Consider the following 144,179-nt stretch of genomic DNA (forward strand, 5'->3'; position numbering starts at 1 on the left):
CTGAAAACCAGTGGGAATGACATGGCTCTGATTTCTTATGACGTGATGAAGTCAAATTTTTTCATCATCAGTAGGTATAGTTGAGGTCAGGAAAACAGTGCAATAATGAGTGGCTATATTCATCTGTTTGTTTGTCAACCCCTGACATGGTTTGCAGCTGCATAGTCAAAATTGATGTAATTATGAATGCAAAAAAGTACCATCAGATTTTGACCCACTGCGCAATATAATATGGAAAGTTTCTGACTGGCAACAGATTCCCTCTTTCACCATGAGAATGATCCCAAACAAACATCCAGTCAGTGGAAACATACCTGGATAGTCATAAGTAGGCCTCCACAGAGCCTGAACCTCAACAAGAGAAAACAGCCAACATCCAAAGAAGAGCTTTGAATGTCATTCAAGAAGCCCGGAGAACTATTCCTGAAGACTACTTAGGGAAATTTCATCAAGGAGAGTCATCTTGGAAGAACTGAACATGATTTATTGAGACAGAGAAATGTATTTTAAGATTAGATGGAATCCCAGCAGTGACAGGACTTAGGACAGGACCTCCTGGAGTCTAGACGCTGGTGATGGTAGTGAAGATGAAGACTGAGGATTGAATAGAGCTCTGGCTGATGTGTCTGAGGTGGAGATGGGGAGGAGGTGGAATGCATAAAAGACAGTCTGAAAGGGAGAATGACAGAGAGCAAATATTTAAACCACGCAAAGCGGAGGCTGATTAGCTCAAAGAAGGCTGGCGAGAAGATGATTGGACTAGAGTTGTGATGTCAGTATTGAGACTGACAGCGTGGGAAGCGGTAGACGTGTAAACAGAAAAGTAGCCGAACACCCAGGAACCCAGACATTCCTTAATGAACTTACACATAAGCTTGATTACAAGAAAGCTGTCTGAATGTCTGCTACATAATGCATTGAGAATAATCACGTAAAAATATAGTCTAGTGCATCAGCTTCATGTTATGACTAGTTATGTGTGTTTGTGTGTATTGTAGTAGAAGCTGTCAGGAAGTCCTCTCATCATTAGGCCCTCTGGCTCGGTTTGGTTCTGTGGTCACGGGTTTCCCCCAGAGACAAACTTCTTCAGTTACCCAAGGACAGCCTTCAGACATAAAAACAATACCACAGTGGGAGAAAGAGAGAGTGAGCATTGAGGGTGGGACTGGAGGTGGTAAATAGTGAATGTTTGAAGCCAGTGGAGAGTGAGTGGGAGAGGAAGAGAGCAGATGGAAGCTGAGTGGTGGTGAGAGATTTTAAGAGCCAGGGATATAGAGCAGAGACAATAGGACAGAAAGGGACAGAGTCATGCAGATGGAGGAAGTCCCCTTATAAAAGGTTTCCTGTCTCACTGAGCTTCCCTACTTCTGATGGCTTTTCACTGTGGCCTGCTTGACACCAATTAAACTTAGTCTGGGACTAAGTGACCCCCACCCACCCACGGTGGACACAGGAGACAGACGGCCATGCACTTTGATGGCTTTGGGCTGCATAAGACGGCTTCCTATGTCAGAACACAAACACACTAAACATGCAGACAGCCACCAGCCAGATATTTTTAGATCTTCTGACACTTAAACTTGCACTGAAAACAGAATTTTTTTTTGTTTACATAAAAACTGAAGAAAAAAAAAACTCTCAAGGAACAATTAAATCACACAATGGATCATGATGAATGAAATATTCAAGTTACCAACAAGAATTGTGTAATATGTTAAGAACCAAATAACACAAGAACAATCAGTGGAAACCAAAATAATCAACCCTTTTCGGACTGGATTTAAAATCATATCAATAATTAACACTTAAAAGTGAAATCTCAGATTGATCCAGCTTGTGTCATAATACAGCCAAGTCCTTCTTATGGCTCCCACGTGCCTGTATGCATTCCTAACATCGTCTGGGCATGTTCCTGATGAGACAGCAGATGGTGTCCTGGGGGATCTTCTCCCAGACCTGGATTAAAGGAATGAATGAGCATTTTGACAGTCTGTGGAGCTCTTTGGGAGCATGACATGCACTAGTCCCAGAGGTTTTCAATTGGAATCAGGTCTGGGGAACATGAGGGCCAGTCAGTGGCATTACAGCCTTTGTTACTGATGGCATAACACTCACTAGAGTCTTTCTTCTCTACTACATGTGCGTAGTATGAACCTGCTCTGATCTGTGAAGAGAACTAGGCACCGGTTCTGCTGTTCACTGATGAATCCCATCCAAGCTGCATGGAGCTGGTCTCTGAGGAGAGGTCCCACTAAAAGGATATCAGGCCCTTATGATACCCTTATGGTCCCTGTTTCTGAATATTTAGTCAGACACACACACGAGTAGTTCTCTTCCTGTTCCTCCTCACAGAAGGGAGCAGATACTGATCCCACTGCTGGGTTGATACCCTTCTACAGCTTGTCAAACTTTATAACACAGCCTATCTTCTGTTATCTTGTCTACACTCTTGAGACTGTGCTGAGAGACACAGCAAACTTTCTTGTGACATCATATAATGATTGTGCCATCCTGTAGAAGCTGAACTACCTGTGATACCTGAATGGGCTGCCATCTCATGCTACCAGTAGTGAAAACAAAAACGAACAAAAAGCAAAACTCTTCCCAGAGGAATAAGGGGAGAGCAACGGTCAGAAGCCACTACATGCAAAACTATTTCCTTTTGGAGAGGTTCTCTTGTTGTTGGCTCTCTAGTGCACTTGTTATCACTGCCATTTGCGCCAAAGCAGGTGAAGTCGAGTTCCAATCGCTTATGCTTTCTATCTGGACAAACTGGGTTCCTTGTAGTTTAACTGACTTTGTGTTAAAGTGTGATGGTCATGTGATCAAATTTTTTAGACCAGTATATAAAGTGACAGCAGATGCACATTTTATCATTGACAAATTGATGTTTAAAGTTCTTCTCAGACATTTTAATATTAAACCTTTGGAGCTTGACATGCCAGTGTTTCATTAATCCTGCTCCTCACATACAAGGTCTTAAATAATCAGGCCCCATCTTATCTTAATGACCTTGTAGTACCATATCACCCTATTAGAGCACTTCGCTCTCGCTCTGCAGGCCTACTTGTTGTTCCTAGAGTATTTAAAAGTAGAATGGGAGGGAGAGCCTTCAGTTTTCAGGCCCCTCTTCTGTGGAACCAGCTTCCAGTTTGGATTCGGGAGACAGAAACTATCTCTACTTTCAAGATTAGGCTTAAAACTTTCCTTTTTGCTAAAGCATATAGTTAGGGCTGGACCAGGTGACCCTGAATCCTCCCTTAGTGTTGCTGCAATAGATGTAGGCTGCCGGGGGATTCCCATGATGCATTGAGTTTTTCCTTTCCAGTCACCTTTCTCACTCACTATGTGTTAACAGACCTCTCTGCATTGAATCATATCTGTTATTAACCTCTGTCTCTCTTCCACAGCATCAGATGGCCGCCCCTCCCTGAGCCTGGTTCTGCCAGAGGTTTCTTCCTGTAAAAAGGGAGTTTTTCCTTCCCACTGTCGCCAAAGTGCTTGCTCATAGGGGGTCATATGATTGTTGGGTTTTTCTCTGTATCTATGAAGCGCCTTGAGGCGACTTTTGTTGTGATTTGGCGCTTTGTAAATAAAATTGAATTGAATTGAATTAACATTTGAGGGTTGGTGAGCTGTTGCCACACAGCAATTGGGGGTTTACCACGTGAATTAGCCTTTACGTCTAAAACAAGACCACTCCAATCAGTTTCAGAATATAACCTAACACGCCGATACTCCTGCAGCAGAACAATTGCCAGCTTTGCAATTTGCGATTGAATTCAGGAAAGAATTCTCTATTTGTGAGAGCCTGAAGGACCAGAAGGATTTGGGATAAAGTGTAAAGCATTGCGAAGGAAGATTAGAGAATGGGTGGAGGCCGGGTGAAGGCTGGTTGTAGGCAGGGGTTAGATGAACTGAACACTGGGCCCAAATCCCGGACACAGCATGGCACGCTCCAGGCTTCATCCCGCCCCTCTTCAAAGAACTCTGAAATCTCTCCAGAGCCACTCAGACAAATTACAGTAATAAACAACAAGTCACCCCACCACAACACATACACACCTCCCAGGGGGAAAACTAACAGGCAGGATCCCGTTGCCCTGGCGACTGAACCCTGACCAGCCCGCCCTGCTGCTGCCCGTCTGTTTCCAACTTTGTTTGTTTATTTGTTTACTCAAAGACACCAGAGACAACAGCAGCAAGGAAGGTTATCGTCACAGAGCTTAGACCGAGAGGAACTGGAAAAAATGGAGAACCTCTAATTACATGTGATTTTGTGGGGCTAGAGTATTTGATTAGGAAAGATAAGCTGGACTCTGAGTGGGCCCTAATGACTGACTGGCCTACGGGAAATCTGGGTGTGCTTTGTTCATTTGTCTTCTTACTGTAAGTCACAAGTATCTATAAAAGCTGTAATTGTATCCTCATTTTACACAGCCTGCATAAAGATTAAAGAAAAACCCTTTGTTCTCTCTCATGTCTGTTTTCAAACAAAAGTCCATCTTGATGCTAAGAGATATCTGAAAGCACCTCGGGTACACACTGACTCATTCCACCTAGCTACTGGTAAGTATTTTCCAAGAGCCCTGTTTTGGAACTGATCAGTGACTCTTATCTGCTTTTGCAATTTGTCAATAAGAGCCTGTTAACTTGTGTTTTGATAGGGGAGGAGGCTAAAACACATTCTGCATGTCATCATTCCCACCCATTTTTGTCAGCAGTAAAACCTTGAAATGTATCAAAAGATAAAGAAATTTGCCACTCATGTACTTGTCCACAGGTAGAAGTCTTTACCATGCCTCCAAGGCCGACAGCACTCAGAAGGTGTGGAATTTGACAGTAACTCACAGCCTTCTACTGTAGCTCACATTCACATGGAAGCGCTAACAGAAAACCTATGAAGGCTCAGGAGAAGAGTGGGCGATCAATCACAGCTCTCTTCTTTTATCTGGTTTAGCTAAGAGGAAAGCCAGATAAACACTCTCTGCTACGATGTCTCCAAGGTCAATCCCCGTGTGACATTTAAGCCTCACTGGAGATCCACCAGACACCCAGGTGACAGAGGGGGAACAAGATGCACAGGCGGAGAAGAAGAGGCAAGGGCGGATAGGCTGAAAGGCGCAGATCTTAAACGTAAATGTTTAAGTTCAGGAGCTGAGAGGGTGTGTACCTCCCAGAGCTTCTCTCGGGCTTATCAATCACTCTGATATCAGACAGTCATGGAAGGAATGTCAACAGCACTAACCTCTAACCCCACGTGTGAAGGCATTACAGTGGAGCGCTGACCCCCAGGCAGCACTGCTCTAATGGAGATTTTATGGATGGTGTTTCACTTTATAGAGACTCAGAGCCTTACAGGGCGGCTCTGGGAGCCAGATGTGTTATATGGACAAAGTGGGTCAATTACTTGAGAATGAAAGAGCACTGGAATGCTTTTCTCAGGTAAAGGCACTAATATGTCAGTTAAATTTTACTCAAAGCAAAGAAGAATACTCACATAAAACAGCAAGTCGGTCTCCCACAAAACACATTTTCATTCGGCTAATTTGCCTGTTGTGTTCACTGTAACAAATTACCGTAAAAATACAGGAAATGTTTAACAGTAATGTGCCGCTGTTTGTGAATATACAGTCAAGTGGGGGGGAAAAGGTTTTCACAGAATACTGTGCAGTCCTGTGAAAAACTAAGTGCAACATTACTGCTTCCACAGGCAGACCGTGCAGTGCACAAAGAAACTCTAAAACACATCTCAGACTTTACTGGAATCATTTAGTAAGTTAAATGTCAAAGTTTATTATGGTAAAATTAGTTTATTTTATGGCATCTATGACTTTTTTTTGTAAAGGTTACCAGGCGAAAGCCTCTTCTCAGTAAACACACAAAGTAGAATTTGCAAAGTTGCATCTGACAAGCCATCTGGCCCAATGTTCTTTGAACAGATGAAAGCCCATAATTCACAGTACTTCATTTGGAGAAAACCAAATTTAACATATGAGCGCAAACACCTCATGAAAAATGTCAAGCACGGTGGTGGTGGGGTGATGATTTGGGTTTGTTTTACAGCCAAATGACCCGGGAACCTTGTAGTCACCGCGAACTCCTCTGCATACCCAAAGAGTCAAATGTGAAGCCATCTGTCTGACAACTAAACTCAGCTGAAATTTACCTCTCTTAAGAGAGCCGTACACACATGAATACCCACAAAAATCAATAGACTTAGGTAATCTTTTAAAGAAGAGAGGGCAATGATTCAACCTCAATGATGCAAAATTCTGATCAAGCCATCCAGGAGGTAAATCGTTTCTTTTTCATGACTGTTTTCAGATATTGCAAATACTGACACATTTTATAAAAAATATTAGCAGCAAGCTACACTACATGATTTGTATAATTTATTATAGTTGTAATGGCTGTATCCGATTTTATATCACACTTTGATTGTTGCGAATGATGTCATTTCCACTGTTTGTTTGACCAAGAACAATGTGAACGTCGGAACGGGCCACAGTGACCGAGTGTCCTGCAGCAATTTATGACATCCCTCGAGTGTTCATCTTCAGGGTCGTTGTTAAATTGTTGAATACAGCAGACTCGCCATAATTATGCTGTGGAAGGAAGTTGAGAAATTAAGGAAGCTGATATGTTGTCTGTCATAGTTTAAGAAAAAATGCTTGTAATCTAATGGAATAATTGCCTTTACAACTTGACTTTTTATATACAACAACAAGCAACATTTTTATACATATACACAAGACAATAATAATAAGAACAATAAGGAAGCTCTGAAAAACTATGAAGGTTATGGTGATAGTGATCAAAGTAATGACGTCAGATGTACTCATTACTGTGAGAACAGCTGTGAAGACGGTGTAGATAAGCGGAGACTAGACTGATCAACGACATTCTGGTCTCATTACTCTTCCATTAGTCAAATTTCAGTTTAACCCATAGGGTGCATTAGACTATTTCCTGGGTCAAGACAAAGGAAAGAGTCTAATGTACATTGTTTCTGTGAAAACACCTGTCCCAGTTCAAATCCCTGAACCATAGAAAAGTGACTAATTCGCTTCATACTGACTTAATTGACAGGAGGTGACGAAAAGCGGGGCGTCTTAATACGACTGTAACAGTATTTCCAGATTATTTTTTGTTTCTGCAGATCTTTTTTCAACAACTTCTTCTTCTGGGTTTTGGGTGACAAAGAATAAGAGAACCAAAAAGCAAGTATGGGATTAAAAAAATGTACATTTTAAATTAATTGTTCCAACTCTGTGTGGAAACACTCTTGGGAAAACAAGAAAGAAACAGAGAGACACAGACAGAAAGTGAAGACAGTGAAAGGAATGATAGTGCAAGACGGAGAGTTAGTGCAAGAGAGCGAGATAAAGGGACAAGAAAAAGGCACAGAGAATGAGAGAGAAGAGAGATCAAATGTCAAGTCCACTGTGGTCCATTTTGCCCGGAGACAGCTGCAGCCACAACTGACAAATCCAGAGGGGCCCCCTTCCTCTATAGGCACCGGGAAAGCACCGGGAATTATCAAGCGTCTCAGCTCTCTCCGCTCCTTAGGGAAGCTTGCTCTCACTCTCTCCCTCCCTGTCTCGCTCTTTAGTTAAAGGAGAAGAGGGTCATGGCCAGTCCCACTTTCAGAGCCTCCACTGATACCCCTGCTCCGCATTAGTTCAGCCAGCTCCCCGGGAATCCTGAAAGAGGGTAAATCCTGAAGATTCAGGGGGCATGGTTCTCTCCCACCCTCCCATGCTTCCTTCTTCTACTTCCATATGTTCTCTCATAATGATTTGTATGCGCGTGTTAAAGGAATGTGGAAGTAAGAGGTGGGGGAAAGTGTGAACAGCTGTGATGAACTGTCGTCTGGGGCATGATAATATACCCATGTCATTAAGGCTGGACATTGCTACAGCTTACATCTGTATGCGCGTTTAGGTAGCTTTTAAAACAAGTAGTTCAAAGGAGGCCACAGCTTGGCGATACCCGCTGCGTCTGTTAAATAAGGAGAATAAAATGAAAGTGAAATTAATACAACCTACTGCCAGAGAGAAAGAAAAAAAAGCAGCGGATATTGGTGTATTAAAAAGGGGTAATCGGGTGTGTGTGCTGGGAGGAGGAAGGGGGAGGGAGGAGCAGTAGCTACAAGGGTGAGAAAGGTAGGAGGTTTTGATGTTTGGAAAAGGAGTGCAGCAGGGGAGCACATCATAATGTATCTATTGAAGTTCAGAGCTCTGTGTTGGATACAGTACATCTGTACCCCATTTCCCTCTTTTCCCCCAGCTGTGCACTCTCACGTGTACAGGAACAATGAGACCCAGGACCATAAATTCCCTCATTCTGTCTCTCGCTCCGCATAAGTCTCCCCTAGCATCCATGTTTTGCGCATTTAATCTCTTCCGCTATCCTTTTCCTTCTCTCTTCCGCACCAACAATGACACTCCTATTTTATCCCTTCCTCTCTTTTTGATTTAATGCAGGTGTTGCAAGCTCTTACTGTTAAATTTAACGTCTGCCTCAGATTGCTGAGTTGGCTGCAGCCACTCCTCTCAGGCACAGCTCTGCAAAAAGCTTGAATTAATTGATTTCCTCTCAGTAAGAGGGGTCACGTCTTCTGCTCTGGTTCCTGACATCCCTTACTCTTCCCTCCCCTCACACTCCCCATCTCCTCACCGCCTGACTCTCAGTGTACCATTCTCCCCCCAGTCCCTAAACCCCTACGACCACTCTGCAATGCAGGAGAATGGAAGTATCAGTTAGCTCCGTCAGGTCCGCTGGGGTCTGTGTGCGCGGTAAATGAAATATGGTAGCTGTCGCATTAGGAAATCCATTGAAGTTAATGAGGGCCGGTGTTCTGTGCGGAGCCACATCTGCTGCTGGTTAGGCGCCAACAGACCCCCATCCAGACATTACTATTGGGACCGTGGTGGAGATCAGAGGGATGGGGGTTGATACAGATGGGGAAACTGGACCTGGGGTATTGAGTGGTATTGGCCAGCGGTTGGCTTGGGATAGTGGCTGAATGGCTGAGAGGCCGTGACCTCCAGGTTACTTGTCTGGGTGGCTGGATTGAGCATCGAGTAATGGATACTACATTGTTATCAGAGTGATCAGCTGGCTAAGCTGTAGCAAAACCACGGAAATAGCCATTCCACACCCAACATACAATGTCAAGCCCCCCACAGGTGTGACTTTCTCAGAGTATATGATATTTCACTGCCTACAATTATATAAGGTGGGTTGTTACATTGAAGGTTAAGCAATAAAACAACTAAACTGTCTTACATTATTGCTTGGCAATGAGCTGTGAAGCAGCTCTCAGTCATTTGTTACTGTGGGATATTACAGGTTAATGGAGCATAATTTTGACATGGTTGCTCACAACAAAATCTTGAGTCATCCCTTGTTTCTTCACATTTTGCTTCCAAGGAGCCAGACTTTTTAAAATAATTTTTAAGTGGTCTTTAGCTACGGTTTTCCGGGCAATCTGCAGGTCATAGAAGTTTTTCTATGGACAATGAATGGTTTTTCACTCATTTTCAGTCCAGCCCTTGTTCCTGACCATTTCCAAGAAATGTTTTTTTGTTTTTTTAGTTTGTTAAGTTTCTTTATTAAGCTACTAAACACTGACCTGAGCCATTCAAGCTTAAAAGACACCAACTTCATTGGAATGAACCATTGGTATGTCTAGAAAAATTTTATCTAAAATTGTATCTGTAGCTTTGTAGCAGCCTGACAAAAACACATACTTTGTTCGCATTTTTTTAGTTGAATCTGTGAAAAATCTCAAAGATAAGAGTTTGACAGACCTGTTAGCCAAAAACATGTCATATCTCGGTATTGTGTGCCCTTAAAATATCTGAGGAAACGTTAACAAGTGGAGGACAAAAAAAGAACATCTGACACAGGACCTTAATAATGCTGTTCACCCAATTATCATCAGAAATGGTGGCTGTCACAAAGTGATTCTTAAGGAAGGCAAACAGGGAAAAAGATCCAGGTATGCTAAATTACACAAGAACTGGACTGAAAATCAGCAGCCACAGATCTTATAGAGTGATTATAGAGTGAGTAAAACATACCTGGATAGAAAAATACACTATGAGTCATGGACTGGCCTCCCCAGCATTCAGATCTCAGCATTATTAAAGCACTGTAGGATCATCTCAACAAAAAACAGAACAAGTCAGTCTACATCCAAAAAAGAGCTTTAAATCTCCTTCAAGAAACATGCAGAAGTATTCCTGAAGACTACTTGAAGAAATTACAAGAAATGTAGCCATGCTCAGCTGAAGAAAATAAGGCAGTCATAACAAATATTGACTTTCAAGCTTGTTAGAAGACTGCTTTATATACGGTATTTCGATAAATTTTTGTACACGCTTCAATAAAATACCCCACTTATTTTATTTTCATACTTCTTTGTTATTGTTATTGTTTAAAAGATTCTCAAATATGGACTAAACAATGTATTTATCATTCTATTACCCATTTTCCTAGTAAACTATAAAGAAATGTGGGACTTCTTGAGACTTTTGCAGGGACGCTACACAACAATCAAAGTCTTTACCATGAATTTTAGGATTTATCATACAATCACAACGTACAACAGCTGACCTGCACCCTTAGGTGTGTGGCCTAAAAAGAGAGATAATGACAAGCAAACAATAAAGACGAGATAAGTAAACCTAATGTGACAGAGCTGTCCGCTGCTTAAACAGTAGTCACAGAGCTCAAAGAACAGAGTTTTGTCAAGGAGTGACAGACGCGGCAGGGTCAAAAGTTTAATGATAGCGTGTGTGTGAAACATGGTGAATGGGCAGTGTATTGACACGCAGACAAACGGTTCAAAGCTGCCTTGAATGGCCGGTCACAGCTCTTTAAGATCAAACTTTGAGTGCCCGACTGATGGGTTTGGGGTTGCCAGTTCAAACGAGGCCTCGAGACTGTGGAATCTGCTCTTTTCTAGAGGATTTTTTTGTTATCGGGTCAAATATTTGCTAATTAGTTTTACTTTACCTGCTCAAAGATCCAGATGGTAGAGGGTTTACTGTATCAGATCAAAGAGTATTTGGTTTTCGCTCACAGAGTTGACATTTAACCACTCATTCAGTTCTCCAAATAGTTGAATTAAAAAAAATGCAAATATTGCTTCACAGTGTTATGTTTTTTATCATGAGCAGAGATGAAGAGCATGGAGACCTTTGATGTATTTAATATATATTTACTTACGGCATGTTTTTTACTGCAAAAACACCAATCGAAACACTAGAATCAGACTCTACATACATAAATTGTGTTTTATGTATGCAAATTTGTGATTGATTGATAAAACTGACCTGACATCGCCTAAAGAAAATGACTGAATAGTGATTAAAAAGGGGGTGCATAGTTTATCTCTGGCTATAACAATCAGCAGAAGAATGAAGGTGAAGAAATGGTCTCTTAACCCCTTGTCAAATCACAAAATAACCCACCCATCGTCAGCCATAGCAGGGGGTCAGTACATGCACTGAGGTGTCAGCTCATTTGTCAGCTACAGTTCAGTTCGGGGAGCATCTTCCCTGTGCCATCATCCATCTTTGCGGTGAATTCTGTGTGTGTGTCGGTGGTGTGTGTATGTTTCACGCCATTTGTCAATAGTTCAGAGTGCATCTTCATTCATTCATCTTCAGCAAGCATCTTAAGTGTGCATTCTTTGTGTCCATTAGTGCTCGCCGTGCATAATGGATGAATGGGTTGGGGTCTGTCTTATTGCCTCAAACTAAATGTACAACTTTCCACAATAGTGTTAAAACAGCCCTTTGATCCGCGAACATCAATGTACACAAACACTAACTGCTCTAGTTTTATATCGGTGGTATCAGCGATATAAGATTGATTTTGATATATGAAATCCTGTCACTGAAAGGGAGGGAAATCGAAAACTTCGATGCCTCTTGAACACCGGTTCCAAGTTTTCCAAAGCATCAGAGTCGTACGCGTCTATGCTTATCAGTTCCTTTATCGGTGCCTGTGGCTGCTGCGATTGCATACTTATTGCAAATCAGCAATGTCATACACGTGTATCATGGTAGTGAGGACAAAGCATTGCTTCACGAAGAAAGATTATAACAGTGCTAATTGCAATGGCTGTAACACGATTATTTCATATGCATGCTTGAGCTCCACTGTGCATGATGACATATGTACAAAACTTAACAGCAGAAGGCTCTTTATACATTGAGCTGCCAAATACACGCTCCTACACCTAAAGTCGACTTTTTCTTAGTGTAAAGTCTGTAAAAATGCAGTTAGATCTTAACTTTTATTGCACACTTATACATTTGTTTTATTCAATGGGAAAAATTCCTTTTTTTTAGAGCTTTTTAGAACTTTGTTGTTGAGAACATTTGTCTTGAGTCTGCTTTAACCTTAGCAAGCAGGGTTAGCCATGTTACCTCACAAGACCTTATATAAATCACTTATTTGTTTGTTAACCTTATTGACCCAGGGCCTCGCAGTGTAGAGCTTGGCTGGGTTTTGTTCTAAATCCTTTGGTTCCCTCCCACATACAAAAGACCAGCATTAAAGGGATGCTGAAGAAAGAAAGACTCCGTGTCTGTCTTTTAGTCTGTGTTTTCATGTATAATACATTGGCAATGCATGAGAAATTATAAGGTCCAGAATGTCATAATCTAAAGCAGTGTGGTGCGTCTGGGAATCGGTGATTATGTGCCTCGGCAGCTCTCTCTCTCTATTTATATCAACAGCCTTTCAGCTGCTGCTAGATATGAGTGAAAAAAACGGATCTGACTGCTACCCAGTCCTGTGAATCTGTGTTCTGCCTGCATACTTGGCGTTAGATCAAGGTGAATCAGGCATGAGCAAGGGAATGAGCTAAGTAAAGTAAGACTGTGTTGGTGTGTGTGTGTACACTCTCAGCCCTCATTAGTAAACGCCAGCCTTGCGTTCACAGTATGAACACACCATTTCTCCCCTTCCCCTTGCTCTCGGCCCCCTTTAAACTAAATGAGGTTAATAAACTCAAGACTTTACTACCATCACCAACGCCATCCCTCCACCACCTCCTAACTCCTTCTTCCTTCATCTCTACCTCCACCTCTCCCTGCACTCCTGAGCCAGCACTCCTCCACCTCCCTTTTTCCTCCTAAGCCTCCCTCCCTCTTTTATCTCAGCTGAAATGCTTTCTTCCTCTTTTCCTCACCTCTTTTTATTGTCATTGTTGCGAAGCAAAAGCTCTGGGATTTCCTCCCTCTTTTTCCCAGGACAGAGCTGCAATTACAGCTCAGGAGAGAAGAAGACCAGCTGTGCAGGGGGACCGAACTGAGAGCTGCATACAGGTGTAGCAAGAAGACAAAGGGCGCCTCCCAGAGGGAAGGAAGTCAAACTGCTAATATTTCCGCCCCAGTAATTTTTCCTCACTTCAAAGCAGAAGCACGCTTTGAGTCAGCGCTCATGACTGTTTTAAAAAAGTACAAGGGCAGGGTTATCATGACCAGAGAGGAAGAAAACTCGTCATGAGGAATATTATTCTGTTATGACCTGGTTCGCGTCCCCAGCAATAAACCACAAGTGAGTACAAGCTAGCTTTGGCAAGAACAAACAGTAATACCAACAAAATGTAAAGAATGCACCAAAGAGCCTTGGGCGCTCCTTCCTCGGACTGCATGTTGACAGTGACATCCTAAAAGCAGAAAACACTCAAGATATTGCTGAAAAGGGCACACAACCAACCAAGGTCAAACTCAAGACAGCTGCGTCCTGCGTGCATAGACAGGAATGCTGTTCAGGTTGGCAAAAATATCATATGTCAATTCATAAGTGAGTGAATGGCTGTGAAGCATGTATTGTTCATGCTGCTGTTTGAGTTGTTTTCCCTTTCATCTTTATGTTTCTATCCTCAGGACATAAAATCAATGAAGTACAAGTTATACTCCCCGCTTTATTTTCCTGACTTATCATGCCTTCAAAATATTTCGAGTCATGCCAAAAATTATTAGTGTTTTTAAAGAAATGTGTGATTATTTGATATCTGGGGCTGTCTCCAAACAAAAGGTTTAAGTGTTATTTTCAGCTCAGTTCTGGCCACGGTGTTCCTCATATGACTGAGGGGGACTTTAGTCTGCGGTGTGAAGCTGGAAAACTTTCCTCAGTTTTACTGTTGTGGCCCGGAATGAACCAATAGTACGTTTCTTGTGACTCTCATTATTAATCACGACTTCAAGCCGTCACTAGCATTCCAGGACAATATGATCCTTTTGAAGAAATCTTGAGATGTGTTCACGTATGTCCTTAATTTTTTTCCCGGAAAAACCTTAAGCACATACTAAGTATAAAAAATAGCTAGATGTTGGGAGTGTAACTATTGACATTTGCAGAGTGGTCCTCAATAAAGTATTTTCAGCAGCCACTTTGTTAGATAGATCTTTTTAGCAGCACGTTGGACCCTTTCTGCCTTCTGAGCTGCCGTAATTCTTTGTGTCACAGATTCAACAAGCTGCTGGAAACATTCCTCAGGGATCTTGGTTTATGTTGACGTGATAGCATCACACAGTTGCAGCAGATTTGATGGCTTCAGGAATCTTCCAGTCCAACAAAATCTCAAAGCTGCTCTATTGGATTCATATCTGTTGACTATATTCAAGAAACCACTTTGAGATGATTTGAGCAAGTTACCCTGTTAGAAGCAGCCATCAGATGATGGGTAAACTAAAAGGATGGACATGGTCAACAACAACACTCGAGTAGGATGTGGCTTAGTAACAAAGCTCACTAGGAGCCCAAATATCCCCCGCACCGTTTCACCAAGAGTACCTGCTCATATGTTTTTCCAACCTTCTATTGTCCAGTTTTGGTGATCCTGTGTGAACTGCAGCCTTTTTAGTTTCCTGTTCTTAGGCAAATCCAATTTCTGATGCTTTGGTCTTCGGATGCTTTAGCCCATCTGCTTCAAGGCTCAACGTGTTGTGCACTTGAAGCTTTTCTTCATGCCCTAGTTGGAATGAGTAGTTATTTTAGTTACTGTTGCCTTCCTATCAGTTTGAAGCAGTCCAGCCATTTTCCTGTGACCTCTGGCATCAGTGATGCATTTATGCCCTGAGAACTGTTGCTCACGGGATATTTTCTGTTTCAGACCATCCTCTGTAAACCCTAGAGATAATTGTGTGGGAAAATCCCAGGAGATCACAATACACCACAATCAAAGTTTACTTTGAATTTCCTTTCTTTCCCATTCTGTTTGAACTACTCATACTCAGTTTGAACCTCAACATGTTTACATGCCTAAATGCATTGTTAATACTTAATCAGTCATTGCCAGCACAGACAATATTTGTATTAGTGGGATCCAGTCAAAAAGAAAAACGTAATCCCCCGAGATGAGAAATTTTTATATATTTGCCATCTGACAAGTAGTTCCGATGAAACTGATTGGCCACTGAAATTTCTGATTCCATTCTCCTCCTGCGCTGTATCATCATCCTTCTCCTGGCATTAAATGAATAATCCTAAAACTACTGTCCAACACGTTCCATTTGATGGACGCTTTTATCCAAACACTTGTGGGATGAGATACTTGGCCCCAACTGGAAGTGAACCCTTGACCCCAGTAGCACTGCCAGATCCACTCCACACAGGATCACACTATTAAAAAGACTTTGATATGTGCCTGTTCAACTTCAGCTATCAGCTGCTTGCAATGTAATGTTTCCTAACAGCTGTCACACTGTCAGATTGTCTGTGTGTGTGTGTGTGTGTGTGTGCGTAACAAAGAGAGTGATGGCAGCAAGAGCACATGTGTGTCCCGTGGGACAGTCGGAGAGGAGCAGACGGTTGTGTCGTTTCACTGGAAACATATGGTGAAACTCAAGTGTGTAATTTACCTAGGACTATGGGTGGCCCCAAGGAGCACATACACACATGTGTAAGCACACATGCACACAGTGAGAGGGTGTAATTTACCTGGGGCCTATGGGTGGCCCAGTATCCCATTGCACTTGTCATACACACAGACAGCTCAAACACAGTTCACACACGCTGACAGAGATAGAGAGACTGAAACTAATTTCCCCAGGCCTGCAGACAGGAGAATAAGAAATCACACGATGACAGAGATGTTAAGAGATCAGCACTCTGATCCAGTAGAGTGAGACTGTGCTATATTGGCCCAGTGGAAGACATTACCTCAAAATCTCAATCTGTGGGAGTTGCTGCACACCCTCACATCCTCTCCAATTCATCAACCTGCCTGCTTTTCAAGAGCTATCCCACCTTAGAGAGAAAAAGAGATGAAGGTCATGGGAGTACCAGGGAAAGGGAGGAAGACAGATTAGAAGAGCATGTCCCTCCCTGCATTCCTATAGTGTGGTGTGTGGCACTGTAACTATCATCAGGCCTCCATCCTTTGCAGTTGGATGTTATTGAGGGGGTGAGGTTATGTCTCCACAAACCCTTATGCCACACCTCGATTTCACAGCAACCGTGAATGGAGTGTATCTAGTTTCAGCATGAGGATTGACAGACAGGTTGCCCCAGACATTTACAGTTGGCACTGTTTAGAGCGTCTGTCTGTTAGGGAGGGCTGGTATGATAGCCTGTCTGCAAGTTACTGTATGTGTCTGTGTGTGTGAGCAAGACACAGAGACAGAAAAAAACCTGGTGTTTGATCTTCTTTCCCAGCCAAAGGGCTTCAACTGCACTCCAGGTGCAGCAGTCAACCTGAGGGCAGGGGAGGCACATACAGTTTAAATCACACACACATACGCACACCGGCAACGTTTCCCTACAGCAGTAACACGGACTGTGTAACTTTGTGGTTTACCAGTTCAGTGGTGTCGCCGTGGAATGCTCCTAAAGACTCGGTAATATGCTGCAACGTAAACATTTCTGTTGCCGCCTCCACATGGGAACTTCAGCCTCAAAGAGAAATACCGAAAAAGGTGAAAGGGCCTGCAGGTTCAGTAGGTAGCATAATGACGACACGCAGGACAGGCTCTCAGTCAACTGTATACAGAAGCACATGGAGTTGGTTTTCTTTGCTGCAGGTCACATCTAATTAGGCAGAGAATAAATTAGCCGGAGTAAACACAGTGTGTATAACACTGCACCGATGTGGAAACCTATTTGTTCAACAGGTGCAGAAGATTTGGCAATTCGACTAAAACAATTACAAACCATTAACTTTAGCAGATACACTGTGAATTGCTGTATATCACAGTTAAAGGCTTTCTTCCACTCCATGACCCTAAATGTAACACGAGTCCTCACTCCCTTTATTCCGCTCTATCTCCACACAGGGAATCTGTGTGGTCCATAATGAGCTCAGCAAACATCTGCTACTCCTGTATTAGAGACCATTTTCTCCACATCTCATCCTGTAATATGGAGAAATTAGAGTGCAGGGACTCATTGAGCATGTTTATACACACAGACACACACACACACACACACACGCGCGCACACACACACACTCACAGTGAGCAGACATAACATAAGGAGTCCAAGAGTTTTTATACTACCCAACTGACGCTCTAACATACCATCTCAACACCACAATTTTCCATCCACAACAGTAAAACACTACCGGGTGTCTTTGGTGTGTGTGCTCCTTCAATACCAAGGTTCTGAGTTACGGCTGCCAGGTTTAGCCCATAAACCCCTTAGAACATGAACGGATGGAAAAATCGACCCAAAAAAACATCTCAGTTAACCTGCTTGTTTGGAATGGTCCTGTCATCATTAGTTTAAATAAAACATTATTTGTTTATTTAGCACGGCAGTGGTTTCTCCTCAAAACAGTGCGGGAGTTATGTAACTGCTACGGGAGGCGACTTGAGTAGAGAAACACCGCCACCTGGTGTCACAACTCCAAACAAAGAACACAGACCATAACAAGGCAATGAAATTCAGTTGTAATGCTTTGCAGGATTAATTAGCTTTATTACAGACGATACTTCATCGCATACTGTGAATGTCACAGCTAAAATTAGTGACACTGGAAGAACTCCTCAGCAGACTGATACGCAGACATGAAGAAGACAATGCTTTTACAAATAGAACATCAATATCCATTTTCACTTCTTGTTACATAAAGAGGTGTGGCTGTTGTAAACCACTTGGAATAAGACTTGATTTGCTCCACATCCATGACCGCCTCATCTTCCAATTTTGAAAAGTCTGCACTGATGGTAATAAGAAAAAAAGTTGTTTGTTTCACTTGCTCATCTCCTGCTGGACTTCTTTGATGATTTGCTCCTCCAGTTTGGATGTGTCGTACTCTTTTAGCATGTCATACTCCAGCCACGGCTGTGCCCACTTCTGGGCATGCTCCATCTGTTCTGGGGTCAGGGAGAGGTCGAAGCGGATGCCCTGGATGTTGAACTTAGGCCGTTCCCAGCGTTTAGACCATGGCTTTGGACGCATCCTTACCTTGATCTGGAGGACAGATAAAAACAAGTAATTGTTTTTGGTTCAAAATGCTGCAGTTTTATTCTTGCATCTTAGGTCTGTTAAATAAATAGACTGAACTGGACTGGGCTCAACACTTATCAAATCCCACACATTTGGCCTATTTATTTCAGCACTGCTACAAATAAGACCTGTAGTAATATCAGTAATAATAAATAAAGGTTCATCAAAAATATTTAAAAAAAACATTTGAGTGTATTAGATGAGTTTGCTTTGGAGAAGCCCAACTTGATCCAGTTGTTTCAGTTCACCTTTAAGTTCTCTCACCTTGTTGACAGGCACCTCTCCAGTAGGTGAGAAAGGCACCGGCTTCATTTCAGGGTCCACAGTGCTGTACTCGGGCAGAGCGTCTCTCAGGTACATCAGATTATCGTCTAGTCTTTTCTCCAGCTTCAGCACCTCAATCTTCTGAATACGAGGGTTGTACAGCTCATAGCAGATCTCCACACCTAGGTCAAAAACACAGGCGTACATTATTAAAACATGGGTTATCCCTGATCACCTGGCTGGTGATCTGCAACACCTTTTTTATAGATTTACAACCCAAAGAATAAAGCAAAAACCATCCTAGGCACTCCAAATAAAACCCTTAACATCTTCAGCTCATCCTCTTAACTTTTTATTAGTATCTCAAATCACAGCAGGTCTCAATATCTATCTTGTAAAGCTTCCTTTTAAGTCTCACTGCTAAAAAGTGAGACTAAAAAGGAACTCATATCCACCCTGTTTGCACTCTCTTCTTCTTGTTTGGCTGTTTGACCCTAGGTATCTAAACTCATCTATCCTCACTATCTCTCTACCTCACCTTTCCACCAGTCTCCCTCTCATTCACATGCGTATTTTGTCTTGATTCTACAGATTTTCATTCCTCTTCTCTTCCACCTGCTCCTTACTCTTACTACAAATCATAATGCCGTCTGCGAACAACACAGTTCACAGAGATTCCTGCCTAATCTCATCTCTCAACAATCCGTGATATAATCCCAGAACGCTGCTGTCTTCCTGTCCTTGTGCATGTCCTGGACCATGCTCACATATTTCTCTGCTGCTCCTAATTTCCTCATGCAGTACCCCTGATCCTCTGCATTCAGAAGACATTTCTTACAAAACAAACAAACCTCACCTTGGTTATTAATGATGTTCCTCAGGACAAATGTGGCTCCCAGCCCTTTTCCTCCTCTCTGGATGCAGATGCCAACGAAGCGGTTGCTTTTCCCACTGGCATTTGGATCAGCCATAATCACAGCTAGAATACTCCCTGAAACCAACAAAACTGTTATAAATCTCTACAAAATATTCACTTGCTCAAATGTCTCAACATGCAGTGGTACTACACCTGACAGTTTAGGTTCTTACCAACATAAAATTCAGGAATGTTGAGCACTTTTCTTCTGCGAATCATGTCTTTCCTCTCAATAGAAAACTTTAAAGGATCTGTTCTCTGTCTAGGAGGGATAAACTCTGGGCTCAAGAACCTAAGGAAAGAGGAGCAGGGGGGGACATGTTACAAAAAAAAGTCTTATTTACGCCCTCATACACACTTTACACAATGTCACTGAAATTTTGCGGTGTCTGCTCTGCAAATGAGCCTCATACTTTCGGAGAGATGCCACAGTCTGTGTCTTGTCTACAATGACAGGTTTCGATGGAGGGACGAATTTCGGCGATTCGCTGTCATTCCCAGCAACACGAAGACACGGAGATGTAGACAGAAACCCTGAAATCGAGAAGAAACTAAGACCGTCTTGTTTCTCATCAGTTAGTTGTAAACATAAGGGTTACGCATGTTATTTTTTTTGGAGAGGTTGTTTCTAGCGTTAGCTCCGTTAGCTCAGAGTGGACACAAGTACGGCGCGTCCAACGACATGTCAGGAAAATACACAGTTATATAATAATACAGAAGATTTAAAAAAGTAAATCCATTTACTTACGCTCATTTTGGAGCTGCAAGTTTCGCAGTAACCTCAGTGAGATTATAAATCTGTCCAGCCTTTTAGTGCAGGCTGCCATGATTGACCTTCTGTTGTCGCGTGTGAGACTGTACGGAAGCCGTGTGGGTCAAACGTACTTGAAACGCGAATTCTCCAAGCTGTAATGCGGCAAGTTGCCCACAAGATGGTGAAACTCTTCCTTCATTTGATATCGGTTGGTCCTGACGTGCAATAATAATAATAATAATAATAATAATAATAATAATAATAATAATAATAATAATAATAATATGTGCTGAGATGGTGACGACATTATTAAGGCGCTAAGTGCTTCACGTGCTGACAGTTAGCTTTCTAGCTATTTCAGTTTTTGCTTAAGTAAAACTTTAACAATAGCAAAATGTGTCCAAAAAAGCATGGCACAGGGCACACCGTACTGATAAAAATCCCACCTCAATTATTTTATATAGAAGAGCAGTGGTTAAAAATAATAATAATTAAGTCAGAAGTATGTAGCATTTGTATGGTCTTTCTCATTATGTTGGAGCTTCTTGTTACAGGTATAACCTATAGGCTGTCGCTATAGTCTGTTATTACTCTGTTTTAAATCGTATTTTATCAGATTGGTCGTTGTAGCTGTCAGATTACGAAAGTAGACGAAAGTAGATATAGAGTGGAAAATAGATATAATATACATAAGTAACATAGACACCTCTGTCAATTAGGACTCAAACATTGCACATTTAAGAAGAAGGAAAAAGACTTCCTAAGCTAACTCTGGCTCTTTGAGACCATGCAGGGGAGCGTCGATCCCGCAGGTGGTGGCCATCCTCCACAACACGCAGTTGGAAGTGTAGTCAGAGAGCTGTGTACGGCTCCAGTCTTGAGTAATCCCAGTCTCAGTCTCACAGCGGTGTGGTGGGAGGCTGAGGAGAAGGCTAGAGACATGGACGCGCACATCTCCTGAATTCATCTCACAGTCTGAACCTCGATGTTTCCGCTGTTGCTGATGCTGCTGGACTTTCTAATGATTCGGAGACAATTTAAAAACGCGAGGCTTCAAGGATGTTCTTCTCAGATGGGACTCTCTCAGCCGTCAGTTTTACGCTCCTCTTGGGAATAACGTGTCTGACCGTACTCTGCGATCTCACCGTGGGCTCTCCAGACCTTTCAGGTTGTGATTTTGTTATTTGTTTTGCAATACACACGAAATACAATCTTGTTTTCTAGACTTTACAAAGCGGCACGTTCTTTTCTTAGAACTTGCTTTTATACTGCGTGACTGCACTTGCGCTCATTTGAAACTTGAGCGTGTTGTGTGCAGAGTTTATTTTTGCCCCCTTGGGAAATGAAACACATCACGAATAACTGCTGAGCACGACTGCCACTATAACTGATTTCAGTGCTGTTTCGCATCAAATTCTCCTCTCGGGACGGCCCGTGCCTGTGGCGTGCTGCAGCATGCACACTCAAATGTTTGCGCAAACCCACTATAGGGCACGACTTAAACATGCGGAAAACACCCTTATGCTTATCTTTAAGGCCTATTCTGACACAGTTTGACCCACATAAGGCACTTCAAACAGGTTCTCTTTTACTAAACCGATCCGACTGTATGGATTAGTCTGGAGGCTGGTTTATCAGCACAGCATAAACCTGCTACACACACACACCATTGATGATGCAGTTGAGATAAATGGAATAATGGTTAATGTGTTACTGGATGGGAACTGTGGTCTAGGCCAGATGCTGCCCTTCTTTATAGATTTACAACCCAAAGAATAAAGCAAAAGCCGACTACAGAGGAAATTTTATGGCTTTTCTGTACTTCATATAAGCTGCAATCAGCTTCAAAGGTAAAAGTGAATATCAGTGCTTAGACCTCAGGAAAGAGTCAAAATTTATACATAAGCCAGTGTGATGGAGGCTGTAAGCCTTTGTGTCTGCTCCTAAAAGGTAGTATATTACTGAATTAAATTATTCTGTGTTGCATTAGTCTGTTGAGCTCTGCTGGGCCCAAGGCAAGTCTGCAGGTTTTGTTTATGGTGCTATTAAACAGAAAGGGAGCTTTGTGATGGTGTTAATTGGCCTGTAATGGGTCTAATGATTGGAATCAGCAGACTAACACTACGGGGAAAGGTGCTAAAGAGCAGATGCATGTAACGCGTCCCCCGTGTATGATTCTGTGTGCATGTGTCCATGTTGCTGCCTAATTAGCTGTGAAAGACCCTGGTCTAGTGAAGGCTGTTAACAAGCTTTCATTTCTGTAATTAACATGTACACACATACATGTGATGGATGTTAATTTTGTCACAAGTAATAAGACTGAACGGATTACATGGTGGTTAATCAGCCAGCAAGTAAAAACCAAACAAGCAGCTGATTCCATCTCGAGTTCTGCTGCAGGCTTACACGCAATTATGCAAACATAAACGAAAAGCATGTCTGGCAGGAGTTCATTTGCTGAACTCTCAACTTTGGTGCAAATTCACTTCCTCTTGATTCTGAAACCTGTAATTCCTCTGCCCCCAGTGAGACCACTGACCTCTGATCAGTTTTTAGACTCTGCCCCGTAGAGTCATCGTTTCTGACTCCCCAGACGCACAGAAATGCTGACCAGTCTTTCCTGTGGATACGATGAGAAAGAGACTTTTTTCAGAATACCTCAGTGACAAAGAAAACCTTCAAGCCTCACATTCTTGACTAGCTGGATTGTTCTTGGACACCGTGCAGACCTTTTTGATTGACAGGTGCTGCCACCCTGCAGGGTGACAGAAGTTTTGATCTACCATCTGTCAATCAGACCTTTATCAGTCAGATGGTTGAACCAATGATGGTGAGCAATCTGCTCACTTCAGTGGACCTCTGTCTCTGCTTTTAATGAATCTTTTCAAGTGACCATTTGTGGCAGTAGAAGTTTATTTCATTTGCATTTGAATTTGTTGTTAACAACTAAATGTAGCCATAGTTTCATATTTCATCAATGCCATTGAGAGCACTGGTGAAATGGAGGAACAAAAACTATGTTGGTGGGTTATTTAATTCTTCTCCTGCCCTGTAATCATTTTCTATTACAGTACAGCAATCTGAGCAGCTAATTAGAGGCACAGAGTGAGCCATGCAACACTTAAGAGCCTATAGGCTAACAATGGTGTCAGCCTAGCTACTTTATCTAAATTGAAAGTTCACAGAATTCACTGTAAAACCTTGTCTCCCCATCTTTGTTCACGCTATGGACTGAGCACTCAGCTTGTAATGTAACATCTAACTGCCAAGCCTCTCTTTCCAAAAACGCTTTCTTTGTGCAAATACTAACCACAGTCGTTTTAGTGCCCATTTTCTGGAACCTGAGGACCACATGATTACTGGCTGTTATTTCTGTGTTTCTGTCTCGGTGCCATTACCAGCTGACGTAGGACAGATTATCATTTCTGTCAACACGTAGTTGTGATGCTAAAGGAAAGTGATGAATGCCAGGCTGTTTGGAAAAAGGTCAAAACAATAACAGGAATAAAGCTTTTGCTGCAGCCGTGCCTTTTGGCCTGACGGTTGCTCGCTTTATCTGTAAGCATTTCCAGCAAAACACTCGCATACAATAGCGTATGCTTCTTTTAACTGCAGAATGTTCTAGAGCCGCTACCATTGTTAATGAGATTTTACTGATGATGTTGCCAAAGAGTTACAGTCAAGCCACTTTCTTTCTCTTTTTATGTCTTAACCCCCCACCCAGGCATCCCTTATTTAACCTTACTCAAAGGGAAGTGAGGCTGTTGAGGGGCCAAAGGGTCAACTGAGGTCATCCTATAGTAACCATCAGTGTGTGGTTAGAGGGACCTGCCATCCATCTTGTGCTTTGTTCCCCTGTCGAACCTCACCTCACATGTTTTTCAAAGATGAGCAAGGTAGCGAGAAAGTCACCGCAGCACTGTGTTTTAGGTCATTTTAAAGGGTCATTTCTGGCTTGTGTGATCCATTCGACTTGCATTTAAGGCTTTTAACTGGGACTCTAACTGTGATGTCGACTTTTAAGTTTGTAAAATAACAAATGCCTTATTTAACAAGGAGAAAAGAGCATTCTTTCTTTGAAAGCCAATCAAGGTCCCTTAATTCTTAATCTGCTTTGATTTTTTAATGGTCCTGGATATGGGTGGCATGCTGAACCCCATGCTCTCCTCTCCAAGCCCCTTCCCCCTCTCCATAGGCTCATCATACCTCCACCACCACTGCTTCTCCTCCCCGCCTCTTTGCTGCCTCTACTCCTCCCTTGGGCTTGCCTGATCACTGTTTCTGTGTCTGCGTGTGTGCCAGGTGAGCTCTGTCTAAACAAATCCTGCCTCCCACTTGTTTTGTCTACTGCGGTGGAGGCAGGCGGCTAGGCGGACAGCAAGGACCTGGCATAAGGCCGCTTTTCTCTCGAGCTGAATAGCGAGAGGTTACACGTCTCTTCAGAAGAATGGTTTCTGTGAATGATTTTCCCAAAGGAGCGACTCAAGTACAGGGAGCTCACACACACAAAAGTTTAAACCAAAGTCCTCTCTTGATTTCATCTTTTAAATCCACTTATATGCCGAGTGGTTGAATAGGGATATGACTGGGTTTATAGCACGTTATCACATCTGAATGATGCTTTGAGTCTACTTATAGGATCCAAATCCTTTTTCGGTCTTTTAAAATCACAAGCAAACATTCAAAACTAAAGCTGGTTGTTTTACATTTAGTTTAGGTCCTGACGCAGCTCTGACACAGAGAATATGTTCTTATATGAGAAGCATAAAATGTTGGCTGCAAATCCACATACACCACAGTCACAGTTTTAGGAAATAGGAAACTAAAGTGGGTGCAGAAATCTTGGGGATATAATGTAGATAACTTCTGCCCCTGTATGCATTTATGGCAGAGTGCGTGGGGTGTGTGTGTAATTTAAGATGGAAGTCTGGCCTGGCGCAACATGGATGTGATGAAAGACATGACCTACCATGTAAGTTCCTCCCCCGGGATACAATCAGTACATAAACAAACACACGCATAAGGCAGAGCTTGACATCACACAGGGGAACAACAAAGTGGAGCTGGAGATGAGAGATGGCTGTTTACAACAGGAAGCAAATCTTCTCCTCCGCTAATTTAAGACTGGCATGAGGAAATTAAATTTTACCACATCGCAGTGCAACAAACTGAGAAAACTCTGTTCTGTTTTGCTGTGGCTGTGATTAAAAGTGGCTTGTTGAGATGTAAATAAGACTTTAAGCTTTTCTTTTTGCATAAATCAAATTCCTTATCAGCTTTTTTTTTTAAACCCACAATCCCCTGAAGGTGTTTTCAAATGAAAAGAAAAGACAAAGCAATGAATTAAAATAAAGTGCTGACATGATTAATGTTTCTATGTGTGCTCACAGGACGAATAGCCTTAAAGGTGAGCTTTGCGTTAGTCAAGTAGTGGCATATGGGCTCATTAACACGATCCAGTAAAAATGAGTTATTGTGTCATTGCCAAAAGATGCATTGGAAGCGATCGTATCCTGAGTGAGGTAATGTGTAATAAATGTTTTGGCACCTTTTGAGGTAATGTTATGCTAAATTAAGTAGTAGAGGATGGAGTGTTAGTAATGTTGTGGTACCACCCAAAGAACAGACACACAGTAAGCAACAGTGGTGACGGCATTCTCACCAGGTCTGACTAGAATTAATGATTGCATTTATTTCTGGGCAACCTTTTTTCTTTTACACAGCAGAAGCACACAATGACATTATATCTCAGTAATCTGTTTAAAAATTTCACTTGGAACTGGAACAAATGGCACATGGCTGAAAACACAATGAAATAAGAATGAAACTGAAGACAATTAATAATCAGCAGAACTTAGGAAACCAAAAACACAAAACACTGACATGTGAAGGAGTGAAGCTTATTCAGCAGCACAGCGGTGCACACACACAAAAACAGAGAACATATTGGGAGATTTTAGAATTCAGAACTATAGTTTTCCTTTGCTAGAGTTGACACTGACAGTAAGTCATTTACACTGATGCTCAATATCTTGTACGAACTGTGGCTTTCTCCATCACTGTCAGTGTTACTGAATGACAATATGATGAATTGCTGAGCGGTGGAGCAGTAATACATAAGGTAGGGCCCCTTGCAGTACAACTACTGTGGCCTAATCACCAGCATGTCCAGACACACATGAGCTTTCCAGAGGATGTGTATCTCCTGCTAATATATTCAGGAGCTCCTCCAACTACAGGATATAACAGTTAAGCAACAATTAATTACAAGATTAACTTCAGCAGTGCTTATTCTACCCTTGAGAGTGGGATGTAATTAAGAAAATTTACCTACTCTCTAACTGCTTAAATCAACTTATCTTTCAAACATCAGATCACACCCGCACCTGTAAGTATATATTCTGCATTTGTCATATGCTCCCAGGAACTTCAAGATATAAAGAGTCTGGAAGGGCTCGGGCTGGTTTTGCAGTTCCTGGGTCCAAACGAGTCAGAAGGCAGTTTAGTAAAACACTTTAGAATTTCAGAATCAGAATCAGAATCAGAATACTTTATTGATCCCTGGGGGAAATTATTTTTTGTTACAGTGCTCCATTTTAAACCAACATTAAGACAAGACAGACAATACGCTAACTAAGAATAGTACAATATATACATATATATACATACATACATACATAAGTCACTTATAAATAAATAGTTGGAAAAGAAACATGTGTAGCTGTAGCAGCAAACAGTGTGTTAAGTGGATGCGTTGTACAGGGAGATGGCCACAGGCAGGAATGATTTCCTGTGTCGTTCAGTGGTGCTTTTCGGTAATCTCAGTCTCTCACTGAACGAGCTCCTGTGACTGACCAACATGTCATGGAGTGGGTGGGAATTTCATATTTGACTTGACATTACCCACATAACACAGCTGGGTTAAAAGCGCTGCGCATTATGTTTAGAGGTCACGGGCCTCCTAGTGACAGGAATTATTTTCCTTTTCCTTTTTTCTGTTATACGTATAACGGGACATGAATGTTCATATTAATTAATCATTTTAATTAGAGCTGCCACGATTAGTCGACTAGTCACGATTACGTCGACTATCAAAATCGTCGACGACTGATTTAATAGTCGACGCGTCGTTTGAAGCTTTGTAAGATCACAAAAGACGCAGGAATAAGTAGTAGTATTTAAGAGTGTAATAATGGACTGAAACAGAAGATGGCAGCACTGCATGTACAAGGATGTCAGCTGCCGTTAAACCCCGAAGAAGAAGAAGTAGCTCTGTCCCAGAATTCATAGCGCAGCCCAGCTCAGTTTCCAACAATGGCGTCTGGGTCAAAAAATAAACGTTTAACATATTTTCAAGCGAGAATGTAACTGTGTAAACCTCAAATATCTGCTCAGTTTATCAAGACACCACATATTTTGAAAAGCGCTCCGATGTCTGTTACCCACTAGCTCGATAGCTAGCCGGGGGCAAAGCTCACTAGAGCCCGTGAGAACCCCGAACTCCGGGCAAATTGTTTTCAAACCCACCGCGTCTGTCGCTACTCAGGTTAAACATATATAAGTCACTTAGATAACTTAAAAATGTTATTGTTTGGCTTCTTTATAGTATTTCATTTATTCCTGAGTAAGTCAGTTTGGCTGAGATTAAAGTTATAGTTTTTACACAGCTGAATAAATGTCAAGCAGACAACTGATTATCAGAAGTGTGAGATGCTGGAGAATACTCCAGTGTCCCGTTATATTTTAGATAGCAAGGAGTTTATTAAACTTCACCGAAACAATCTGCAAATTTCATTAAAATTTCATAAACTATCATCTTGCCTTTATTTTTAGTTAACACCCAAACACCCTAACACTTAAAGCTGTAAGCTAATGATAGTTATATAAGAGCAGATGCATGCTGGTGCAATAAGCTGTACGTTTTACCTTCAATGGATGCATGATCTGATTAGTATCGATGACTAGTCGACTATCAAAATAATCGTTTGTGGCAGCCCTAATTTTAATACAAAAAGACTCGGAATGCTCTAAATGTTCAGTTTCTTTCTGTGTGATGTTGGTGAGAGCAGATATCTTTAGTATGGTCATCTTACACTACTGTCACACTAGGAAAAACTAGTAAATCCCTGCATGAACAAAATAATTGTGCAGCGAACTTGCAGTCTTGTTATCTTTTAAAATGGTTTCTTGTCATTTGCTGTTTTCAAAGGAAATTTGCTGTTTTAAGATGGCAACAAAATGGCACAGCCATCAGTCTGCTTGTGTTTGTGACTCAGTGGGTCAACTTGGCAATTAAATGCAGTCTGTTTGTGATAATATGGTGATTAACTGTGATAAACTGGTAAAAATTGTAAATCTGTTGACATCTGTTGCAAATCTTTTGCAATCGCATGTGCAGAGCCAGAAACTCGTGGATTTGAAACAGAAATTCCTTCATAGTGACGTAGTTGCTGACTTTGACTTTAATAGATGACTGAAGCCCGCAGTGTTAGTTATTCTGTGAATGAAGGGGGCTTAATAACACAAATAATGGTCATACTTTTTCCTTTTTGGGCTCTTTGAGTTTTGCAGGTAGATTCGAGTAGTGATGATGAACATCACACGTTTTTCTCTGGGGTCTGAATCAAAAGAGCCAAAGCTGTGTGAAAGCAAACTCAGCAAAATACTGTGACGGACTGTTATCTGTGTGTTGACTGAGGGCTTATATTGGCTGCTGACGAAAAAAGAAGAAGAAGAAAAACACTATAATTTTACCATGTTGGTGTTGCTTTTTCAAACAATGCCTGTCTCAATCCTGATTTTAGGCTGAACTTCATAATTAAATCCGGGCTGAATTTTAAATTACTAATGTTGGCCGAGAAGGAAGTCTGACTAGCAGCTGAGAATCGAGGTTTTTTATCAGGAGAGAACTTCTCGTCCAGTCAGCTGTGAATACTGCACCATAATCGTTATTTTGTATAGATTTCTCTCAGTACGTAAAAACACCCAAATGGCCCAATCAGACGCTGAGCTGGATGGTGTTATAGTAATAACTGTTATTGGGGAGAGAAGAGAGGGTCTAATTCCATTTAGCTGAAAAGATGTATATATACACATTGCAGGTGTGCGTTTCTACTTGCCCTTTCTTGCATTAGGGAGAGTTAGAAGATCCAAAGAAAACACACAGAAACTTGTGAAGAAGATTCTTGAGTGGCACCCTGGCGTTGCTGTATGCAGCTGCACTTACAAAACTATCTACAGATCTCTGTGTCTATTTAAGCTCTAATTAAACAATAAATTAACAATAATAATTCATATTTCCAATACAGCCACAGGCTGTTTTACAGAAAAAGTCTTTTGAGTTGTGTCTTCTGCTGCTAGTACATAGGGTTGGACAGTTTACATTGAGCTGTAAATAAACAGCAGCATGTGGGGAGGAAAAGGCTGAAGGGTGTTGGCACTGGCTATTATTATGCTCTAAACAAGCAGGAAGACATGCTCACATGCAAAAAGATACAAGACAAAAAAAACCCTGTCACTCTTTATTATTTCTGTGACTTGAAAAATGTTAGCCATGCATTGATGCCTCCTCTGTCTTTAAGTCTGTTCCCTGGGTGCTGATTTGTGCTTGGCTCAAGAGTTGATATCTCGTTCCATCCATCCACCCATGAGCAGGTTGCTATAGTAGAGAAAAGGAAACAATTTGAGCAGCATTTCTTCCTTTTATAGTTTGAAACCCTTGGAGGCTAAGAGAGAGACAGAGGGCACAGAGCGATGGAGAGGTAGAGAGGTGGGGCACCGAAGGGCCAGTCAGAACAAGGAGGCATTGTGTAGCCCCCCAACTGTGTTGGACTGACAGTCTGCATTACAGCACGCTACAGCAGCCTGCTCCCCAAAGCACTGCTAATCTGTTGCTTACTGCCCCTCTGGCCAGCTCAGGTAAAGGGGGAGGGAACCAGAGACGGGAGGAGACAGATTCCACGCGTTTTCCCCTAAGCCAAATAAATTTTTACCACCCAAACCTAGATTGTGTTTGTTGCTCTTTCAGCACAATTTCATCACGATAATAAAAAAAGAAACAAAAATGTGTGTAAAGTACAGACTGGATTTTCTTCAATAGCATTCAATGGCATTTGTAACTGAAGCTCTTTATAACTAAAACAAAGTAGGTTTCACCTTCAGTCTGTCCCTGCAGATCTGTCTGACTTTTTTGTAAAGGGAAAGGGATCTCCTTCCTAAGTGCCAGTGGACATCCTGCAGATGGTTTTTACTTTCGCAGTTCTTCTGAAGTTGTTCTGTTGCTTGTTTTCACAGAACACCCCACCAGATAAGCTTGTTAATTCCCTCCAAAAAGCTCAGCCTTTCAGTGCCCACCCACTCCTATGCTTTTTTCTTTTTTTCCCTTTTTTTAAGGGAAATATTTCTCTTTTTTGCCAAGCACATGCCTGAACTGTGATAGAGGTATGTGGTCTTGCTGTTAATGCATTAAGACTGACGATTGCTTTTGGAGGGAGTTTTGTGGGCTTTTGAGAAAAATAAAGAAGGATGAATGTAATACAGCAATTTGCAGGATTACAGCCTGCCAGACAGCCAGGCTGTTTTGATGGTGTTGCAAAAGGGTTTGTTATTTTTAATGCAAGAGTATTTTCAGCTTAGACAGCGTTAGGAAACTAGTTGATGGAAAGAAGGCTTAGAAGGAGAATTTTGACTGTACATTTCATTCTCATTTTAGGATGACTATTATAACGTACTATCATTTAAAATAAATTTTTTTTTACTAATGTCAAGAAAGATGTGAAACTTCACTCAAAAATAAAAGTAAAGCTTAATTAACTTCATTAATTTGGCTGCTGTGTTTCAGTTTCTATTTTGTTGTAATAACACTGTTTATTGACTCAGTCAGAGCTGAGCTCAATAAATCTTAAGCAGATAACAAAAATATCATTTTGTTGGTAATACCGTAACTGGTTAAAAGTGTAGTTTAAAGTAACATGACATTGTAACTCTTCAGCAGTCTGCACACTATTGTTGTATAGTAAAATTGAAATTGAAAAGAATTAGATGTATCTCAGGCTGAGCTTTGAAACTACTTGCTTCAAGTTCGGATCGGAAAGGAAATCAGTGGTATCGCGCATCACTAGTAAATTGTACTGGAAAGTGTGTTTTGATATCATGCATTGAAACCATTTTCTTGCAGATTTTACAAGTAAGCACGTACTGGACTCTTTTGTTTTTTTTAGATGTCTAATTTTTTGTAGCCAAACCACTTTCATATTATTCAAGTAGCTCTCTTTTTAGGTACTACACAGGCTGACACTCTGCTCTTGCTCTCAGACATGCCTGGGCTTGTGTTGTTGTTCTGCAGAAAAACATCACTACATCCTATCATGAGAAGGTTTTTAATAATGCATTAATATATTTTACCTTTGTCATGTATAGTATGATATGTAAAGGCCCCATCCAGGAGACAATTTTTCTAACTTAAATAATATTTAATGAATAAGACTGAAAAAAATCTTCTTAAACATGACTTTAATGTATGGTTTGATTCTAGAGCTGTAAAAACAAAAATTCTTGCTTTCTATTTCTTTCTTTCTTTTAGTTTTTTGGATAACAAAAAAGCTTAATTATGTCCATTACCATGATGACCATGAGTCCATTACCATGAGAGCATTGGCCTACTGATAAAGTTTCCCTGAGGACTCCTAACCTTCTAAGTGTATGCTAATTCAAGTGTTAATATTGACGTTCGTATTTTTGAAGAGCGATAGTTTTGCTGCTCTGTTGAAATTTGGACACGTTTCTTTGAAGTTTCCACGCTGTATAGCCAATTGTTACAAATTGTCATAAGTGTCTCTGTCTAGCCTTCTCTCTGGCAGTTTAAATGAGTGCAATGAATTGTCTCAGTGGTGACCTCACTGTCAAAAGCTCACTTGTCCAAGCCTCAGGCTACAACTGCTCCAACCAGCAGTCACTTAAATCCAATCTGCTGTGATGATGGTGACTGAGGAAGGATACATCTGTCGTTCACTTTGTGACGATGAAGCTTACACACTGATGCATCTGTCTGGTGATTAGGGATATGCACTGTGACTGCCACCCAACTCTTCCAGACCGTAAAAGTGACCGTTAAAATGACAGATCTGCCCTCCTCTGGTTCTGTCTGTCCATATTTTTCTCCATCTGCATGCAAAAGCCAGAGATATTCCCGGAACCCCAGTGCCCCTCACTCCTTCACCCTTCAACCCCATATTCCATCCCACCGTTTAAAAAGAAACACACATGCTCTGAAGCTTGGAGTGGAAGTGTCCTCCTGCCTTGTGCCCTTTGACCCTCTGAGGTCACAAAAAGAGGCACGTGCTGACAGAGGTCATGGGAGTGTCCAGTATTTGGGTTTTGATGATTCCCTAAGGCAGACTTAGCGGCCACTGTCATGCCGTGAGGACATCCCCAAGCTGAGAGATTTATACCCATTCAGCACCCTCGGGACATCTTTAGACAGCAGACCCACAGGTGGACGTCCTCTGATTGTCTGCAGGGGTCGGCTCTTGTCAACAATCTAAAATATCAAGCGTGACCTCGTTGCTAAGATGACTTTAGCTGTCAGGGCACGCTCCTCCTGTGCTTTCATATAAAGCAGACTGTCCAGTGTGGGGTTTTTTCTTTCCCTTATTGTGATAAACAAGCAAGAAAAAGAAGTTGTTGCAAACTCCTTGTCCCTCCTGGCATGTGCATGACTTAGCATGTGACATTCCTCGCTAGATCATTCATTTTAGTAGCATTTTATGCACCCCTGGAAGAGTGGGATTCATGCCTCTATTAGAGTTTAAGCGACTTGCAGAGTTTCAGGCCGTAAAACGCAGACACATCATTATAAGCCTGCCAGTGTGCTGCTTTTGGATTCATACATCATGCTGTGAACAAATAAATGAGCTGTGTTCGGAAAGGCTGGGGGCAGAGCGGGCTGTAGACGTTCGTTTGTTTACTTATACATGAGTCTGTTGGTTTAAATGTGAGTGTGCGTGTGTGTGTGTGGCTGCTTGTTTGTGTGTGAAGGTGTTAAAAAGATAAGCTATCACCGGGAGGAGGAAAGGACCAGGAGAACAGAGTGTTTGTGTTTGTGTGTCTGGTTTTAATGACTTCAGCTGCTTGGTTTCTGGTCTCTCTCTCTTTCTCTCTCTCTCTCGTTTGAGGGGAGGAAGGGTAGATGTGTAAGCAACTCCGATTTTCAAAATAAGGCGACCATTGCCCGAGGGTATTGATACACACCATGAGGCCAACCCGTGCTGTTATTTTTAAAAAGTGGGATAAACAAGTTAGCACACAGACCTTTTCTTCCCTCTGGATTCCAAACCAGAGAATTTTGTGCACCAGTGAAACTGATCAAAGCACAGGAATTTTTTTGTTTGCTTTTTTTTCACATCTGTCGAAAATGTTAGAATCAGTGTTGCATTTACCCATATGCTCACAGTTTTGCCACTGTGTAAAAGACAAGTAAGAAACACACACAAGCATACCCACAGTTGAATGTCATGCTTATAAATCTTAATGCAGCAAAACCCTCAGCTTGTCTTCTAACATCAGTTTACCCACTCTTTATTTTCTCTCTCCTTAGGTTTTCTTTCTCTTTTTGCCACACGTTCTCCAATTTCATTAGCTATTGTTTGATCAGTCAAACAGCAAAACTAAATGTAGTGCACACAGCGTATGTAAAGTGCATGTCTGTTAACATGCTCAGGAAAGGCAACACTGCACCGGTTAGACCTCAGTCACACAGACCTTGAGACTGGTCGGCGGCCCCTTTGCGACAGCCAGTTGCTAGGGAACAATGGGAGCAGCTGGCTAGTTAAATGTGTTGCAAAGAGGATGTGGCTGCAAAAACCTCTTTGGGATTGGTTTGATTCATAGCAGATTAATTGAGGAATGCATTTTTTAAAATCCAAATCAGAACAGTTTAGCAGTGAGGACTGTACATGGCATGTTTACAAAAGCAGTTCGGCACTTTTCCTTGACATTATATTTTTGTGGTGCGGATGCCATTATGTGTGTGTTTTTAGTAGCATCCATGTGAACATTTGCTCATTTATCTAGGTTGTTTTTGATATAATTTAGTAACTTAGTTTGCCTTACCCAGCTGTAGTAGCAGAAGATGGCCTGAAGATGTGATTTACAACTAATGGTTGTTTTACGACTCTGCTTAAAAAGAATTAAAATATGAACTAAAAAATGCAATGTTGTTGTGCATATACATTTTTAATTTTTTTTACTTTGATATTTAAAAAAATGTTGAGATAAGTTAAATATTTTAGCCTTTGAAACTCTACTACGAGTAATCCTTGAAGGGCTTTTCTGAACTGAGGGGTATATGTCATAATATAGGTGTGCTTGTAGAACAAAGCGACTGGGTGTGCATCAGTAGTTAGTGAAGGTGGTCTTTGTCTATCTACTGTCTACCATTGAAAAAACCTAAAAAAACCCTCTTCCAATGGTCATTAAACCACGTCTTTAACGATATACACTGAGGTGACAAGACTCGTCATTAAGGGTACAGGGGTGGTCAATAACTCTCGTCTTTATGGGAGAAAGAGTTAAGCAATGTAAACAAACCTGGCAGAGAATCTTACTATAAATCAGATACATTTTCAATAGAATACAATTACAAGACTGGAGATAGTAGGACTTTCTTGAGAATGACCATCGATTTGCGAAAGACTTGAAGTAAAACAACATAAGTCAAGAATTTGGAGGGTTTGTCTTTAGTTGTTCATAACACAGTTAAAGCAAGAATCTGGAGAAATCTTTGTAATCCAAGTAGAAATTGTAACTGTCCTGTGCTCGTTTTGCAAATTGTCGCATGTTGCATGGTCATAATTCAAGTAGCAGGAAGAGCGGGACTATCTGGGTTGTTGTCAATGCACAGTTTAAAAGCAGACTCTGTGATGGATTTGATGAGAAATTTGCACATCTTTGAATGCCAAGTAGTGCATTTAGAGACTCATAAGGCAAGACACTTTATGCACATACATACTGGTTTTCCTGCAGTCTGGACTTGTCACAAGTCCGCAAGACATTTACTGCATCATGAAAATGAAAAGTAGGACAAAAGAAATAGTTCAGCAGCTGAAACTTCATATCAAACATTTCACTTTTAAAACAGCAGTTTGTCTCCTTCTTATGGCGTGTTGTTAAAAGAAGAGGTGATGCAACACAGATATGAGCTCATTCCAACATTTTTGAATATGACTTTAAAGAAAAACACAGCTTCCAACAACCAATGAAAAGGTGTCAATATTTGATCATTTCTAGGCTTATCAGTCAAAAAGACATTCTGTTTCCCAACTATTTTCAAGAGGAGCGGTATTTCAAAGTCATGCTCTGCTCCGGGCCTTTGCATCTCATCTGTCGTTTAGGAAATGTAATTACTACAGGGCCTAAAGCCACCAGCATTGGCCTTTGGACCTCTGCTGCCACATCCTGTGAGTGGTGGCTTTTAGAAGCTCTGTCTTCCTCTCTCCATACAGCTTTCTTCCTCAGCAAAAAAAAAAACGGTCATTGTTTTTCTGTTCTTGTTTATTTAAACCACCATAAAGCATTAAATTATTAAGCTCCTTCTCCAGCATTCATCTTATTCTTTGCTTCCCCCCCTCTTCATTCTCTTCTTCCTCTTTTCAAGTACCAGACTTCTCCAGAGCAGTGCTGGAGTGTGGCCCGTGTCTTTGAGGCAAACCTCATCTCTTCCCCGAAATTACCACTTAAAGGGAATTCCTTTTCCAGCAAGCGAGCCTGCAGCCCTCCATCTTTGAACATTTGATGGTTTGATAGCTATAATTTGCTTAAAATAACACCAATAAATTTATGAAGCGGCAAATAAATGCCTAATGCACCAAGATGAAACGCAATACAGCCTTTCATGCTGTAGCGCTCGGGAATGTCTTTATTATTTAGTTTCTGTGGAATGTTTTTTTGAGGTCTTGTTACAAATATACTTTATCATATGTGAATGTTCTTGCACTTTTAGCTTATAGTTACAGCCTGTCAATTATCTCTAAAGTACAGTTTAAGCAATCACTTTTGTGGCATTAGGCTAAGCTGTAATCTCACAATTTTCTGCAATGTTATACATACTCGCCCAGTACAAGAGGATTTACATTACTGCACAAGCACCATAACACTGACTTAAAGGAGTAAGCAGCTAAAAAAGAAGCAGCATTAATGGTATTATAACACGTTGGTAGCATTTGCAATACTTCTGTCTTTCTTCAGGCCTAGCCAATAGGAAAAAGCGGCGTCTTTCAAAAACCGGGGAAAGCCCTGAGCATTAGTAACTGACAGACTTTGTAGTCGAACCGCTCCCCCTCTCTTTTATTCACCTCCACCTTCCCCTCAGTTCATGTCAGAAGTACCTGTCGTGCTCATTCTTAGCAGACACTGAACACCCCAGCTTAGTGTACCAAAAGTGAATTAGTTAGCTTCCTCTTAGGCTGACCTGAAAGGTGAGACAGGTAAGATTTCAGCTGAGGCTCCAGCTTGTGTGAGAGCACTTTATATAAGCTTTTCATCAGTTTGTACAAGACATGAAGGCAATCTTTTAAGCTTGTTTACCCACACCCAGGTGTAAATTAGCAAAGGCATTTGATATGCACTAGTTTGCGTACTAGTACTGATCCCTTGAGAGAACCACTATGCCAGCTGGGGTTTTTGTTATGTGATGTTGACACAACACAGCAGACCACCACTAATCTCCATCATACGTGACCTGCTCCAACCCTGGGTCAGACTTAAGGGTCATCAAATGACCAGATATAGGGGGCTAATAATCGCAAGAGCCTCTGTTTTTATGCTTCATGACTGGCTGTGACAGTGGACATTATTTCCTGCTACCGGGATAAATTGCATAATGTGACAAAATCCTATTCGTGTAGGACAATAAAAAGACAGGTGCTGTTAACAAATCCCCGTGTGTACTTGTGCAGGCGTTAAATTAGCCTTTCAATTCAGTTCATGACAAGAGTTGAGCTGTTTTTACACGTGAAGCATCAGAGCCACAGCCTCCTGTCTTTTAATGAGAGAATAAACAAACCAGTAGACATAATAGTGCAGCGCTTTTGTCAAGAAAAAGGGCAGAGAGCTAGTTAAATAGGGAGTCTGCCCCCCACATGAAAAAGAACACAGGGGAAAAGGGAGGAGGAAAGACGCCTGGGTGTTCCTGCAGCATTGTCGAGCCTTGTGCCTTTGAGGGACACCTGTCATTGGCTGGGCAGTTCACACAGGTGCCTTAACGCCGTCTGATTTGTTGTCCTTAAAATGAGGCTTCAGTCAACAGGTAATGGAAACAATGATGACGATCTTGAAGAAGAGAGCGAGGCAGAGTGGAGGGAGGGTGTAGTGGTGGAGAAAAAATGGATTCTTTAGAAGGCACCTGAGGGTTTTGTGTGAGATAATCTGTTTGCCTTTTACTCACAGTCCTCCTTTTGTCGGGTGGAGGAAGGCGTATCGATGTGTTTGCGGTGCTCAGACTGTTGCTCAAGGATCGCTCTCTCAAGAAACTCCTCCTGCGAGTGGTCCGTTCAAATTCACTTATCTATCCTCAGTCCCCTCTCATTTACCCCTTTCGTAACCTCGGATGTTTCCATGGCTACACAACCCCAGCCAAGGCCTGGGTAGCTGGAGGGCCGCGCAAAATCGTGGTCTGTCACGGCACTTTGCCAAGAACCAGTTCCTAATAATGTGATACTGTTACACCATCACCCACACCCTGGTTTCAGGATCCAAACAGCAGGGCTTGTTCCTACCACGTTGTTTGTGTTGACGTTTTGCATGCATGTGTGTGTGTGTGTGTGTATTTATGTGTGTGTGGTCCAACTGCTTGGGGAATGCCAAGTTCCCTCTCACCCTGTGTGGAATGTGGCATGCAAAGCAGACCTGTGTGGTTGTGTGTGTGTGTGTGTGTGTGTGGAAGCAGGAGATTAGAGCTAAGACCAAAGAATTAAAAGAATCAAGGGCAATAATGATGTGAAAAGTGTAATTTATAAAACACACCTAATTCTAATTTATCTGACAGCTGCAGCTACTATCAGCTTTTTCTGTGTGTGTGTTTTTTAGCCGTTTGGGTCACTGAAAAACTCCTTGCACTGTGAAGATTTCATAAACTCTGTTTCTGCATCTGTGTGTGAGCAAATAAAACAAAGATTTTGTCTTGTAAGTCACAGGTGTGTGCCTATCTCCTGTACTGACATCAGACCGTGCGGTTACTGTTTGTAGGCTTTGTTTGTGGGGGGTTTACACGTGAATGCAGATAGTTTTCAGACTAAAAGCATTAAACGCCCTTTAAAAAAATACAGCCTGAATTCTAGTTCCGGTATCATCCTGTATCAGACCACTATATCTCACCATTTCTCAGCTATTAAACATTTCAATTATTCTACCTATTACCTTACCATTTGTACTATTTGTCTACTTGTAATTACATGACAATTTGTGACTAATTTCACATATTAATCCATTATGGTTAGCTAACAATTTTGTTTGTATTAGAAATCAATGTAATTCCTTTTCCTTGTTTTCATCAATTGTTAATTTATACTGTTTGCCAACAGTCTGTTATACTCTTTGTGAAAATAATGACAGTTTATAATCCAGATAAGCATTTTAAACTGTTAACCATACTATAGGTATTTTTAATAATTTATTAACTATTTAACCATTATGGTTAGGTAACAGTTTTGTTTGTGGTCTTCGATGACAACTTAACTAGATTATCCATACTTTTATATTAAATCATGCTTATCATACCAAGAACTATTTTTTTTTACCTTCATTGTCCCATATATTTAGAAACATTTCCAGCTTTTTATTCAAACGTATTGTCTTTTAATATCTTATTCATGAGTTTAGCTAGTTGCTATATTTCAGCGATATCAATTATAAACTTTTTCCTCAGTTATCTATACCATTAATGCTTTTTACATATATGTAAAACAAGCTGGGTCTATTTTTGTTCTGTTTTTGCCCATTATCTTTCTTAAGTCCCAAATTTCAACAGCTTATTAACCTAAATTCTGAAAACTCAGATCAGTTCAGTTCTTTTAGTTATTTTAACAGCTGAGTTGATCATTCCACCTATACTCTGGCTAACCATACATAACCTAGCACTTCAACAATGTCTTATAGAGCCTCTGAATTGTAAATTTAGGCAAAAAGTCCCCCACATGCAAATCCAAATGCTTACGTGCTCATTATTCAGGATGTTTTGTGTTTTTTTCTTTTAACCACAGCCCAACAACTTAGTATCTCACAAAGATAGAATCACCCAAATGCATGCAGGTAATATATACAGCTGTTACAGTAGTAAATTTAAAAGTGATCTATACCATCGCAGTAATATGGCACATCTACCTTTTCTCCTTTATCACATCACAGCCACAGGTGGAAACCGGTTACTGTGAGAAATGGTGGTTTAATAACCATCTCTATTTAGAGCGAGGCTGACCTTTCTACACCCAAGACTGTCTCCTGTTTCCCCTCTGCCTCTTTATCTGTGGCCATGGTGATAAGGGCACAATGTGTGTGTTTTGTGTGTATGTTCTGCAAGTCCACATCTGCTAATGTGTGTGTTAATGAACGCTGTCTTGGTGTTATTTCCTCTTTTCTACCAAACCCTAACCAAATAAAGGTAATTGAATGAGAGTGCGTCCACTTTGTGTGTGAACATGTGTGACTTTACTCCTCTGTAAACATGTTTGCAGAGCATTAACTGCAGAAAGAAGGCTGAGCTTACGTTGGAATGTGTTTTCTTTTGTTGAAAAGTAGCTCTTTAACATATTTTACCACCTGGATTAACAAAAAGTGGCTGCGTTTCCTTTTAGATATGGCAGACCTTTATAACTTCAGAGAAAAGAGATTAACTCAGTCCTTAAATTTTGGATTTTACAATTCCAGCCAGTTTTTCAAATGGAAGAAGCAAAGTGTTCTTTGGCAGCCAGCTCATAAATGAGCCAGACGGTCGAGAAAGACATTATATGGCAGCGGCCAAGGGATCAGCTCTCTTCTTTATCTGTTTCCTTCTCACAGACTGGAATGTTAATGGTGGCTTTGTGAGGAGTCCTCTGGAGTGACTGACAGCCGAGTGGCAGCTCTCGAAGACTCTTAATGGAAGAAAGAAACCTTTTCTTTAATTTGAAGCAGCATCTGAGTTCCTTGTTTCATGAAATGGTTATATAACATGTCTATTCACATGAACTGCCTTGCATAGTGCAAGAAAACATGGTTTCCAGCAAACAAATGAGATGCTAATAGATATCGAACATGTGGAGTTGGACATTAAAGGTTTACGAATAAGAGACGACAGGTCATTCCAGAAAGACTTTGTTTCAGAATTGTTCTTGGATCAATATTAATTCAGTTCAATTCCGGTGCAAAATCTTTCTATAAAAGAATAATAGTTTCATGTTTTAAAAATCATACTTTGCACATGTTTTTATAATATAAAACACAGCAGTTTGTTCTGTAGCAATAACAAAAGGGCTAAAACTTACAGATGAATAAGATAAATCTTTACTTTCTTTTTTGCTGCACTAGTCAAGGCTTTAAAGGCATCTTTGAGCTGGAAGCAGTGATGTAGTTCTTTAAATGAAGGCTAGGCTAGCATGGTTACAACTCTGCATATGGAAATGGGATGGAATAAGAGATTAAGTAGTGCATCATAAAATTATACAACTCGAGAATGCTTAAAATTGTTAAGTATCAAGAAATTAATTATCAACAGATGGTACTGTTTAATGTGCAATAAATGAATGTCTGCGGTTCTGCTTTCTTGCTTTCTCACAGGCTATCTGTCCAAAGTGTTGAGGAACTACACAGTGAGGGCTTGTGACGGAGACTTCCTGACGGTGCGCTGCCCTTCGCGTGCCACCATCACCATCCAGTCAGCTTTCTATGGAAGAAGAGGTGCTTCTGATCCCCAGCAGTGCCCTCAGACCTACCAGGCCCTCCTAAGCTCCTATAAAGCTCGGGAGGATGATCGATATTGCTCTGTGTCCACTGCACTACAGGTAAATAGCCAGGCTCATTCCTTTTGCGCTATTACATCATCATTATTCACAACTGTATTGAGTTGGTATTTACCAGACTTTTCCTAAGAATAAAGAATCTCCTCCCACATTTGGCATCCCGCCTTCTGTAAGTCACTTCTTAATGCACTGCCTTTCTTTTTTGGGTTGAGAGAAAGTGTTCTGTAAAAGGTTCAAATTAGCCAAGGGTTAAACTCTGGAGAACCAACGATTATGTAATGCTTTGTGGGAACGTTTTCCGGCAAATTACACTCTCTAAAGAGGAAGCAGGCTTGTATGTTCCTGTGACACAAAGCGATTTCATGGGGTCTTTGCTTTAGCATCCTCTCCCAAATTGGGATGCGGCTGGACAAGGAGACCCGCTTTGCAGCACCAACACAAACACGCACAAACACATCCTGTTCGGCATTCATTCAGTTGTTCGGTTTATTCTTAGGCTCCCCTGCCTTTTAGCATCAAACACCCTCCGTTTCCATAATAGATAGGGCTGCCATGAATGCACAGACACAGAGGCTGCATTGTGTCGAAGTGAGAGAATGACTGCCGTGCCACCCACATGAGCACCACCTGTTCGTGACCTTTGGTTTGCTGGCCTTACAGAAAGAATGCCTCCATCTACTAATGCTTGTTTAGTGATGCCTCAGGTTGACCAAGTGACATTTGTCCTTATCTTTTAACCTAATTATTTTCAAATCCCATTTATACTGATTCATTACTTTTTGTGCAATCAAACTTTACACCATAGAGATTTTGCAAGTAGCAAATATTTAGAATTTTTGCTGTAAAAAGGCAGATTAATCAATTCATTTCTGTCTGCCAGTAACTGAGTTCATAATTGTTTAATTAACATAACATAACTTTCTCACAGTGAAATTTTGGCAATAGCATTCAATAATATCTTTTTTTTTTTAGATTTTCAGCATGTAGTCTGATGGATGTGAAAATTCAGCCTTTGCTGTGTGCTTAATCTGTGATATGTAGAGTCATTCTTTGGTGTATTCAGTAAAAAGCTTTGTCTTATTTTGTATTCTTTCTGACTGTCAACACAGTTGGCACTGAAACTTGTCTGGGAAGATGAACACCTTCACTGAGCCTTCTAAGGTTACTTATTGTCACCAGATTCATGCTCAAAAGGGGAATTTTGGTGTGTGGCGGGGAGATCCTCTCAAAAATGAGCGTGATCTTATTTATTTCCTATTTGAAAAGCTGTGAAAAGACTTTAATTTGTTGCTATGTGGATTAAACGGAGTTGAAGCAGTCTGATAAAAGAGACCAACAATGGCCATCACTTTGCAACATAATTAATTCTTCAGCACGAACACATGTGGTCGTTTCTCCTAAAGATATCGCTCTTTAAAAAACACAAACTTAAATATACTTTGTAACAAACAGGATCAAATATTGCATTTACTGCCTGTTTGCAAGCATGGATCAGTACCCAGCCATGTGCATGTTATTAATGTAACAGCTAATTCAGTTCAGTGGTTTACTGTGTTTTTTTGTTTATGTAATACAGTGGACGTACACAGAAGAATAAGACTTCTCATTCAGTGCTTATTGTTTCATTATTTGATTTGGTTTTCTTGTTAGATCTGCTGACAACAAAAAGTATATTTCCAGACGTATTAGTCTTAATTGGCACCACAGTGAGGACCTTCTTGTCTATTTAGTGTGTTTTTAGGTGGAAGTCCACAAATTACGTTTGTTATCTTACCCCGGCACTATTTCAGTGGTAATTCATGTCTCTTTCCGTGCTTTTTCATAACTAATGCAACTCTTTTAATATTTAATTTAAGGGAGGCTCTGAACTGAAACCTTTCAGCTATTCCTGTGTGTTGGATTGGTCACTGGGCTTATAGCAGGCTAAAACATGAGAAAACGAAGTGGGTGAACTGATGCCATATACCCTAATAGCTATAAGCAACCTGTTTGAAGTGGTTTTAGGGTTTTTTTTGCTGCTGGTCTCACTATCATTGGCTTGTTGTTTTCCCTCTAAACGTGCCTTTGTTCTTCTCCCGTTTTGTGTCACTTTGCTTCAGAAAATGCAGGACGAGTGCCAAGACAGAAGGAGCTGTCAAGTCCTTGTCAACAGCCGCGTGTTTGGGACGGACCAGTGTCCTGGGAGCAGTAAATACCTAATTGTCTGGTACAAATGCAGACCGAGTAAGTCCCTCGTCGCCCCGCGTTGTGACAGTGACAAAAATCTCTGTCCCTCCCTGTGCTTGAACCATTCTTTCTTTGTTTCCCCCCCTCACAACGCCAATACACAATACACAAGGGTGGTGTCAGGTCAAAACCAAACTAGTACACTAACAATCAAAGGAAATCCCAAATCAACCTTTAAAATTGTGTACCAAGGCTCTCCCCTGTAGCCACTTATAAATATCTGAATTTGAAATAGAAATTGGGGCTGAGCTATACTTTTTAATATATTACAGGTGATGATTATGCTTTTTCATCATTCTGTGAGGTACATGCCCGTAGAGTAGATGCTCATAATAGGTTTTTCCAACACAGCTGGACTCTTTACTGACTCTTTACTTTATCTAGCATCAGGATGTGGTATGTGTAGCTAACCCAAAAGCCAAAGTGCCATTGTTTGTCATGATAAAGCACTATGTCAATTAGTGGACATGCTATATATTTGAAATCAAGTATATTGGCAACAATTGAGGAATAAGGCTGGCTGCACAGGCAATACTGAATCTGCATCAATCAGTACTGGACACTGACAACCATATGTTATAGCCTCATACTCACTGGATGAAGAGACTATATCTGTTGTGATCGTGGCTGTCTAATCTGTATCTGTTATAAAAAACCTCAGATGGAAGGAGCTAGCTAACACCTCTCCAGCTGTGACTGGAGACCTTCTATAATATGTTATAACTATAGAGGCCATCTTTCATCTTAATCTGTCATTTCTGATTGAATTTAATTCTCTTATTTTCTGTTATTTTTATTAGCATGTATTTCTATTCGTATGTTCGGCACTTTGGTCAGTGGTTGCTGTTTTTAAAGTGTGTTTGTCATGGTCCTGGGTCGGTGACCCAGCGCTTTTAGTTATCATTTTCTAGTTTATGATGATGATGATTATTATTGTTTGAGTTCTGTGTGTTATATTTGGTCTGCCTTTGAGTCTGTCTCTGTCTATGGTGTCACCCCATCTGTTTGTGAATCTGTCTGTTTAGTTCAATGTCTTGCCTGGTTCCATGTGTCTGAGTTTCCTGTTTTATTGTGAAGGTTTGTGTCATATGTGAGTGTGCTCAGTTACGTTTCCCCTGTCTCGTCAGCTGTGATTTCTCCCAGGTGTGTTCCCCTTCTGTCTCTCATCCCTTGATTACTGCCGTCTGTGTATTTAAGCCCTGTGTTTCTCTGTGTCAGTGTCGCGTCGTACCCTCAACTAGCTGTGTGTTCTGCTTCTATGTTCCTAGTGTTTGGTCTCCTGCTCCAGTTTAGTGTTTCTTTCCAGTGTTTCAGTCCTTGGTTCCTCTGTTCTGCCTTTTGGTTTTCTTTTGGTGAGTTTAGTTTGTACGAGGTTTTTCCCAGCAATAAAGCTGCGCCTTAAGTTTCACTTCCGTGTCTGAGTTCTGCATTTTGGGTCCACCACTCCTGCTTGCCTGCCACACAGCGATTCATGACAGTGTTATAAATAAAGTTGGTATGGCTTGGCTTGGATGACATTCATGGTAGCATGCAGTAAGGAGCATTTTGCTGTTTCAGCAGCTTGACCGTTATATGGCAGCCTGTTAATAGTAACGTTTGGTCTTCAACTGGAAAAACATGCTGTGACTTTGCTTATCCCGTTTATATACTTTGCAGCAGGTAGACACATAGCTTTAATGCTGGTCAAAATTTTCTTAAGTATATCTCATTCATATATTGACGCTGTTTCACTCTAGCCTCACACTTTTGCATTTGCTACTGACTAAATTTAAGCTTTTTGTTTCAGATGGAAATCCCAAACAATACTCTTGAGCATAAGGGGGTCAGACCTGGCAAGAGTATTTAAATGTATTTCTCATTTAACTACTTTTTGTAGGGAAAACCTTTTCTATAATTTTTCTATAAAGTCTGCATTAATTTAGGCATCAGTATCCGTGTGACTTCCCTCTGTGCTGCTTCTTTTATCTGAAAAAACCCCCGCTTTTTGCGTGCCTCGCTGTTTATCCTTGTCCATCGTTCCCCTTGTGATCCAGGAAGTTAAGAGTATCACTCCGGAGGGGAGCCACAGCAGTGCAGTAATCCCACCCTGATTCTAGTATTCATTCGTCGCTCAGTCCTGTGCTGAGCCGAGCCGCACTGAGCTGTGCAAAAGTTCACACAAGAGTGCCCACAACTCAGCATTAATCCACTGATCCCCCTGCCTTTCCTACTTGTTCCTTTCTCCACTGGACCCCAGGACCAATCAGCAGCTCTTTGTTCACTGTCACTTAACCAATGACTTCTCGGGGGGGAAGAGAGAAAGGCTGCATGGGGTGTTAGTGAGGTGCAACGGGCAGGTGTCACTGCCTCTGAAAAGAGAGGTGGCTAGAGGATGGTGTTAGTGAAGGAGAACAGGGAGGGTCTGAGACAGAACAAGAGTGAGTCCATCACAAAGAAGTATAACAAACTAGTCCTGAACATTTTCTTTGCTTTCGCTCTCACTTTTCTTTTCTGCATTCCTGTTCCACTTCCCACATGGATATAGAAACACTCTGCTGTTGTGTTTTTAGTTGCAGGCCAGTGGAGCTACTTCTTGCTGTCACAGGTCACTTTGGGTGGATGTGTCAGAGGAATGCCTCTGCATGGCTCTACATGTCCACCAATCTGTCCTCCCTCTGTCTCATGCCCATTACTCTGAATGAAAAATGGAGTCTGTGCTCTGCGCATATGATAAACTGCTAAGCAGAGGTTCTAATTTAGTGGTTCTAATTTGTATCTAATCAGCAAATATCCAGGAAATGAAAACTTATATCAAATATTATTAAATAATTTTTTTTTGGTTGACAAGCTTTCTTCTTTCTCTCTCTGTATCCACAGATGAGTATAAGAGTAAGGTGGTCTGTGAGGAAGATAAGATGAGGCTAAGCTGCAAACAGGGAATGCAGATCGCCGTCTACTCCGCCATGTTCGGCCGAACTCTGCAGGGCACCCTCGAGTGTCCCCTTCTCCACAGGAGGTCTCCATCAGTGGGTGAGAAACCTTCTTGTTTTCCTTTTCTGTCACTTCAAGTATGCAGTGTTTAAAAATCTACTTCGCTCTTGAAAGCTGTATTTTTTGGCAGTTTTTTTTAATAGTTCGTGATCATTCAATGACTTCCTTTTTTACAAAGGTGCCTCGATCGTGTGATTGTGTCATGTATTTTCATGAAAGGTGGCACTTTTTGCACATTTGTATCATTCCTCATATAATCAATTTAGGGGTCAGTCCGAGGTCAGGGGAGGAGTAATAAGTAAGGAGTCATAAAACAAGACACTAGCTTGGCTTGCAAATCAGGCCTACATGTGTTTGCATGAAGTTAAAAAGAGTCTCCTTGTCGTGCTAATGCTCTTATACATATTAATGAATGGGAAGAGTGCAACTTCAGGTCGCCGTTTTTTTGCTAAAAGACAAAAATGCCTTGCAGCGAAGACATAATCTAAACATTCAGGTGTCATTACATTGAGCAGATGTGAAAAATGAAAAGGTTTTAATAATGAGCGTTACACGCCTGGACTCGAACTCCAGTGAACCACAAAGAGAACTACAAATACAGTCAGGTTCAAAACACCTGCTGAATCCCCCCTTCATGAAATGTCTTTGACGTGGGCGATATTGCCTTGAGATGCTGTTGTGGTTTGGAAACCTTCATTCCTTCATTTCCTCCACTTTCTTTGACTGAGAGGCTCTAGAGCAAACACTGGTCTGTCACACCCATCCCTGATGTCATCTATTCAAACCTCTTTGCACTTCTTCCACAATCACTGGTTGATAATTTCACTTTTAGAAGCAATTTACCTTTTGTCATTTCATCATCTTGTTCTCGGAGCATTTTGAGATAAAGAAAACCACCACTGAGCATCAGGTAGACACACACTAACGTGCACACATTGCCAGGGGAATGAGGAGGAATGTAGATCAGATGTCCCTGTCATCAAAAGCACTGAGTTTGGACTGTTGAAAAGGAACATATTGAGTTCCCTCCAAGTATGCATGTTTGTTATGTGCATGTGTGAGTGCATGGGATACCCAAATGTACCCCTGGCCTTGTTTAGAGGAATGTTAATGACTTTAAACTTGGATCCGTGGCAACTATTAGTATTAGTTTAACCACAGGTGCTGTTGTGGTGGCCTTGACCCTTTTGTCAGGTAGTCTTTTCCTCTGTACAAGGAGAAAGCATTGGACCAGACATGTGGCAAGTAGGTGTAGCAGGTGAGACAGGGCTGGTTTCAGATATGGTTTCAGACTCTGGGGTTAAATACAGTAGCTCTGAGTATTGATCAAAAATCTAATTGAAGCAGGGGAGACGTGGTGTTTACTGAAAAATCACATATTCACCATTAGTGTGTTTATGTCGACTGGAGACTCAGATACACACAAACGGCTGTTCGCCCACTTTATAGAATGAGTTTTCCTCTCTCCATCACATACACACATGTGTGTGCATGTAAACACTGCACTCACCCACAACCACCCCCTGAGCTGTTCCAGACAGTCTGGTGGTGCTGTAGTGGGATTTCCCCTGTCATCTCTATCTTTAATGTGGCTCTCATGTCACCTGGAGCAGGAAGTGAGGGTGTCTTAAGTGACAGCTTAGACAAACACTGTTAATTATTTCTAAATGCTTTCCCCCTTCTTTTTTTACCCTCCCGAAGCAGCGTGGAGCCTCAGCTGCATGTGTGTATTTGTGGTTCTGCATGTCTGAATTAATCTTGAGGTTGGCAGTCGCTGTAAACGCAAGTTGGTTTTGTGTCTGTTTTGAATTTAAGTTTCCTTAAATGCAGGTTCAAATGTGCTAAACGGAATAGGTTATGGTAATCTCTCAAACCTTCCTGGCAAAGTTGCAGCCTGAGGTGTGGGATCAACCGCTGAACTCACACAGCTGACTGCACGGCCCAGGTATGCTGTGCATAGTGTAATGTTAAGGAATATTACAGTGCTTTGCTTGTACACTGTTAGATGCACAAATTTAGACAATTTAACACTAGCCACCTGCCAAATAGACAGAAATTTTTTGTGATAACTTGTGCTAGCTGTTGTCTAACAAACAAATGTCTTCTGGAGGTAATTTTCTAGTCAACTTATTTAACTTAATTAGATTTGCCGCAAGGAATTTATGCCATGGAAAACCACTGTCTGCTTTCCTTTTGAATGCAAAAGTCCTGGAAAAGTATAGCAGGAAAAAACAAGTATGTACATAGACATGTACTCACAACACAAGGATTCTTTGATCTTGTCTTCTGGGTGGGAGTGGCGGAGTTGGACGGCTTTTGGCGGCGATGAAGAATCCTCAAAGTAAAGGGGCCTGCTTCAGCCCTCCTCTCTCATCTGCCCCATTACCACGATACATACCTCTTGACATCTAAATAGCCCCCCATGCTTGGCATGCAGGATCTTAGAGTGTGTTTTTTTTTTCTAAAATAAAAGGAAGGCCACTGTGCTTTCCCTTTTGAGTGTGTGCTTTGAAAACGATGGTTCAGACTTTAGTCTATTTGCAGGTTGGATACTAGATTATTGTGCACAGCTGCACACTTTAATACTTCCATTTTGGACTGCTTGTTCCATTTTTAGGGTGTGAGATACTTCACTGTAACTCTGTCTGTATTTATTGCAGACACTAATAGATGCAGAGCAGATAAGTAGCATGTTTATGCTGTTTTGGACTTTGCTGATATAGATATAGATTTATGTTAAATGTGCAGGTCTGTCTATTTAAATCAGTCCTGAAAGACCTGAGTTGACAGATTTCTGTCAACAAATTGTTACTGGTTGACTGTTTTTCCTAAAGTTTGCAAAAATATCATCAATGACATTTGTATACTGGCTATCATGAATTTCTCAGGCTGCATGTTTTCTATGATAACACGCTCATGCAGGGTTAAGGTGATAACACACATAGCACACATACCAAATTCTCTGATTTGCTGGAATGATTGTGACATAACTTGCTATCGCCTTACAAACCCACACAAGCAAAATCCTCTGTACAGTACTGTGCAAAAGTCATCAAGCCCTTTGTATTTTACTAAGAATATAACAAACAATTGGAGTTATTTCTGGAAACATGCATAGGAGTACAGCATATGTGGCAAAAATAGAGTTTGTATTCAATATGACCACCTTTATTCTTAAACAGAGCCCGAACTCCTTTAGGCAAAATTTCTTATAATTTCTTTAAATAGTCTTCTGATCGCAGATTCAGCTAAAGTAATGGACACAAACTTTGTGTTTTTGTGACAGGCTGCTTGTAACAAAGTGCCTAAAGATACATTTTAAGTTGTTTGTTAAGTGTAGACACAATGCTGGTTCATCCCTTGAATTAGGTGCCTTTTTTATGCATGAATGATTCAAAGGTTGGTGTTAATTGGCTTAACCAACAAAAGAGTCATCTGAAAATGGTCAGGGACGAGGACTGGAATTAAAATGAGTGAAAAAGCAGCCAATGTTTAAAGAAAAACTACTATAGCTAAAGATGACTTAAAAAAAAACTCAAGTTCCTGCTCCTTGCAAGCAAAAAGTGATGATATGAGGGGTGGCTCAAGACTTTTGAAAAGTATTGTTTATGTCTGGCTGTAAAATATGTTTCCAGAGAAGTGAAAGAACATTTTGGGGTAAATGCGTGTGGTGTTACCTTGGGTAAAAGGTTGTCTGTCAATGTATCATTGACATCTACTGAAAGCATTTGGCGTGTGCAGATCCTTTCACCTTATCACCATATCTGAAAGTCGCTCTTCTATTACACAAAGAGTTTAAATCCCACAACAATGAGTTAAACCTCCCTATTAAATGATACGTATTGCCGATGAGTCAGAACGAAAGAGGAGTCGAGTGTTTTCCATCCATTGTCTTGAAATTCCAGGAAAGGTGTGCGTGGGTGGTTGTAGTGACAATTTACTAGGAAAGGTTGCTGTACTCTTTGCACGTGTGTGTTCATTTGTGTGTTTGGATATGTATGTGCTCTGAGGTGTGTTGCGTTTATTTGAAAACACACAGTTGCTGTACACCAACCTCAGAATGTATGACAGTGAAAATGCACTAACCTTACAGGACATCAGGCTTAATACATGTGCTCTGTGATGAGTGAAACTCAAGATGTGGCTTTCTACTGGATAAATTATTATCTTTTTTTCTTTTAAAACAATTGAATGACATGAAATGCCACATCACACAGCTTTAGGTGGTTTCTCCACCCAGAATCGCCCTTTCATTGTATTAGGAAATCAGCTCAGTAACTTTTCGAACTGTGTAATTCCTTTTAAGAAAAGTACTTGTAGGTGCTTTTCTGTGTGTGACCTCAGTTTATGTTTCCTGCTGTAATTAGTCATCATTGAGAGTAAGTGTGTGTTTGTTTGTGTATGCATGTGAATCTGTGTGCATGTGTGTGTGTATCCAGGAAGCTCCTCCCTTTCCTCATATGCTGCTTCTCTTGACTATGGGCCTACTCTTCTGAGCTATAGTCCTGTCCTTGTTGGGTGTGTGGAGGATAGAGGGGTGGTGGCCCAAGCTTGGAAAATTGGAGAGGGTAAAGGTTAGAGGTAACAGGGGTTATTCATGCCGTGTGTATGTGTGTGTGTGTGTGTGAGAGAGAGAGGGGAACTGTTGTATGCTTGTCTCTCTGTGTTAAGACCACTAATGAGAGCCAGAGGAGGTCAGGCCCTTGGGAGTGTTCTTTTAAACTACATAGAAATTCTGTGTGTGGCTGAGCTGGTGAACAAAGAATACATGTGTGTCTCCATCCTCTCTATCAGCTCCTGAACCTCTAAGTCCCACCACATTTTCTGTGAGCTCTGTGCTCAGCTAATCACCCAGTCAGCGAATCTAAGGTGCAGCTAATGGGGGTCTGTCTGTCAGTGGACTTGGCTTGTCAGGCCCTCCGGACAGGAAAAAAGAGCGGCAGAGAAAATTGAGGCACATTCGTCAGAGCAGGAGGTTATTGAACTGAATCAGAATCAGAATACTTTATTAAGCCCTAAGGAAATTATGTAATTATGTAACGGCGGTAATATATTTATATATTGCTATAAACAGTGATCATAAAATTAACTAGTACAAATGTACATATTGTAGAAAAATATAATGTGATTAATAAAGGAAATAAAAGCCAATAGTTACAACATTGATCTCTGTCATAGACACAGACTGCTTATCAGTTTGTCTTACATAAACAGATAATAAACTGCTAATATGGATAATAAACTTTCACATTAAACGCCTCCTCACCACTTTATTATGTACACCTTGGTAATACTGGGTTGAACCCCCTTTTGCTTTCAGACCTGTGTTATTTCGGCATAGATTCCTCTGAGATTCTGTTCCATATTAACATGATAGCATCACACAGTTGCTGCAGATTTGTTCTATGATGCAAATCTCTCATTTCACCACATCCCTTTTTGATTGAGAAGTGGGGATTGAGGAGGCCAACTGAGTACATGTTCAAGAAATCAGTTTGAGATGATCTAAGCTTTGAGACATGGTGAGTTATTCTGCTGGAACCAGCCATATTAAGATGGTTACTGTGCGGTCATAAAAGGGATGGATATCGTCAGCAACAATATTCAGGAAGGGTGTGGCATTGAAATCAACTAGTACTAGGGTGTCCAAAATGTGCCAAGAAAATATCCCTCACACCATTATGCCACCATCAGCTGGCTGAACCTTAGATACGAGCCAGGGTGAATTCTGACGCACAGATTAAGCACATTCTGACGCTTCCTCTGAATGCTGCAGTAGAAATCAAGGCTCGTGTGACCGTGCAACTTTTTTCATCTGTTGTGCGGTTTTACTTAGATGTACCTGCACGTCAAATGTACTTAATGACTTGTACCATAGTCCTACTTCTGTCCTGTCCTCAGGATGCAGCTCAACATGTAAAGTCTGGCACTGCAAATTTAACGGTAAGGTAAGAAAATTAGTAATTTACTAAATCAAAACAAAGTTGAGTTGCCATTTTCATAATTTAAAAAAAATTATAAACAAATTAGAAACCAAGTTTTTCCCATAAGTTTAAGACTGATGGCAGAATTCAAATGAACTTTTTTTTTTTTTTACATTACTCCACATGTTTTAAGTGACAGCAGGAATTATTCCACCTTTGAGTTATGGTCCTTCATATCCAGTTACTCTCACTGGTTCCCACAGGCTTTCACCTCACTACATCCTGGTTGGGAATTCCACTATGTCAGCTCCAGCTGGGGGTGTACCCGTTTGATCTGTGTCCAGTTGAACCAACAGTGATTCAGGCTTACTTCATTGAGAAGCTTAATGCTTTGCATATGCTGTGACCTGTAACCACACAAGATTTATGGAACAGATTTCCCCGCAATTTAGTTATATAACATAAACTGTAAAATAAGTCTCCTGCTTATAAGACAGGCCTGCACGGTTACAGGCCATCCAAGGAATTCCCAATTTTGATATTATGCATGACCGCTAGATTACCCTCAAACACTTCCAGGCTATGACATTTAACCTTTAGCCATAATTTGTTGAGGCTTGCTGACACTTGAACTAAGTCTTAGCCAGCATGCCCTCGATAGCTTTTTTCTGCACTTCTCCTTCTGCGTGGGCCACCAAGACAGCCGAGTGTCCATTTTCAAAGGCTCATTTCCTTGTGTTGTTTTTAGGGGTTAGATGGCCCGTGGGGGGCCCGGGAAGCATCCATGTGGAACCAAGGGCCCTCCACATTCCCACAAGACCACAACAGGAGTTGATTAGTGCTTCTCACACCTTTATCCTTAGTGTCACTGGAGTCATGTGGAGATATGTAGAATGGGAATTCCACTGGGACTGCACCTTTGAGTACTTTTATATTTCCTTTGCTGCTTAACTCATTTGCAGATTATTGGCTTAGAAGTGCCATGTCATCTTCTGCAGCTGTGTTACAATTATGGAATAAAGGAATGAAATCAAAGCCAAAAAACGAGGAGAGGAGTTGGCTGGTGCTTAGCGATGATGTATGAGAGGCGTATCCATTACTTTGACTGGTCTCCATACACAAACACTCACACACCCACATGTATTGGATCAGATATCCTTTAGACAATGTAAGGCCTGCGGAAGGTTCTCTATGTGGGTCTGATGTGGACACAAACTCCATCATGGGATCTGAGATGTGTGTGTATGTGTGTCTTTGTAAGTGTCACGCCATCTAAGAACACAGAGCATAAGAAATGTAAATTGATAATAGTTATTGGGGAAGTAGTTTGGACTTTCAGTCCATTTATATAGAAAATATGTTAACAGAAATCTTCATTTTTTTAAAAATGCGTTTGCCTGTATTTTTAACAGAAATCCACATTTTACAATGCTAGTGGAATTTTTCTGTAGACTATAGTTGATGATCCAGTGGAATAGACATTACTGAGATGTGGGTTTTACAACAGAGTATTACATATGTTTCCCCATCTCTGTTTTTATTCCAGAGTGCCAGTCGTCCGTGGCTCTGCAGGTTTTGACCAACCGCTGCCAGGGAAAGAAAACCTGTCTCATCCGAGCTTCCACGAGAGAGTTTGGAGATCCGTGTTACGCTGGCACCAGGAAGTACCTCAGCGTCATCTACACCTGTGGTGAGTCCCCAAGAAACCAATACTCATGGTTTAGTTTTTGCCTGCCACCAGGGGGTGATGTTTGCTAATTTATCAGCTGCACTCCTGCCCATCATGTTGGACCCCAGTTTCAGGATGAGGGACACTAAAAGGGGTTCTGCTGTAGTTGCAGAAATATGATTATCATCTGCGATGATCGTGGTTATGGTGAATAAATATGGGTAACAGGGGGATAATTTGTTAGGCTTATAATTTTTACTTTGAAAGGAAACTGAAACAATAAAATAATTTCGGAAATAGTTTTTTACTGAAATGAGGAAACTATTCGAGGATTTAAATGCTTCTACATGTATTTTCCACCTCAGATCTTTAGTGAAGAAAACTACATTAAGCACTGGATATTGTGTTTAGACCTTATGTCTGTGCGGAAGGATGAGATTAATGATCTTCTTCCTTTATCAGTTCCCCTCCCAAGAGCTAATCTGGACATGTCAAGACTGTAATTAATTAACCACATGCTTTAGACATGCACAAAAGTATACATACACAGACAGGAACGGATCAATCAGCACCATGCCCGGGAATCTCTTAAATCCATAAAATCCATTTGCCCAAACACCCAAAGTAACATTCGTTCTGTTGTTTGCCTTGGCATTTCAATCTGAATTCTGAATTTATTTTATAGATTTTGAGATTTTTTTGTGTGTGGTGTAAGTAATTTTCTGCTGCCTTTCTGCTATACAGTTCTTGTCATTTCTTGCTTCAGGGGATAATCTGTATCTTGATGTTGTCATGAGAGTTTACAGCTTGTTTATAGTCTGGTTTTGGAGATCCTCCATGCTGAATCTCCAAGAACCGTCAACTGTGAGCTAGTCATTGCAGACAAGAATACAGAGACTGTTCAACTGTGTTTATGGAATCGTTTGGAATGAATCTGTGTCTGACCTCTCTTATCTGTCACTGATAGCACAGTGTATTATCCTTACAGCTCTGGTGCTGAGTTTGGCTGGTAAATGTGTGAGTGTCTGTAGGGCCTCAGAGACAAATGAGATAGAGGACGGATGTAAGATGCTAACACACACAGAGGGGGATGGGGAAGCGGGAGAGGGAGGTCTTCTGGGCTGCGGTGGGAGTTGAGAGGGTTGAACGTGAGTAAATCAGTATAACTGCAGTAGACATGAAGTCACTGGTTTCTTTAGGCTCTCTCAGAGTGATAATTTTGGGGGATCCTTTTTTCGTTGGTGGTTGAATGTGTGCAGAACTGACCCCATTTTTGTCAGAGTAGGGGATGAAGGCTGTCTGTCCGCTCATGATTGGTGGTATTTATGTGCATGTGTGAGTGTGGTGGTGTGCTTTGTTCCAACTGGCACTGACTTACAAACTGACTGAGAGCACATGATCACCGGAAAGAAATCGCACCTTTAATGCCTTTTCAAATAAATACCTGTTATTAGCAAATATTTTATTGATCTTAGGTTTATTATAGTTCAGAATTTACTTTTTGCACTTATGTTTTAAAATCTACAATGTGTTAGATGTTTAACTTTGAGTATTCAGGTTTGTGATTCTCTATGCCCTGTGTTGAGAACCTTTAATGGACTATAAACTGCTATTTTCATGCTTTTGAACCATTCTAAAAGTAAGACAAGGATTAGGGCCACGGAATAGATGTTTTTGGTCATGACTTTAAAAAGAAATCCCAGAATTATGACATTTTTTGGAAAATGCGGATTTTTTCACAGTTTTTAGAAACAAAAAGTCAGAATTTCTATACAACCCCAGGGGTGCCCTCTGGAATGCCTTCTGAATAACACAGCAGCAAATGACCTGGAACCTGCCATCAGTCTATCAGTAGATCTCTCTCTCTCTCACACACACACACACACACACACACACACACACACACACACACACACACACACACGCCACTGTCAAGCACCATTTACAACCACTACCCTAGGAGCTACAGATTAGTCAGAAATAGATTGTTAGACGTCTGAGGGGAAAAAGTCAGAATTCTCAGTTTCAGTCAAAATTCAGATAAAAAAGAAAAAAAAAGAAAAGTCATGACACCTCTGTACTCGTGTCTACTCTCTCTCTCCCTCGCACACAGACACACACAGTCATCCACCCTTCGTTATCGCCCTCAGCTTGCCTCTGATTTATAATTCCATCAGGGTCCAAGCTCCAGCTTCTTCATCATACAACCCCAGGGGTGATCTACTCTTTAGGAATTAAACAGCAGCAAATGGCCTGGAACCTGCCATCAGTCTACCAGTAGATCACACATACACACTCTGCACAGCCACTACGTCAAGCATCATTTACATCATCCCTAAGCTTTATTTTCTCTCCAGGAGTCCAACTGAGTGCAGTTCATTTAACATTTGAATATTTTAAGGAGATGATGTTTAAAATATATGTGTAAGAATGCTTCCTGTATTCCAAATTATTCATAGGCTAAGCTTGAAAGTATTTGCCTCTCTCCTCCTGAAGATTGATGAATGAGTCTGCTTTCTGCAGAAAGCAAAGTTCCGCTGCGACTGCTTTGAACAATCTTCCTTTATGACTCATTAGTTACTTTGTCAAGATGTTTGATGTTGGAATGAAAAACTGCCTCACTCAACAGTTATCTATATGTATATTTAATACAGAGTAGGTGGAAATATTTTGGCAATGTATAGTTAGAAGAGCTCAATATGCCTGTCCTGTAGCTCTGCAACATAATTCTTCCATCTTGCCAATAACTCTCTTTTTCCAGACAGCCTGAAGGCATCCTGTTTCTGTATGTGCATGTCTTTATACCATCAAACACGGTGTTGTCTTTGAATTATTGCAAAAACATGATTTATGGATCCCCCATGCTAATCCGATCGTATCTGGATGAATCTTTCTCTTTCAAGTGTCAAGGGTCTCCCAGTTCCTACCCAGTGCACAGTTATTCTCCTTGCCTGAGAGTTATTAAAGCTTCAGATCTCAAAGGTGTGTTATAATGGGTCATGCTGATCAGGCCACACAGCCTCTTTTGAACCATGTAGCACAGGCTTTAGGGGGATAAAAGGTTATGGAAAGCTTGATGGACATAGGATCCCTCAAAAATCCTAATGAAAGTATAATGAGTGCATTAATATAGTTTATGTGTTCTTGATATAAAGAACTTCCACCACTTCTCTGGCCTTTGGACCAAACATGGAAGTGAAGCAATGAAGTAGAGCTAATGAGCTAAGTTTATCTCAGTTCATGGCTTAGTGTCATTTTCTTAGAGCTGGTCAAAATGTAGATGCTCAGATAAACATTATTTTCTATTTGTTTTCTAATGTAGACTTTGTAAATACTTCACTCAGCGTGGATCCTGCACCAAGCCTGGTGTCCTATCATGCGATTTTAAAAGACAATAAGTCATTTCAGAAGTCTTTGTTTGCTCATGCCCCACCTCTTCACCGAGTTTTATGAAATTCCGATGGGTAGTTTTTTGCATAATGTTGCTCATACAAAGGTGCACAGACATGTAAATGGTGCTAAAAACACAAATCGTTTCCTCTTTAGCAGTGGAATAAAAAGTCGAGTAATAAAAGTCGAGTATATGTGGTTTCATAGTGCCCCTCACAGTCAAAAATAAGCCGCCGTGCTGTCTATCACGCCAGTTACATGTGCCAAAAACATGTACACTCCATAGTGATTTTGTAGTTCACTTGTACAATTATTTTGCAGTCTAACTTTATGAACAGCCACAGAATAAAAGAAACCAGTGATTATGTTTTCAACATTTGTTTCTTAATCTTTTTTCTTGTAGTATTTGAACTTTAGTGTGATGCGGAAATACAGAGATATATGGAGGTGTGGTCACTGGAGTGCACCGATGGTATTTTTAACGGACAAAGGACGGGCAGTGGAGGCCGTGGCTGCCAGACATAGCTCAGCGGGGGCTGATTTAGATGTAACTGGGGGAAAGAGAGGAAGATAAAGATGTAATTCAGAAACTTGAGGGTTTGAATTCTCCAAGTTGGTTATGTGGACACGAACACTCACGCGCACATACGTACAAATACACATGGACATAGATACTTGAGGAACACATGCGACCGCTGGTAGCCACAAACTCCTCTGGCTGCCCCACACACATTCATGTCCTGTCAGCAAAGAGACTGAGGTTGATGTTTATTTAGGCTCTCATGCATAGAGCTGCAGTCCAGCTGGGCAGCCAGTAGTTGCTGCTGGGCCCCATCATTCCCCCTTAGAGCGTATCCTAGAGCTGTATGACTGGTGGTCATATGTCCCAAAATATACCAAAGTATGGTATTCACCTTTATTCAGCATGTGTAACCTGACATGCATACTAGGGTTATCAAGACACTAGAATTTCAAACTCAGTACAGTTACCCAGGAAAATACAAGGGGGAAAAAACGTGAAACTTAGAAGTATTTTTATTTTTTTTGTTTTTAAGTTGTCTTACAAAATAAAGTAACATAATTGTAAGGTATATATAAGACTCTCTTAGAAAGTGCAAAAAAGACATCAGTGTTTTAAGGCTCTCTGAGATCGTGCTGTGCCTCTAATCACTTGGGACTACATTTCCATTGTTGATCAAATGGAGCTGGTAATATGAGCTACCACTATTTCTATTTAGTTATTGTAGGCTTTTCTTTTCTATCTGGGGCTTTAAAACAAACATAAAACTTTTAAGATGAATATAATTGCATTATCTTGTTAAACTAATCATGTCTATTAACATTTCAGACGAGCAGGACTGATCATGTTTGCTGCCTAGCTCCAACATTAACACTGTAATTTTATTATTGGCCACAGTGATAACAGCAGCTAATGTGGCTGTTGAGAAATTGCTAATAGCTAAATGGCTAATGGTAGCATGTGTGCTATCCAAATTAAGATTAATGATAACTGTGAAATGTAATATTTCAATTCCTCATAAATTGTTATTCAGTGCTGTGAATGTCAGTCATTTCAGCTGCTAGTGAGGGAAGGGGCATATGGCGAATATGGCGCTGTTGCTATCAATACTGTTTTAAATGACTATCTAATCTGATAGAAATTTTTAATATTGCTTAGTATCTGAGTATTCACCTAAATTCTTAATCTTTAGCATCAATAACAGTCTTGCTAGTTTTTTAATTCAGGTGTTTTTAAGGCATCTTAAAAAAAGAAAAAGTCATTTGTAAAATAGGATCATGGTGAATGCAATGATCAAAAGATTATTTATCTTCAAATAAATATATTTACTGTTGGCTCGTCTGAGTATGAAGGCACAAGTTGCTAGGTTTTGCTCTTAAGGACTTATTTATACATTTTCTGGAAATAACCATCACCGTTATTTAATTTTCTTTCATCCTGTTTGGTTTTATTATGAATGACTCAGCATCAGCTTGTGACTTCATTATTAGTTTGAACAAAGGAGCTTTCAGGATGCAAAAATGAAAGCAAATTTCCTGTAAGCTGGAGTTGTACAAATATTTTATTATTCCACTTAAGTAGGTTCCATAGTGTGTCCACACTGTATATTCATGGCTTAAGGAAACAAAGAATTCCTTGACTATGTATTCACCTGAATGCACTTCCAGCAGAGGTGTGCTCTGCTACAGCTGGCCTAATGCAAATGTACCAAGTATGGCATCAACAACTTATCCACGACCTAACTTTACCCTTAAATACCTCCTAGGTAACGTCAGACGACTCTGGCTCTTATTGCACGATTATGCCATTTTACACCTTATAACTAACCCCACACATTGAGTATTTTATGAGGGTAATACAACCAGTAAACCTGGAAAATGTGATCTGCATTGCGTCTGAGTTTAGTGAGCGGAGAAGTGAGCACAAAGGCCGTAGAGGCAGCTCTAAATGCTCCCCAGCCTTGTAACACAAGCCTGACTCTGCAGAAACCCCGTGATAACTGCCACAATTGGCACACTCATGAACACTGCAGCGAGAAAACACAAAGCACGTGACCTGGCCTGACCTGTGTGGGTGTGTTGCCTTAATAGTAGTTGTTGTGGGTTTAGCCAATAGCCATATATGGCATTGGTTTTGACTAGTATAACATCATCTTTGCTGACCTTTTTTGTCCCTTCAACACACCACTAATCTACAGTAGCTTGTGAAGTCACAGACTAATGTAAAAAGTATTCTTTGGAAGAGGATGAAGAACATGTGAGGAGTTTCTTGTAGTCTGCTGACACTAGAGCTTGCGGGTTTCATGTTTTGCCAACATGTTCAGTCAGCTGATGTCTGGCTTACACCATGTCTTTCTGACTCACAGCATCTGGTGTCTGCTGTCACTCTAGAGTGCACAAGCATTGAACGATGTATGTGATTTACCAGGTATACAGTACTGTGCAAAAGTCTTGAGCCATTGTTCATATCTTTATATTTTGCTAGGAAATGGAAACTAGCAGTGCAAACATACATGAAAAGACGGTAAGTGGGGCAAAACCAGAATTTTTTTCATTTCGGACAAGCTTGAAAGTCAGTTTGGCACGACCATCTTTATTCTTCAACACAGAACAACCTCTCTTAGGCAGACTTTCTTCTAATGTCTTCAAGTAGTCTTCAGGACTCCAGACTTTTGGAAGGACATTCAAAGCTCTTGTTTGGATGTCGGCTGCCTTTTGTACCGTTTTCCATCAAGATGGTCCCACAGCTCTCTGGGGAGGTCAATCCGTGATAAATAAACATCGACACACACATCTGAGCACACATGAAGAAAAGGTGTTACATTTTCTGTTAAAGTTCTCATAGTTTCTATGACTTTTCTTTCCCCCTTTTGCCTTTGGTTTCGTTCCCTCTCACCAGTCACAGATGTTTCAACAACTCAAAGAAAACAATCAAGCACTTTCACTGGGTACAGTGGGGCAAAAAAGTATTTAGTCAGCCACCAATTGTGCAAGTTCCCCCACCTAAAATGATGACAGAGGTCAGTAATTTGCACCAGAGGTACACTTCAACTGTGAGAGACAGAATGTGAAAAAAAAATCCATGAATCCACATGGTAGGATTTGTAAAGAATTTATTCGTAAATCAGGGTGGAAAATAAGTATTTGGTCAATAACAAAAATACAACTCAATACTTTGTAACATAACCTTTGTTGGCAATAACAGAGGTCAAACGTTTACTATAGGTCTTTACCAGGTTTGCACACACAGTAGCTGGTATTTTGGCCCATTCCTCCATGCAGATCTTCTCGAGAGCAGTGATGTTTTGGGGCTGTCGCCGAGCAACACGGACTTTCAACTCCCGCCACAGATTTTCTATGGGGTTGAGGTCTGGAGACTGGCTAGGCCACTCCAGGACTTTCAAATGCTTCTTACGGAGCCACTCCTTTGTTGCCCGGGCGGTGTGTTTTGGATCATTGTCATGTTGGAGGACCCAGCCTCGTTTCATCTTCAAAGTTCTCACTGATGGAAGGAGGTTTTGGCTCAAAATCTCACGATACATGGCCCCATTCATTCTGTCCTTAACACGGATCAGTCGTCCTGTCCCCTTGGCAGAAAAACAGCCCCATAGCATGATGTTTCCACCCCCATGCTTCACAGTAGGTATGGTGTTCTTGGGATGCAACTCAGTATTCTTCTTCCTCCAAACACGACGAGTTGAGTTTATACCAAAAAGTTCTACTTTGGTTTCATCTGACCACATGACATTCTCCCAATCCTCTGCTGTATCATCCATGTGCTCTCTGGCAAACTTCAGACGGGCCTGGACATGCACTGGCTTCAGCAGCGGAACACGTCTGGCACTGCGGGATTTGATTCCCTGCCGTTGTAGTGTGTTACTGATGGTGACCTTTGTTACTTTGGTCCCAGCTCTCTGCAGGTCATTCACCAGGTCCCCCCGTGTGGTTCTGGGATCTTTGCTCACCGTTCTCATGATCATTTTGACCCCACGGGATGAGATCTTGCGTGGAGCCCCAGATCGAGGGAGACTATCAGTGGTCTTGTATGTCTTCCATTTTCTGATGATTGCTCCCACAGTTGATTTTTTCACACCAAGCTGCTTGCCTATTGTAGATTCACTCTTCCCAGTCTGGTGCAGGTCTACAATACTTTTCCTGGTGTCCTTCGAAAGCTCTTTGGTCTTGGCCATGACGGAGTTTGGAGTCTGACTGTTTGAGGCTGTGGACAGGTGTCTTTTATACAGATGTTGAGTTCAAACAGGTGCCATTCATACAGGTAACGAGTGGGGGACAGAAAAGCTTCTTACAGAAGACGTTACAGGTCTGTGAGAGCCAGAGATTTTCCTTGTTTGAGGTGACCAAATACTTATTTTCCACCCTGATTTACGAATAAATTCTTTACAAATCCTACCATGTGAATTCATGGATTTTTTTTTCACATTCTGTCTCTCACAGTTGAAGTGTACCTCTGGTGCAAATTACTGACCTCTGTCATCATTTTAAGTGGGGGAACTTGCACAATCGGTGGCTGACTAAATACTTTTTTGCCCCACTGTATGTCTGGCACTGTCAGTGTCTTTTCCCTCTTTCCTTTGTCATATTCCCACATTTCTGCCACCCTCATTGCTTTTCAAAGCCTCAAGGCCTCTGTTTTTGGCAGTCGCCACCATGAGCCACCATTTCAAATAAGATGTGACAAGCAAGAGGTGGCTCTGACTATGACATTGCATGCTTATTGGCTAATGTCAACTAATGAGCATGCACTGGATAACCCACCTTTCAGAAACTTAGAATAACCAAAATTTCACCAAAATGAGTGACTGAGCCATTAAAGTGTTTAATGGTCAAGCCAGAAGTGCTGTTGTCCTATAGACTTTTCTAGAACCCCTAGTGGCTAGAATGCAGGTTTAAGGCACTAGACCCATGTTATGTACATCTACCTTTTATTACCATAAGAGGTTACAGAGTGTCTCTTTGTGAAAAAATTGTAACTTCTAAAAGATGGACATCTCATGGAGGTCTGAAAACTGAAGCCAAAGTACAAGGGCCTTCAAAAAAAACAAAACCCTGAAACCCAACTCTACAAGAGTCTGTGAGGAAACAAACCCCATAGACCTTTGTATGGTCTATGGTTTTGGGTTTTTTTTGCTATTTTTAAATCTTTCTAATGTGCACTCTGTAAATGACGGTCTTATTTAAAGTCAAATCAACAATGAAGCGGGTGTATTCTTTAGGGCGAGTCCGACTTGTGATTGAGAAGTACCTTTTGAGCCTGTCAAGCACAAACACGTTCAGTTTAAAAAAAGAACATGACCACAATGCTTAATTCAAGGTTTCAAGTGTTGGCAGCAACCATCTTTTGTATACAATCCGTAGAAGAAATATGAATTTTGACTTTGGGAATGCTTGGTTTACGCTATATTCAAAGTATTCAAAAGCAATCAACTGAACTGCCACAAGCTTCAGCTGTAAACATTGTTTTTCTGCCCAGAATATGTCATATTACCGAAGCTGCATGCCACATAATCAGAATGTGTTTAAAGGAAAAGTCAATTGCTACTTAAACTCTAGAGCCTTTAATTTATCCGATGCAAGATAAAAAGAAAAAACTAAAACAGAGAGAAACAGCCTTTTTTTTAATTAAAAAGCAAGATTATTAAAGAAAACCATGAATAAACAGGAGTCATTACAGCAACTGATGTGGCACTTATAAAGTGTCTTAAACTAGATATTAAGAAAGCACCCAGTCTGCCAGGCGAAATGCACTTAAGCAAAGCTAAACTTCACTAACCCACAAATTTGCCCGGTTACAGTCAGAAGTGAAAAAGAGCGAAAACGCCTTTGTTCTTTCACTGTGTCGCTTAAAACTGTAAAAAGAAAAAGAATCCTTTATGACGCAAAACTTTGTATCTGAGACCAACATCCATGACCGAGGCAAATTAAGAGCATTGTCAGAGCTCAGCCATTATGTTTTTCCCCTCAGTGCTGCAGTGTTTTCTATCCAAAGCTATTCACTATGGCTGGTACCAAAAAAGCCCCTTAAATTAAAACAGAAGGAGAAAAAAAAAGTAGCAAAGCGGAAGCTGGACTGTGAGCCAGCCAGACACTTTGATCCCACTACAGACTGCTTAGTAAACATGGCGGGGAAGAAGCAAGATACAGACAGAGATAGCACAGGTGACTTGATAGACCTTACAGTTAGCGCTCACCGGGTCAGGTTAACTCTTTTGTAACCTCTGAGGCATTCAACAGCTCTGTTTGCACATGTCTGTATATGCGTAATGATCTGTTAACCCAAACACAAGATAAACCCAAACGGTGATAATACTGTGCATTGTTTCTGTGATGTAGTTTGTAGGGCATTGATTAGGCCCAGAATCAGAGGGAAACATACACATAGTCACTACTTCAGAAAGATTCTTCATGTGAAACAAAGCATTACCTCAGAGGTATGTAAGACTGTATATTGACTGTTTTATTACTAGATTCTAGTAATGATTAATGGTAATCCTTTTCTCTATATGATGTTTTGCCCATTTAGCTTCATTGTTCAGACTTTTACATTACAAGTTTATCCTAAACCAGATTTTTATACCAGTTTCATACAAATTGGTCACATAAAAGTCGTGACTATTCGATTTAGTTATAAGGGGTTTTTCTGATGAGCATTTTGGGGTCTGTCGCTCCGCTGCCACTTATGTCCCTGTAACTGTTCCAGCCCCCAAACATATGAAGCTCTTTCCAGAGTGAAGGAATGTTTTGCATTTAGCTGCGGGCTGTTTACCTCCTTTACAAATGAAGGAAAATCGAAGCATGCAGTGAAGTTAACATTCATACAGTCACACATTTGCATGGATGTAAGGACAAATTCAGATAAAATATACAAAACTGTACACACTAACACAAACGTCTGCCCCCTTCCTGTGGTCTTTTTGCTTGGTGTTCACAAATGAGCAACTGCTTCTTTGTTGGGCTGGAAACTGCAAAATAAGCAAAGCTCCGGACGAGAATTTGCTGCCAACTTTGTCGGCTTCACACATTCGTTAAATGGTGCACACTACTGTTTTTGTGTCATTGTGTGCCCATGGCAAAAACTACTCTCTGCTTTTTCTGTGAGATCCATACTTCTTGTTTTCATTTGTGTGAGGAGGGTTGAATCAGATGTGTTGGGGGGGGAGCAGGCTAATGCTTTCCAGTCTGTGGCTGGTTTCAGTTTTCTTTCTGTGGTGGACAAAGACAGAGAAGAAGAGAGAGAAGGCAGAATATTTGTAAACGGAGGGGGCAGTCTTGGGTGGGGGGATTCAAAGAGAGTAATTCCCAGGATATCTTAAGCTGGAAATAAAGTGTAAATTCAAATGTTTACAAGAAACAAATTAAAATTCAAATGTATTTTCTAGTTAATGCATATTTACTTTCATATTTTTTGGTTTGCTAGTATTTTGAGAATATGATTATCATATCTTGTCAAGTTTTTGTCCAGTACTATGTAAAACTACATCCAAAAGTCCTCAGTCACCCATCATTTCTTTATATTTTCCTTCCAAAGAGCCAGGCTGTCAAGGTCTTTCAAAGTTGCCCTTGGACATTGGTTGCTTTTCCCCTCATTTTTTGTCAACACGGTAATTCCCAAAGAGCTTTTAGCCAAAAACTTGGCATAGTGTTAGCCTGAATAGAAAAACACACAATGGATCGCTATCAGTCATGGATTGGCCTCCCCAGAGCCTGCATCTCAACGTTACTGAAGCAGTGTAGGGTCATCTTGACTTGACAGAGAACAGAACAAAAACAAGCCAACATGCAATGACGAGCTTTGAATGTCCTTCAAGAAGGACATTAGATTTCTTAAGAAGCAAATGCATGCCCCACAGTTCTTAGAGTTCAAAGATGCACCCAAGGATTTAGAGATATTATTATCAGTTAAGTTTAAAGAGAAGTTTTTCTTAAACACACTCATTATATTGGTTTCTGTCAAAAGGATCTTTTTTCTAAAGATCATGAATCTTCTAATGTTTCTCCTGAGAGGTTATGAATGAGCACAGTGATCTGCTTTCCAAATCTCAGCAACAAGCTGCTTAGTTGGTACAACTTCCTGTCAGGAAACCAAAATAATGGGAAAAAATGCTTTCATGTTACACAAATGATCAGTATGGACAAACCGCTGACAAATCTATCTTGTCTAATGGAACGTATGATCTTACTGCCCAGCCCTGCAGCCGTGCATGTATGTTTACATGCAGCCTGGAGCCGCATGTTCCATCTCTGGCACACCGCATTCCCAGTTTTCCAGCCTAAGTTGAATGAAATTTTCAGCTCATTCCCCGGAGCCTCACTCGAACTTTTCATTGCTTCTCTTACTTTCTCTCGTTCTCAGACAGCCCTCCTCCTCTCCTGCCTGCTCCTTCCCTCCCCTTTGTACCTCTTCTCTGACTGCTCGCTCACACAGCAGTGGGCTGTGTAGGTGGACACTACACATGTCCCTTGTCTTTCTCTCCTTCCCTCTCTGAGGCACACACTCTCTCTCTCCCTCCCTCACCACCTCATTCTCTCTCTTGCTCTCTCCTGCTGTCACATTCCAGTTGTCTAAAGCCAGGTTTAACTTTCTTTCTCACTGAGTGTAGGAAGGAAGGCTAAACCAAAAAGAGCCCAGGCATTAGCAGAGCCTTAGTCTTTCCGGATGAGAAGAAGAAAAGACGAGGAAACTCTCTTCATACTCCATTTGGCTTAAAAAGGGGGAGTCACCCAAAAGAAGCATACCTTCTTAAAGGGGCTATTTTTTTTCCTCCCTCCTTCCTTTCTTTGCCTTTTTTGGGCCATGCTCTCTCATTCTGTTTAGACCCACAGCGGACTATTCACGTGAGCGCTTGTTTTTACGGCAAAGCCAGTTCTAGTTCTTTTGCCGGGACAGAGAGGAGGCGGATTAGGGGGGGGGAGTGTTTGACAGAGACATACGCTCAAAGAGAAAGCTGCCGCTTGGACCCGCAAAGGATTTTCCGTTCAGCGATGTGTGTGTAAGTGTCACCTGGTCTCCTGTCTGAACACGCTTTTAAATCTCTTCGCTGTACTCTGGTCACTTTTGCCTCAGACTTGGAAACAAGCATGTGATCTGAGATGCAATTTGTAATAGTTAAAGAGTTTTAAAGTGTACTGTACTGAACTCTAAACCAAAGTAAATAGTGGTTATGTTTCACATCCACAGCATATCATGTGTTGCATATCCCTTGGACTCCCTGTGGCTTCCAAATCCTCATCTGTGTTAAAGTTTTACATTCTGAACTTCAAATGTTTTATGTCCTTTTGTGTCTGCTTATTTTGCTTTTGCCTTTTGCAGAGGAATGTTATTGCTGTTTTAGCTCTTGCAGTTAAGGATTTGAGAATGTATGAAGGGATACAATAGTGTGAGACTGAGTGCCAAGCATTTGGAACTTAAGACAGCAGTCTGTCTTAAGATGGCTGTGAAATGTGAAGAAACAAGTTAGCTAGATTAGATTTGTAGACATAAGCTTAGATAAACATCATAAGATCACTTAGTTATAAAATACGTGTGTCTCAGTCTGTACTGGTACCTTTAATAGAGGGACTGAAACTCTGTTTTCAGGTTTTCCTTTTGTGTGTGGGTTTCTATGGACGGTCAGTGTTTTCGTCAATGAACAGGATCTGTTAGCAGTTAGACTCCACTGTAATTAAGCACAGGATGCATAATACTGTAAAGAAAGTACTGACTTGTTGTTACACATGCCAAAAGGTTACTGCTGACTCAGAGTGGGTAGTGGCATGAACTCCCCAAACATAGGCCACCTTAACTCCAAAACTCTATAAGATCACTTTCTTTCTCATGCATGTAGCTAACAGTTATTTTCCATTTGAAAGATCATTTTTATGTATTAATTGATAAGTTTGGTTAGAGACTGGTTGGCAACAACCAGGCAAACTCAGGTTGCTAGGAAAATGATGTATCCCCAAATGGTTGCCGGGTGGCTGCTGCAGATTTTGGTCTATTGTTGGGTGAAACCAGTCAAGAAAAGTATGTTGCATCAAAAGCTTCCTTTTGCTGTGGCAGATTGCCACAGTCACACATAGTTTGCACTGAAGTCACTAATTTGTATGTAAACTCTTGCCATCTACTCACAAGCTTTAAAGCTGAAGCCAATAAGTGTTCACACAACATTTACTTTAAAAATAAACCCTCTGCGTTTCTGTTCTATTTCTGTTTCTGTTGCGTCTCACATTTTAGAGTTTCACCAGCAGTTGCAAGTAGCTGGTGAGTGTTTGCTGGCAAGTCAGCTTCTTTCATACAAACTATGCCATCTTAATGTACTAGCAAGCAAAGTGATCTCCAGCAATTGCTCATCGACTAATGGGGAATGCCTAGCAAACAGGGCTTGCCTTGAGGTTATGACTAGATGATGTGTTCAGATCAAATTAAGATAAAGGGACCAAGCTTTAACATTTGTAAACCTATTAACAGCATAATTTTCTGCTGATCGTGTAGAAAATAAGTCATTTTATCAGTAATCTTTTGTGTATTTCTCCCGTAAGTCGGTTTAACTAATAGAAAAACATGAACCAGTATAGTGAGAGGGCTGGTTGGCTCTCTTATGGTCACTGCAAAAGATTTTTTAAGTGATCTATTTTATCCAGTGATAAAATATTTCCAACCTGATGGAAATTGCTAATAATTTCTCTATAGGGAACCAGGGTCACTGAATGGTTTGATAAGTATGATAATGACTCAGCAGTCTCCAGCACTATTATAAAGACTCCAACTACTGTAATCCAACACTCACTCCTATGTCATCTAATGACACTTAGTCAGCAACCATTTCACATCATAGTTTACCGCATGGCCGGAAAGAGCTAGCCACAAAAGATACTCCTTTACCTTCATTTTCAATCATCTTGAAGAACATTAACCAACAAAACTTTTAAAAAGGGGGCTAAAAGGCAAAACAGCAGATGGCAAACTTCTCATTAGTTTCCTTAGCATGGAAAATAAAGACACACCGTGTGACAATAGGAACCTGAAAGCAAAGCTGGACCAGAATTTTCAGTCTTGTCACATTTTTCTTACATTTCTTTAATGATAAACTAGAAAACATGTTTAATGTTTAAACCACTGGTACAATTTAAGCAAGTCTTCCTGCACTTCAACCCGTGTGTTTTTACAGAAGCCTGCTTTCAACACAAATGTGGGTTTAACTCCCAGCAGTGCGTGCACAACACCCGAACGCACACGTCACCCTTCGGAAACAGGCCTGAGAAAACCAGTGAGCTGCTAAGAGCACACAATGGTGCAGTCAGTTCCTGGATGCCAAAATGACCAGACTGTTTAGCTGGCTTCCAAATTGTCGGTGTGTGTGTCTCTGTGTGTTTGTGTATATGTGTTTGTGTGTGTTTTACTGTCTGTTGTGACCACGTGTATGCAGCAATTTGCGCTCATTCCTCCATGTTTGAGCTACTTTAAATGTGTTAGCCTGTGAGTGTGTGCTGTGTCCACACCTCTCCCTGCCAGTCAAGTTTCCCTCTAATTGACGCGTTGCTGTTCCCCCGTAGCGCCAGTTTGCAGTGCCGTCCTGGTCCCTCCCAAACCACAAGGGACTCTTTGTTTGTAATTTATGAATTAGTGTGTGGTTTGGGTTACGAGAAGAGAGGGCAGGCCAGAGGCTAAGGCACAGGAACGGCAGCAGGTCTACTTGATTAGCTCAATGCTAACCCGATTTTGTTTATTATTCCAAATTATTACTTTGGAAGTCCTGCATAGAAAGAAGGAAAGCTCAAGATGACAGTAGACATGATTAATGGAGAAGAAAATGAATGGGCTTCTCTGTCTCTTTCCCTCTGCTTTTCTTTGTGTGTCTTTTGCGCCCACAGATGTGACTTCACGTTTGACAATGCTGTGATAATCTTTTTAAATCTGTGTCCAGCCATCAGATAAGGCTGGCGGCTCAGTTGTAAAAACAGTGCATACATAAAGCCTTCTCTTCATCTTCATAGTTTCATATATACAGCTTCATACTGAGCTGCCTGGAGCACTCTTTCCACCATCCGTTCACCCCCCTTGTCTCTTTTTCATCAAGTGGTTATATTTACTTTGTCTAGTCTGAATGGAACCTGGCACAGTATTATGCTTTGGCCTGGTCCTTCTTTTCACAAAATAGCAAAGCCCTTTCCAACCTCATCTTCTTTTTTTTACACTTGATTTGATTTTTATCCCTTTCTCCCTGTTCTCTGTTTTTGAAACTCAGCATGCATTCCTAATGGCTTCAGCTCTCCTAGAGAGATGTTTTCATTTTTTCCCCCCCTTCCTTCCTACTGACCTTCCTTCCTTCCCTCTTTCCTTCCAGGATGAGGCTTGAAAAAAAAGTGAAAGACATTTGAAGGGGGGTGAGGAGGTCCTCTGATTGCCAAAGCAGATGCCCCACTCAACCCCAAAACAAAAAAAGTTCCTGACATTCTTCAGCACCAACGTGCAGCTGCTTGCAGGCCAGGCTGGGGTTCTTCTGCCCCCCACATCCCACCCAATACTTCCCCACCAGCATCTTGGTCTATATATCATCATCACGTTAACTGTGTAGCCTTAGCTCAAGCTGCTTCTCACTTTTATTTTCTATTTTTTATTATCTCCAGAGTCCAGAGCATCTGCCATGACTTAACCCATACTTCAAATCTAAATACCGGGGACCCCCACTCTCAAATGTTATATACTACAGTTTCACTGATAACAAGCTGACTTTACAAACTAATAATCATGTTAAAGGTTTGATAGTTCTGCTTCCAAAAGGTACAAGAATCTTTTCTTTTGTCTCGGGCCAGTTCTTTGTACTATGAAATCAGTGGTAGTTGTAGCAGACTTCTTTAGTCTTCTCCTGGGGGAATAGTGTTTTATCACTCCTCTGATGTCCAGGTTATTGCCTGGACTGGTCCAGGATAAAGGGATTTGAGGAGCTCATAGCTTTTGAGAGTAATTTATTTCCCACTGAGATTGTGAGGGTAAGTCCTCGGGATCGTGGCAGAATTAAAAGGTCAACAAGGTGAGAAAAGGAAAAAAAGCGCCCTAGCCCGGTGCACTTGGGCGCACAGAAGTTAACACTTGAAGATCTGAAACACACCAAGACACATGCACTTGTAGTCTATTGCCGTGTGAACATGCAGCAATGAGAGTGATGCACTGGTCACGGTGCAAGAGAAACAAAGTAAGATGAGCATTTATTCTATTCCCATTCACTTTTATATTGTTTAAACACTCTTTTGTTAGTTCATTTAGATATTTAAGTTTACCCGTTCATACTAATTGGTGTAGAAAGTGTCACACTTGCTGATCTAACTAAAGTAACTCTTAACAATGTCATGGCAGAGAACCTCTTGAAAGAATTAATTCAGCAGAGCTTTTTGCCTTTTAGTTGACCTTTAGCAGGTCACGCTTACCCAAATTAATATACTCTAGAGGGGAATCTGGTAAAGATCAAGGACACTGCACTTCACAGCGAGAATGTGTCCCTAAATATGTTGGCCACGTTCATAGTAGACTGGAGAAATGAAGAGCATTGTACTGTTAGCTTTGTCTACTCATGTCAGTGTTTTACGTGTATACAAGACGTGGGTCAGCCAATATCTGCCAATGACTGTGAACGGTTTAACCTGCTTAGAGTAAAAATGATGGATGATGTTTGACAGTGTAGTTACACTGGGAAAGTGTGAAAAATCAAGTTTGCTTTTACGGCTGCCCAAAGTTTCCAGACACGTTCAAGTTCATGAAAAATGGCCTGAAGTGGTCGCCTGTGAGAGTTGGATCTGCTGTATGGAGTAATGTTGCATTAAGGCTACTCTTCTCTTCTTTGGAGGCAAGTTTGGAGTAGCATGTGGTGTGTTTTTACAGCTCTTTCTTCGTCTACCCCCCCCATCCCCAGCTCACCCTGCCTCACCCCACCTCACCCCGCCTCATCCCCATTAAACTCAATTTGTTCTGAGACTTGAGGATCACTTTGAGCCCAGAAGCATGTGCTGCATGAGCAAAGCGATGCAGGGAAATGTATTTTAGAAAGTTTAGTGGTAACACTGTAAAAAAAAAAAAAGAAGAAGAAGAAGAAGAGAAGTAAAAAGAAAAGAAAAAAATAACTGCTTGAAGATGGGCCAAATAAAAGGCACTATCACAAATGCTTTTTAAACAGTTAATCAAAAATGTAGTTTGAGCGTGTGGTGTGTGCTCTGTAAGGTTTTGCAAAGTTACAGTACTTCTTATGATCTAACTCTTATATGTTTTAACTTTTATTTTGTTTTCTTATATGTTCTTTTATGTTTTGTGCCTGGTTAAGTCCTTATTAGATGTCAGCAGACTTTCAAAAAGCCCAAACGCTCCTCAGAAATCTACTGAGACCTCCAATCAAGGTTAAAATATGCAGCAGGATTACAGGGAACAGATTTAATGAAGACCCAGCATCTCAGTGAAGAGAATTTAAGATGAAGTTTGTTTTATCTAAACATGTGTTTTAACTCAGGACACATGTGATAGGTTTCAATATACAGTAAACATGTGTTGTGGATTGTGTTGCCTTAGTAGTTTTATCGCTGTTGTAGTTCAGGTTTTAGAAATTAGCAGACATGCTTAATGATGCCTTGAGATTTTACAGCCCAGGGTTTTCAAATGAAGCATTGAATGACTATCTACAGATGTGTTTTAGGTTTTCTTAGACTGGAGAACATCTGCTGCTACATAAATGTGTGCTTGTAATTTAAGATAACGCCTGAACTTTGGGGCTAATTTTTTTATGGTATTTCTGGATGAACTGTAAGATTTGTTGGAAATATTTAACAAGTAACAAAAAATATAATAATGTTGGAGTTATAGTGCATTTTATAATTTTTTTTAAATTCGGTCATCCCGTGTGAGGACTGTTTATACAATCATATTGCATTAGTACGTATTAAAAAGCAAACATTTTTTCTGGCCTTGCATTGAAGTCTATAACCTTTGAGTTTAGCATGATGTTCTCAACCTGACATCAGGACACTATTTATGCCACAAATCTGCTCAGAGATTGCATTGAAAAATCTTTTCAAATAGCACGGACATCATATGAGCTGTCCTAGTTCTGGCATGAGAGAATTGCTGTGATAATTATCTGAAACAATCTGCAGGACACAGAGCTCAAGTAGAAATGCGATGCCTCAAACAGCCGGGGTCAGTCCACTTATCACTTGTCCTGTGTGGAGGGTGGCTCTGCTGTAAACAATATTGACCTTTAATTGTTGTTTTCAGGGTCAAAGGTTATCTCTTATCAGCTGCTGTCACACACAGTATAAGGATATGCTGAAGGAAATAATCTTAACAGAATACGTCTCAAGGAATTCAGGTGTCGTTATTCTCCAGACGTCCAACTTCTTTTCTGTCTACTGTTTACAGAGCAGTATAATAAATACGTCTGAATCACAGGGTAGTTCAGGTTTTTGCTTTTTATTTTTGTAGTTTGTGTCGTCATCATTTTTGTCTATTAACATAATACTGATAACTTTAATCAGAATGAATGCATCAGCAACACAAAGCTGGGCTGAGTATAGTGTTAATAAATCCACATGGTAGCCATTGTTGCTTGTGTCCAGATCTGTGGCAGCATTTCTGTTGCACTAGCTTTCAGTATTATTTCAAGAAAAGAAAGTATAGTTTTTACAGCCTCTCCTGCCCACTCCTAAAATAGGCATAATTACACCAGCAATTTAAAAACATGGAGCTACAATACTGGTTACAGTTGGTTCGTCCTTGGGAAGAAAAAGGTGCATTTCTGTTGTTTGTAAAAAGAAAAGAAAAAGAAATTAAAGTTAATTACTGAGCCTCAGTGGTGTTTTTGACTGTACCAAATAAGCCAGACTGGTGAAATCCAGTCTTTCGCCTAACCTAGGGTTCCTTGTTTCAGGTAAGTGATGACCATCTAAAGGTGAGAGTGGTGTTGATACCTTCATCCAGTGCTCTGTGAGATGTAGTATTAACTTACACCTTTGATTGCCATTTCAAATTCATTTTCTTTACCATTTATTTAACTTCTGGTGCCTCTTCAAGAATAGATTTTAATCTCAATCACACTTTCATATGAATAAATAAAGGATAATGGGGTTGATTTTAGATGCAACACTTGACAGCAATATTATTGCTTGTAGGCTTAAAATATATTTTCACTATTTGGGACGTATCCCAAAGTCTTTCTTAAATAGCCTACAGGCTCTGAGGCTCAGCCTAGCCCAGTACAGTAGAACCATGCTGCGCTGTTATTTAAAAATCTGCCACAGAACTCCAGCACTCTGATCTTGAGCCAGAACCCGCTGATCTACGCTCCAAACACCACCATGGCCTCACTCTTCCTTTCCCTTCCAGCTGAGGATGAAGGGATGATGGAAGGAGAGATGGTGAGAGAAAAAGAGGGAGGGAGGCATTCTCTTTCTGGCCTTCTTTGGCATGCTTTTTTTCTCCTCTTTTCCCAGCAGCCCATCTGTTTCCTGTCTGCAACATGACACCAGTGCCCGATTAGGTTCTGCTACTCTTGAGGTGTGTGTGTGTGTGTGCGCGCGTGTGCTATTGGAGGGATTATGATTGGCTGCCATACACCTAGTCATTTATGTTGGTACAAACTGGCCCATGTGGTTGCATGTGATCCAAGTGTGATATAATAGCATCGCTAAAAATGTGTGGGAACCTCTGACTTCTGTCACTGAATCGTATTGAGCATGCTCAGTGGCTGATATATTGTGGTAATGCATTATTCTACTCTTTTCACGCTTGTTTTCATTAAAAAGTGAGAATGTTCTTCAGATAAAAATATCAGTACACTGAGCACTCTGTGCAGAAAAGAAATGCACATTTTGAGCTGTCATTCAGGTATATGCTGTGGCTAAAATGGCTGTTTTCTTAATCTGGCCAGTGTTTGGATCTTGGCTCTTATAACAGTAACAGAGCTGTGTGGATTAGCCGAGATAATCCCCACTCTGTTCTTCTTCACCCTCTATGGCAGCAAAACTGGGAAAGTGAAAATGTATCAAATGGACATCTTGTACATCAGCTCAAAGTACCCTTCCCTTTTTGTTGCATGTCTTTCCCTTTTTCACTGGTTTTTCTCTGTCTAACCCTGTCTGATGGGGATTTTCCACCCTTAGGCCCGCACTGAAAAGCTGGATGCTCCACTCTCCTACTGTGTTTGTTTTTAATTGACGCACATAAAGACGTCCGTCAGCTAAGGCCAAGCCATACCTCCAAGTTGTGTTTGGCAAGGCCACAGTGGATGCACTGGATTCAGGGCTCCGTAGGTCTAGTTATAGCCTTCCCCAAACCAGACAGACTGTGGGATGCTCCTTTATATAATCCAAGATTTTCGTAGCTGGGCTAATAGAGGGAAACACTCATCAGGTCTCTGTTGTCATAGTCCTTGACACATTAACCCTCTCAAGGCAGGCGTTGCCGATTTGCAACAGTTAAAAACTAACAACCTGATTACCCCACATACATATTTTATGAGTTTTTTTACTCAGAAGTACCACTGCAGGACTTGGTTGTGCATTAGCAACAAAAAGTTTAATTTGAGCCTGAGAGGGTTAAAATAGAGTGAAGTACCAATTCAGAAGTGTCAAGAAGTTGATTGACTGTAAAGAAGCCGGTGATCAATTTGGTAAAGCGGTGGAGACAGAAAAGCACTAGGATGTGTTGATAAATGAATGAAATAATGTTCTATTATGTAGCTACAACAGTAAAAAAATACATTGAGAGAAACATAAAAATGCATTAAAAAATGACAGAGCCTCTTTAAAATTCTTATAGACGGCCACGTTCTGTGTTTTGATCACAAGATTTCTGCTCTGGCACTGTTAATATGACAGTTGCCCTATAAAGGTCAGGGCTGGTGAGCTCGTGGGTGGTCTTCTACTGCCTAAGAATCCTTTTAAATCTAAACTTTGGCTTCTCATACTGCTGGTAGCTAACGCTACAAGAACATTTAACAAACGTCTACATTAAAATGTCTAAATCATAAAATGTTACTTAAAATTTGTAAAGGCTGTAAAATTAAGAATAAGAAAAAAAACATTATTACTCACTTTAATGAATTCAGATAAACTCATTAGCATATGCTTACTTACATTTAAGCAATAGTTGAAATCCTTCTCACATCTGCTCTTTAAATATGCTTACAGAGCGGTGAGAATGCTAGTGTGGTATAAAGACAGGAAACCAGTCAAAATAACTCTTTTGACTCACCTACCTACAAAGCTAACTCATTAGCATAATGTATGAGAAATGATCAGTTTCTTTTCTCTTCTTGCTTTTCTGTCTCTGCTGTTCTTAAAGGTCAACAGCTCAGTGTGCTCAAAGGATGTTCTTCATTGTGTGTGTATGAGTTAGTGTTAGGTTTTGACCCATGTGTCAGGATATGTTTGTGTCTCCCTTGTGTTAGCATCACACCCCCTGCAGAATCCCTGTTTTGTTGATACACATCTTACTGGTCACAGTGCATTTTCTAACTCTATAAGCCACAGCTTCTTTTTAGCGGTTCTACAACCTTTTGTTACAGGAAAGATTCATAACACAGTGTGAATTAAAATGCACAGATCTTCTCATCTCTGACAAGGAGCTGAAATATTGTTTTCAGTCCTAGTATTTCGTACTGTAAGTTAGGTCAACTGCTTTTTGCTAGTAACTTTAAACTCATAACAAAGCTCGTTTTGAAATAAAGAGAAATTTGATGTTTCATAACTAATATATTTCCACCCAAATACTGACACAACTTTTTTTAGTAAAAACCTCAGACCCTATTGGGGAGATGACTGATAAAATAATAATTGTAATAACTTCCCTTTCTTCTCTTTTTTATTAAAGCAGTGAACATCAGTGCCAGAATTTATTGAAACTTAGCTCACCTCCTGTGCTTACTGTTCTGGACTTTCTACATTAGCTTACAAGAACTGATGTTTGTGATTTAAAATATAAAGATATCCTCCAGCCCCCAGTGTGTTAGGAGTCTTGCCAACTATTGGCTCTACTGTAGCTATTAAAAATACTAATTTGTCTTTTGGATGACTTACAATGTACCCCATTTTGAAGAAACCAAACCTAGATCCTACTGTCTGTAATATCTATATTTTAAATCCCTTTTTAATCTAAGTTCTGTTAAGGATATACTGTTTACTATAGAGACACAGTTTCTACCACTGCTCTCAGTCAGAGCAGTTAAACTACTTCTGAGAGTGTTAAATGACCTGCAGTGCCCTTGGGTGCAGGTGATTTCTCTGTTTTATTATTAAACATCAAGCACTAATTAAGAGGCCACATGGATTTCTGCCTGTATTGGACTCTAATGTCAAATTTGTGATCTGTGGTGCCCCACAGGGTGTGGTTCTGGGACCCCTGTAGTTCATTTTATATCTGTTACGTTTAAGACAGATACATTGAAGACAGTTTTAACATTAGATATCACTTATTCACCATGATGTCCAGCTTTATTTGTCCTTCAGACCATATGTGGTTAATAAGTTAATTATTTATATGACTAATGAGCTGCCTGAAGGCTATCAGTGAAATAAAAATACAGCTCAGTGCAATAGAGTTTCTTGACGCTGGCCCAGACAATGTACCTCTCTTAATCAGGAATAGTAAAGACACCCTCTGTACTATTCCTTTATTTAATTTGGTCAGTATTTAATCTACTAACTGTTAGATTAAATAACCTTAATCTAAAGGGTATTTTCAATCAGTTCCTGCCCTTCAGCGCCCATGTAAAAACAGCTCTTTTAACCTAATTTTATTACGTCTTAGAAATATTAGTGAATTCAGATCCATATTCTCTATAGTGGAGCTGGAGATTCGTTTATGCATTTATTTCATCTTGTATTGACTTCCACAACTCACTGTCAAAAGCCTTCCATAAGACGTATGCGTATACTCTGGCAGTGTCTTTAAATGTACGAGTTCTAATCAATGGAGATTCTGTGCTTTAATTCTTGTACTACTCTGAACTCTGTTTCATTTCTTGTGCAGTTTTTGCCCTGTAGAGTTTTTCTGTGTTGTTTTACATTTGTAGTCTTTTATCTTCTGTCCTCTTCAATTCTCTCTGTCATTTTGGTATTTTCGTAAATGCTTTTCTGTAAAGCACTTTGTGACTCCTGTGTGAAATGCTATATAAATAAATGATGCTTGCTAGCTTGACTGTACACTACAGTACAGAGGGGTACTTTGCTTGAATGTACTCAGTAATTTGCCAACTACAAAGGTCAGTGTACATTGCCTCCTAGGGCAGATAGAACCTTCAGGAACTCCTTCCTCTGTTACTCTGTGTAAACTATTCAGATCCATATTTGTGCTGTAGAATTTGATTGGTGTCTCAACAGAGGTTTATGTGCATTTACCCTCCTCCACAGGCCTGAATGCACATTTGAATTGTGTGTGCGTTTGTCTTTATAAAGAGTATGTCTAAGAGAGAGAGAGAGAGAGACAAGGATTCAGCTCCCTTTCATCATCTAAGCACATGCTGGCTACATGCTGGATCTCTAACATCCACCAGGCACTTCAACCACGGCAGCAGGTGTTTATTTTAAAGACTGTTGTAAAAGTGTCTCTGGCTGCCTCTGTGTCTGTCACTCCTCTCTCTCTGATGGCCTCTTGTTCTCTGTCTGTCTGCTCTCTCTTACCCCTGAGGCCATGTATATGCATCTGCTTTTAAAGACCGTGATCTAGGTTGACACAGGCAAAACGAGTCAGGAGACACACACACAAATGCAGGCAGCAACACAAATAGATAACCAACTGTACTCAAAAAGCATCTGCAATGGGGATGGAATGCCAAAGCTTTGAGGCCTCATAGGACACGTTTGCATCAACTGAATTTGAGATTGAATACTCCAATTGGAGTAATGCATGTGCTCCCCTGTGAAAATGCCAAGAAAACTAAAAACAAGCAGATAAATGAAATGTTTTTAGCAGTTCTGCTCATCTTTTCCTATCTCGTCTGTCCTCCCTCCTCTTGATCACAAGCAGCTGTTGAGGGCAGTCTGCGATAGAAGTTGCCTCCTAAAATCTATTTTTGGAACTGATTCTAATAATAGTCCATATTAAAATAGTGTCAAAACTCCCCTTAGGTGGGAGACATTTGGCAAGTGTATGGGTGGGGTATAGAGCCTCTACTTTTTGGTATTAACCAAAATTCGCCCATGTACCTATTTAAAAAGGTGTCCGTAGCCAGTTCTAGACAGTATTTTATGATAGCAACATTTCTAATTGGCTTCTGTGTCAACTAAAGTGTAATGTTTGAGAACTGCTTTCAAAAAAATTTCAAACAATACCCAGCTCACACCCTGCGTTTTGGTAGTAGACTAAACGAACCGTGTGTAGTCTCATCCATTTGTGTGTGCAGTGTGTATTTGTCATGATAAGACCGATGACGGCTGACCCAGACCTCACTGTTATTATCACTGTGCAGGCCTGACCACTAATATAGCCCAGCGCTCTGTCAGCACATGGAGAAAAAAATACGTATTTAAATACACAAGAGCAAGTCAACTCCCACACTTCAATTTAAGCACGATGGTGCTTAAGTTATCATTAGGTTTTTGTCTCTGGAATACAGAAGGCTATTACTTAGTCTGAAAGCTGTCAGTTATGATTCACTCTCACTTTGGGTTTGTGTAATTACCTGACAATGACAGGGCACAGGAGCACATATGATAGACAAGTGCTATATGAGGCAGGTGGTAGTGTTTAACCAGAATGATAAAGAGGGAAGAATCAAATCACAGAGCATGTAATGAAACGCAGATGCTGAAACTTTTGTGTTATGCTGTTATGAGTGTGTATTCTATTGTTTAGAACAACGGGCTGTAATGTAATTTAGTCCATTCTAGTGTTTACTGAAAAGACTGTGTGTTATACAAAGGTCTTAAACACTGCATTGGACTGTGAGGTTATACTGTCACAGGGTCCTAATGGTCTTTTCTCACAATTGCTACGTTAACTTGCTAAATTGTATAGTTCTTCTACTCTGAAGCTGAGGCTTTGCACTGATTTTATACTCAAGAAAAGCATTAATCTATTACTCTGTTGAGAAAAAGTGTGACCACAGTTTGGATTAACAGCAGCACACAATTGGATCATACCTTTAAAGCATTAATGACAGAACCATACTATCTTTGTACTCACTGCTCTCTGTTTGCTCCTTAGTTTAATGGAGTTCAATGAGACTCATTCAGTGCCGACTTCAGTCAATCTTTGAGAATTCATCTTTGGTGTGAAGCAGTGTCTTTCTAACTTTTACTATACGACACTTGCATCTCATCCACTTTTATTATTCCTGATTTTTAAATTCCTTAATTTAAAATTAACCTCTTATGCATTGTGTCATATATACACTGACCAGACACTTCACTAGGTACATCTTGCTAGAACCAGGTTTGAACACCTTTTGCCTTCAAAACTGACTTCATACTTCATGGCATAGATTCAACAAGATGATAGAAGCATTGCTCATCGATATTTGATAGAATCACAGAGTTGTTGCAGATTTGGACTGAAATCTGGTGACTCTGGAAGCCGTTTGAGTACAGTGAAGTCATTGTCATGTGCAGGAAACAAGTCTGTTGATTTGAGCTTTGTGATATGGTGCATTATGTTTTTTATGGAAGCATCCAACAGAAGATGGGTACACTCTAGTATTCAAACAATGCTCAACTGTTATTAAGGGGCGTGCCAAGAAAATATCATCCACATCACTGAACCACCAAAACTGGCTGAATCTGTTGATAGAGCGCAGGACTGATTCATTTACACCAACTACGTGACCCTACCATCCAAATGTCAGTGCAGAAATCAGACTCATCTCTTCAAGCAAAGTTTTACCACTCTTGGTCCAATTTTGGACTGGAAAAATGAATTGTAGCTTTAGTTTCCTGGTCTTAGCTGACAAGAGTGGCCCATGGTATAGTCTTCTGCTGCTGTAGCTCAGCAATGCTGTGATGAGTGGTTTGAGTTACTGTTGCTTTCCTATCAGATAGAAGCAGTTTGGCCATTTTCCTCTGACTTGGGGCGTCAACAAAGCATTTTTGCACAGAGGAAACCTGCTCACTGGATATTTTCTCTTTTTTGGACCATTCCCTTTAAACCCTAGAGATGGCTGTATGAGAAAATCCTAGTATATCAGATGAGCCCATCTGGCACCAACAACAATGGCACATTCAAAGTCTCATAAAACATGTTGCTACAACACTCTAATGCTCAGCTAGAACTTCAGCAGGTTGCCTTGACCTTGTCTACATGCCAAAATTCACTGATTGCCTATTTGTTTTGAGGCGCAGGTGTACCTAATAAAGTGGCTTGTATCAGTTATAGTGTTACATTTTTATTATATTAGGTCATCCAAAAGCTCAGGCTTAAGGTTGCTCTAAATGCTCTGTTTCAGACAGCTCCACACACCTGCTCGCCGGTCCTTTTGTTTGCAAAGGGGAGCCAATCAGAAGAAAGCTGACTTATATGGAGGGTACCCTTAAATAGAGAGGAGCTCATCATCATTATCCACTCATTTGTTGTTGATCCTATTATATCACTGACAAAAACGTTGGCTTAGTACTGATGGCATATATTCTGTTAAGGCAGGCTTACAGATCATTCCTCCATGAACAGATGGCAAGGAGGGAGCTGAAGTGGAAAATTAAAGTAATTTAATTGAGCATTTCACATCAGTATGAATGATATTGGCATTAACTTGTCTTTTTGTCACTTTAGAGCTTCGTCTGTCACTGCTAATTTAAAGCTTAACGAAGTCTTTTGTTCAGGCGTGCAAGAGACTGAGCGAGAATGAAAGAATGTGGACTGCCAACATGCTTAGTAACTGCCAACCTTTAATAAAGTTGACTAAACAGTACACAAAGACTTACACTGATTCATTTGTATATGACAAAAAATGATAAAAAATGATCATAATTTTTCAGAGTAGCATCACAGTTTATCTTTCATTGAAGTAGCAGGTCCCCAGTAGACTTCATGTTGCCAAGTGTTGATTTTATTAACTGCCTTGCACAGCCAGTTGTTGCTTGCAGCTAAAGATAGCACCATTGTTTAGATCATCCTTGACATATGTTGGAACATGCTTGTTGAAAGCTGTTGCCTTTATTTCTGTCACGTGTGGATTTTAGACGGCACGACTATTTCACAACTATTTTTTCCCTCTCTGCTTTGTTTCAGTAACTCACGCCCTCTGTCCTGTATGCAAAAGGACTATGTCATTTGCTGGTCTCATCAGCCCTCTGCACACTAAAAACTCAGTATCCCATTACCTCACAACACTGACATGAAGGAGTGCGTTTAGGCGGGTGGCTTGATTTGATGATTCAGCGCTGGTCTCATCCTTGTTTGCCCAGTGGAACATCAGATAATGCTGAGCTTTTGCTGATCTCTAGTGTGGCCCGACTCTCCCACATCCAGCCAATAAAGATTTGGGAGTAGCAGTGTGTTAGGTATGTAAAGAAAGTGGGTGGAAGAGATGGTCATTTAAGTACACTTCCAGCATTAAAAGTGTGTTCTGGATAGGTGTTATAAATGGAGAAATATGTCATGTTAACATAGCAGGAGACACAAGTTGGGCTGTCTTTGGTTCATATGCAGGCTGAGTGGATCTGTTCACTGCCTACTTTTTTAATGCATGCTTAAAACTCGGAGTGAGGTCATGGGTGAAGATATAAACTCTAGCATGTGTCTGTGTGGGGTCTGAGGGGATAGCTCCACAGCTGAGTGATTTTCTCACTGATTGTTATGACCCCCGCGCTGTCAACAGAGCATCTATTTCTATCTCTGAATGGATGATGTGTGGATGATGCCAACTGTGTGTGTGGACTGTTTAAATATCCCACACGGCTGGGATTTGGAAGTTTAACCAATGGTTGTGGTGAAGTGAGAGTGTTCATGTTGAGGTCCCATGCCGGGGCGTCTGTGTGTATGTGTGTTTGCATACATTAGCATTTGTGGGTATCTCACAGCAGAGGGTTGTGTGTTATCCATTAGAGTAAGTGGGGAAAAATTCTACGCAGGGTTTGGGGTTTTGAGCTGTTCCACTCTCTCCATTCTGGAATGCATTCCCAACCCACAGTATCCTGACTCTGGATGCTTTTAGACTGTATCACCTTCATAATGGGTCTTACACAGACTGCATACCTGCATTATTGCATATTAGAAAAGCTTCATCAGGACATGGCCTTCGTTTATTTCGAGCTTTAACAATCCACACTGACAAGATAACTTGACGCAACTTTTTGCATTATTCATTTAAGCATCTGAGCCAAAACATAAAGCAGAAAAGGTTTCTCCGCCCCTCCAAGATGTGAGGTTTGATTCTCAAATTTTCTCAAAGTTTTTTCAAATTCTTAATCTGGTTTTTTTTTTATGTTTTTCTAGGAGAAGGGGAAATACATGCAGTAATTTATTGAAACATCTGAAAGCATACATGGAAATAAAGTACATGAGGCAAAATTCTAACAAGCTTCCCGAGGGACAATAAAAGCTCTTCTCTGGATGTCGCCTGCCCTTTGTCGCATTCCCTATAAAGATGATCCCATACTGCTTACTCAATGTCAGGGTCTGGGAACTCAGGAGGGTAATCCATGATTGATAGTGTTCGACTGTGTGTTTTCCTATGCACGTATGCTTTTACAGCAATATGTTTGAGGATGTTTGTCATGCTCAGAAATTGAGTCATTGCCATTTAGATGCTTTCCAAATGATGCCGCATGTTGGATCGAAATCTGACAGCACTTTTCAATGAGTTTTGGCAAGATCCCCAAAAGCATTGGCTGAAATTCAGCCCCAAACCATGACAGAGCCTCCAGTGTGTATCTCTTGAGTTAGGTGCCTTTTATGCTTGAATGATTCATAGGTCATGTTAGGTGGCCTTACAAACAAATAAAATACCCAAGTCACATAGAAGGACTAGATTGAAAATGAGTGAAAAAGCAGCCAATGTCCAAAGAAAAACTTTGAAAGACATTTAGAAAGACTCAAGAATTATTTTGAGCACAAAGTAAAGTTTAACATCTTTAGGTTCTGTATTTTACAGGTGTGGGAGGCAAAAAGTGGTTGTTTTGTGAAAACTAACCTTTTAGCATGTCTTTGAGCTAATGTAGCATAAAATGTAAATTTACAGCTATTCTGATCTAGAAAGTAAATGTAAGACTTACAGCATGCATCATAAAACAGTCAAGTTGTGTAAATTTGATACCATTTATATTTAATGAACTAAAACCACTGGCATTCTCCTTTATGGATACCACAGTCTCATTGTGCAGTATTTTTGTACACACATGCATGTACACTGCTACTGAACCTAATGGAGTAATATAAGAAATTTGGATTCCTCAAACTCACATAAAAATGGAAGCAGAACCAGGAAAGGTCTTCGGTGTAGACCACCAGTCCCTTGGTAGAGTTCACATTACTGGTCCAAAAGCTGGTCTACTTTGTATAAATAAGACGAGAGTGAGTGTGTTAATCATGCTCACCGACACACGCGCTCTCAATCATGCAAGCACGGGGATATTTAGAAAAAAAAACATAAATTTTCACAGTGTGAGGTCGAAGTAGTACAAACATGGCTGTAAGACCCCAGCTTTGTATTACACTTATGCACTTATGTTGTTTTATACCATTCTTATCTGGAAAATGCAAAATCATGCTGCTTATTGAATACTGGCAGCCTCCCACACTGCTATTAAATGTGCTCTCTCTCTCTCTCTCATTCACACACACACACACACACACACACACACACACACACACACACACACACACACACACACACACACAGTGATACCCAAGCTCAATAAGCTGCTGTCAGCTGGATGGTGTTAGAGTGTTACGCTGTGGGTTGGAGAGAAAGAGCAAAGGGAGGGAGAGGTGGAATGCAATCTCAACACCTTCAGCTTCTGCCCTATTCACCTTGCATGTTATTTTGCAGGAATGCCATTAGCTAAGTGAAAAATGACTGTGTGTGTGTATGTGTACGGGTTGGTGGATGGCTTCATGAGTATGTGCATGCAGATGTCTGTCTACATGCCTGCCTGTGTGGGAAGCAGAGACTTGAAAGGACATAATAGAACATTAAAAGCATTTTGTGAATCTGAGTGTCCATAAACATTGAGTTTTTTGAGGCACTGCCTTTATTTGTGTATCAAGTGAAAGCGGAGCCTTAACCAGCACTTTAATGTCGTAGATTAAGTTGGCACTGGCTGTGTGCTGATGAAAACCAGACGTTTTTGCTCAGACTTCCTACACACATGCACACGTGTGCGTGCACATTGTGTCAGTCGACTGGTTCTTTTGAAGAGTCCATTTAAGAAAAATGTATTACCCAATCTGTTATGTGTTTTGCCATCTAACCGTGTTTATTATCCATTATACAACAGATTAAAGAGTCAAGCTATTTTTGAAATGATAAATATCTCATTTGAAACAAACTCTGGAAGTTTCTGACACGGGAAACGACTCCCATCTCTATGCAGTGTCTCCATGTGTCACGGTTCTGGGTCCGTCGGACCCAGTAGTTTGAGTTTTATTATGTTTTGGTTTTAGTTTGCATCAGGGATTGTTTTCTTGTTCTCTTGTAGTGTTGATTATGATGATGTTTATTATTTGAGTTTCATGTTTCTGTGGTGTTTAGGATTTGTTCTTCAGTTGTGTCTGCTTAGTATTTGTCTAGCTCCATGTGCCATTTTCTGTCTGTCTCTCTATGTCGAGTTTGTGTCTTAGTGTGATGGTTGCTTGTTCCTGTTTTATTGTGATGGTCTGCGTCTCATGTGAGTGTGTTCAGTTTTACCTTTGTCTCGTCTTGTTGATTATTCCCAGCTGTGTCCACCACCTGTGTGTAATTCCCCTGTGATTCTCTGTGTATTTAAGTCATGTCTGCCGTCATTGTAGTTGCTGGTCCGTCTGTGTATTCCACCCTGCGTCATCTGTGTGTTTCCCTGCTGTCAACCGCCAAGTGTTTCTGCTCATGTTCAGGTTCGTGTTCTGTAGTTAGTTTGTTCCCAGTCTAGTTAGTCATAGCTCCCTTTGCCGTTTGTATTTACTTTCATGCTCAATAAACCACCTTCACACCTTCACGACTGCCTGCGTTTGGATCCTCCTTCATTGCCTCCACACGGCTCACCTCACTCGCCGTGACACCATGTCTATTTTACAGTTTCTTGCGCTCATTTTTGGGGTCAAATTTTAGGCGGCTGAAGCTGACCAACCATCAAGGATGCCCTTAAACAATACCTCAAACATCTAGTCTTCAGCAGTCTCCCGTCTAAACCCATAAAGGCAAAAGTATGTGCAAATTATTGGCCGAGGTCTTTGAGATTTACTATGGTTTAATATTTCATTATATCCCTTCTGGCTTATAGGGCTTTGTCCCAACTGTGTTCTGCAATGGTCAGCATATGGCTCACAAACACAGACACATACAGACATGCACACACTCTCTGGCCTGCAGAGCCCAGTGAAAACAAAGCTGGGCTCTGCCAGTGTAAACACAGCCCATTGTTAAGGGCACTCTTTCCCGCCTCGTATCTTCGCTCCCTGTGGCGATCCAGGGCTCTGAGAGGTACAGTTCTGGGACAGATCCCATGTAACAGAGTTATATTAAGAAGTTCGAGGACTCATTTGCTCCACATTTATGTGACCATGTCATTATAACGAAGGCTGGAGAGTGTGATTTATGTGCTGGGTTTCGCTCCCTTGCACTCCTGTCTCTCTTTTACTGATTTAGTTTAAATGCTTGGCTCCTTAAGCGTGGTTTGCGGTCGCTTATTTTGAGGGGTTTTAGCTTTTTGACACTTATTTTTAGAAAGGCAGCAGTCAATATACCATACTGTACCGTTTTTTTGTTAGCAAATAAAGTGTACAGAAAAACTTGGCAGACTATTGTTTTGGATGATTGATGGACTGTGTGTGCATGTGCATTGGCCAGGTAATGCATCCGATTACATAGTCTTTTGTTAGTGAGGAAAATGCATGTTTCACAGTGTGTATAAGCCACATTGTCCCCTCTTCAGCTATGACTCTGGTCCACATGTGCAGCCAATTAGGACCAATCAGAAGCCTATAATAAGGGCGTGGCATGGCACCACGGCAACATGGCAGTGGGGGAGTTGTAAAGCCCTGTGATTAGTGTGTCAGACTGATGAGAAGGAACAAGGGAACCTGCCAGGCCAAATCTCACTTCTTAATTTTGCTTTTTTTTTTATATCCTCTCAGTTTGACCCAACCAAACCAGGTTAGTTTGGGCTTCTAAGTCTGATTTTTAAAAATCTTTTCTGTTGACAGATCACACACGAGATAACACAATTATATAAAGTTTTTTGCAGATATGAAAATCTTATTTTCACTTTTCTACTCAAGCATTCAAAGTGCTTTAAATAACATTTTTCATTCATCATTCACACACAAATTTATACAAGTGCTTTCTATCTAACATTCACACATCAGGAGCAGCACTGATTTCAGTATTTTGCCCAAGAATATGTAAAAATACAAATATACATGTATGTTTATACAACTGGTGAGAAACTACATTGCTAATGGTCTTCTTTAAACTGAAACAAAGATCAGAAATCATATACTGGTTGTTACTTGATGTTGAGGAGGTTAAAGTCAGACCTGTTAGATCCAAGTCCTCCAGGAACAAGAGCTGTTGAAACTACTTTAAGTGCAGTCTTTAAACTGCTGTAAGAAAAACGTCTTTTTCATGTCTATTGCTCTCTCTGTTTAATTGTCAGAAGTTAAAATGGTATTGATTGTACAGGGTGGGCCATTTATATGGATACACCGTAATAACATGGGAATGGCTGGTGATATTAAAGTCCTGTTTGTGGCACATTAGTATATGTGAGGGGGCAAGATGGGTGGTGACCATGGTGGCCATTTAGAAGTCGGCCATCTTGGATACATTTGTTTTTTAAATAGGAAGAGGGCCATGTGACACATCAAACTTATTGGTAATGTCACAAGAAAAACAATGGAGTGCTTGGATTCAATGTAACTTTATTCTTTCATGAGTTATTTACAAGTTTCTGACCACATTTCCGTGTTAAGACTCACATTTTTTCCGTGTTGTCTCATTCTTCTTTGATGCACGGCACAAAAATCTACCAAGTCAACCTTAAGAAAATGGTTTGCATATTAATTTGGTCTTAAACACCATAAATGCATCCTGCAAAGTAGAGGCAACATACTGGTTTACTTAAGCAGCCATATCCTCCATCTTTATTTATTGCTTCTTCAAAGAGAGCTCTTTGTCTGCTTAATTGTCCTGTTGTGGAAGAACAGGTTTAGTACGAAGATCATGTAACTGTGGCCACCAGCATTTCTTATCAGACAGTACTGTCCAATATCCGATAAAGGCAAAATGTCACAGTATAATTACACAAATTGTATCATGCAATCTTTTCATCATTGCCTACAACTGGAAAAATGTGCACAAGCCGAAAGCAGCATCCAGTGCAACGGGGGAGTGTGGCCTGCTCTGCTCCTTCCTGTGCTTTGATTGGCTCTTGGATCACTGCCAAAATACGTCTCTGGTAATTTGATCAGCGTGTTTATCGTCGTCCTTTAAGCAAATGCTGAATTTTTACCCCAATTTTCATGTCATAATTTTACTATTAGTACTGATGATCTCCCGGGGGGAAAAAGCAGCAGATTTGTCTTTGTGGCCGTTGTTCGCAAACAGCAGTGAAAATGCAAGAATGACCAACAGCTGGACAGACAGTCATCTGTTCAGCTGTGAATGGTCAGCCAGTCTGACAGAGCGGACAAACACGGTGACCGGAGCACGGCTCGGCCTCCGAAACCACATGTGAGCCGGCAGGAATGTATAGCCCAGTAGGTTTGTGTCTGGGTGAAACTTCCTTGACTAACAGGACACTGTTAGGTTGGGGGGTTGTGATGGCGGGGGCAGCGTAACTTTTGGGAACTTGCATGCATGGTCCGGAAGAGTGTGTGAATCATGGCCACAACGCTGTCTGACACCGTCGGTGACAGCATACTCTTGAGTATGTTTACCTTTGTTTGACTCCTAATGAAATGAATCAGTAGTTGATGTGAGTCTTAATCCTTATCAACAACAGCAACAAATACGACAGACTGCACAGCTGTGTGCACTAGAGGGTAGAGAAGAAGATAGTTCTGATCAAAAACTGGTTGCTTTGAAAATATAATCCAGTATATTGCTTTACAAATACTGCATTGCCCTTTACCTCCTTTACCTACAAATACTCCAATACTGCATTGTCTAATTATGCTCTGTTCTGTCTTTCTTTTCCCTAAACACCCCTTCCTTGCTTTACTTCCTTCTCTTTGTAGTCCCAAAGAAGTTGCTCCACGAGCAGGGCCCCAGACCACCAGCCTACCACCCAGCACCCAGCGCCCATGACCCTAACATAGTGGGAGACAGCCCTCCTGAGGGGAGCTCAGTCAAAAGCCCTGACACTGTTCCAGGTGAGACAAATGACAACTATAGTGTATAAGCTCATACACTCTCACCCCCCACCCCCCCATGAAATGTAGTTAACGCTAAACAGGTTTGAGGCATCTTGAGCATCAGACCTTGATCTAATTCAGGTCTTAAGTCAGAGCGTGGTTGTGTGCGTTTTCAAAGTAACACAAGTTCAACTGTTTCCATATGGATCCTTTCTGATTGATGGTACTCACAATATACTCCTTCCCAACAACCAATGATTGCACTGCATGTACAACAACCTAAGTCAGGCTTTCAAATTCCCAGAGAATGAATGACCAAGAACAACGGAATGAGAGAATGAAAAAGAATAGACGCCAGCAAGAAAGAAACTTAAACAAAGCTTTATTCATGAGCAATGGTGGCCTGCATCCAGCACACTAATTACTCTGCTAGGCTACTGGCACTGTGCTGATTAGGAGGATAGAAGAATGAATGAGCAGTTAAGAGAGGTAGAGGACAGAAGACGTGTGCTGTAGCGCTGACGGTTCCTGATGCATGAATTTCTCCTCCTTATTGCCACGAATGTACGCACTGCTCAAAAACTAACTCTGGAATAACCTTTTTTGTGAGATTGTGTGATAGCAGATAAAACAGGGCGAAGACGAGGTTTTCAAAAGAAATATTCAACCAAATAAAGATGTGATTCACTGTAAATTCAGGTGCCTTGTTCTTCTTACTTTAGCATTTCTCTTTAGTTAATGTTAGACTGCACAAAATGATGGGTATGTTGACATAGATTGAATCTTTTTGCTTGATCACCAAAGGTAGCCATGCAGACAGCAAAGGCTCCAGGAAGTCACTGCCCTCTGCCAAAAAATAGTCCAGGAAGTGGCATACCATAAAAACACTACTTACTGTATTTACTATATAACACAAGTGAGTACATGCATAATTGAAGAGGCAGATTTGAACTTTTAGACTAATGCACCACTAATAAACTACTTGTATCCATTTGCTTCCCATCATAAGCTAATAAGGATATTTATATTAATCATACATGGATTAATATAAATATTAATTTTCTCATTCAATTTTGATTTCTCAGATTTTAAAAGCTTTGTGTGTTGTACTACTGCCTTGATAAATTATGCCTTTTCTATCGCTGTTATCATATATTCCTCACTCTGTACACTTATGTGCTTGTTACTATAATTCAGCAAAACTATGTGATGCTTAAGACCATGATATCATAGCTTTTAGAGGAATACCATTATATATATAAACATGGATTTCGAATGCAGTCTTGTTTATTTCCTATCCTTGCAAAATTGGTTTTATGTGTACAAGTTAAAATACAGCTTTGTAAACATCATATGGCACAAACACAAACACTGAACTTTTTATTGTCTCCATCTTTGGTTCCAGCTGCTTCTTGATGTGGCATTGCTGCTGTGCAGTTCACACAGATTACTTGACTTTTCTTTTTCCATTTATTTCATTGAAGTCAAGCTCTTTCTTTGTGCATTGCACGACATGATCTTAGGTTGAATTCACTGGGATGTCGTGTTAACACACACCTGAACACACTGGACCAATGAACTGACAACACTTTTGTTTTTATAGAGGTGCTAACACTTGCTGACTGTCAGTTAATGAAGTGCATTTGATTAGCAATATCTGGCTGGTATGTATGCTCTTATTGCCTAAGGAAGTAAGAAGGGTGTCTTTAGTTTCCCACAGGAATGCTAGTCCTCTGAACACAAATGTATTGTTTCGTAGAGACAACAGTATAACAACAACGTATTTTATATTTTCATTGATAATGTGACAAAAGTTGTCTGTTTTCTGTGAGTTGAGACAGATTGCGGTTGAACGTTAGCTCATGTGTGCAACATAGCCGTAGGTCCAGGTGGAAGCATTTACCTCATCAGCGAGCACTTCCAGTATAAACTGCATTTATCAGATAAAGAGAGCCCGACACACCTTAGAGACTCTACAATTAGAGGTCATTCCTGCGTGTGACAAATCACCAGAGTATGCTTACCTTCATTGACAAAAGAAATAAAGCATGTAAAAATGACTATGCAACCACACACACAGAGAGAGAGAGCTCAGGTCACTAAACTAAATGCTTCTGTTTATTTTGACTGTCTGAGGTTTGGTTGCTTTTTTTCAGTGGAGCTAAACTTGCAGTAGTTCCACGCTACCCCATAAACAACTACGTCAGGTAAACTAAAGGCAGCTGTAACATGAGTATGAATCCCCATAATTAATTCATGGTGCTCCTGTTTTCTCTCTCTTTCACACACTCTCTTTGCAGTGAGTGCACAACAAAACCCAGCTGGTAAACACTGAAAGAAGTAAAAAAAAAAAGAAAAATCTAGAGCAGGAAGTAGTCGTTCCCATCTATAAATAGAAACATTTTTTCTAAGATTTTGGGAAGCTTTTGAAATGTCTCCAGAGTACAAACTTTTCCATGTGGTTCTCTGTTTCTTAATGACCTGAGTCAGAATGAATTACAGAAAAGGATGTCGTGTTATCTTCTGAATCACAAAGCTCCCTGTGAATGTGTACGTGTGTGCGTGTATGTGTGTCTTATGCGTGACGCATCTTTTTAGAAAATTTATGCGATAAAATCTCCCCCAAACCACTGTGAGACTGTAGGCGACTGAGACTGATGTCATTACAATGAATCAGCAACAGCAGATTCTGGATTTACTGTAAAAGCATCACCATCATAATGTAACTGTACATGTAGCTGCTGTAAACTACTCATTGTGTACTCATGTCCTGTTAATTTACATTTTTTTCCAGAAAGGAAGAAACCCAGGGAGACCAACGCCGACGAGGAAAAGTCTTTTGAAAACGGAAAAGGAGGAGAAGAAAGAGAAGAAAGTCCATTGCGTCCCCCGGACATGAATCCCATCATCAACTCAACATCGAGTGGCAACATGGCCCTCATTAGTAACGCATTGGCAGCCTACACTTACATATCAGGTCGGGTAACATTGTTCTGAAATCTACTGTAACATCACATGTGTAGCGTAATCTCTGGCAGTTAGACTTTTAGAGCTCTTAACTGCATCTGCTTAGGGAGTAGCCACACAGTGTAAAGGTTAATGCATTCACCTTGCAGCCTGGATAAATGGGAGGGGTGCACCAGGAAGGGTATCCGGCGTAAAATCTGTGCCGAATCGAAATATGCAGATCCAACCGCTGTGGCGGCCCCTCGGGAAATAAAGGGGCGGACGAAAGAAACTTGATCTCTTTGGGAAAGAGATACAGTTCCACCGCAGGGATTCTTGTTGCTCTGTTAGCAAACAATAAGGCTGGATCTCTGTGTTCAAGAGCATTATCAGCTCCTGGTTGCTTCTTGGCCCATGAGATTAGTGACCACGGGATTGCACTGCATGGATTGATGTGTGTAAAATCCCCGTTTCCCATTTCTTCTCACTAATAGGTGGGTAAATGTGGGCCAGAGGATGTAAGCAGCGATAATGTCTCTATACATTACACAGTGTGGGTCACCAGCTCTAAGCAGCTGCTAAAACAGTCACTGAAATAGTTTGCCTGTTTCCTGCTATAAACAGTTTATACATAGTGAAATGTGCAGCACAGAAGGTCAGATAAATACACAAGGCATGCAGTGAACATGAGCTCAGGTGGTTACTTAGATCACTTAGCTTTTAGCTTTCTCTAAAGGTTTCCTCAGAATGCAAAAAAGGTTGCATGTTAGGATTTCAAGAAAAATTCTCAACGTCTTAATGGTAAAAGAGAAATGAAATTGATTATATTAATGAACAATAATATAAACAGAAGTGTCTGCAGTTGAGCTGGATGCATTCAAAATGCAAATGCAAAGTACCTGCATGCAAAATGCAAGGAAGACATGAAGGATTCAAAGCTGAAAATGGCATTCATTCATTGAAAAGGGAGAGCCGTTCTCGTCTCGTACTAATGGAGCTAGAGTCACTTTGGTTTTTTCAGTGGGGAAACACAGACCCCATCAGAGCTGTGACATCTGCTGAAGATGAAAACCAGGAGTAGCAGAATCTGTAAGACATCTTAACTAAACCAAGCCACGTGAACACTTGCTGTGCAGACAATGTTCATTACACTGAGTGAAATGCATCTGACTAAACAGGTCAGGAAAAAATAAGAAACCCAGTGAGAAAGACTCAGCTTAGTGTTCGACACATTTTCCTCATAAAGTCAACTAACAATTTCCAATTTCTCTTGTACAACAGATCACCCAGAGAGGGCTGCACTATTCTTTGTCTGTGGTGTGTGTTTGGGCCTCTTCCTCACCCTCTTCGCCCTGGTAGTACAGATCTCCTGTCGCACCGACTGCCAGCCCCGCCAGCGGCCTCCCGCCAAGAAACGACCGCGTCCTCCCGACTCATCCTCCGATTCCAGCGACTCGGACTCAGACTGGGACACCACCTCAGATCTGTCGGCGCGGAGACACCGGCGCTTTGAGCGTACGCTCAACATGAACGTGTTCACGTCGGCGGAGGAGCTGGAAAGAGCGCAGAGGCTTGAGGAAAGGGAGCGAATCATCCGGGAGATCTGGATGAACGGACAGCCGGACATCCCAGGGACACGGAGCCTCAATCGGTATTACTGAGGACTGCAGAGGGATGATTGATAGGCGGCTTACTTGACTCAAACAAAAATTTAGAACACACTTGGGTTGGAGTGGAAAGGGACAAGGCCTCGATGAAGCTTTATAAGCATGAATGCAAAAGCAGCTGGACTCTTACTGATGAGAAAAGTGGAAGGTACTGCAGACTTTTAAAGAAAGTCCTCCTTCTCTGCTGATTTGCATATTCCTCTGGGTATCATAAGCTATTCCCCTTTTGAGTAAAACAATAAGCTCCCTTTCTGTATGGTAAGCTTACCTCTTGGCTGGAGGAAGCAAGAGGTGAAAGGCTGCACTGCCTTGCCCATGACCTCCGCAGGCCTTTTTGAAGTGGGGATTTATGGGTTAGCTGCCTTAGACATACATAGGCCTGCAGAGACTACATGGTGACTGAAGGACCAAGGCCTCAGACAGGTCTGTTTATACAGAACCCCAGGCAGCTGGAAGAGACTGTGACACTTACAGCTTTATGCTCTGTACCCTCCAGTATTCAAGTGTGAACTTTAGCAGAGGGGTAGCATAAAGCAAGTGCACTTGACAATGTAAGATAATCTTTCCACAGTGAATAACCATGCTGCCTTTTGAGCTTTATAAAACCAAAAGATATTTTTGTGGGAATTCATCTCAGCCCTTCTGAAATATATTTTAAAATATTTAATAGTTTATTAATGTTGCGTATTTTTGTTGTCAAGTATGGTTTATTATGAGATATTTTTATACTTGGCGAAGGTTGTCTGGTCTAGCACCTCAGGGATGCAATCCTAGTGTTTCTGTGTTTGGTTGATGTTTGTTTTGGTTGTTTTTTGGCTATTAAGAAGGGGATCGGCCCATTTAAACCGCTGTGCCAGCATTTAAAGAGAAGAACTAGAAAAATCATATAAAGAGCCTCAAAGAGGTTTTAGTGATTTTTAAACCTTATTTTTGATACAGTATGTTTAACTCACAGTGCAGTGCCTTTTCCAACTGTTACATCTCTTTGTCAGAAATGAAGCTGATGAGTCTCTCTGTAACTGGTCAAATTATTTATTGATTGGAAATCATACATTCATCTCGTTGTATGCATATTCCCTTTGCTGAGGTGGACCATGTGTAAAAGCTGAATGTGTCTGTTAAACATTGCACTTCTCCCCAGATGTAAATGTGCATTACCAGTAAGTGCCAATTTCTATCAGTGACTTTGCTACAAAATATTTTTATGGTCTTGTCTCGTGACAGATGTGTGAATTTCAGGTCTTGCGCCATCTGTGTATTCATTTCAAAGATGCTAAACAGATGCCCGTGGAAACCAGCGCTGCAGAAAGTGGCGAATTATGTCGCCACTTTAATCTTATAACCAGTTGTCAGTCCAGTTCTGCTCGTGCTTCCCTGACTTCAAGCGTAGAGTTAGTTTTCATAAATCAGTTTGGTATTTTTGTGAGCGTAATTAAAGAGTAAACAGGACATATTAAGGTCATTTTCACAACACTCCCTCCACCATACATACAGTACACCCTGCACTTCTGTTTTTTTGTTTTTTTGTTTGTTTTCTAACAAGGATATTTGTTGTGTTTAATTTTGAATGGGATTAAAATGTGCCAATAACTGGTGATGTGAGAGACCAAAATATGACTCCTGTGCTTGGAATAAACTGTGTTAAAAAAAATAACATGTCTTTTTTTTTTCCTTCTGCACTTTCTTCTGAAAAAAACACGCTGCAACTGTGTACACTGACCTATATTTTTGAATTTAAGACTATATTGTGAGTGTCAGGAGAAAGAAGACGCTTTAGCCCAATTCCAGTACTGAGAATACAGTGAGTTCATACATAATACGGATTTACACAAGGAGGTCATAGACAGCATGAAGGAGAACTTGTGAGCCAGCGGCTCACTGGATCTGTAAGATTTGTTATTGAGCGCCACCTTGTGATGAAGATAGATCTCTACAGTGTGTTTTAATGCAGCACATAAGGAGTGAAGTTATGACTGCAAATCACTTTGGCTAGCTATACAAAGTCAGCACAACTATATAGATAAATGCATTGTTTTATTGGATATAACATAAAAAAATACTTAAAATAAAAATGCAAATTAAAAAAATAGAAACTATAACAACTTAATATCATGTTATTATATTGTATTTTATGTTTGCCGTGTTTATTCCTTTGTGTTTGTGTTTGCCGCTGTGAATTTCAGTATTTCCATGGGGTTTTTACCGCGAAATTAAATCTGTTTTAGGAAATATTTGCTTTGTTTCCACTGAGACGCTCCTGTCGTTACCATGGATACTATAAACTTACCACCGTGAGAGCTCTCGTGCAATTTTACACACCAACGAAAACGGCTGTTAAATCCACAAATTACACAATTCCCACTGCTAACATCTTGTGCAGAGGAGGAAATCTTTTTTAAAAAAATAAAAAATATCAAGACTGGAAATGTCTTATACCGGGAACAGCCACGGACTACCATTTTTACCGGGATATACATTTCGAGATGTGACGGTAAGAATATGATTAAACAAAACTATAGGGTTTGCTTAGTAGTTTGAAACATTAACGATTGACAGAATTTTAAATTTTTTTTTTTTTTTTTGAAGGTGGTGGTGGTGGGGGGGGGGGGGGGGGGGGGGTATTTGTCGATTATTTTTTTAATAATGCAGGTGTCTTCTTACATTCCTCCACTTGTTAGGTTGTGTTGCTAAGGTACTAGCCAGCTCTCGAGTGACCTTTAAAACATCTCTAAATGTTCTCTAAAGAGTCTTTGATAAAGTTATTTTATTTTACCAAGCCCTAATAAAAATGAACAGCAATGCTTTGAATCATAATAACACATAATTATTATTTTTTTATAAAATTAACAAATTCACTGTTGACAGTTAACACAGAGAGAATTTATCTGTATTTATTTATTTATTCTTGCTTTACTTTAGGGATGTTATTGTTATTTTGTTTTCCTACAGGCATACTTGATCTACAGTACTGTTCAGTAGTCTTGAGCCACCCCTCGGAAATGAAAAATGGGTGCAAGAATGTATTGGAACACGTGCAAACATACATGGGAATACAGTACTGAAGGCAAAAACAGAGTTTGTACAATTCTAATCACCTTGAAAGTCAATATTTGGTCTGAGCACCTTTATTCTTCAACACAAACAGAACTCTTAGGCAACAATGCTTGTCATTTCTTTAAGTAGTCTTCGTGAATAGTTCCCCAGGCCTCTTGGACGACATTTAAAAATCTTCTTTGGATTCTAGCTGCCTTTTGTTACATTAACAGGGGTGGTAGCTCAGGAGGTAGCGCAAGTCATCTACTAATTGGACAGTTAGTGGTTTGATCCCCGGCTACAAGTATGGCCAAATATCCTTGGGTAAGATACTAACCCCAAGTAGCTCTCCAATGTGAGTGATTGGTTTATAGAAAGCACTTGGGTGGATGATGTTGGATTGTAGGGAATAGAAAAATGCCATTTAAAAAATTATCAGAACACTTAGGTCTGGACTCTGGGGAGGCCAGTCTATCACAGATTGTGCTACCTTGTGTGTTTTTCTATCCAGTTATGCCTTCACCGCATTGGAAGTGTGTTTTGGCAAAAAGAAAAAAGAAAAAAAAGGTTTCGGCAATTTTATGGATTGACATGATTGATCAAAATCGGTTCATAATTCAATTAATTTTGACACCGCTGTCTGAAATTCAGCCCCTAACCACGACAGACCTCCACTGCGATTTACTCATGGGTGCCTAATAAACTGTGTTACTGTATTATGGGAACAGATGATGTGTTTTTGTGACGGTATACTAGTAAGATAACTAGAGATATATTTTTAGATCGGTATGTTGTACAGTTTTCTGCTATGTGTAGACAACACAAGGTCATTGCTTGAAGTAGGTGTCTTTTTTAATGCTTCAGTCATTCATAGGTCAATGTCAAGTGGGTTAACAATTAAAGAATTCCTCTAAAAATGGTCAGGAACAAGGACTTGAATTAAAATCCTTGAAAAAGCAGCCAAAAGAACAATGTGAAAAGACCTTAAGAAAGCCTGGAGAATTATTGGCTACTTGGAACAAAATATACACAATGGGTGGCTCAAGACTTGCACAGACTACTGTAACATTGGACAGAACACTCCCATATTGGTATTTAAGTGTAAACTGCATCAATTAGTGATAAGTGCTTCATGTAATTACGTTTCTGTCTGTATTTACCTGAGCTAATTTATTTCTTCCTCTGTGTTTGCAGAAGTCAGCCTTCCATCGACCCCAAACTCTGAGCTATAGGAATGGCTATGCTCTGCCCCGACGTCCCACTGTGGGCATTGGCAACGACCCTCTTTTATCAGAGCAGCTCACTCAACAAGAGATTAGTGAGTTAGCCTTCGAGACACCTGACCTTACTTATTGCGCCTTTGGTAAAAGAGTACATGAAGACTTCATCCCTGCTCATGTGGCCCTTGACAAGAAGGTCTGGTAACACCTATAGTTGTAAAACTCATAAAAACATAAAGATTCCTCATCTGTTATTCATCACTACCACCTGTCTTGCAGGCGCTGCGCTACTATGGATATTTTATGGAGGCTATCTTGTATTCTCCTGAAGAGCAGTACCGTGTGCGCCCTGTGGTAATTTACTATTACCTAGAGGATGACAGCATTTGCATCATCGAGCCCACAGTAGAGAACTCTGGGATACCACAGGGAAAGCGGATCAAACGCCACCAGTTGCCCAAGAATGAACGTGGAGAGCATTACCATTGGAAAGATCTCAATCTTGGTATGGACCTGGACGTGTATGGGGTCAAATACCGCATCACCCAGTGTGATACCTTTACTAAGGTACAACCTTATGTGTTTGAATGCTGTGGAAATGAAACTATGCATTAGAAGTCTGCTGTTATAAATACACTTCCTGTGTGTTCTGATCTCTCATTCTTCATACAGGAATTCATGGAAAGTGAAGGCATGATTGTAAATGACCCTGAGCCAATGCCAGCGGATCCTTACATCATCCGTCGTGAAAACCCTCCACCGTGTCACACTACACCTTCCACATTTGATAATTTGCACAAGTTTCTCAACATGGACCGCAAGGTGAATGAAATTCCGTCCTTTACAAGCTGACTGTGTAACATTTATCACGTTTAGCACTGTCACATCACAGCAACGTCCAAGGTTTGAATCCACCAATCTTGATTTGTGTTAGAGTTCTAATAAGTGCTAGAAATTAAATTCCTTCATGGGGTATCCCTGCCATAAAATAAATGGCAGATATAATAGAGGCATGCCTGTATTTGTAGTTTCATTCTTCTACACTTTTTTGGTTAGGTGTTACGCTTCTTCACTCTGTGGGATGATGCTGACTCTCTGTATGGGGAGTCCAGGCCTGTTACCATTCACTATTACCTGGTGGATGATACAGTGGAGGTCGCAGAGGTCCACCAACCGAACAGCGGCCTGGATCCCTTCCCCATCCTGATGCGGAGGCAGAGACTACCCAAAAAGATCAAATCAGGTTTGATGCAGTACTGTGTGTTGGTTAAATGTGCATTTAACCGATTTGATTTGATACAGTGCAGTAAAGCGAGTTATGTCATCAGTTATGTTTTTTTTCTTGCCTACTTTATGTATGACATAAACGACTTTATGCAATGATGACAAAAATGATGACATGTTATGTAAAAAGATTAATTACACTGGCTTCTACAAAGTACTCGGTTTTCTAGATACATCAAAAATACACAGAGACTGTGATAATATTTTGTATATTTAATTTTGACATTGTTGTACTCTTGTTTATTTGTAGAGAACTTCCCCAGCGCAGTGATGGAGGTCTCAAAGCAAGAGGTGGATGAGTATTACTCCCCAAAAGACTTCCAGGTGGGTCAAAGGATGAAACTACTGGGGCGCAACTTCCTGCTTTATGACTGTGATGGCTTCACTAAAGAATATTACCAGAAGAACCACCCGGAAATGGAGATGAAGTCCATAGAGATACCAAAGAAGGTTGATATGCCTCAAGACTGGAAGAAGGTAAATTGAACTGTATATTTAACCTATTTTTGTTTTTTATGTTGGAACAATTTTAATTTAAACTGAAGCCCATCTTGGAATGGGATTACACCAGACAAAACAATTATAAACTACATCCATCTGTGAATTTGACGTTCATTATAATGTCAGCGATACACACACATCTTATACAGTGATGACGCATCATACTGACAGAATCTGTCTGCAGATAGTCATATAAACACCCGATAAAGCTCTAAAAACTACCTTTGAGGTAGTTTCTGCTATAGTAAGTGTCTCAAGGACCTAATTTTGCCATGATTGCATACACACAGACAGATTCAGAAGGTAAAAAGCAATTCCAGCCATGCTGTCAGAGCTAGACTGTATCACTGAGGAGGCATGCTTTATACCGCTTTAAGCCAGACCAATTCAAAGTGATAGGAAGGCAATAGTAGCTCATTTAAGCAGATGGACTACAGCAGCAGAAGTGTATATGTTTTTGTACATTTGTGTCTATTTCCTTCTCTCTTTCTCCATGCTGTCCATCCTTACAGATAGTTCCTCCCTACAATGGTTTTGGTTCACTTGAGGATTCTCTTCAGAATTGTTTGCGTCTGATTCCCGAGCCTCCCAAAGTGAACGTGGTAAAGATGCTAGAGAACGACCATAAAGTGTTGCGCTACAGTGCCAGACTGGTGAGCAACATTTAGCAGAGCATTTGTAGCAGTTCAAAAGAACTGAATCACTGAAAGTTACCAAAAGTAGACCATTCTAATGAGATTAAAAAAGCCCAACCTTGCTCCTCATTCTGCAATGGACAGGGTTTGCTCAGAAACACTGATTAGAGACATTCTTACTCCTCAGTAAAAATTTAGTTAAAAAAGGGGTGATTATGCAAAAAGCTATTTTTTATTTTTACACCTTGGTTAAGCCCACCTATGTTGCATTCCAGGACTCCCAGAATCCTGAAGATGAAGACCGCCGTTTCATCCTGTCCTACTTCCTGTCCAATGACATGATCAGCATTTTTGAAAAGACCACACGCAACTCTGGTGTCATTGGTGGAAAATTTCTGGAAAAGTCTCGTGTCCCCAAGCCAGGCTCTACTGTAGACAAACCTGCGTACTACTCACCTGCAGACTTCGCTATCGGGGCCACTGTGGAAGGTAACAGCTGAAATCCTATGTTAATCAGGACTGGGAAAACAAACATGCCACTATCCCAACTTCTTTTAAGCGTGTTTCTGACTTAAATTGAAAATGATTATATATTCCTTTTTTATACAGTAACATTTCTCAGTTATGACATTTTAAATGTTATCTTTAGTATAATATCAAGATTATAAAATTTACCTTTGCCCGCTTTCAGTTTTTGGTCACCGCTTTGTGTTGACTGATGCCGACCACTATGTGCTCAAATACTTGGAGTCTAACTGGAGTGACATCCCTTCCAAGACGCTGGATTCTTTGCGGCAGAAGCTGGGTGTGGAAATTCTAACTACCCAGCCACCTGACCAAGATGGGAAAGACTATACCAGCCATTTAGACTAAATTATTTGTCAATGATACCTTTGTGCAGGTAGGTATCTCTTTGGAAAAAATAAATGCTAATTAGTTCATGCTCATCTTAATTGCCAACCCCCCCCCTCCTTTCTCATTGGCAGGTGAAGCAACAGAGCCGTTTCTTTGATGTGAAGACATTCCTTATTTCAGAGTTCTTCTTCTGCAATAAATCTACTGTAAATCAAAGCCTTTACTAAAATTTCCTTGACAATTAAACAATCAACATGACACCTTTCAAGTGATACCTTACAGTGAGACAAATGATAAATACAGCGACCTTTTGTTGTTGCTTTAAAATGAACCTTATGGCGTCTCTAATGAGGAGACTTCAAATTTGTCCATTCACACACCATAAATTCCAACAAGTGATTATTCTTTTTTTTTTTTTTTGTAGTTTTGTTTTAAACACATGTGGTGCATAAAATGTAAACCAGCTGAAAAGACCTCAGATGCAAAACTTATATCAGAAAAAATCTCATTATTTAATAAAGAAATTAAAAAAAAGAAAGAAAACATGAAATAGCATGCGGTAATATCCAACATACATATTTAATGCATATTTGTTAAGTGACCAGTGACAGTTGCATGATTTCGACAGTAAGCTCATATCATACTTTATCATCAGTAACGCTTTTCTGCTCCAGCAGACCAGAATAGAAAACAAGCAAAGCCGGCTCAATGGCAAGAGCTGCAATATCTCACAATGCTACAAACAATACAGTACTTGTGTATGAGGACTAATCAACACGTTCAGCATGGACATACACATTAAAATGTGCCGCACACTGCGTTCACTTTACTTTTGAATTCCCTCTGCATTCAATGGTGTGCTTCAGGGTGGGATCACAGGCTTTGTGGATGTATATAAAAAAAAAAATTAAAAAAAATACTGATATGATGAGAAGAGAAAATGTCTGTTGGGGCTCAAGGGGTTTCCTTGGATTTCATTTTCCAGCATTCAAGCCTAAGTCTGTAGCGACTGAGTCCCCGTGGCATCTCAGGAAATACACATCCAGAAGCTTGATGACCAGTGGCTATCAGCTTCGCTGCGGTGCTGATGAGAAGCCTTGGCCAGGGCTAAGGTCTCCTGTTTAGGCCAGTCAGTTTGTTATCTTAAGGGGATTTGAGTTTCTTTGTCCGAGGAGAGGCTCCGTTCTCAGCTTTAAGAACTCCATTTTCATGGTGACCAACTGCCAGGCAGAGAAGGGAGAAATCAGTACCTCTGTTAATGCAGCACATGTAAGAATCGGTGTGATTAAGATAAATGAAGAAAGCAGAAATGACAGCAGAGAAGAGACAAATGTTAAGTCTCATTTCCTTTTTCTTTTGCAAGTATTTAACAGGTAATGCACGTGAAATATGAAAGCCAGCAGAGCAGGTGTTTAAACTCACGTGAATCTCTTTTTAGTGGCCTTAGGGGTTGTTTTGCAGCAGACTTCTTGCGAACAGCCTGCTCGTGTCTGAACTCCCTCCAGCGCCTCAGCTGGAAGCGAATAAACTTCCAGAGTAGCCACGATTGAGTTAAACATACCAACAGTAGAACGGTCATCCTGAAAGGGCCAAAGGAAAGAACAAAAACAAACGTGTGCTCGTAAAAATGGGCGATTGTGTTGCAAAATGTTAAAACATATGATGCTAATGTATGATATTTTTAATAGCCTAAATAAAATATCTAAATTCCTTCCTGGCTCCTATACATCCTCCTCAAAATGAATGATGCAAAACAATACAAAACTGAACACTAGAAGGGCACAATGTAATTATACTTTTATGTTGTTTCTGTAGCTCTAAACAGTTCTTACAGTACCAGAAAATAAATCATTATCCACAGATGTTGGACATTGCTCTTTTTTTCCCTCTCTCAATATAACTCACCTTATCAACACAGTGTTGAAGTTCCCCATCTCCAGGTCCAGCCCCTGATACTCAGAACGAGCCAAACCAAACCCCACTGCAAGGAACATCAGGGTCAGCGTAGACATCCGCGTAAACACGAAGCTGACCGCCCACAGATCAAACCTGGGGGAGGACACACAGCGAGGTTGGGCCCAGAGAAAGGAAAAGGAAAAAAAAAAAAAAGCTGCTGAGATGATCAGTTCAAGGTAGTGGTTATCATAAGAACACTGTAATATTATTGTGTACTGTAAAACTATCCGAGTCAAAAGGTGAACAACGCTGAAAACACATGATGCTGTTGCTTACGAACAAAAACACTGAAGTTTATTTTTAAAAGGTCGCACTGTTGGGCTTGATCTACTTCTATCTCATTCCTTTATCAAGTAAAACCTGCTGAAGCCTCTTCGCAGGTAAGATAGCTTACATTTTCTGGTGGTTCTCATCAGTGAAATACAGGAGTCTGGCGATGTGGAAGCCCAACTCTGACACGTACTGCAGGAAGAGGAGTACCAGACCCACACGACTTAAACTAGGCAGGAAAGAGGAGACACAAAGTCGAGAGATTAGGTGATAAAAGGAAATCATCTAAGCAGCCCGAGCATCTTGCAACTTGCAACTCGGGAGTCACCGTGAAGTGCAGCTGGACACTTATTTTGAGCCATTATCTAAAATAACTGAATCACCAGTACAGTTTGATCTGACTTAACCCTGAAATATCTAAAAATCTTTATGTTTTTCCCTCACAGATTTCAAATCAAGGTTCTTTGAGTGCCACGTTTCTCCCTTACATCCCTGCTGACAAAAGAAACACTAAGTTGAGCAGCAGAGTGAAAATTGCTGCTGCAAAGAATTTAAAAGACCTCGAAATGACTCAAATACCAAGCATTTAGTGAGTCTTCTCTACTCACACCTTTGGATTTTACTGGCCAACTTCAAAGGGATTCTTACTTTAACAAATAGGCTGCAGAGATGTGGAGCAAATACAGGCAGATGTACTGGAGCTGGCGAGAAATCTCCTCCTGGAAAACAAACAGCCTTTATTTGCAAATGATTTTAAAGCTTGACACCTTTCTCCACCTCTCCGTCCTTTTCCAACTTTGTCTAATGCACATGCAGAATATACATGAGCCCAAGTATAAACAGAGCTTATCTAATCACACTTTAGAACTCCTCCAGTTTCAAGGACTCTCCAACTGACCTTGCGGACTTTCTGGAAGTAGAGCTCTGGCAAGGCATGGAGCCAGTAGGCAAGCTGAGTGAGGTAGAAAAACTTCACCTGAAACCTGGACCAGACACACACAGACAGGCATGGGTAAGACAGAGGGAGAAGCACATAATCTACATCCTGCCTCACTGATTGTTTCGTCTTAGTTTTATTATATAATTAGGACTATGGTCAAAAAAACAAAACAAAAAAAACAACAAGCTTGTAGACAGCCAACTTATCGTGTTTCTGCAGCAAAATTGATGATCCCCACTTCTGAAAAAGAAACCCTAAAAGGCTCCTACTTTGCACAAATGCATAATGCTCTTTCTCTCCTGGAGCTTTTTACTAGGTGCCTTCCCATCTTTGAAAAACGTCCAGCTGTGATAACCACATAAACTCAGGGCCTTCTTGATATGTTCTTCTGTTTTCCTGGCCACTGTATCTGTGGGCATGGTGTTCACTCTGTGTTGTAGCGTCCTGATGACACCCAGTTTGTGTTCCACTGGATGTTGAGAGTCAAACCTTAAATATTGATCTGTATGCGTTGGTTTACAGTACACATTTGTAAACTACCATTATCATATTTTAATAATGATTATAGCTAATAACCTCTTATTCTTATTCTCCCTGGTTATTTTGATAAATGCCACCACAAAAAGTCAGGCAGCAGAGACTCCACCAAGTAAAACTGGTTGGAGAATCAGAGTTTCAAAATAATTTGAAATATTAAGTGGGCTTAGATTAAATAGCTTTAATACACTTTATTTATTTAACAGCCAAAATTAAATATAACGTGATGCACAAACTCATTCTGTCAATTTGCCTTAACCATCTGAAGATCATTTGCACTCAGGTCCACACCCAGGCCAAAAACCAAACCCCAAAATAATCAAAATCTGGCAGCAGCATCAAGATAAGAGTATCAGAAGAGGAAAGGTTATGATAGATTGCTGTATTGGTATTGTGTCTCACTCCTAATAAACATGACATTTGTTAGCTACAGTTAGTGTTTTATGGTTAAATTAATATATATAAATATATATACCTGAGATGTACATGAGGATAGTTCTCCCAAAGGGTGCTGGGATGCAGGAGATATCCTTCCTGTGTGAAGAAATTAGAACACTTATACTATTAATACTATTATCTATTAATGTGCGCGTGTGAGCGCCTGTTTTAAGAATATGTGCGGCATTTCCTTCACTAGGAAGTTGTCGCTTGAATGCAGTCTCACTCACTGTAATGAGGATGTAGAAACTCCACACACTAGACACCAAGTGAAACACGCAAAGTTGACCCGACTCATTAAACTTGGTGTTCTTGCTCTTGGAGAGGTGAAGACGTCTGTTCACTTTCTGCAACATGAACCATAACAACAGGACGCGTGAATGAGGTTAGATCCCGGCAATAACGGGTGGCATGTTGACTCTGGCGTTTGTCATGCACAAGGAAGTGTTACAGGATTACCGTAAGGAGGACACAAAAAAAAAAAAAAAAAAAAATGACAGAAGCTATTTATGGCTGCTACTTTAAACACTTGCCTGAAGAAGTATTCCTTTCAAGACACGCTGGAAACCGTGGTGATGTTGCGAAAATAACACCCGATCCTTTTCGCTGGCCTATTTCTAAACAATGACCAAATACTAACCTGGCTCTCCCGCCATCCCCCCACATCAATCTGTTTAAGCTCTTTTGTTTAAAATATTCATAACTGGCATGTGTGGGGTTTTTTTTTTTCATGTGGTTTCTTTTAAACTGACACAATGAGAGCATTTGGATGCAAACACCATGAGATGAAACAGCACATATCCTGGTTTCAGTATATGGCACGCATCTTCCTCATTATAATATCATGTTTTTGAAACAGTAAAGAGGCTAATACTGTGCACTGAAGGGGTTTTTTAAGCTAATCAGTTCAAAGCCTGGATGACTACACTGAAAACAGTAATATTCTGATTATTTTAAAGCTTCTTTATGGTCTTGGAAAGATTTATGTAACTTGGTACAACCTGGTCATAACCTGTAGTGTTCTCCTTCATTTAACCAATGAGTAGAATGTGTATATAGTGGTTAATGAATCTTTATGTGGGTTTTATTGGGGCAGTGCTTTTGTGGCAATGGGTACCTTATGGCGCTTCCTTTCCAAAAACCTTTCTACTAAATTATTAAGAATTTACATACCCACAACAAAAACATTTTCCCTCATTTTAATTACCTACTCATTTTTTAATCTTTTTTAAATCTGTCTGCTGGAAATAATCAGCATATGTTTCAGACAAAAGAAACACACCAAAAAGCTGAGGCATTGTAAAACAGTAAAAAGATGCTTACATCCAGAAGATATTCCTGCACTACTGCGTGGAGGATGATGGCGATGAAGAAATAGAACAGGATGGTGGCACAGTCCTTCCATCCGTAATGGTACAACGTCACCTCTCCCTCTAAAAACACACACAGGAGATATGAAACACACATAGGATGTTATTTATCAGGGGTGTGTTAAACATCCTGGAAGAACATCCAGCTTCAATAATACCGTGACGCAGAGGAAAAGGTACGGAAGAAGTGAAACTCCATGAGTCAAAGGTTAATAGAGGCTGAATGAAAGTAAGCACGTAATCAAAATCTGGCTCTTCGTACCTGACGACAACGTGGTGACGTTGTACTGAGGCTGAATGAACAGTATGGCCGTCTTTGCTGTTGCCTGGAAATTAGACGAGACGTCAGCAGCAGCATAGTTCAGCGAACCTGCCTGAGTGCAACCTCAAGAATGTGGGCTTCCAAGTAGAGCAAACACAAGTCAGTCTTTCCTTCATAAAGGATTTTTGACAACCCCCACCCACATCCCCTTGCAGTGTTGTAACACCTTTTTTTCTTAATCGGGTTGTCATTTACTGAAGTACAATAGCCATATCAGTTTAACATATAGTCAATAAACTTGCTATATATATATATATAGCTAGCAAGTGGGTGTGTGAGATTAAGGAAATAGCCTTATCAGTATAGCAGAGCTGTCACACAGTCACACATCTGGTGTCATAACTTCCTCATGAGAACTGATTTCTAAGATGTCCTTCTAAAAAAAAATAATTAAAAAAATAGAATGGCAGAGGTTTTTGTTTTAACCCAGTATAAACCTTATTTCAAAACAAAGCCATACCTGCCTGCAAGCACCTGTTACAGGTTGCTGAGTGTGATCCAGGATCCGATTGTTATATTCAGATGATCCAGATTTCAACATGCATACAGCAAATACTTTTGATTATTCCTGTCACTAATATGTATGTATGTATGTATGTATGTATGTATGTATGTGTATATATATATATATATATATATATATATATATATATATATATATATATATATATATATATATAAAAACAAAAACATGTTTTGTTCTATTTGTTTGTTTTTTACTACCGTTTCCCGCATGCTAAATTCTGACCTTAACACATATGATTAAGCAAAGTGAAAAAAAATGAAACCACAGCCCCCCTCCTACCCCTCACCCCAAGAGACCTTGTTGGTCCCCTGATACCAGTTTGGGCGCCACAGTGAAACAAGTCGCCAGTTATTCCCTGTGGATGGAGGCTACTGGTGACATGTCATCAAAATTTAACATAACTGACTACATGTAGAGCACTCTCGTTCTCTTTTTTTCCAGTAATGAAAAAAATAAAGGAAATCCCCTATTTTTTTCCCCCTCTTCGATCAGCTGTGTAATCACAGCCAGGGTTCCGTTTTGAAACTTTACTAAATGTCCAGGCGGTGGCTGCCTGGGAGTGTTTGTGCTCACGCAGAAGGAAGAACTACTACACGAATAATCTATTTAATTATTTCACTAAAGGTCAGCGGTGAAATCCCTTCAGGTCAAAGCGTGTTAAGAGCAGCTGACCCCCCCGGGTCAGCAGCAAATATTGAGACGTGGCAGTTAACTAGTGGCGTCAAGACACTGACAAATAGTCAGACAGCTTCCGTTCACGACTTTCAAAATAAAACGGCTGGCAGCGGAAGTTTGTTGGAACTCATAGGAAGGAAAGTCGTTGCTTTTAATTTGAATACAGGAAAGGCTTTAACACCCATTTTATTTTAGAAATGTCTGGTAACTGACAATTGCAAAAACAATTGCTTGCAAAGAGTTTTTGCTGTGAAAGACACTGTCATGCGATTAAACGGTCATGTAGCTTTGCTACCCAAGTCAAGTGTTTAGGTTTTACCCAGATTCTAGAAACTTAAAGACAAGACAAAAGGAAACTTTCAACATGTAAAGCAATAATACGAAAACGCTGTAGTTTGTGCACAGCTGCTTTTTTAAACCCGTTTCCTCCTACCTTAAGAGCAACGCATAGATTGTTACTTTGACTGCGACCAGAGCAACATTTTTTTCCTTCCTCAAACTTGTAAAATTTAAAACACAAAAACAGCACGAACGACAAACCCGCGAAACTGATAACAGCTAAATTAACAGGCAATCTTATGAGCAACCGTTTCTACAAAGCGGGAATCGCTTTAAGTGGGATTTCAAGTTAGAGCTTAGAGTTTGCCGCAGGCTTTGCCATCTTAAAACAGCTGAGGGAGACGAGAGAAGGAAAAAAGGAATGTGAGTTCATCTCACCTCAAACATCAGTCCAATCAGAATGAAAATCACCAAACCGAATACGATGTCAGCATGGTTTTGAATTAAGAACTCCTGGCTGAAGAAAGGATAGCTCTTATTTCTTCGGCGAAATGCCATGTCAACACAATGGACTTTTCCCTTCTGTTTTAAAAATCAGAATTTTTCTGACTACGAAGTTCAGTGAGTTAACTTTCTCGGCGACGTACGCATGCGCGTCGTCTTAAAGGGCCAGAGCCATAAATACCTTCTTTGGGTCGATTTACACAAAGTTAGATTCAGTCTGCCTTGTCAGACTCATTATAACCACTTTTGCAGCTGCATGCAGAATTGGCATAAAATGTTGTGCAAAAGTCTTGAGCTATCCCTGTTTTCTTTGTATTTTGCTTCCAAGGAGCCATATTTTCTTGCATCATTTGGTAAATGGTAAATGGCCTGTATTTGTATAGCGCTTTACTAGTCCCTAAGTACCCCAAAGCGCTTCACACAACCAGTCATCCACCCATTCACACACTGGTGATGGCAAGCTACATTGTAGCCACAGCCACCCTGGGGCGCACTGACAGAGGCTGCCGGACACTGGCGCCACCACCAGTAGGCAACGGGTGAAGTGTCTCGCCCAAGGACACAACGACCGAGACTGTCCAAGCCGGGGCTCGAATCGGCAACCTTCCGATTACAAGGCGAACTCCCAACTCTTGAGCAATAGTTTTTCCGTGTTCTCTGAAGGTCTTTAAAGTTTTTCACTCATTTTCATTATCAAACTGTTTTCAGAGGAATGTAGATAACAGAAAACTAAGCAAAGAACCTAGTTTAAATTGTATCTTTAGGGACTTTGTTACTAGCAGCCTGCGTAATTTGCTCCTTTAGTTTCTTTAGTTTAAATCTAAAAAAAAAAAAGAAAAAAAAAAGGCAACGACAACATAGTGGACAAAATTGTATTTTTGCAGCACCAACATGATTCCCAAAGCCTTATTAGTGTTGGCTTTGGCACATCTTGATTTATGTGCAGTATGTTCTTAAATAAATCTGAGGACAAATACAGGACAAAAGAATCTCCAGCAGATGAAGTGTATCTGAATGTTATGCCCTTAAGAGGTGGGGTGGAATTCAACACAGGACTTAAGAGATTAATCAGGCCCTTCAGCGGATCCATCTACAATTCAGTTCAGTTCAGTTGCCTCAAGGCACTTTATATTGTGAAGTAAAGTGCCTGTAATTATAAGAAAGACATGCTGTGGAATGGAGCCAGAGATTAATAATAACTATTGATTACATGCAGAGTGGTGTATAAACACATAGTGAGTGAAAAAAGGGTGAGTGAAGAAGAAACACTCATCATGCATTATGTCAAGCCCCTGCAGCTGAGACCTATTGCAGCACAACAAAGGGAGGATTCAGGATCACCTGATCCAGCCCTAACTATATGCTTGATCAAAAAGGAAAGTTATAAGCCAAATCTTAAAAGTAGAGAGTGTCTTTCTCCTGAATCCAAACTGGAGCTGGTCCCACAGACGAGGCGACTGGAAGCTGAAGGCAGTGCCTTTGCATTCTGCCCCCATTCTACTTTTAACCACAAGTAAACCAGGAGTCTGAGCGCAAAGTGCTGTGTGGTCTTTAAGATAAAATGGGACCTGATTATACAAGGTCTTGTATGTGATAAGAAGGATTTTGAGTTCGATTCTGGATTTTGACAGAGAGCCAATGAAAAGAAGTCAGTATGAGAGAAATATGCTCTCTCTCTCTTTCTCTCTCTCTCTCAAGTTCCTTGCATTACTATTGCTACAGCATTTTCAATCAACTGAAGGCTTTTTGATGATTTTTTAGGTCATCCTGATAATAATGAATTACAGTAGCCCAGCGTAGAAGTAATAAATGCATGAACTAGTTTTTCAGCATCAGTCTGAGACAGGATGGTTCTAGTTCTAGAGATACTGAGCAAATGGAAATTCTGGTCAACAGTGACTCCGAGTCCTCAGTGTTACTTGAGGCCAATGTTTTGGGGTTTTTTTTCTCCAGGTATTTATGTCTTTAAGACATTCCTGCAGTTTAAGTAATCTATGTGTGTTATCTGGCTTCGTGGATAGATAAAGTTGGCTATCATATGCATAGAAGTAAAAACATATGCTATGCCTTCTAGTGATACTGCCTACAGAAACATATACGTCATTGTGTAAAGATGACTCTCCATTTACATGAACAAATTGGAGACTATTAGATAGATATGATTCTAACCACTTTAATACCTAAAGCATGCTCTAATCACTGTAATAAAATATTAAGGTCAGCTGTATCGAATGCAGCACTGAGATCTACCAGGACAAGCACAAAGATGAGGTCCACTGTCGGGGACCATAAGATCTTTTGTTACCTTCACTAATGCTGTTTTTGTACTGTGAGGCATTCTGAAACCTGACTGAAACTCTTCAAATAAACCATTCCTTTCAGTTCGCTGACTCAAGAACTTTTGAGATAAAAGGAAGCTTGGTGATTGGCCTATAATTAGCTAAACAGCTGTGTCGAGGGATGGCTTTTTAAATAAAGAATTACTTACTTGAAGCCTACAGCCTACAGTGTCTACAGCCATTTGTAAAACATGGTGGAGGTTCTGTCATGATTTCGGGCTGTATTTTACTCAGTGGTGTTGGAGATCCTGTCAAAAGAATTTTGAACACAGAAAAATACAGATAATGATTTACTATGCAATCCTAGAAAGCATCTGATTGGCAAGAGCTTAATTTTTCAGCATGACAATGATCTCAAACACACTTTCAGTGCAATAAAAGCATAACTGGACAGAAAAAAACACAATAAAACACTAGCAGTGTGGGATCATCTTGACATAAAACGGATCAAAAGGCAGCCAACATGCAAAGAAGAGCTTTGAATGTCCTTCAAGAAGCCCGGAGAATTATTTCTGAAGTCTCCTTCAGGAACCTAAATTCCAAGAAAGCTTCCCTAGATAGCTGGCCAGCTCAAATGTTAACTTCAAAGGTGATTAGAACTGTAAAAAAACGAGTTCTTTCCCCACTTTATATACTATATTTCCATGGATGTTTGCATGTTTCAATAAATACTAAGTGATGGTTGGGTCAAGACTGCACATCACCGTACTTTGCTCAAAAGAATAAAACACTCGACACATCTTCACTCCACTCACCTAAACATGTACTGTATTTATTGCTTATTCAGAGCCACCAGTGGCTTTACACTTCACAGTTCAAAATGTCATATAGGCAGTCAGCTGGGCATGAGAGAAAACCCAGCATAATTTCACTGCTTTGTTAGTGGACTTTAATCCTGTTACAGAACACAATAAGGGGCAAAGTACATTTGGCCCCTGCCAATAGTAATCAAGAGCACATACAAAAAAAAAAAAATCACCACAAATATCTCATAAGCATCTTTTCACTTTGTTGCAGAACATATGAAAGCTTTGAGACGTTAGTGCCTGAGACATTGTTTCATTTCCAACAAAATGTAAATTGCAAAAACAGTTCCGCAATTACATGGTCAACATGTAAATCAACACATCAAACAGTTTCCCTAGGCCCACACACCAGCCCTGCTCAAAGCGATGCCTGTTAACATCATACAAAAGATAACCTATCTGAGAGTCAAAGTGTCAGTTTTTTGTTTTGTTTTTTTGATAAAAAAAGAAGAAGAAGAAAAAAAAATCACAGCATCACAGCAACAGACATATGATACAGAAGATATTTGTGCTTTTAGGAAGCCAAAAGGCTCTGGCTTATAGTGAGATGGTTATGATTCAGAGGTCAGACACATTGAAAGATACAGGATTAGTTTCTCTATTTTCATAGCTGCTGGCAACTGACATGAGTAACAGCAGTTTTAGTGCGTATTAAAGAGATCATCCCCCTTTTTAAGATCATGAAGCATCTGCGTACTTGATGATGTTTATTGATACAACTAATGCCTACTTCCTTATTACGTAGTTTCGGTCTTGACCGACCGGTGTTCATTTTGTTGCACAGTATAATTGTTATTATTCTTGAGGCTTAAGTTCACTGTGACCAAAAGAATGAAAATGCCAGCTGAACATCAGGCAGAAGGTGTGTCTGAGCTCTACACACAACCTTTGTGGTAAATGAGCTCTACTGAAGGCATTACTCTGTGTCCGGCTTTTGGGCAAAGGAATGCTTTTGTAGAAAAATCGTTTATGCTTTGAGAGGATTATTCCACAATTGTTGCATACGCCCCACAGTGTACTAAATATATGTGTATACACAAAAGGAGAAATTACTGCCAGCTTTCTAATTCTACAATGCTGGACTGCTGAAAAAGCACTCCCTTTAAAAGCTGGTGTACTCCTTTAATGTTGGATCCGTTTTTACTTCTTCCCTGATTCTGTCACATGTAAGCTAAAAGTTTTCATCCTCATCCCTTCGGGATAATATGAGCTGCTTTCTTGGACCTTTAAGATGAGGGACACTGGAAGGGGAGTCTAACACCCCTGAGTCCAATTTAGGGGTGGAAATACATCGTGGTCCAACCCGGCCCATGAGTCCACGGACATCTCTGTGAAGGGCTGGATCACTAGGGATTGAGTTGAGGCGAACGCCTTGCTCCAGAGCCCCAAGGTCCCGGTCCAAACGGGGGTTACTGGCGCTGCTTGGAGATTGGGGATCGGCGCTGAAGTATAAGGTTGAACTTGATTCTGTAGGGCAGAAATAGGGCTCTGGGCTGTCTCCAAACATTGATTTACCCTCTGGTGAGCTGCGTTTGAAATCCGATGTGGGCGACTCCATCGGGCTCTCCATCTCCAGACTGTCGTCTTCTTCCGGTTGTTCAGTCGACGTGGGTTCGCTTACGCTCTGGAACTCGTCTTTACAGTCCGAGAGGGGTGCCAGACCTTTCCCCTGAGACTCGGAGGTGGAGACACCCTCACAGCTTCCTCCAGCTGTAATTGTGATGCCCTCGTTACTTTTAAATTCTTGGTTGTACTCCTCTATGTCTAGTACGGCCGCTGCTCCCCCAGCCCCATACGCCCTGTTGATTTTACCAAGATCTCCTGTTTTCAGAGCAAGGCGGATCAAGAGCCAGTGGTGGTGGTAACACGGACAGGAGCTGTTAGGCCTGCCCCCGCAGTTCCCTGGATGCTCCAGCAGAGAACCAGCAACACCTGAGAGGGAGAAGCTGCCATGGTTTTGAATAGAATGAGCTGGCAAACTTTTGTCCCCAAGAGAGAAGGAGGACTCCCCTTGTTCTATGCATGTACTGCCCATGTGGTTGTGGTTTGTTCCCTGGGAGATCTCTGTGGACTTGGGGTGCAGGAACCGGTAGTATAGGACAAGAGAGGTAGCACCTAAGAAGCAAAGGAATAGGAAATATTGATTTTAGTGGCCCAGGTATGTTTTGGTCTTTCACAAGCAATTAGCTGACTGCACAGTCTGAATCACAGAGGGAGGCTGCAGCAGAGATCACAGCAGCCACTCTGGCTGTTACTATATTAATTCTATCGTGCATATCAACCTCACACAAAAAATTCAAGGTTACATTTATTTTTTGCCTTCTTACGGTCCCATCTCCACTCTTACGTATTCAGATAAAGAGATTTACAATATCCTGCACAGTAAAATCTCACATATAAAGAGTATTGCAAGTAGGGCAGCATATCGGTAGCTATGTTTGTTGTACAACAATACCTCTAAGAATTTGTGAATAAACACGGGGGGATTTATCACTTGGGTATGACAGAAACTAATAAACAGTGTGACATAATTCTAACTATGACTAATCTCCCAATACAAACAGCAAATTCTCTAGAAACAAATGACTCACCGAGGAGAAAGCCACACAGCACAGTGGTGGGAAGGGTCATGCTGTCCCATGATGCTTCGCTCAGGAAGTCAGAGGCGGCCAGCAGCAGAGTGGCGTTCTCTACAAGCATGAACTGAAGAAGGAGAGAAGGTCGCACCATCAGTCATCTGTAGACAGCTTTACGTCACTGTGGGCTTAGCACACAGAGGTGAGGATGACACTGCAAACTTATGTATCTATATCTGTTTGTCCCTGCTGCCCTGTGAGTAGGCAGATGAGACAAAGCTGCACAAAACAACATAATGAAAACAGAAAAAAAAAAGAAAAGTTGAAGAATAATAACTTTAACTCGTGACGTACTGCATAAAAACTGGCCATGCGGAAGCGCGAGGGTCCATCTTTGATGTTGAGGAAGAGGAAGACGTGGATGAGCCCCATGACGCCATTAAAAGCACGCCAACACCAGGGGCCGGTGCAGATGTCTGGTTGCTGTGATACCAGCCAAAAGGAGGCCGTGAGCCAGTGAAAACCTGAAGGTCAACATAAAAATAGAATAGAAGGTCTACAAGTGCAACACAGGATCCATATACAGTGTGCAACGCTGATGCAGAGGCGAAACAGAAAACTGGATCAAGAGGACATGTCACAGTGCTCTGAGGATAATTACATAACTCAGTGGTTAAATGTGAGTTAATAGAAAATGGGTTTTTTTAAGCTCAAAGGAATTTCACATGGAAATCTGTGCGTGTACTAGTCATTGAGTCTCCTGTACCCTTTAATGTAATGTACTAGTTTAATATAACTGTGCACTTTCTCCGGCTTTCAAGTGTCTTAACAAAATAAAAGTCGCTTCTCAGTGCTCACCTGCTACTCCACAAACCCACCAATTAAAAACCCTGGCAAAGAATGTGAGGCAGGTCACCCTGGCACCCAGCATGCATGCCCTCCACACCAGCTGGCACAGCAGGGCTGCTGGAGGCATGGCCAGGTGGCCTGGTCTTATCAGACAGCAGGCTCGGCTGTACAGCACCAGGGCCCACGCAATAGACAGCACACACAAGCCACAGCAATACGCCACTGTAGATAAAACATGCATAAAAAAAAAATGTAATATAACAAGTTACAGGCCATAAACATCACACGGATCCCGTGATTCAACTGAACATAAAATTACCTGGTGATGCGATGCCCACATCAGTAGACACCACGATGTACGCCTGCAGCAGGCTCTGAGGCAGCGTGAGGACAAGGGCTTCCAGCAGCCAAAGGGCAGCAACATCTGCCTGCTGCATAACAGCAGCTCCCAGATCAGCCACTGAGCCCTGCATGCGCAGCACAGACCTCATGCAGTCCCACAACCTGCCAGAAGATGGAGACAAAAACCAGAGGAGGCATAAAATATAACCGACTCAGTAAGGTTTCAGAGTGATGTGAATTTTTTTTTTTTTTTTGCCCTGTACTTTAACAAAAACTAAAAATTATTACATTCTAACAACATAGTCTGCTTTTGTAATGTATCTACGTAAAGCACATCGAATGGAAAAAAACGAGCTTACCTTTTGAAAATGCCCAAGTGCAGGATGTGTATAACAGAGAGGTAGCATCGCCTGTCATCACCATCATCATAGTACCACTTCACACTTAGCAGCTGAACTGCTGTCCCCGGTAGAAAGAGGCCAAGTGTGAGGCCTGCCCACTGTGTCTCCTCATTCCAAAGGTAAAACCCTATACAGTAGATCACTGACACACAAACACACACAGAAAAAGAACAAACACCCAGATGCACAATGATATCTTCTAATGGGATGGCGCAAGCTCACAGAAAAGACACCAGAGTCATTCCACACCACTTTAAAACAGCCATTAGCTGTTTCTTAGCTTCACTGGTACAGCTTTATCAATGTGCCACTCTACTGATAATCTAAATAGCCATTCATTTATGCACGCATTCACTTTTTAAATTTTTAATTATGGCAGAATGTCTCAAGTGTGAATCTCAGGCAGCAGCACAGTATTTTTATCTTCTAGTAATGGTATACTTGCTGAAGACAAAGTCACACTCTGTACGCATCCAGGTATCCTCCTGGTGTCCTGACCTTGCCCCATTGATCTGCACAGTCAGGAAATCATAACGCTGTGCTGCACCTTGTTTTCAATACAGATCCTAGATGTGCAAAAAATGACTTGGGAAAAACAAGTGTTTATTGTGTTCAATCATATTTTGGGGGAGGTGTAAGGTGGAGAATTATAATTTAAAAGTTGGGCATTATGCGAATATTGATCAGCGACGGCAATTTAGTAACACTTAATTAAAGTCACTAGTTAAATTCAATAACTAATAGGCTGTGTTATCCTGTTTTACGATCACAGGAGGTCTCGGGGGGCCCAGTTTGGCCAACAAAGGTGGACTAACCAACGCCGATATTGGATTGCAGTGCACACGGAATTCAGCTATGTTTTCCCGTTGAGTACTAACGGCTGTGCCATAGCATCTCCCAAATGTGCTTCTTCTAACGTGAAGTACGGCCGCAGCTGAGACGGCTCCAGCACGTAGCATCATTTTCAATCACATTACGGCAAAAGAAAAGAAAAAGAAAGCCCAACATCTATTTTCCACGAGGTTGAGTTTCAACACGGCAAGCAAGCTAGCAGCACGCTAGCGCTTGGAATCCCCACTTACGAGCGCTCCGTTCGGCCACAATAACCAGCCCCGACACGGCGAGCAGGACCGCCTGGCACCACGCTATCCAGCACCCGCTCCGCCGCGCCGCCGACGGTATCCTGCGGGCGACCGCTCCTGCGGCGTTTATCATGATGCGGATAGGTGGGAAGGAGGACACACCGATGACATTATCCTGGGCATCCTTTGGCCCCCGCTTGGTACATCCGCTCTCCTCCTCCTCCTCCTCTTCTTCTTCTTCTTCTTCTCCCGCTGCCTGCCCCCTGTCAAAATATCTGACGTCACAGCACGGTTTAAAGGTGCATCAGTTTAGCGAGCCTCTCCTCCCTCCACCGTGGAAACCTCTTCTGCATCACGGTCTATTTCTTCAAATCTTTTGTGACTCCATAGTGCTGCATCTTACTTGGTAGACTGGTGATAGACGGCAGACTGATCTGAGCGTGAATTTCCTCGCATGTGGAGGTCGCAGGTCATGGTGAGCGCTGTTTACAGCTGTGGTTCTGGTGCGTTTTTTGTCTGCCATGCCCGACTTTAGAACAATAAATAAAGTTCATCCCCCACATCACACCGGTGCACATCTCTGTGTCCTTTATAATCGGGTTTCAAGGGGCCAAAAGCAGAAAAAGCTCCCATATTATGTGTGTTAACGCTGTCTAGGCCGAATAGTGTTTTCTATTTTGGCACTTGATCGTGACTTAACCTTAAGAGTACACCAAATCCGAATGTTTAGCCCTAAGATAACCACTTCTGTGGAAGAAGACTGCAGTTGCTATTCATAAGCAGGACTTGTGTTACTTGTTGACTCTGACTTGCTTTATTTATTAATTAATTTATTTTCTACTTTATGTGCTTTCATGTTATATTTGTTTTAACAATTTTTGTCATTTTGAAAAAAACCCAACAGGTTTTAATCTAATGGGGCTTTCTGGTAAAATCAAGTTTTAAATAATAAACACTGAATAAAAAGGAAGATTTAATTTCAATTAATTGAAGGTCATGACAACAGCTGGAGTCTTTCTTTAATAGTTCATGCACCACTTACAGTAGTTCTACGCCCCATATTTCGAGGACTGTGTCACGATTGTGTCATTTTGAAAGCCATTAATGACACCTACTTGACCCACCACTTCTTTAATTTACTTTCTTAAATGGAGAAAAAGCTCCAGAGCAGTTTACAAGAGCCCCATTACCTCATCATCACTCGCATAAATTGGCACTTTGTTTTTAACCCTTTCCACAACTACACTATTTTAGGTTGTAGTAAAAGAACCACAGAAGGATACTGGATAGAAAATCCTGTAATAATTCTTGAGTATAGCAAGTATAGCTGTGTTAATATAGAGATATGGTTGCAGTTTTATTCACAAGCCTGCGCTGTATGAATCAGCGTTCATTGTGAATAAAAGTAGTCATCTTAAGTCTGTTTTGTTCTCTTTGTTTGAGTTTTAATTTATTTATATGTCTTACTAAAACTGTGGAGTCACACAGTGTGAGTGAAATGTCTGACAACTGCCTAATACCAAAACTCAAATATAGATATACGTGTATAAAATTATTCACAGGATATTGATCATGAAGATAATCTTGTTCAATTTTGTGTGTGTGTGTGTGTGTGTTTTGTTTTTTTTCCTTCCATGATGACGGGTTGGTATTTACTGGTTGTGAGTATCCCAAGACTCATAACAGGATGTTTATCTGCAACTCCGATTCAGAACTGTATACTCACCCAAAAGGCAAGTTGAGGTTTCTTTTTGCTGTCATTTCAGTGCTTAACCCACTTACATATGAAGTCATGCTTGTACAGTAATAGTTACGTGAATCACGGGACACAATTACGCATACATACACAAACAGAAACATTCAGTCTCATGCTAAAAAACACATTTTAAAGCAAGCATCTTTGTTATTTTTAATGCATAATCACATGTGTAGTTGTTCCATCAAGACATTCCAGAGATATAAAAATCAAAATATCAAAAAATGTGTTGTTTTTTTGTACATTTTAGATTAAAAGTAATTGAATAAATTATCAAAGATCTATACATTTAATAAAAAAAAAGTCACTTTTTCCAGGCCAGGCTGGTTAAGTCTAGATTTTTCACATGCTGCGGTCTACGTAGAGTATAGGCTAGGAAATCCATGATTGAGATAAGGCTTTACTTCAAATAGGGCAGTAACAGACAGCTGCTGAGTTGACCTGTAAGGATTATATGGATGGATTAGCAGGACTGTCTTAGGGCTCTGATATGCAGCTTGACTCCAGCTTGATGCTGGCTGGATGAAGAGGTACAGGACTGCTGTGATGCAGCTGAACACCCGAGCGCTCTTTTGCTGATTTGTAGTTGGTTCTCTCAGCCTCCCTTCTGTCAGCATCCCGGTGGCCCGAGACACGGGTCTCTATCTTCTGTATTAGGTCGGTAACATTCCCCTTGTCCATATCAACCTCTGCAGCCATGGCTTCAAGCTCCTCTGCCGCCTCACTCATGTCAAACCTCTCAATCTCAGAGTTAACTCGACATAGCTCCTCTGACGAGTATCTGTGTGAGGCCAGGGGCAAGAGTGGGCAGAAGCCTTGGAGGTGCACTTGGAGGCTGCAGTAATGGAGATAGGAACAGGGGCAGTGAGGACAGCGGTGTGGTCGCTCGCCAGTGTGGAGGCGCTTGTGGAGTTTGAGGTGGATGAACTGAGTAAAGCGAGCAGGGCAGAGCTTGCAATGGTAAGGCTTCTCACCTGAGTGTAGCCGCTGGTGGGTCTTCAAGTTACTAGTGCTGCTGAATCGCTTGTGGCACACCTATGTAAAAACACAGCAGAAGGGAATCTCTGTATGAGTCTTTATTTTGTTCTTAGTCACATAACCTCTGCGATGTTTCAATGTTTTGTTTCTGACGTACAAACCTTTAGTCCACCTACGTATTTATTACGAGAGTGATATAAGGCGTCTAATGCTTTCCAGCAATTTCCGACAGCTGCAGCCTTACCTTGCATTCATGGGGCTTTTCTCCTGTGTGAACCAGGTAGTGTTTCTGCAAGTGTGCTAGCTGCGTGAAGTTCTTATTGCAGGTCTGACACCTGAAGGGACGCTCCCCGCTGTGTACTCGCAGATGAACCTGAGAAGATGTCGGAGATATGATAATTTATTTGTTATCGATCAAACTCAGGAAATCAGAGGAACTGGTTAATTCAATTATACTATACTCCAGTCACTGTATTCAACTGGTGGTTGTCATTTTCTTTCGCACTGCTTTAATGTGTTGAAGAGCAACTAACCTTAAGGTTAGACAGCTGCCCAAAGACCTTTCCACAGATGTTGCATTCATATCGGATCTTTCCATTCTGCCTCATCAGAGGGTAAGACAGGGTCTTGTAGCCAATTGTCTGCCCACTTTGCTTTGTCTTGCTTAGGTCCATTGTATCCTCAGCTTCACTTTGAGTGGCAGAGGTAAAATTGGAAGGGAGGCAGTTTGAGGAGGCTGCCATTCCCTCTTGCGGCGAGCATCCTCCAGGTGTGAGAGACGGCTGTGCTTCACGGATTTTAGTGACCATAGATGAGGCGGTGGATGTGGCAGGCACAGCGAGGTCTGTGTGAACGTTGGTGGGAGGGGAGTGTTTGAAATCTCTGAGGTCGTGTGAGGGTATGCTGAGGTAGGCTCTTCTTTTGGATATGAGGTCCTTGTTGTCTCTGTGCTCACGGATTGGTGAAAGAAAGAGGTCTGGTTTGGAATCAGAAAGTGCACGTGTCAAGTCTTTGCAACCACTGGTTAAAGGCGATTGAAAATGTGCATAGTTGTGAAAGGGCGATACATGGGGTGAGACTGCCAAGTGAGGTTTCAGTTGTTCACGATAGAATGGATATGAATGAGGTAGAAGGCCAAGTGAGTAGTGGGGCAGTAGATAGGGGCCGTGCATTAGAGTAGAATTAGCAATATCGGGCATACAGGGATCTTGGTAAGGCTTTGCTACGGGAGGGCCTTGACTGTGCTGAAAGGCAAAGTGGACATTAGTAGGGACAGGAATGCTTAGTGCTGGCCTTTTGGCAGCTGGAGGGCTACAGGATGGCAGAGGTGGTAGAAATGCATATCTATTAGCATGCATAGATTTGGAGATAGGCTGAGGTGGGTAGACAACACTGGGACATAAAGGAAAATCTGCTGAGACATTTGTCTGAGGCAAAAAACTGTCCACACGTCTGATGCAGGTAGAAGGGGATTTGGAGAGGTCATCTTGTAGGATTTCAGAGACCGTATGACCTCGTTTCCTTGTTGTCTTCTTCGCTGGACTCTGTTCTGTTAGACAGATAAGCAATAGAGAAAGATCATCAGAGACATGAAACTCATTTCTTAACATAGACTAGATGTAACATTATCATCGTTCAACTAACTGACACATGCAGCCATACAAGCACATATTCATCTTATCAAGCACACGTGTTGTATGTTTTCTTTCTTAATCACTATGCACGTTTGCTTTCAAAAGTACCTACGCTAGCCAAACAATTTACTTTAAACTTCAGGAGATGCACTTTTTTTTTTTATCAGATGCGACTGTTTGAATGTCCCTGACCTTTGCACTCTGTTAAAGTGGACACCAGAAATGAAACAATGGGGATCTGATCATGATACAGATAGCACAGAGAGCAAGAGTGAGTGGATACAGTGTGCTATTTGCATTAGAGGGCTGGGCAGTTGAAGGTGTATTTTCTGTCACAAGACAGACAGGATACACAGTGTACAGGAGACAAAAATCAACTTGTCATTTGGAAGTGACAAATAAACTACAGCTCCCAAACAGATAGAAACGATTTTATAAATTGGATTGAAAATCTGGATTGAAATTTGCATTTCATCTAGGTAAAAAGGTACTGCTTCACTGACTTTACCACAGAATAAGCAAGGGACTCAAACCGACAACAGAGAGGAAGACCAAATACATTGGTTTGCATGTACATTTCACCTACTTTTAGACACAATTAACCCACAACCCACACAAACAGCACATCTCTTATCTTTTGTTCACTCCCAGGTTACCCTGCCCCCACTCCAGGGAGGCCAGCTCTCAGCAAACAAACAGCCAACACTGAGTGAGATATCAATCTGTCAGCAGGTCACCTTGTCAGGAAGTTCAAGTAGTCAGTAGAGAAATTCCTACCTCGCTTCCTCCTTAAGAACCAAATAAATAAAGGGTGTCGTGCCAGAGTGCCATCAGCACCTCTAGCGGCCTCTTTTTGTGACTGTGTTTGAATTAGTATTTTTCTGCGTGGTCTTTCTGCTAGCATGCACATTCCTACTGTTTGTGAATGAATGCCAAATGCTGTCTGGCTGAATGAGCTGCCGGCAGCCTTCTATGTGGGAGTTTAAAAGGGAAACTGAAACATTGCTTAAAATCCTGAAATTGGTCTCATCTTACGCCAGTACTGCTGCTGCACCTGGAGACAGCTCTTCTCTGCTTTCAAGTCTCCACTATCCTCCTTTGTCTTCTGCGTCAACAAAGGAGCTATGGGTGTGACGGAGTAAGTTCTTAAACACGTACACAAAGAGTGTGTCAGTCGGCTGGCGTTTTGACTGGGGGCCTTACTTCACAATGACAGAACAAACCAGATACGTCTCGATGCGCGGGCACCGTGTTAGTTTCTGTTGACTTCAGCAGCACTCGGTCCTTGCGCATTCCTAAATTGACAACACACACAAAAACACACGCACTCACCGTTTTTGTCAATAGCCAGCTGTCCCAGTGGAGGGTAGTTACAACGCTGGGCAAACTCAGAGCAGTACCACACCAGAAGCTCCTGGCCTGGCTGAAGTCGTTTGGTGGTGTAGAAAAAGATGTCCAAGCCACTCTGGCATGCAACCAGGTTCTGCTCTTCCACAGAGCATGCTGGATTGACGTAACGCATCCAGTTGCTCCGCTCTTCATGCAGCCCATCCAGAATGTGGTGTAAGCGCCCCTCTGAGAAGACCTATAGCGTGAGCAGAACAAGAGATCAGAAATAATTCACTTGATTATTAGAAGTGAACCTGAAACCATGAAGTCACAGTTTCCTCGCGCCTTTATGGTAAATGCTGTAATTTCTTTCATGTTGGATAGGCGCAAGTCTTTGCAGCACACAATATGAGTTACAAAGGGAACACTCAAAAAGAATTTCTCTGTATGACTGGATTGTAGTATTGGGTATACTGTTTCACCCACTCCTTACTCTCACCTGTTACATTCACGGTGAAGTTATTCACCTCCTCCCTTCCTCTGCGATTGTACAAAAGTGTTCTTTCTGTGCTGTTGCTTGAGTCATGGCTGTATTATTAACAAATTGTCAGACTGTTGCAAAATTTTGGTTGGAGTTGCATGATGTCAAGGTTGCTGAGTGTATGCTATAGAATTACTCAGGAGCATGTGTGCAATGGAAGATGCCCTGATGCTGCTGAATGTGTAACATAAACAGTTCTCAGGCTTGAAGCCACTTCCTTGCTTAGTCAGTGTGAGAGTTTGTTAGTTTGGAGAAGTGCGGACATGTGTATGGTGTATTTACTGGCAGTGATACCACTACTGTGAGAAGCGAAGACACAGGAGAACCGCTGCGTCACTGAAACCAAACAGCTGTGTGTGCTTGTGCGTGTGTGTGTGTGTGAGAGAGAGAGAGAGAGAGACAGAGAGAGAGAGAGAAAGACCTCAGACAGAAGCGCACAGAACGGGCAAACACACTGACATATATGGTGCATGCACTTTTGAAAGCTATCAAGGCAAATGGCATTTAAAAACACCAGACCATTGCCAAATTTGACTCATACATTGACAGGATGTCAGACGTTGACCACATTTGCTAACTCGTGCCACGACATAGCCAAAGCAGCATCTCCAGTCAGTCAGAGATACAGGATGTGAACAGTTCTGAAAGGCACATCGTTGAATTTAACATTTAAGTTTGCAGAGTCTCACATGAGGCTTGCTTACCCTCCAAAAGTACTTCCTGTCGGCGTCTTTCGGCAGAGTTTCGTTGGTGTAGCTCTCACCCACCAAAGGGCCAAAGCGTGTTCCCTTCGGAATGATCTCCTTAGTCATCACCCCAAGCACCTGTTAAACAAAGAGAGCACATAATCGTCAAACAGCAGGTCAGTTAATAAAACAGAAGATCTGAGCGAGCAGTTACAGGCACGTTTAGTTGTTAAAACATCCTAAGATAGATGAGATTCTTTGGAATACAGCCTCCAAAGAATCTGGTCAATTCACTGAATATTTTTGTCCCCTGGAGACACTTATGTGGAAAAAGGCAATTAAGCAGGTTGTCCTTATTTTATAATATACAGGCTGAGAGGATTTTCAGAGGCTGTGACTGAATGTTTTCTCTCCTTCACATGTTAAATATTTAATAAGCCAATCGACCAAGTTATCTTTAGTTTCTCTCCCATATTAAAATTTCACTACTAGTCTTGTTCTGCTACTACCAGGTGTGAAACTCAGTCCTCTGTCTCAGTCCTCCAGGGTGGGGGAGAGTGGATAAGGTGTCATGGTCACACCCCAGCTAGCACCTTGAGCTCCATGTTAAAAAAGCAAAAGCCCTAAAGCGATGGTAGTGTATTTCTCTTTCATCTTTACACTGTAGACTCAGGCCTACAGTTTTGTCTTTAGTTTATCCAGATATTTTTGTCCTTGCATTCAATGACTTTGTCTAAAGGCATCATTTGACTTGCCCTTGTGTCACAGATTACTGTCATGTATCCTGTTCTTTAGCGTCAACCAGACATTTCTTATAAGAAGGTCAAAGTGGTAAATGCAGGTATTTTACTGCAGATGTCAGGGATACTTCCTCTGATCTCCCTTCCCTACACTTTTTGTAGAGGAAATTTAGTGTTTCCTTTTCATGACTAGTTCTTTGCGGTTAACCTTTTATCATGCATTTACCACACTATATGATTGTCAGTTCCTTATCCACTCACTTATTTATAGATGAGAGGATGGAAATAATTCTCCATGCTAGATGACACATATTTTACCTGGAAGAACATTTAGGGTATTATGTATATTATGGGCTTTTGCCTAATGGTGTAATTTTCTGCTGGAACAAAGGGATGGGAATCTAAGATAACTACTAATCATAGAGCCCTCAGGCTGAGTGCCCAGAGGCTTGGCTATTGTGTCTGTGTTTGCTTCAACATACACATAGCAGAGAGGAAAAGCTCAAATTAGACAACAATATGTCAAATACTTCCCACCGGAGGATAGATGAGAGGATGGAAGGATGTTGGAGTGACGCAAAGAATTGTCATTTACTAAAAACATCACATAGCTGCTTTGATATATTTGGACTGGGACTATTTGTCTTCATTAATGTCTTGCCTGTTTGTAAAAGAACAAACACGGAAGGCCTTGGTTACCTCTGCTGAGTCGTGGCAGCGTTTCAGGGCCAGGTTCCTGGGCAACGATCTCTCAGCTCGTGTCTTGCAATTGTTTTCGGACTCGCCTTCCAGAGGTTGGTCCTTCACGATGTAAGTGCAGTTCTCCTCAAAGTCTGCCTCGCTCCATGATGTCATATCAACATCGTGTTTTCCTGGCATCGCTGCAGTGGCACCCACAGTTTGAGCTGACTTCTCTGAGGTTAACATGATTGAGGTACATGAAGAGGCGGCCTATGGAAAATAAAGAAAAATGCTCTTAAATCCATATGATTCTATATCTGATTTTATTATTAAACGCTATTTTGGTTATACAGGGTGGAAGGCAAACCTTTCTTTCATAAAACAGCAGATGCAGAATCGAGTTGAGTTTTGAATGAATCTAAAAGTAGGTCCCAGATTGTGAAGTGTGATATAGAGAAGGAGGCAGTTGTGATGCTGTAGAGAAACTAACCTTCCCGTCTACTGCCAACACCGGACAAACAAACTTCAAAGTGGAACCTTCAAGTTTGCCCCCCTCTGTCCTTTACATCCTGTGACTCAGAATACAACCCCGGGGCTATAACAGAGGTTCCTGTGCACGTCAGCCCCGAAGCAGGACCACTTTCACAAGGAAACCCGCACTACCAGGGAATCAACCAGACTTCCTCCGAACTGACTGAGACTTGGCTGTCGGCCAGGTCTTAACACTCTATACTGACTATTTACCGTATTAAAAAGCCACAGAAGGGCTGCTAGAGTGAGATATGCCTGATTTCAGTCCACAAAAACCCCATAATATGAAGACACATGTAAAGAAAGAAAAACAAAAAAACCACCAATTGATCAAAAGCACAAAAGCAGTACGTCTGCTCATTGATTGCCAGCCCCGAAGTGGCTCCCTTTCCTAAACAACTGCTCTTACATGTCGAAACAAAGAAAAGAAGTGCCACTCTACTCTCTGTTTCCTTTTCTTTCTGTCCCTTATTTTCACTCTTTCCCTTCTCACGACATTGCGATTGTCAGGCAACTCAGCCGCGACAAAAGATACGGCTCCCAGACTGAAATAAAGAAGAGTGAAAAAGCGGATGGCAGGCTCGTGATTAAAAGGCAACGCTCAGATGTGTTGTCTGAGAACTTCTTCCTTTGTAGACTCATCAGTTTGCCTCTGAGATAGTGGTAGATAAGCCTGGTTCTTGCTAATATATGGTAAACACTCATGTGACTTACGTTCCTTACTGATGAGAGATAAAAAGTCAAGTCAAAACTTCACTCCTGAGGGAACGACTGCAAGGAATAGAAATTCTAAATTCTCCCCATTTATGTATAAATAAATCTACAGTCAGTAAGCTGCGATAAAAAAGCCCACCGCTCATCTTTTTGTTGTTTTCAGCACTAGTGGTAGAAACTGTACTCAGTGGCATATATGCAGCAATAACAAAAGAATGTCAACGGATTCTCAAATGCAAATAAAAATTCAAAGAGACGAGATTTATATATGATGTTACACCTTATATTTTTTTCTCTGAAGTGTCACCACAGCTGACTCGGAATGACTGTCACAAGTGTGACAGCTCACTCCGAAACCATTGAACCAAGTGACACAGCAGAAAATATATTTTGAAAAATCAAGACATGAGTCAAGAGCACACAGCTGTGGCTCGGGGGCGACATGTAACGGGGCTGTCTCTAGAAAGCACACTTTGAGATTGCACTTCGTGGGAGAGTGTCGTAATGCAGAAAAGAAAAGTCGAGCCAAAAACGTCTAACTCTTCTTAAACATGCTGAAAATATAGAACAATCGATATTATTCCTGTAAAAATTAAGAAGATGATCTGAGACAGATGTTGCAGACTTACTGTAAAGCCTTGTGAGGAGCCACACATAGGTCAGGCTGTCTGTGCCCTTCTTGAGCTTGAGTGTCTAGAAGCAACCAGTGGCTGTTCTCTGCCTCTTGTCTTCTCTTCCTCTCTCTCTCTCTCTCTCTCTCTCTGAGCAGACCTCAGTATACTGACTGCGCAACCGAGCAGTCAGTGTATGTGAGTCTTGCTCACATACACCGTGTGTGTGTGTTTGACAGTGTAAGAGAGAGAGAGAGATACACTCCCTTTCCTCTCATGCTCCCTCCCCCTCTCTCCCCTTTGCCCCATGACTCCTCCTTGGAGCGTGTTTGTGTGTGTGTGCATGTGCATGTGTGTGTGTCACACTCTTGCCCCGAGGCAAGAGGTTTTCTCCAGGGAGGCTGTCACACAGCTATGTCCGGATCAAACAAATGCATCTTCATTTTCAGTCTGTTGTGGATTGGAAGAGGGCATACCTGTGTTATGTTAGCGAGTCAAGGACGCGCAGAGGAAATTAGATCATTTATTTGTAAATTGTAGGTTTAAAGTTAGTCAGATTAGTCGTAATTCATGTAGTCGTGTAATAAGGACATCTTACATGAAGAATGTTGCAGCAACATAGAGATTTAACAACCTGTAAAACTTCATCGTCTGTAATAGTCTTTTAAACGAAGCAATTGTTCTCTAGGTTCTGTAGCTACATAAGATCATCAGTTAAAAAAACATACACAATAAATGCACCAAGATGATTTTTATTACATACCAAGAAATTAAAAATCACTAAATAAACAGCTGTAAGTAGAAATATGTCTGCTTTGCTTGGTTGACTCATTCATATTGATACTTGATGCTTCAGAGCTTTAGATACACAAACCCATGAGATTAATCACAATTCTTGTTATGGTATTATGTCACTGTAATACTAAGAATGATGAAATAGGTACTTCTAATGAGAATCCTGAAAACAAATACACAACAACAGTTTCTGGGTTATATTGTGCATGCACACCTTATTTGAAATTAAAATGCAAGCTGGTGCAACAAGAAGCAGTGTCACACCTTAGAAATCTTTATAAGCTGCGATAAAGACAAATAACTGGAAAACTCTTGAGGGTGTGTTCTGGTGCATGTACATTTATAATCAGCCACTACACACTACTTCACTGGGGGGGAGGTCCAGAATTTGTTAATGCCCAGGTAAGATTGAGATCTACAGCCCTGTTTTCACCTCCACCTCCGCTCCCTCCTCTTCTTGACTTCTCTCCAAACACAACATTTGATTTGGCCGGCTTCCAGCCAGCTCAGGAACTGTCAGAATTTTCTTTCTCGTCACCCACGCGCTAGACACGCGCCACGCTCTGAACCGTCACGCCGTACACCTATCTGTAAACCTAATTCCACACGGCACATTAAACATCTACACTGATCACATTCACTTTCAATTTGGGGAGGTTCATAATGAACTGGCATATGTCAAGTGGATTCTGGCGCTTGTAGACTCTTCTTTGCTTTTGTGGTGTTTTGTCCTTTTCATGCTTCCTGCCCACTCACCACACCTGACCAAGCTACTAATTAGGACTGCTGACATGAGCCACCATGTAATTTAAAATCCACTTCTGTCTCTCACTCTTTCGTTCTCTTTCTTTGCCTTCAGTCATCTCATTCATCACCTTCTATTCAGCTCTCCTCTCCTCCACCTCCTCCTCTTCCTCTCTAATGCCTCTTTATCTGGACCTTCTCTACACTATGTCTATTACTCATAGGTATGTGTGAGTAATTCTCATAATGACAGCATGGACTTCTAGTCTGAGTTGTGTACAGGCCCTGGAGACAAACTTACACGTACGTGTGGAGGTTTTTGAGTATGGTTGTACATATGCCCGTGTAGCTGGTTATAACTTGGTTTAGATCATCTGATAATTAAGATGGCATTCTTAGAATGAAGTCAGTGAGCAGGAAGTGTAATGAAATGTAAGCTGCATACAAGTAGACTAACAATAACAAGATCACTGACTGACTTTAACCGGTTTAGGATGTGCTGTAGGAAGTGAAAGTAGACACGTCATGAACCCAAACCAGGGCAATGAGTATTTGGCTAAAGAACAGCCACCCTTAGATTTACATTATCACAATAAACGCTGAGCAGACTGGGATTAAAAGTGCTTTCAGGCAGAAAGTGAAGCAAATGTTTTACTTTCATCATTTGCATGAATTTGGCTTTGCCAAACAGAAGTCAGTGTGCCAACTGTACAGGCATTAGCTCTTAGCTAGCTCACAATGAGCAGCAGGTTTCAATTTGCACCCTCCTGGGAAAACTTGGATCGTTCTGCCTTTGCATTGCCCTTACATGAAATAGCACCAGCTCTAAATTTTGCTTTGCACATTAGATACGTTCAGCTTTTCTGCTGAAGGGGTTAATTAAACCAAAATAGACCACAGCATCTACCCATTTTTTCACATTTTGAGAATTTTTCTCTTTAATCATCGAATTGATTAAATCTCCTGCGGTACATGTAAAAACTATTTTATGATTATAAACCTGCTTTAACACAAGCCAAGAATACCTGTGGGGGAAGGCTCCATTAATGGCATGGGTTGCTCTATAATTTCCATCTGCAATCTGCCTTGGGTTATGTCTCGCAGGAGAACCAAAGGTGACCACTCCTTCCTTGTCACCTCCTGCAAGAATGAGGACAATGCACTTTGGCAGAGATGGCTAAGACTAAGCCCATTTTATAACCCATTACCCCTCAATTGTTCAACAGAGCCTCCCCCTCTGGCTTTTTTTCTGAAGTTTTACGGCTGACTCAAGGAGAAATATTTAGAATTTTATCACAGCTATCTTGCTGTCACTGTCCCCTACTCTGACCTATGTCACCCTGCCTTACTGTGGTGTTATCAGCGTGTCAGCCATGACAGCCTCCTCATCCATTTCATGTTACTTTAAGTGATTTCCTTTACCTCGAAATACCCTATACTCTCGACAGCTTGTGGTTGAGGAAACATTTACTCTCACGTGCATTTCATCCGGTCTTTGACAGTTGATTGAGGCAAGATAAGCTACATCTACATGGCGGTGGTAGCAATGTGAACGCAATGAATGACTTGGGTTTATTTTATTAAATTAGAAATACACTGATGCACGCCGTCTTTCTCCATCTTTTTTTCTTTCCTCTGATCCATTTCATTTGTTAATCTGAAAAAAACAAAACAAAACCTGACAGCGCTGCGCCACAGCCACCACCCACCCAGTCCAGCAATCTCCCTTCAATTGCTGGATGATCTCCTGTTGACAGGCCAAGGGTTATTATCATGGTTTCAGGGCCAAGAATGCTACTGCACTTCACAACAGATGTCTTTTCAGATCCTGACAAAGCCACCCACAGAGATGAGGGGAACAGGAAGAAAAAAATGTATCACTGTACTCAGCTGACCCACAAAAGATGTTCTTAACAGGCTGGATAGTAGAAATTATAGGTGTCTGTATGTTCTTATCCTAACTGGCATCAGAATGTCATGCCAGTCTTGTCATGCATATAGCAATCCTTAGTTCTCTGTAAAAACAGTTTTTGGGGGTTTTAAAAAATTCGATTCACTGTTTATTTTATTGCACATGCTTCCACACAGCATCACATGAGTTTACAGTAACCTGATGGTTGATAATGGAAACTAACATGCTGCTCTGAGAACCAAAGCATAGTGTTTGACCCCTCAAAGTCCTTCCTGAGTATTTTGTCTGAAATGAGGTGTACTTTTTCTCACTCTTTAGTTGTATCATGCCTCTTTATCACCATTACTAATAATTAGGAAACGTTTTGACTCTCTTTAAGGTCCGACTATTACTCTAAAATAGCCACAGCATTTGTTTCTGATCTAAAAAAAAAAGAAAGAAAGAAAGAAGAAGCAGTTGCTGCATTAAATTTCACTTGAAGCATTGAGTGGGAAAACAAGGGGGGTGCTTACAGACATCTTTAGACAGACAGTTGTACAAGCAAGGAAGTGTCAGACCCCCAGGAGCCACACCTGCCTGTATCAAAAGCCTTTTCACATTGTTTTGTCTTCCTCTTGATTACTAAGCCAGACTGTAATAATGACCAACAGAGGGGCCTGTCATCCGGGAAGGATGCACACAAACTATTACACATACTCACGCAAACACACACACTCTCTTTTTCAACCTATCTGCCCAACCCCAAAGAAAATGGTATGTAGTCAGAATCTCTTAAATATACACAGTAGTGTTATAAAGTCATGTGAAAAACAGTTTCCACAATCCTCTGAAAAACTTAGTGCGCACCAAGATTCTTTTAGCTAACCACCTTTAGAAGCTATAACTTGAAGTCATCATTTACTGTATGACTGTCAGTACGTCATTCTCTCACATTGCTGGGGAGGAATTTTAGCCCGCTCTTCTTTACAACATTACGTCAATTCATTGAGGTTTGCATTTGTTTATGCACAGCTTTCACCACAGCATTTCATTGAGTTTTAGGTCTGGACTTTGACCAAGCCATTGCAACACCTAGGTTATTCTCTTTTTCAGCCACTGTCTTGTAGGTTTGCCACTGTCACTGTCGGACAGATGGCCTCACATTTCACTCTAGAATTTGGCATACAGAGGGGTTCATGACAGTAAGGTTCCCATGTCCTGTGAATCCTTAATAAGCCAAATCCTCAACCCTTCATCACTGTGCTTCACATTTGATAAGAGATGTCTGCGCTGATATCCTGTCTTTGGTTTGGTTTCCACCAATGGTCAAACATATCTACTTTGGTCTGTTCTAGACATTTTTCCAGAATTGGTTTGTACATATGGAACTTAAGTCATGCTCCAACTTTAGCATTTAGCTTGCTAACTGGGGCCTAAAGAGTCTGAAATTTGACTCTTGGGTTTTTTGGGACATCCACTCCTGGGAAGATTGTAGGATTTTACACTTGAATTCTCCAAACCAACAAACTACCAAAATGTATGCTTTTATAGAGATGCTCACTCTTTTTGATCATCAAAAAACCACTTGAATTTAAATTTGCAGCAACTGCACGCTATTTACGTTTTTGATTCCTATGGAAGTAGATAGTGTGTATGAAGATTTTCACAGGACTCTAGAGAATCCCATAAAAACTCTCTTTTTGACATGTCTTTATGTGTGTTTGTGTATATATATATCTGTTTGTCTATGTCTATATCTATCATATTTTTTGTCTCTAAGGAGCAGCCTCCTCATATTTTGGATGGCTGTTGAACAAGTAGCCATCCATGAGGCCAACCTGATCCATGCAGTCATTTTTTTAGCCACTTGTAGAATTTCCCCTCACTATTTCTTTCTCATACACCCACACACATACATGCTTAACTTCCTTTTATATTTTGAACAAAGATCCACAGGAAGCCCGACTGTGACCCCTGAGCTGATGCAATGTGCTTAGCTGTATACGTATTCATGCTTACCCCTTGCTTACTTTGTAAGTGCCCTCTTCAGTGAGTGCAATCAGTTCCTTACACAGGAAATAATAATCCTTTGAATCTCACCTTGACAATTCTTTAATTATTAGCAGTGCTGACCAAAATACACTTCTTGTGTGTGATGGTTTTTAAAACAAAGTATCAAATGAAATACCTTCACCAAAGGAGCATCGCTCTATGAATCACAAAAGAAAATGAGTTTGCAGGCACTTGATGAGCACTTAAATTGTTTAAATACAGCAAATGGGTATCTTGAAGTTACTTGAAAACACTGATAACTGTCAATACAAGGAGTATTAAAATAAGACATAAATGAGTTAATCGAAACAAATCCTAAATATTAACAATATTAGTGAAAAACCAGTTTAAATACAGTGTTCTTTTGTCTTCAGCTAGCTAGCTATAGTTGTATCAGGCTAATATAAACTGTATTAATCAAGGTAATGTGCCGGATGAGGGTTAAATTGTTAGAAAAATTTAAAAATTAAATCAATACCACATGATGACAAATGCTGTAATAATATAGGAAGAAGATCAAATAAAAGAAAAAAAAATAAAACTAAAAAGACTGCTTTGTTTAAGGGGATGGGGAAATGTAAGCAGTGGAGTTTTGTCTGATGCAATAGCGTCTACAACCTGCAAACAGCTACTTTATCACTTAACAATTAGGTAACTGATGTTATTTAGGTCTAGATAAGACGGTGAAGTGAAGTTATCATCTAAGCTAGAAAACTTAGCTAGCAAACTGTATCCGTGCATAACAAATATACACATATCTGCGCATTAGTTCCAAGTAACATAGCAAAGAAAAAAATACCTACCAAGATGGAGCACATGTTCTGTGGTTTTTGGTTCCTGTTAAACCACATTTATTTTATTTATTTTCTTTTTTGCCCACTTTGCAATTGTATCTGTTTCATTTCCTGCTGTCTTGGTCAGGTTTTTCACTTCTTCTGCTCTTCTTGTAGCCAGCCCCAAGTGGCCATTTAAGGAACTGTAAAATCTATTGCTTGAGTGCTAGCTTTATTTTTTTAGCCTAACAGTTAGCTTAGATTAGCATAGAGAATGGAACAGAGGAAGTAGAGTGCAGAGACTCTACCAACTACACCAAAAACAAAGCAAAACAAAACAAAAACAATATGCTAGGTCATCTCTTGACTCAAACAAGAAACACTACATGTGCAGGCTTGTACTTTATAGTATTTTTCCCTTTGTGCTAGGACCACAGTTTTTCTCATACAAAGCTATCTGTGTAAGTTTGTACAACTTCACTTTCAATGGGCAAACAAGAGAGTAATACTGAGAAATACAAAAAACAAAAACTTTTTTTGGCACTGATGAACTCTGTGCTAATGAGAGTGCTGCTATTATTGTAACGTCCTGTTTGAGCAAGTGAGCACAAATGGTGCGACTTCATTTTTTTTTTGTCACAAAAAGAGGAAGCTTACAGTTATTCAGTGACAACACCAGTGACATCATCGGGTGCCAGCATGTCTGTCGGCACATCTGAGTATGTGCGACTACTTAGAAACCAATGCAAAGACACATGCACGCACACACACACGCACGCGCTTCAGACCAGTCAGACAGCGCTGTCTTCCACCTGTCTCCAGCGTTGCCCGTCCCGGTCATTAAAAGGGTCCCAGAGCCCCACTCTAAGTGCACATGTCAACTGCAAAATTACAGGGCACGCACAAACACATATTTGTTGTGTATTTTGAAAGGGTAATATCTGTCTGCACGCAAGCAATACGTTCATTTTCCTCCTGATAGCTCCTCCTCTTCTCTTTGTGACAAACCCAGAAAACAAAGCAGGTAAGGTTCAAAGACAAAACAAAGGAAAGGAGATAAAGACAGGAGACAGGTCGAGCTGATGGACATATGACATAGGGAAACTTATCATTTCCCTAACGATTCTCCGGTTACTGTGGACTTCACCACAGTGATTACAAACCACTTCTTTAACTGAGGTCGAAGTATCATGATATCTCAGTTTTGTTCTACCACTTAGCTCCCCCTTTTTCTAACTAATAAAGACCACAAAGCCACTGCAGATGCGTGTGATGAAAGCATCGCTGTTTGAAAACATGAGTGCCAGACATTGGCAAGACTTGATTCAGTGTAGCGGGAAGAAGTGCACAGACAAGTTTGACCGGGAGGAAAGACGGAGCATAAAGGAAAACAAATTGCTTCAACTGAAAGATGAAGATCTATTTTCAGACAGTGACATCATCGTTTCTTTTCGCCGCCATTACTTCTGGGTGCGTGAATACGACAAGGAGCACAAACAAGCAATCAAAAACCCTTGGCACCTGAAAGTTGTGTTGTTTTAAACCTGCCTTTTTATTCTCAGCTCTTTCACCACGTTGCCTTTGGGTAACCTGAGTGCTCTCTTTCCCTTTTCAACATGATCGGTACAAACAATGGCAAACGTCTTTTCTCCTCGGGGTGATTGACTTGGTCTTATTGCGGTTCTTATTTTATGCTTTTCTGCTGAATGAAATCTCGGCTGTATGTCTGAATAGATGCTGACAGGACCTTATTAGCTGCGTTATCCCGAAATACACAGACGTGAGATCACTAGTGGACAACATTGGGCTTGTTGTCACAGCTCAAACCCAATTTTATAATGGCTGTTTTGTCACTTGTCAACATACGGCATAAGTCACGGCATCTTGCCTTAGCCCGAGAGTCAATGAAAATGGCACAGTAGCACGTCTGAACACCATGACAAAGGCATTTAGCATTTCCTATAATTTTTGCACTGGTCACATCCTTCTTCCACGTGTGCTGTAATTTCCCTCGGCTGGATACTCAATAACATCCTGTTGTCTGAGGATATCTGAGGGGACAGATTTTACTGACCCCACCACCACCGCATCGTCACACACTGTTATCCCAGCCCTGGCTAATGACAGCCAGCCAGGAAGCTGTCCCCTGTGATCTCTGTGATTAAAAGCATCCTTATTATTGCCTGGGTATTGTTTTGTTGTGTGTGGATCCCTTTGGACTACTATTATTAAATCGAATTACTGGGACTCGACTGTGACACCAAGAATCTTCGGGAAACATAAAAGGAAAATGCACAGTGACAGCATCTGAGATGAAAAATAAAAAAATGTCACAACTAACTGCACTGACAGATTACATGAAAACTAGTCAGCCTGTCCCATGATAAAAGATTTATAGCATACATAATATTTTGCACAATGTTGATCTTACTTTTACTCTTTAACTTAAACCTATTTCTACTTTTTTAGTCACTTTTGCATATATACATTTGTACACTGTCTCACAGCATAAGGCCCTCACTTTGCGCTTTGTTGCATTTTTACTTACTTATTTTAACTATGCTGTTTATTTATTGTAGACTGTACTATTTTTATTCATTATCCTGCTGCTGTAGCATGATAATTTCCCTTATGGCATCAATACAGTATCAATCTATCTGTAGATGCTGAAGAAAAGCTTAAAGACAGAGCTGAAGAAGAGATCTACTTACTTACATAGTACTTATAATGACTAAGCGATGTACAGATTTCACAATCCGTACAAAACTTAGATCTGTTTAGCACAGTTCATCTTGGTACATTAAACTGGTTTTTCCAGTCAGGTGCTGATATCAGTGTCATCTCTTCTCCTTAGATGGGCATCATCGGCAGCTTTCTTTATGCTTTACTGATTTGTTCGTTTTCTTTTTGGTTCGCATTTTAGTCAAACCAAAACCAAAAAGAGCTTCACACATGCAATGAAATGCAGTGCATCACAGGAGCCAGCCTGAGTGGAGGTTTTTTGAATGAGATAAATTTGTGGTAACTCTACACGGTGACACAACAGGTGGTCATCCTTCTTAAACCCCTGCGACAGAGACAGGTGCTTCCGACAATGAGGGCTAGAGTGGGGGTGGGTGGGTTGCGTGGATCTCCGGACAGGCTTTGGACAATGGTGGAAATTGGGCATGGGGGGGTAATTCATGCATGGGCAGCTCCTGGCCCATCCCAGCTCTATGTCAAATATACAAGTGCATGAACCCAACTACTCTATGAGCATAAAATAGTCCGCATTGCAAGGTAAACACAAACATGCTCATTCAAACTGTTGAGTGTTTTTTTTTTCTCCTCAGTTTGTCAGGGAAACAGAGGCGTCAGAGGACAATGGCCTGACAATCGGCAAACAGGAAGAGATCCCCTTCACACAGAAGGGTATTCCTGAGTCCAGCTTAAAAAGGGAAGAGGGCTGGAGGTGAGAGGGGCTGTGGGGGTGGGTGAGCGCAGCGACAGCACGTTGACCTCAAAACACCACCACAAACATTTCCGACCTAAAAAAAAAATCCATCTAAAGAGATCATATCTATCCGCCCAGGAACAATGCAACAACCCGAACACAGCAATGACACAACCTGAAATATATCCCGCTCGCAACTATATTTTCTCAACAGAGGAAAAGACAACACAGGTGAAACACTTCTTGCTTTTCCATCACCTGCACTTAGCTTCTCTCATTCTTTACTTTCATTGTAAATTCACCCATGAAAAGATCTCACTGATTAAGAATCTTTTACAGTTTGAACTTTTCAAAGCATTCCACCCGGTTTGACCATGTGACAGCCGGGAAATGCTTCAAGCCAAGTCTAAAAGTAAAAACACTTTCCAATCTCCCTGCAGACATCTGCACATCTGATCGCCAGCGGTATCCCAACAATGTGTTTCCTTTTTGATGCAAACGCAACTACATAATTAAAGCTGTCACAAGCCTCTTATCTGCATACCTCACGAATGACATGAAGTCAAAATGTTGCGTCACAGATAAATAAACTTATATAAAACAAGCTAGATCACTGCTGGAAATACATTTAATTCCATTTAAAAATACACATAATAAGCCAAATAAAACTAAAGCCCATCAGTTCTCTAAGAAACACACTGTATCTTATAATTAATCACTTAGTTCCGCTCATTTCCTCAAGCTATGAGCTGCCTCGGTGAGCCTTATCCTGCGCTATCAGTCATTGTGTAAGAGTAGGTGCCAGAGATAATAATGGTCAAATCAGCGCTGATTGATTAAGCAAGAAGTGGAAGGAAGGGAGGGGACGATGATGAGCAGGAAGCAAAAAGAGGGAAGAGTTGACCGTCCTCTTGTGCTGTCAGATAGATAAGGCTAGTGATGGAGATTCCCAGTGGACTCAGATAACCTTTACCAATAATGTCACTATTTAACAAAGCTGCTCTGTTTAGAGTGGACTGCTAACCTATCAAAAAAGAAAAGAAAAAATAAGATAAACACTGTTTACAGGTCTATACATATTGTGTATTCATTTCTAAATTGAAATGACTTCTACTGGAATTCCAGCTTTATCAAGCTGTATTAGTCTATTTTTGCAAGTAGACTGAATAAAAACTACAAAGGTCAATAGCAAACACAGAATTCGAAACTGTAGATGCTGATAAGCATCTGACATTGTTTTGAATTCCTTTTAAATTTACTGTAGCAGTTTTTTCAAGAAGTGTTTCAAAGCTTAGCTTAGACCTTGCCATTAAACACTTTATGCTTGCATGAATCCCTGATTTAGCTACAGTTAGGTACGGACTATTTAAACTATTGCATTTCATTTCTTTGTCAGTTATGTTGCTTCTTTAAAGAAGTGTGTAGGCCTACAGGGGAAAGTACTGAACCACGTAATCTCCATTTTATTTTTTTTATTGCACGTAATAGACTACATAAATGATTTCACATTAAAACCTTTTAATTGAGGTTATTAAATTTATCTTAAGTGGTTGGTTAAATCAGGTTCCAAGAATCGTCTTCTCGCTATTGGCCAACAGAGGGCGCTGTAAAACATTGGTTGACAGTCAGTGAATTCTCATGAAAGCGCTTGTTGGCTGTGTACAAGCAGCGGTATCTTTTCCACACAAAAGCTTCTGCGGTTTAAGTTTATGTTTTACAGGGCCGCGAGAGTCATTTCAAAAGCACCTTTCCAATCTCTGCGGCAGCTTTTTTGGTTACGAAATTCCCGAAAACTGACGTCCAAAATGTCCTTTCAGTATCCCCAGGCTTACCGCGACGAGTCAGTTGTAAGTAAATGTGGGTTGCTAACTAGCCTAGCGTGCTAATAAGCCGGGATGCTTAATCATCACGCGCTTTCATTCATTGAAAAGAGCGTTCGCTTTGTTAGCATGCTAGTTAGCTTAGCCATCACTGGTAAACCGAGATTGGCTATGTTGACAAAAATGCATGCATTTCAGGGATAGCCATAACTTAACTACAAGTCCAATTTTAGCCTTTCAAGATGCTACGTGATTAACTTTACTAAACACTCTGGGTTTATAACCCCGATTGCTCAACTCTGTTTTGCTTAGCTACTTCACCTTTTAATCATTCCTCTGTGGCTGGTCTCAGGTGGATGACTATCATGGCTGCAAAGTGCCTGACCCTTACAGCTGGCTGGAGGACCCTGACAGTGAAAAGACACAGGTAAACTCCCCGTTACCACTCAAATCACCAGCGAATTCTGTATTTTTTTACTGCCATATTTAGTTGTTGTGTCGCGTTTTGTAATTAAGAAATGTGGGCATGTGATTTGATAGTTAAGTGTTGGTATTAAAAGTCACGGGCGCATTTAAAGCGTAGCATCTTTTGATTTCTTTCTTTCTTTTTTTGCATATTTGTCATACTTACGTGTTTCAGATGAAGCACCTTTTAATATTAGTATAACCCCAGTACATATAAAATGCTTAGCCTATCAGAGGCATTATAGAACAACAATATTGGATTTTCATTTATATATTTCAGTTCTTCCATATTCATTATGGATTTCTGTGGAGAGACACTTGCTTAAAAAGCATAAACTAAGATTAAAAATTATGTACAATCATGTACGTGTACGTTTTGAGGACACGTTAGCATGCATTGTAATCTGTGCATATCAGACAATTGGTGCACCGGCGTTAAAGGTTTTGTGAGTGAGAGGGATGTTATTCAGTTATGTCCAACTCGTGAAGGTGAACTTAATAAATTGTGCATAAATAATCACTATTTATTCAGGTTTGGATGTACGTGTTTTTAAAATAGTTTTATGTGTGGTCAAATCGATTTGTATGTGGATTGGAACATGCATCTGTGAGTCCTCAAATGTTACACACAAAGTACTGTACACATTTGTAAATCATATTTTTCTCCATAGGAGTTAGGATGCCGATCGCCTGATCCCTGCTTACCTGTGGCAGTTGTGGAATTGGGGTTAGGGTCAGTTTCGGGGGGGTTTTCGGGTCAGGCGGATATGGCAACTTGGCCTTGCAAGACTACTTTCTAATCCCTTACTCATTACTCATAGTTGTTTTGTTCTATTTTCATGCACAAAGAATCAGTAGTTGTTGGGTCTGTATGTTTTTAGTGTCTCTTGGTATATTTTAAACTTAACCTAAATTAACAGACTCCTTCAGTTCAATAGATCATGAGACATGAGAAATGAAAAATATGCAAATGTTTAACAAAATTATCTTCTCTAATTAGTATGATCTACAAAACCTAGCTTGTTTGGAGGTTTGGATAGCTTTTTTCCCTTGGGAAAAAATAAGATCTTTATTTAAAAACTGTATTTTGTATTTATTCAGGTTATCGTTGATATTAAAGTTTGATCTAAAACATTTAATCATGACAAATATGCCAAAAAAAGAACTCAGGAAGAGGTGGATACTTTTTCCACAGCAAAGATATCTGCTAAATAATTATTTGCTCTTTTGAGCAGTCTGTTGAAATGATAATGGTAAAATGTAAAGCATGGTTGTATTATGCTTTCTTCCATTAGGCCTTTGTCAGTGCCCAGAACAAGCTCACTTTGCCATTTTTAGAGCACTGTGAGGTGCGAGAGCTGTTCAAAGAGCGCATGACTGAGCTGTATGACTATCCCAAGTATAGCTGTCCCTTCAAGAGAGGAAGCAGGTAAAGCTTGCTGCAACTGATTCCATAATAATATTTTTGATGTTGGATTTCAGCTTTAGTGTTAGATGACAGAGTGATTATGTGACATTCCAGTAGCTTTTCTCTTTGTTTTTTAGGTACTTTCACTTTTACAACACGGGCCTCCAGAACCAGAGTGTGATGTATGTGCAAGAGAACCTAGATGCCGAGCCCACAGTCTTCTTAGATCCAAACACATTTTCTGAGGATGGGACAGTTGCTCTGCGAGGTATCAGTCGTGGCTATTATAAAAGCAAAGTACCCATTTTACTGATATGAAAAAATATGTTGCCTGCATTTCTGGATCGTGTGCTCTTTTTAATTTTAGTAATACATTTAGTTCAAAATTGCCTTTCAAGTAATAGTTGCTTCATGTGGTAGTTTTTACTCAGTTTTGAATAAAAATCTCTACAAATGTAGTGTCCTCTCTGATGTCTAAATTTTGTTAAGTTTCCTTGTTAACATTCTATTTATGTTTCTCTGATTTCTTCAAGGCTATGCATTCTCTGAGGATGGAGAGTACTTGGCATATGGCACTAGTGCCAGTGGGTCTGACTGGGTGGAGATCCGCTTTCTGCGCGTTGAGGGCGCCGTGCCTTTAGAGGACCGCCTGGAGCGAGTCAAGTTTAGCTGCATGTCCTGGACCCACGATGGGAAGGGGCTTTTTTACAACTCGTATCCTGACCAGGAGGGCAAAAGTGATGGTAAGACTGTGTTGGACAGGATTCAAACATTCTCAAATACTAAACCTTCATTTGGCTGCAGTAAATTACCTTCAAAATATGAAATACTTGTAAGATAATTGACATTCTTGGAACTCAGTCTGCCTACCTAGCCTCATGGGACAGGGCTCTCTGCCAGGACAGAAGAAAATGGATTAATGGATATCTGCTTAAGGACTCGCTTTTCTGTGCACTGGCCAGTTACCATTTAAAAAAGCTAATGAAAAGCTAAATTGTCATTAGATAATTGCTAGCGGTTTCAAATGTATATATCTCCAAATGCAGTCTACATAGACTGTTAAACTGCATGCAGCAGCAATGTCTGCTCAAACGTGAGTGGAAAATAAAACTTGATCAAAGACAGCATTAATGTATTATTATAATTTTAAAAAAAAACAACAACCTTGAATTAAGAATAAAAAAACAGGAATTACAGACATTTTCATACACAGACCTCCGTTTTCATAGACTGAAATTGCTAACCGACTGACAAGCATTTCAATGGCCAGGTGAGGCCTGTTCCATTGTTATTTCATGACAAATGAGTCAAAGTGCTGATTTTTTTTGTAACATTTGTAACAGCTTTTCACTGTCATCATTAGACTAAAAAACTAAAAACCAAAAATAAAGAGATCCGGGAGCTTTAGACAACAAAGTTGGATGATGACAAAATTATTTTCATGGTTTAGAAAAGTTTGTTTACACTAACACGACAAGAACATGACAAATTGTCAAGGTACAGCAGGAAATGCAGCAGTTTGCACTTTGCTGTAAAGTGAAAACTGCTCATTACAGTCAAGAACAGGAAGACCAGATTAGATGTTACCAGAAATCATCTAAAAGAATCTGCATTGTTCTGGGAAGGAAATAAAAAAACAAACAAATTTGAACTTTTTACCAGATGATGACAAGAGAAAAGTATGGAGAAGCGTGCCACGTTACCAGTCAGACATGACTTATAATGTCAGTGGAAATGGATCACTGGTCTTTATTAATGATGTAAGTGTTGAAAGAAATAGCAGTATGAGTTGTGAAGTGTACAGGTTTATACTCGCTCGGTTTCAGCCAAATGCTACAAAACTCATAGGACAGTGCTTAAACAGTGCAAATGAATATTATCCCAAAGCATACTGCAAAAGCAACCAAAGAGTTACTCAAGGCAAAGAAATTGGATGTTCTTCAGTGGTCAAGTCAGTAAGCTGTTGTCATTCCAATAGAGCAAAGTGCACAAATGCAGAAAGACTCACAAACAAGCACCAAATGAAGGCCTAGCAGAGCATCTCCAGGGAGGTGAACCACAGCATTTGGTGATGTTTGCCGGTTTTAGACAGTCAAAGATTGTAAATGATTTTCATCCATGTAAAGTTACGTTTGTATGTCCAATTACTTTTGAGCCACTGGACAATGTATTTAATGTCATAAGGCGAAATGTTTGTCATTTGTCAATATTTGTTATTTTCTGTTTATTGTTTTGAAACCTTTTGTTATCTAGTATTATAAAATTTGCACCTACTCGTAACACTCTTCGTCTTTTTGTATTCGATTTTGTTTTTTGCTTTCAGGCACTGAGACCTCCACTAACTTGCATCAGAAGTTATACTATCATGTTCTGGGGACTCCACAGTCTGAGGACGTCCTATGTGCAGAGTTTCCTGATCACCCCAAATGGATGAGTGGAGCAGAAGTATGTGTGAAGTTGTTTGTTTGTTTTTTTCCCCTCTAGTGTCATGTCATCAAACTTGGACAGAATGCGTGTTTTAGTTGGCATTCAGGTGCAGTTTAATGATTGCAGATGTACTGTAGGTATCAGAAGATGGGCGCTACGTGCTGCTGTCTATCAGAGAAGGTTGTGATCCTGTCAACAGACTGTGGTATTGTGACCTCAAGACCACTCCTCAGGGTATTACAGGTATTCTGTACTTGTT

General features: G+C 40.8%; 7 protein-coding genes across 7 annotated transcripts in view; 3 read left to right on the top strand and 4 right to left on the bottom strand.

Moving 5' to 3' along the window:
- Positions 1-17,936: 17,936 nt before the first annotated feature.
- mrpl19 (mitochondrial ribosomal protein L19) lies at positions 17,937-20,529 on the bottom strand. Its single transcript, XM_085373063.1, has 6 exons — positions 20,409-20,529; positions 20,074-20,194; positions 19,834-19,952; positions 19,601-19,735; positions 18,745-18,926; positions 17,937-18,444 (listed from the first exon to the last, which is right to left on the bottom strand). The coding sequence occupies exons 1-6, from the start codon at positions 20,485-20,487 to the stop codon at positions 18,223-18,225; spliced, it is 858 nt and encodes a 285-aa protein (XP_085229189.1). The 5' UTR covers positions 20,488-20,529; the 3' UTR covers positions 17,937-18,222.
- A 731-nt stretch (positions 20,530-21,260) lies between these two features.
- Positions 21,261-95,790, top strand: eva1aa (eva-1 homolog A, regulator of programmed cell death a). Its single transcript, XM_085371797.1, has 8 exons — positions 21,261-21,582; positions 41,220-41,443; positions 43,501-43,624; positions 46,484-46,636; positions 54,068-54,211; positions 89,442-89,576; positions 92,353-92,535; positions 93,786-95,790. The coding sequence occupies exons 1-8, from the start codon at positions 21,474-21,476 to the stop codon at positions 94,163-94,165; spliced, it is 1,452 nt and encodes a 483-aa protein (XP_085227923.1). The 5' UTR covers positions 21,261-21,473; the 3' UTR covers positions 94,166-95,790.
- Positions 95,791-96,596: 806 nt separating this feature from the next.
- Positions 96,597-101,717, top strand: efhc1 (EF-hand domain (C-terminal) containing 1). The gene is made up of 9 exons (XM_085373206.1): positions 96,597-96,662; positions 98,399-98,620; positions 98,704-98,991; positions 99,097-99,246; positions 99,481-99,667; positions 99,959-100,185; positions 100,722-100,862; positions 101,120-101,333; positions 101,536-101,717. The coding sequence occupies exons 1-9, from the start codon at positions 96,597-96,599 to the stop codon at positions 101,715-101,717; spliced, it is 1,677 nt and encodes a 558-aa protein (XP_085229332.1).
- A 589-nt stretch (positions 101,718-102,306) lies between these two features.
- On the bottom strand, positions 102,307-109,623 carry tram2 (translocation associated membrane protein 2). Its single transcript, XM_085371905.1, has 11 exons — positions 109,451-109,623; positions 107,473-107,536; positions 107,164-107,273; positions 106,071-106,187; positions 105,878-105,936; positions 104,824-104,908; positions 104,574-104,644; positions 104,050-104,154; positions 103,605-103,748; positions 103,122-103,279; positions 102,307-102,919 (listed from the first exon to the last, which is right to left on the bottom strand). The coding sequence occupies exons 1-11, from the start codon at positions 109,568-109,570 to the stop codon at positions 102,843-102,845; spliced, it is 1,110 nt and encodes a 369-aa protein (XP_085228031.1). The 5' UTR covers positions 109,571-109,623; the 3' UTR covers positions 102,307-102,842.
- A 4,209-nt stretch (positions 109,624-113,832) lies between these two features.
- On the bottom strand, positions 113,833-118,044 carry xkr5a (XK related 5a). Its single transcript, XM_085373250.1, has 7 exons — positions 117,912-118,044; positions 116,788-116,971; positions 116,406-116,590; positions 116,096-116,308; positions 115,592-115,761; positions 115,253-115,364; positions 113,833-114,776 (listed from the first exon to the last, which is right to left on the bottom strand). The coding sequence occupies exons 1-7, from the start codon at positions 118,042-118,044 to the stop codon at positions 113,833-113,835; spliced, it is 1,941 nt and encodes a 646-aa protein (XP_085229376.1).
- Positions 118,045-120,069: 2,025 nt separating this feature from the next.
- Positions 120,070-128,157, bottom strand: prdm1c (PR domain containing 1c, with ZNF domain). The gene is made up of 7 exons (XM_085372513.1): positions 128,131-128,157; positions 126,275-126,526; positions 124,854-124,973; positions 123,612-123,864; positions 121,179-122,194; positions 120,890-121,018; positions 120,070-120,702 (listed from the first exon to the last, which is right to left on the bottom strand). The coding sequence occupies exons 1-7, from the start codon at positions 128,155-128,157 to the stop codon at positions 120,145-120,147; spliced, it is 2,355 nt and encodes a 784-aa protein (XP_085228639.1). The 3' UTR covers positions 120,070-120,144.
- An 11,324-nt stretch (positions 128,158-139,481) lies between these two features.
- Positions 139,482-144,179, top strand: part of prep (prolyl endopeptidase) — a 9,641-nt gene continuing 4,943 nt past the window's right edge. Inside the window, exons 1-7 of the mRNA XM_085372367.1 lie at positions 139,482-139,647; positions 139,973-140,047; positions 141,381-141,514; positions 141,631-141,761; positions 142,027-142,236; positions 143,817-143,938; positions 144,058-144,163. Coding sequence (XP_085228493.1) covers positions 139,510-139,647; positions 139,973-140,047; positions 141,381-141,514; positions 141,631-141,761; positions 142,027-142,236; positions 143,817-143,938; positions 144,058-144,163 — 916 coding nt within the window. The 5' untranslated portion in view covers positions 139,482-139,509. The remainder of the gene's footprint in view (positions 139,648-139,972; positions 140,048-141,380; positions 141,515-141,630; positions 141,762-142,026; positions 142,237-143,816; positions 143,939-144,057; positions 144,164-144,179) is intronic.

Source organism: Diplotaxodon limnothrissa, linkage group LG15 (assembly GCF_057381915.1).
Source record: "Diplotaxodon limnothrissa isolate DT_005_m linkage group LG15, D_limnothrissa_male_GT1.1, whole genome shotgun sequence".
NCBI classification, from domain to species: Eukaryota; Metazoa; Chordata; class Actinopteri; order Cichliformes; family Cichlidae; genus Diplotaxodon; species Diplotaxodon limnothrissa.

Bases quoted from the DNA above. Each gene is read 5' to 3' on its own strand.
- prdm1c (XM_085372513.1), bottom strand. From the start codon at position 128,157: ATGTGTGGCTCCTCACAAGGCTTTACA. The intron at 123,865-124,853 runs GTAAGCAAGCCT...CTCACGCTATAG, and splicing joins ACAGGAAGTACTTTTGGAGG to GTCTTCTCAGAGGGGCGCTT. The intron at 122,195-123,611 runs GTGAGTGCGTGT...TCTGTCTAACAG, and splicing joins GCTGGCTATTGACAAAAACG to AACAGAGTCCAGCGAAGAAG.
- tram2 (XM_085371905.1), bottom strand. From the start codon at position 109,570: ATGGCATTTCGCCGAAGAAATAAGAGCTATCCTTTCTTCAGCCAGGAG. The intron at 104,155-104,573 runs GTAAGAATCCCT...TTTCCTGCCTAG, and splicing joins TCTGCAGCCTATTTGTTAAA to TTTAAGTCGTGTGGGTCTGG. The intron at 102,920-103,121 runs GTGAGTTTAAAC...TCTGCCTGGCAG, and splicing joins GCCACTAAAAAGAGATTCAC to TTGGTCACCATGAAAATGGA.
- eva1aa (XM_085371797.1), top strand. From the start codon at position 21,474: ATGTTCTTCTCAGATGGGACTCTCTCAGCCGTCAGTTTTACGCTCCTC. The intron at 46,637-54,067 runs GTGAGAAACCTT...TTTTTATTCCAG, and splicing joins CAGGAGGTCTCCATCAGTGG to AGTGCCAGTCGTCCGTGGCT. The intron at 54,212-89,441 runs GTGAGTCCCCAA...TTCTCTTTGTAG, and splicing joins CAGCGTCATCTACACCTGTG to TCCCAAAGAAGTTGCTCCAC.
- efhc1 (XM_085373206.1), top strand. From the start codon at position 96,597: ATGTCTTATACCGGGAACAGCCACGGACTACCATTTTTACCGGGATAT. The intron at 100,186-100,721 runs GTAAATTGAACT...CCATCCTTACAG, and splicing joins TGCCTCAAGACTGGAAGAAG to ATAGTTCCTCCCTACAATGG. The intron at 100,863-101,119 runs GTGAGCAACATT...GTTGCATTCCAG, and splicing joins TGCGCTACAGTGCCAGACTG to GACTCCCAGAATCCTGAAGA.
- mrpl19 (XM_085373063.1), bottom strand. From the start codon at position 20,487: ATGGCAGCCTGCACTAAAAGGCTGGACAGATTTATAATCTCACTGAGG. The intron at 20,195-20,408 runs GTAAGTAAATGG...TCTCGATTTCAG, and splicing joins CTTGCAGCTCCAAAATGAGC to GGTTTCTGTCTACATCTCCG. The intron at 19,736-19,833 runs GTAAGAACCTAA...TGTTGGTTTCAG, and splicing joins CATTCCTGAATTTTATGTTG to GGAGTATTCTAGCTGTGATT.
- xkr5a (XM_085373250.1), bottom strand. From the start codon at position 118,044: ATGATAAACGCCGCAGGAGCGGTCGCCCGCAGGATACCGTCGGCGGCG. The intron at 116,591-116,787 runs GTAAGCTCGTTT...ATCTTCTGGCAG, and splicing joins CACTTGGGCATTTTCAAAAG to GTTGTGGGACTGCATGAGGT. The intron at 114,777-115,252 runs GTGAGTCATTTG...TTTGCTTCTTAG, and splicing joins GCTGTGTGGCTTTCTCCTCG to GTGCTACCTCTCTTGTCCTA.